A 144,179-nucleotide genomic window follows, 5' to 3' on the forward strand; every position below is an offset into this window, starting at 1 on the left:
CCAAATTAGCTGATTTAATGTTTTGCAAGCCTGCATTTTCTTTTTCCATCTGCTGGTTTTCTCTTCTGGTTTCAACTTTACAGCTCTGATTCCGTTACAATAAAGTGTGACAGACTGAAGGACTGACAGGGCAAAAAGCAATATGTCTCTCCCTCCCCCCACTATGGGGGAGACGAATGGGGGTGGGGAGACATAATTATCGCAAAACCAGTATTGTATGATGTTTTGCCAGCTCATATGAAAGAAATTATTTCTGTTTTCTTTTTTAATCCCCCGCCACAAGTGGTGGGGGGTTATAGGAATGGTCTCCGTCCGTCCTTCTGTCCTTCCGTCCTTTACGTCCTTCCGTAACATTTCGTGTCCGCTCTGTATCTTATAAACCCCTTAAAGGATTTTCATGAAACTTGGGTCAAATGATCACCTCATCAAGACGATGTGCAGAACCCATGAGTCAGCCATGTTGGTTCAAGGTCAAGGTCACAACTCAAGGTCAAAGGTTTGAGCCTTCCATTTCGTGTCCGCTCTGTATCTCCTAAACTCCTTAAAGGATAATCATGAAACTTGAATCAAATGAACATCTCATCAAGACGATGTGCAGAACCCATGAGTCAGCCATGTCGGCTCAAGGTCAAAGGTTTGAGGCTACCATTTCGTATCCACTCAGTATCTCTTAAACCTCTTGAAGGATGATTATGAAACTTGGATTAAATGATCGCCTCATCAAGACGATATGCAGAACTCAAGAGTCAGCCAGTCGGCTCAAGGTCAAGGTCACAACTCAAGGTCAAAGGTTTGAGCCTTCCATTTTGTGTCCGCTCTGTATCTCCTAAACCCCTTGAAGGATTTTCATCAAACTTGGGTCAAATGATCATCTCATCAAGACGATGTGCAGAATTGATGAGTCAGCCATGCCGGCTCAAGATCAAGGTCACAACTTAGAGTCAAAGGTTTGAACCTTCCATTTTGTGTTCATTCTGTATCTCCTAAACCCCTTGAAGGATTTACATTAAACTTGGGTCAAATGATCAACTCATCAAGAACTCATGAGTCAGCAATGTCAACTCAAGGTCAAGGTCACAACTCAAGGTCAAAGGTTTTAGCTCTGTATCTCCAAAACCCCTTTATGGATTTTCATGAAACTTGGGTCAAATGATCAACTCATCTAGACTGATGTGCAGAATTCATGGGTCAGCCATGTCAGTTGCAGGTCAAGTTCACAGCTCAGGGTCAAAGGTTTACCCTTTCACTATCCATACCAGTGGCGGGGGATTTAGCTGTCTTTCAGACTGCCTTGTCTGTTTTATATGCATGTGTGCACATATATTCTATACCAATATATAAAAAGCAATGTATTTGTGATCATTTTAATGAGAAATGGAACATTTTCAATAGAAATTGTTTTTTTGTTTTTAAAAACTTCACATTTCTGACCTCACGTTGACCTTGATTTGACAGCCACTTTGTATTTCTTGAAATAATCTAAAAATTAGCATGGTTGTCGAGCATTGATATACGGTTGTCACTGAAGATCACTTTCATCATTATATACGCGCCTGCTTGTGTGTTTGTGTGTGATATAGGCCGAACTAACTGATAAACTGCTTCAGAGGAAAGCCCATCTGTAAATCCCCCAGCTGAAAATAATTGATAAAACATTTTCATGCTGATGATTGCTCGTATAACTATTGTATCAGCATGTAAGTGATCAGTATTAAAAATTACACTTACCGGTAGCATCACAATTTAATTTTCATTGCTGAAAAATCACCGAAAAACGAAATTATGTGTAATTCTATGGAAGCGGATTGGGTTTCGACAGTCTGTTTACTGCAAGTACTGGTGATATTACTAAAACGTTATTCGGGCAAATCAGGTTGTCTTATTTACTTATTTAATGTTTTCATCAAAGTTAAAGATGTAATTTATTGACACAGGAGATAAGCTTATTTTGTCACGCAATTTCACGTGTGGTATTAGCAAGAAAATAATGTTCATTTTTTTCACGTTTGCATAATACTTTCTAAAAGTTTGTTAACCGTTTATCTGTCCGGATCATATGTATACGAAGTTATTTTGTGTCAGGGAGTCGACTCTTTGGATCAGTGGTCAGCGCATTAAAATAGCACCAGAGCGACATGGGCAGGAAGTTGGGAGTTTTTGTCAAAAAAAGCTTTGCAATTTGATTTCTTAGGGTTAGGGCTAAAAGTCATAAGACTAGTGTTTCATGTGGTGTTCCTGAAGGCTCAATTTTAGGTCTCCTGTTTATAGTCTATGTCAATGACGTCAGCAGTTGTAAAAAAAAAAAATTATTTTATGGAATATTGGTTGCTGGTAAAAACAAATCTATCTTGAAAATAGTTTGAACGAGGAACTTGATTTTTATTTATTTATTTTGTTGGGTTTAACGTCGCACCGACACAATTTTAGGTCATATGGCGACTTTCCAGCTTTAATGGTGGAGGAAGACCCCAGGTGCCCCTCCGTGCACTATTTCATCACGAGCGGGCACCCGGGTAGAACCACCGACCTTCCGTAAGCCAGCTGGATGGCTTCCTCACGTGAAGAATTCTACGCCCCAAATGAGGTTTCGAACCCACATCGATGAGGGGCAAATGGTTTGAAGTCAACGACTCTAACCACTCGGCCACGGAGGCCCCGGAACTTGATTTAGTCAGCAAATGGCTCATTGATATTAAATTGTCATTGCATCTAAGTAAAAGTGAGTCCATACTATTTGACTCTAAGCCAAGACTGAGGTCAGGTCCCTATTAAACATTGTTTTTAATTGACAGATTATTTAGCCATAAAGTTAACCCTGGGAGAAAAAATACTAATAATCTCGGACCTCATGATCTATAGGCGGACACTCTAAGCACGTCGCTAAAGGGTTAACCTAACAGCAAGTCTGTTGGAAGTTGCCTATAAACCTACTTCATTTACACTTCTCCCCGTTCACTTATCAGAGCTCACCAGCTCACCAGGATGGCACTCTGTGCCCACCGCATGAGTCCGTCAAACACTTCTGGCACCATTTGGTAACATTTAGTAAACCCTGGGAGATAAAATAACAAGGTCCCTTCTGGCCCCGCTTTCACTAACGTTCTCAAGTCAAAATCTCAGCTCAAGTCTGAGAAAAATCTCAACTTTGATTCTCAGCTTGAGATTTTTCTCAGATTGGCTTTCACTAAAAATCTCTCAGTAAAATCTCACCTTCAGCGCTGAGATTTTTCTCAGATTTCTTGAGTCAAGGGTTGGGCTGTCTCAGTGCTTTTCTCAAAGAAACAAAATGGCGTCTTTTCGACGATACAATATACGCCGCCGCCGTAGTCGGTGCCAGTTTCACGTTGAGTTCACCAGCATGACACGGATGACAACAAACTTCGTCAGAGACGGTAATTTCTTAATTTCAAGGGAAGTAATCCGATTGTTGCTAGGGACACTGTTTACGCTTTTAAAACACATGCAGCAATTAATTTACCACAAGGACAACATTTTCAAACATGTTTACTGTTTCTAAAATGTTTCTTTCTCGTCTTGAATGCTACACAACTTTGAAGACAATATTTATTAAGTACAGTAGACGTTTTACTGTGCCTATGTTTCGTACCAAAAACGCTCGTACCGAGATATATTGACTTGTGCAGTAACGTCCCTAGAAGTCCTTATTCTTGTGAAATTTCGTTTCACAACTTGGGGGTTATTATCAAGGGGTGATAAAAATGAGCAGTTAGTGGTTGACTCAATGCCGGGACCCCTTGTTTACAGGGTGTGCGCACTATCAACTGAACTAACCAGCTGCTGAAACAATTCCCCCTTTGTGGTAGCTAACCTACTGCTTAAACAAAATCTCCACTTTGTAGTAGTCAAGTCCTGTTGCCTCATAGGCCTCAGTAGCCAAGTGGTAGATGGCCCACCACTTCAGTGGGGTATTGTAGGTTCAGTCTCTAGCCATGTCAAGTGATAAAAGTTATTACATAATGGCATGATATTACATACGACTCTATACACCAGCTTGTTTATAAGTAATCACTCATTAATAAGCATTTGGAAATATTTTGTTCTGCATTTTGCAGTGCTGTTAACTATTAACATCTATGCTTTAGATAGTTCACATTTAGCAAGTGGCAAATAGCATGATGTAATTGAATAAGCAGAAAAACTGATGGACACAAAGACAATGAAAAATATTTAAGTTCTAATAATTTATTAAAGTTAACAGAAATTTTTATAAGTTGACAACAGTTTTATTCATTTATAAATAAATATGGCATTTCATAATTTGATCTAAAATATTGGTTGAACATTAATTTTAAAGTACAATGTTTTTCAAATCTTTCCAAAAATATCAGAAAATCTTTACTCTATGCTATTGATAAAATTTATATTACCAGTAAGTTGTTAGATTTCAGTATGATTTACAACAATAATTGTAAGTAAAATTTTATATTTCACTGTCATTGTCTTCTCAGATAAATTTGATTTTTTAAAAAGAACTATGAAATGCCAAAGTGTACAGGTTATCATTTTCATTTCTTTTAAATTTTCATTTACTGTTCCAGTTCACTATTCTTCCTATGAAAATGTTTATAATTAACTTCTGTTCACATGTTAAACGTTATGTTGTTGACTCAAGTTGATGGTGTTTCTCTTACTGATGAGTCCTGGAAACACTGTATGGGTCACAAAACTAAATTGGGACGAAACACACCCGACAACAGATGTTGATAAAAACAATCAGTTGCATTTATAACCAACTGAAGATAAAAATAAGAAAATGTTATAACTTAAATTCAAAAACATTTTTAAAACTTTGCATGTATTTTCAAATTTATCTGATTTTCAGGTGTGTCTAAGGCTGTTTTCATTCAAATGACATTGTTTAATAATTAGTTTAATAGTTAAATGTGCTATTGCCTCCCTATTCCCATAAAGGAGTGCATTGTGATGAAACAATGTTAAAATGCTCACTATTCCAATAATTAGTTAACCAATAATAGTAGATGGTTTTGTAGTTAACAAGAACTGCCACTCAGGGACAATTAAAAGAGAAAACATTAGAAATGACTTAATTACATAAGAAATTATCAAAAAAAATTAACAAAAATACAAGGAGGTTTTTAAAGTAAACAGCGTTAAGGCCTACACCATGTAAATTTCATACAAAAAATCCCTTTAACTTTATGCAACAAACTTTCCAAAAATAGAATGTTTATCAGTTGGTTAGAAAAGTACTACATATACTTTCAATGATGCACATGACTTAATACTGCTCAAGCCAAAAAGAGAGTTTATTAATAAAAACTGATTTAACATTTTCAGTAACATTTTCACCCATGCCAATCTTTGACACATAAATGCGATAATTAAAATTCGAAAACAAGAAATTAATGTGTCTTATGTTCCTAACAAACAACGTGGTAGCCACATTTAAATTTAATGTAAACAAAGATAATGCCTTGAACAATGTACATCTATCGGCTATATTGTTGTTTTTTTTAAATAATTAAGCTTTTTCTTCTCTCTCACCTTATTTTGATTCAGTTCAGTTTTATAAAGTGTTTTGGGGCAAATTACATATATCCAATCAATGTAGTCAACAAATATTTGCAATTTCAGCTGAATGGCTCAAGCAGTTTTAACCCTTATCATGCTGTACATGGTTGGTCCTACCTTTGCGACAAGTGTAGATCATGATCAGCCTGCACATCTGTGCAGTCTGATCTTTATCTGCACTGTTCGCCATTCAGTCAGTATCTTTTGGTTAGCACCCCTTTTAACACTTAATAATACTGTCCAAATTGTAAAACGGACAAGTTCATTATAGAAATTTAGCAAGGGCCTAAGGGTTAAAGTTATATTACATTATATAGCTAATTGTGTCCCCTGTGCACCCAAAAAAGTGTGACATTTACATGAAGACTAGTTTTCAACAGTGTGTTTTTTTAATCAAGCTTTATTGTTACAGCTTTGATTTTTTATGTTAACTTAAAGTCTGCACATTTAAAGCAAAATACTTTTTTTCATAAACTACATCTCATTCTTACCAATATCAGGCAATATGTCGCATCTTGTGATGGAACCCTCTTCACAAAATGTAGTGAAAAAAACAACAAAAAAACAATTTAAATGTTGAACACTACAGTTTCATAACCCCATTACTTTTCTTGAGTCCTAATGTTTTCCTAAGATCTTAATCTTTTCAGCTTTGAAGACACAATTTGACTATTTTTGTTTAATAAATCAACTTTCTCAGAATCTTGATGAAAGTCTATACACACAAAAATGTCCCCTGTGCACCTTTTCAGTAGTTTAGTGTCAGATTTCTTATATTCTTTAAATAAAATGTTTTTTACATAGGCCCCCACTTCCACAGTATATCTTGCAGCTTGTTCCTTTCACATGGCAGATATATTGTATTCAAGGAGATACATCAGGAGGAGGTACATCAATCTGAAAAGGAATTGTTTTTTCTATGTTATATACAGTACACTATCACAAATTTTATTTTTGTTATGCATTTATGGAGCGAAATTTCCTTTTGTTTTGTTTTTTGTTTCAATATGATTCAATTTTGCCATAGTATTTCAGTCATGTAATGGTGTTCAGTTAACCTATCAAGTGTTCCTGCATTCTTTACTAGAAATGACTTGTGCTCACAGACAACTTCCCATTGTAAATGAGTAAGAAATGTTGGACAAATGACTTCAGACATGTTCTTCTCTCAAACTGTTAAAGATATTACATGCATAGCCAAAGGATCAAACTTACATCTTTTCTTGATTTATAGTCTAGTGCTTTATATTCTGAGCTAGGCATGCAAATTATCATAAGTGAAAGTTTCAAACCAAAACCAATACTGGTCAAAATCAGCCTGATCCATTTCAAATGTTTGTAAATGAAGTGCCTCCATTCAGGGTATCAATTTGGTTTCTGTATATTTTGCAAGCATGATTTTATTTATTGTTCTCCTTTATTTCCTTTTGACTAAAATTAAAATCTAGCATGGTTTGAATTATAATAGAGTTTGCAAATTTAGGAAACATTGAGACTAACTCAGTCAATACATACTATACTTGAAATCACAGGCCAGACACCAATACAGGTACTGCCTTCAGTTCCATCAGTGTTTTGGAACGTTGGTGAATGGTCCTAGAACAGCTCAGAATGGATTATCCACTGTCATTAGCATCTTTTGAATCAGCACATAGCTCAAGCCTGACCTCTGTATAAGCTGAGGATCTTCATCAGCTGGCTGTGACCTGATATAAATTATATAAAATTGCTCTGTAACCAGGTTTAAATATACCTTATTTCATTTATAAGAAGGAGTATCAATCTTTAAATTACACAAAGATTTTGAAAATATAATAGATAGTCTTAAACACTAAATCTGAGCCTTAGGTATACAAGATCAATGTTTATTGGATGCATGTACATAAGCTTATAATTATTAGCCACATAATTTTGATATCTACAAGAATCTTAATAAAATTGTGTGTGGGTGTGTATTATATAAACCACATATAAGATATATAAACATAAAAAATTAAATAGCATACTTTGAAACATATGCATTGACAATGAACATTTAAAACCATTATCAAAATCTGTGACATTTCAGGGATGCCTTACAATTGAAATAGCTTTTTCTTTCATAATGATTTTTAAAAAACCCAACATGTTTTAGCATTTTATTGAGGAATTTCATATTCTGTCTCTATTTAGATCTACAATATACAGAAGTGTACAGAAAAAGAAGGAAAACCTGCTATTATACTGTCAAACAGATTTTCAAACTTCTATTTCAAAAATATATTTTGTTACCATGCTTGTGTCAAAAATAGTTTTTATATAGTCCTGTCTCAAGTTATGATATATTACAAACCTGCAACATTTAAAAACAGGAATAAGCTAGGCCTATATATGACACCTGTAGTTTCCATCTCAAGTGAGACTAATGTTTATACTATTGTCTAACATAACATATTGGTTATTCAGGAGGTCTGGGGGGTGAAAGTGCTGCAAAAATGTAATTAAAACAAAAATGGAACACATTTCAAACTGAAAGTGAAAGTAGAAATGAAAAGTAGAACTAGGATCATGTAAAGCCTTTGAGACCCCCTCATGTAAATTTTCATAAATGGAAATTATACCTGCCAGACCAATAATATTCATAGCACATATACACAAGTAGCAGATACTTTCTATAAAGGTCACCTTGTTTGGTTATACTTTGTATTTTGTCTTAAAAACATGTAACTCTGACTGCCCACATTCTACCTTGTAGAAATGTCAATCTTTTTTTTTCAAACACATTTGTTTCTCTAAATTTGTTTTTGTTGTGTGTCTAAAATACTTATCTAGGTACTCTGGTTAATGAAAACTAATTAACTTTTACATTTTTTGAAATATTGCATTTTTTGTTCATTTTGACAGCTCTACTTTCACTTTCATTTTGCATTTTCAAAAAAATGTACATGGTTTGCAGCATTTTCAACTCACAGAGTACCTGGCGAAATACGTTAGACACAGAATTAATTTATAATCATGACAGAAATGACAAAATGTTTTAAAAAAGAAGCTTGATATCTTCTACAAAATAGAAAGTTAGTATTGTGAACAAATTGTGTTGTTCAAAGTTTGAAATGCCTACAGTAGAGAATGCATAGCTATTTATGAATACACTAATTGCAGTAATTGATATGTGAATCACAAAACAATGTATACTTACGGCTGCATATCTGATTCCCATAAACATAATATGCCCGATAACATAAAATTGTCACACGTAGTGTAACCACATATGGCTGTGTTTACCTAATCCCATATTTGGTAAAGAAAACAATTGCAATATGACGTAGTACCCTCGACTGTGTGTTTGATTGGTTCAAAAGTGACAGGTTTGAAGCTGATTAATTATATATTGAAAATACACATACAATTTGGATATATCCCGAAACTGTACATGTTGTTTATGAACATTTCTCAACGCTTCATTTCGTCTCAATAAATGAATAAATCCACTGCCCCCAACTATGCACTCGTGTTCGTGGGAAAGTTCACGCGGCTCCTTGGATGTTTGGCCGCTTATGTCTTAAAGAATTACGGCTCAGCTGAGAAAAATCTCAAGACTTGAGAAAAAGTTTAGTGAAAGCCAACTTGAGAAATTTCTCAGCTGAGACAATTCTCAGACAGTTTTGAGAAAATCTTGAGCTGAGAATTTTCTCACTTTGAGAACGTTAGTGAAAGCGGGGCCTGGGCCTCGAACCTTGAACCTCGTGATCAGGCGGACGCTCTAATCACGTCGCTAAAGGGTGGCCTATAAACATACTGTCACTACAACCGACATCGACAGTTAAGTTTATGTTGTGATATTATGACTCATTCTAACACGATCCGCAGCAATTGCTATATAAACATATAGCGAAATCGCCTATACATGAATTAAGAAATAATAAATCTGTTCCTATATTTTATCAGTTAATAAAATATGGGCAGGAGTTTGGATGCGTAATAATTAAATCACGAGTGCGTAGCACGAGTGATTTAGTTACTCGCATCCAAACGACTGCCCATGTTTTATTATTTGATAAAATTTGTGGAACAGATTTATTATTTCGATTCTAACAACGCAAATAATTCACATTTTACAGTACTACATTTTCAGCGTAATACGTCATTCGGGTCATATGCTGTTACAATTTACCCCCTATGGTTAGAAAGTGTTGCATAGCCAATGGAACGTATAGATATTTGTTTCTTTTTTATCAGAATTTTGAGAAGTATTCATAAATTAGTAATCTAACAGCTCGCAAACTAATTATGAACAGAATCATCAAATAAGGCGAGTTGACCCTGTGTAACGAGTGACGAGCTTAACTTTTATATGACGTCACATTATTATGACGTCATACTTTATGTCATACATTTATGACGTCACCGCTGAATCATAATTAGGCTAATTGAATTCGCTCGTAGAGATCAGAACGTGTTTTACGGACCTACACATAAGTCAGTATGACTTTTTATTATATTTATGTTTTTGAAATGCTGTTTTCAACCGTTTGGCCCTGAAATAATTCGTATGTAATGGAACTGAAGTAGAATCTCTTATGTTACAATCATAGGGGGTGAAATGTAACAGCCAACCATATTTTATCGTAGATTCTAAAACGATCCGCAGCAATTGCTATATAAACATATAGCGAAATCGCCTATACATGAATCTACGATAAAATATGGATGGCTGTTACATTTCACCCCTCTATGATTGTAACATAAGAGATTCTACTTCAGTTCCATTACATACGAAAACACGCTCTGACCTCTACGAGCGAATTCAATTAGCTTAATTATGATTCAGCGGTGACGTCATAAATGTATGACATAAAGTATGACGTCATAATGATGTGACGTCATATAAAAGTTAATCTCGTCACTCGTAATACAGGGTCAACTCGCCTATTTTGATGATTCTGATCATAATTAGTTTGCGAGCTGTTAGATTACTAATTTATAAATACTTCTCAAAATTCTGATAAAAAAGAAACAAATATATATACGTTCCATTGGCTATGCAACATTTTCTAACCATAGGGGGTAAATTGTAACAGCATATGACCCGTAAGACGTATTACGCTGAAAATGTAGTACTGTAAAATGCGAATTATTTGCATTGTTAGAATCGAAATAATAAATATGTTCCAATAATTTTATCAATTAATAAAACATGTGCAGTCGTTTGGATGCGAATAATTAAATCACTCGTGCTGCGCACTCGTGATTTAATTATTACGCATCCAAACTGTGACAGGAAAGGCCGTACCGGCGACAGTAACCATCAAAACAAATCAACACCCTTTACAATATTTACAAATTTATTTACATAAGATGATTATTAACAATGAATAGATATGAAAAGAAAAAAAACTGATTATAAGAAAGAAAAAAAAAGAAAGTTCAGTATCTCTAGATACAAAAGTTCTTAAATTCCATTCTAATCTGACGTGACACAGTTCTTTAATTCAATTGTGAACTTTAAGTAGCACAAACAAAACGTAGCTTCTAAATTCAAAATACAGTCCCTTTAAACCGTGAATACGTTGATTCCGTGTTGGCTCCCTATGGTGGTAGGTGATTGCATCCCTGAGCTGACTTCAGAGGATAACAAAAATCATCGTCTTTGCGGTTTACGGCACAACCATGGGACGTAAGCTCTGCGCTGGGAATATCACATCCAGGCGAGTGAAGACAAGTGAACCTCGGGCATTGTACTTCCGGGTTATGACATCACCAGGTAAAATCGTCTAGCGGAAGAAGCTAAAATATATAACATATGGTAAGCACCATAGCAAAACAAAAAGTCAGGGCATAAAACTGCTCCTTTGGGTACACCATACCTCCGTAGGCTCCCATAAATAATACGTGCTACTTATACAAAATATATAAGCTACTAAGTTCAAACGTCACATGATTAAAATACGTCACTTATTACTTCCATATTACAAAGATTACTTACTTAAAAGACTAAAGTTAAAGTATGAAATGATATGAAAAGTATATGATGAAACATTATAGATACGGACATGATAAACTGCAGCTATTATTTACAACTACAAATTAACAAAATTCAATGTAAATCAAACGTTATATGATAGTTGGCATCCATATAATATCTAATGCCATACACTAAAACGGACATTGTATGTGTATGCAATAGACTGTCACACAATTTCATATTACAATAATATATACATGGTACTAGACTTGCCATATAACAATACAATGCAGTAATGGCGTTCCATAATAACGAAATGTTTGACATAAGTTTTTGAAACAAAGTACTTTATAAATATCATGTTACAAATTTCAGTACAAATTTTACATCTTATATAAACGAAACATTTAGACTCCTCTTTCTAAATAATTTACAAAAGTCTGAAAAACTTAATAAATCATCCTGACATACCGAAACTAGCCAAAATCATATGCCGAAAAGTAAATGTTACAGAATTCTGTAGAATGACCAAAAATTTACCCAAAAAAAATCGTAATGCAAAAATCATACAAAAATCTAACAAATAAATTTCTTACCTCGATCGAGCATAAATTTCTAGCAAGAAAATAATTCAGACATAGATTCGTCTATAAAGTCGTAAGGTGGTGTGCGCAAGGCATATCTAGTCCAGTCTATTTAAAGGATAATGTCCCGCCAAATACTAAATTTCATAGGATTCACGGCTGAGCCGTGGACTCCGACTATTGTCATTTTCACGGGATTCACGATATAGCCGGGGAATCTAACTACTTTGGCGCGAATTTAAATTGACAATTTGAGGCCCATTATAGTGGTTTTAGGGATAAAAACATAAATTACTGAAGTTTATAAAATATCAACTTTCTTATTACTGAACAGAATTTAATGAAATTTACATGGAAATTTAAGTTATGAAATACAGAAAAATATGAGAGGTATTTCATGCGTGAAATCTGACATTTACCTCAATAACTCAAAATTTACAAAAAGATGATGCAATACCTGCATTTACACTACAGATAAAATAAGGCCCGTATGTCAATTTGTGACAAAACTCCTGCCCATATTTTATTAACTGATAAAATATAGGAACAGATTTATTATTTCTTAATTCTAACACGATCCGCAGCAACTGCTATATAAACATATAGCGAAATCGCCTATACATGAATCTACGATAAAATATGGTTGGCTGTTACATTTCACCCCCTATGATTGTAACATAAGAGATTCTACTTCAGTTCCATTATATACGAATTATTACAGGGCCAAACGGTTGAAAACAGCATTTCAAAAACTTAAATATAATAAAAAGTCATAATGACTTATGTGTAGGTCCGTAAAACACGTTCTGATCTCTACGAGCGAATTCAATTAGCTTAATTATGATTCAGCGGTGACGTCATAAATGTATGACATAAAGTGTGACGTCATAATGATGTGACGTCATATAAAAGTTAAGCTCGTCATTCATAACACAGGGTCAACTCGCCTAATTTGATGATTCTGTTTATAACTAGTTTGCGAGCTGTTAGATTACTAATTTATGAATACTACTCAAAATTCTGATAAAAAAGAAACTAATATCTATACGTTCCATTGGCTATGCAACACTCTCTAACCATAGGGGGTAAATTGTAACAGCATATGACCCGAATGACGTATTACGCTGAAAATGTAGTACTGTAAAATGCGAATTATTTGCGTTGTTAGAATCGAAATAATAAATATGTTCCAATAATTTTATCAATTAATAAAACATGGGCAGGAGTTTGGATGCGTAATAATTAAATCACGAGTGCGTTATTATTATTTCTTTATTCGGTCTTTAGAAATGCCGGCGCAAGGTTATAATTTCTGTATAGAAAATTTGAATATCTCACACATTATACAAGGCTTTTTGTAATGTGTCTCATTAGTGTCATCTGTATACGCCTTATTGGTATGATTGTTAAGGTGAAATGTGGAGAAATAAACTGAAAATATCCCTGAATAAAGTATTAAGTCTTTTCCTTCCCCTTTATCAATATTTAGCTTATATTAATATGTACTTGTTGGATGTTTGAAACAACCCGTCTGAAATATTTTTCCATTACAGCCTCTTTTTGTTGTGGGATTATGCATAATTTATGAGATATTTACCCTGAAGAAATGATTCTTTTTTATTATAGTGACTGTAGTAAAAAGGCATTGAGGAGTTCACCTAAACATTTAACCAACGCTATTACAAAATATGAGGCTTAATGATTATAGGGAAATTTAGAAGGTGACTAACTTTCACCCGAGAGCAAAGAGCAACACCGACACCGACGTCGGCGTGAGTTCAATATAGACATCCTTATTCGCTTACATTGACTGAGCTCAATCACTGTAAATAACAAAGAGATGTTACGACAAAACTTTGATTATAGGTAGCTAGCTTTCCATATATGGGGTAGCTGCAGCTAATTTCAACTTGTTTGTTACTGAAAATAGAAACAAAGGTTTTCGGTCAATAACTAAAGTTTGGAATGATATATTGTCACCAAACTTGGGAAATAGCATGGTTATTAAAAACCGCTTGTGACTGCATTGCAGCTGCTTGGTTCAAAGTCCTGTATCTAAATTAATAGATAATGTTCTGCCATAAACTATACTTATTTGAGTGAAGAGAACTATCCATGGGCTATTTGAGTTGAGGTCAGAATTGTTTTACCCATACAAAGAAACGGCTGCCGTCCAATGAATTTAGTTCAGAATGTATTTTCTGTCACTACGATGAAACTTGTTTTAATTGCGTTGTTTGCTGATAGAATGGCAAAATGATTCTTATAAATTTACAAAATTAAAACAAAAAGATATTTTATCAAATGGCATACAGTAAATAAAATTACAGGTATTAAACTGAACATTTTTTTTATATTATTAGATGTATACATAAATATAAATTAAATCTGGAAAGTAGATCCCTCGGAAGCACCGAAAACAAGGCAAACAGTGAAAATTGCAGACTCGGTTTTTTAAAGTCTTCGCCTGTGTTCTTCTTGGAGACAAGATTTATTCGCAGCAGAGGATAACTCTGCAAAGAAATATAAAGATATGTTGTGCCTTGATAATTTGGCGAAAACCTTTAAATATCTTAAAAATAAAACAAATCCCTGTGGTCACGTGTTTCGATTTTTGTGTTTTGAGAAATTCACCAGACTTTGACCATATTACATAGTACGAATACATTGTCCGTGTCCGTTATAAAGGTTTAATAAGTGACCGACATCAGTGCTGGTTAAAAGTTGTATGGCAATCTTCTCAACTTCATATCTGCTTTTGTCTGCCCGTATAATCATACAACCTCACATAAGGTTTAGTCTTAATAAAGGACCGACATCTTTTGGTTTCGGAAGGACCAGTTACCTGGTCCTCAAGAGTAAATGTCAGAGGGGTCAAATATTGTAATAGTGATATTTAAAAATTAATGACAAGCTCCTCAATTTCGCTAAATTTGTTTAACTACTACCCGTATAATCACCAAACGTTACATAAGGTGTGATCTTCTTTAAGGGTCAGGACCTAGTACCTCAATGGTCAATAATTAAGGTCAATGGGGTTAGAGTTTGCAATAGTATAGGTGGAAGTTTTGTCAGGCTTTTCAATTTCACTTATATCGCATAATAGTTTTAGTATTTGTATCCCTCTGTCCTCCAGACTTCTGACCACTGTACTCACTTCTACTCAAACCCAAGAGATTCCTTATACTAACTTACATCTATTTTTTTCCTTAGATTCCGTCATAGACTTCAGTCTCTACCGGACTTCCATATCCCCCTCCCCCATCAATTTTTATTTATTTATTTATATGCTTAATTTTAACATATACAAGTTAAAGCATAGCAAAAGTTCCTTCTAGGGCACATCTATATAAATATATAATGATCATCTTGTAAAAGTTTGGTTGCAATGTCTGTTTAAAATATTGGCCATCAGTGTCCGGAACCCCAGCATCGGACACAAGGACAAGACCATTCTACCTTATTGACATTCCGTATCCTCCCGGTTGCGGCTAATATCCCGCCTAGTGTTCAATGCTGGGTAATTTACTTTAATTTGGTACTGTTTCCAACAGTGTCGGTCTAGACTGGATGCTGGGGAGGAAAATGACGCCTGCCGTGAGCTCGGCTGGAAATCAGTTGTTCCATCCATTCCAGGTGGGGCCTTTCGTCGACAAGAAACTTTACTTATTTTAAGCGCCCCTGGGGACGTTACATTTTGCACAAAGAGTGCGTTTATTTCTGTATTAAAATAAAAACAAAACTAAAATTTTGAAAAAGAACTATGTTGTTTTATACTGCCTAAAAATGTCAAATAAGTATTTACGCTAACCTAACAACAAAGTAAATACGTTACCACTTTCTGGGAGTAAATACGGCAATAAGAATACACTGGCTATACACGTTTGACCCGGTCAATCCATTTCCACATGTTGCGTAAATTTGTTGCGCATAAGTAGAGGGTCGCAATTTGGTTTGTATTCACATATTGACCATGCATTCGAAGGTAACAATAATATTTATTTTGTTGTTTACATGTAAATTTGCTGATATATGTCTGCCTGTTTGTACATATGTTATGCTCTTCAAGAATGGAGGAAATAAAAGCATCAATCAATCATCCTATGTTATCCGCAGATCGCGTTGTTCAGTCGGAGAGTCGTCTCAATTAGGAAATAATAAGTTTAACGTCAGAGGTTATTTCTAAGGTCACGGTGTTTGATTGGCCAGCTTGTAATGACAACAGCTTTCGAGGTCAGTTGCTCTGTCAAGTGTGACTTACCGGCCCTACGTGTTCCTTGTATCCCTGACCATTCCACCACACACACACACACATTCCCCTCCATATGAACTATCTCGTATTTGTTTTATTCATTCAACCCCACCCCATACACCCCCGCCCCACAATGTAATTGTTATGCTTTACTTGTGTCATATATATCATGTCGCCCCGACTTCATCACAGTGTTGTTATTTTTTCTGGTCCTTCGGGATCATTGATTTCGATTATAAGGTTGAATACTGCTTAAGCCGGTGCTATGGGGGCGTGTGCAGTGTTGCATTTTCTATTACTGCTCATGAACAGACTCAATCAAACCGAGTATGCAATGTTCACTGTTTGCCCTGTTCTCGGTGCTTCCGAGGGATCTACTTTTCAGATTTTATTATATTTTCTTGTCCTTTGGTATCATGAAGAACATTCAGTTTTACTATGATAGCTTGAGCCGGTGCTACTACATGTGAGGTGTTGCACATTTCATTCATCTCATGAACAGACTTGAGCAAACCGATTCTGCTGTTATGTTGTTTTGTTGCATTCTATGCTTCGAAGATTTGATTATTCAGCTATCAAAGATATGGTATATGAATTTGTCACTTATTTTCGATTCAGTTTGATTTTCGAACACAGCTACTTTGACAGAGACAATTATAAGCAGATAAAAATAGAACCTGTACAAATTAAAACAATGTTGCTATTGATTTGAACTGTTCAAGAATGTGTTTTCTTTTTTTGTACAAGGAAGTAAAGCAGATGTCAATTCTAAAGAACGTTTGTAAAATTGAAACTTTCTGTTTCCATTCCCACTTTTTGTGACATCACATTCTTACATTAATCCACGATAAAATGTGTTTGAGGAGAGATGTATGAATTAAAACTAGTCATAACTGCAAATTAAATCATTCATGTTCTAGTATTAAAGTACAGAAAAGTGTCCTCTTCGAAACAAAGAAAAGATCTGAAACTGTTTTTAGAACACCATTGTTTAATAACCAGCTTGTAACAAGAGTTTGTATCCAATATTTCAATGTCATTTAAAGGTAAAGATATGACATCCTAAAAAGCAATACTGTATTTCATTTTAATTCCAACTATATTATCAAAATCTTAAATAATAACATGCTTTATTACCGACCAGTCAACCTTTTTTCGATGCAGTAACATTTATTAAACACCATACTTTGAAAACTGATTATCATAAATTATAGTACTTATAGTAGAAATATAATTAAATGTTTTACTAAGACTTTTTGAAGTAAGAACTGTACAGTGAAGTATGAGTACATCAATAGGCTATTTTATTCCATTTCTGTATTATATCTATATGCCAATGTATTCTATTGTCCTGTTGTTTCAATAGGATACTGTATTCTGTTGCTCCATTACATCGATAGGCTAAGAGTTTCTATTGCTCTATTTTAAAGATAGGCTATTGTATACTATTGTTTTATTATATCAGTATTCTAATGTATTTTGTTGTGATATATCGACCGCATCTATGATACCGATAAGGTAATGTATTATTTTGTTCTACTGTATTGATAGGGTAATGGTATCTATTGTTCTATTATATTGATAAGATAATGTAATCTTATTTCCTATATATCATATCGATATTCCTAAAGTATGCTACTGCTAACCTGTATCGATAGCCTAATTTATTAAATATACTTTTATTTATGTTCAATTACCTTATCATTATACTAATACACTCGTATAGAGACAAATAAATGATGTTTCGTAGAAAATGTTAAAACACGGCATTCAACATCATGAAATATAAAAGGACCGAATCCAGCCACCACAAGTTCAAATTAAGGCCACGAGTGGGTAGTAAAACCCAACCAGTAATATCTTACAAGTCATTTCAGATCAAATTCTTGAAATAGTTTGTTTCAATATTCGCGTAATTATTTTTGTAAGCACATCGCTAGAGACATTTAGAATTCATGAACTGAAATCAGCAAAACTTAAATCCTGTAATCGTCTATCCATAATGACACAGTTTCTGTGTTAATACTACTATTGCGTACTCGACACACACTCTACACCACCGAAGACAAATTCCAAAAATGGTCCTGGTACATCTGACTTCCGATATCACACAGCGTACAGATATGTACGGTTTGTAGTGACAGCAGTAGTTTCCAACTGGCCAAGAGCGTCTCCGTCTATTGTTTCCTACAACCGATATTTATGCAATTTATTATGGCAATTTTTTAAACAAGAAATATCTTTAGACAGATATTCGGCATTGGTGGAGATTTAATGTATTGAAAATGCTGCATTGCAGTAAAGTACAGTACAATAAAGTTATTCTTTCATACTGTTGGTGCGCCGTAAAACCCAAATAAATAAAAAAATAAATTCATACTGCGCATGCTTTCTCGCAATGTCCTCTTCAACCATGTGAAGTTTCAATAAAATCACTTTAACTGATCCATAGGGCAATCCATGTTGGTCTTCAGCGCGTTGTTAACAGGCCGTAGTAAATAAATTTGCTATATGTTCTATATAAAATTAACAATCTACTGAGAGCTGAGACACATTGACAACCCATGTCAGTCTTCCGCGTGTTGTTTACAGTCTATACGGTACAGTTCGTTTTCGTAAACATCATGTTTGTAAACATTAAAGATTGCGTTTTGTAACCTTAACTCAGGGTTCCATATTTTAATGTGTCTTGTATAAGAAAAACGTGAGCTCAAGCTAAAACAAAACATAATCAAAAAGTAGAAAGGTCATTTTGCAAGTAGAGAAATTTTGGTTTAAAAACGTGTAAACACGTATGACCTAGTAATCGAACTGTAGTAAATATTTTTTTTTTATATATTCTATATAAAATTATCAATCTACTGAGAGCAGTAACACATAGCCACCCCATTAAAAAGAATTACTAGCCTTATGTTCTTAGATGATCTATAAGTCACCAAAACACCAAAAACAATAGTAGGGGTCATGTATCTTCTAAAAGGGATTTTTGTCTGACAGGTCAACGCTATGAAATATCTTCCAAACTGACAGCTAAAATGGAGGTATGAACACATGAGTAATAGGGTACACTAATCTCAGCCAGTTAAAAGTATGCATGTATTTATTTCTGTCACGTCCCTTAAATTTTATTTGCTGAAGAATTTTAATTTTGCAACTATAATTGGTTCTTTAAGAAGGTAAAAAGTTGGCTTAGACAGCTACACCGAAAAATGCATCTTAAAGCAGCACGCCTCCAGATTTGGCTAAAAAATAATTTTTCTTTCAAATTGAAGTTTCAGTCATATTATGAACATTAGAATATGAATTTTTGTTTCTAAAATATTTTAAAAATTCCAAATCAAGAAAAAAAGATGACCGCGTCGGGAATTGAACCCCGGACCACCGCGGCAATACAGACATTTTCCCGTCGTCGTAACCAATAGCGCAATAGCTAAGTGGTGAATAATGACTTCAAAATATAAATATTTATAATCGAGACAGTTTACCTGGAGTAAAAGCGTAACTAACACTTATCGATTTTCATCGTAAAAAGTAGTAAAAACAGCAAATTCTCATGTGTTTTCGTAATATAAAGTTTGTTAATAATAAAGTTTTAAAGACTTCTTTATAATATAGCATTTATTTCAAAATATCTAAAAAACGTTGTTTTTTTTTTTTGTCGAACGGAGGCATGCCGCTTTAATAACAATTCAAATAAACAATGTGTTGTCTACACTTTGAACGATTTCAAGAGTTTTTTTTTCCTTCATTTAATTTCGAAAGAATACCTTTTTTTAAAGTTGCGAAGTTTCATCAACGATTTGATTATACAAACTACAAACAATATTAATTTTTACATGCCCGTTTTGAAAAAAAAACAAAACAAAAAACAAAAAAAACGGGACGTATTATATGATGGCGCCGGCGCCCGTCTGTCCGTCATAATTCGTGTCCGGAAGATAACTTTATAACCATTAAAGCTATAGATTTTAAACTAAGCATATAGGTAGATAGCAATGAGACAACGTGCAGAGCACTTAAACCGCTCTGTACGTCAAAGGTTAAGGTCACAGATTGAGCTAAAAGTTCAATGGAGCGTAACTAAGTAGCCATGCAAGATATTGACTTTGAAAATGAATTTGATGGTAGGTAGCGATGAAACGATGTGCAGAACACACGAACCGGGTCTGTAGGTCAAAGGTCAAGGTCCCAAATTGAGCTCAAAGGTCGATTTTTTTCCATTTTATTTCGTTTCCGGAGCAAAACTTATTAACGGTTCAAGTTATTTACTTCGAATTAGGGGTGTAGGTAGGTGGTGATGAGGCAATGTGCAAAATGCGTGAACCAGGGTAGAAGGCTAATGGTCAAGGTCACAGCAATGTCAAATATGCATATATATTTCATGTATCTTGAAAACTATTGAAACTCGGAATATAGGCAGATTGCAACCCCAAATGCATTTTCCTTAACTTTTGCTTCCCTCTTTATCTGATATAACCCTTTGGGCGTATATTTCCTCGCTTGGCAATCCTCATGTTCTAACTGCTTTTTACAAAGCTTTGTTTTTATCTTGATTAGTTAACTCATTTTATGCACACGTAGATGGATAATATACAATTCGAGTCTAAGAAGGATATAGAAAAGTCATTGGAACATGTTTGTATCATATAAATAAGAAAATGTTACTTGCAAACAAAAGATTATTATATAATTCAATAAGAACTGTTTACTGTGACAAAGAAATACATAGAATACATGGCGTCCATTTTAATAATAATGTATATATAAAATTGTCCGAAGAAAAACATAATCGTAGCCTTAGATAACAAGAGCTCGTGGAACACGAAATGCCCCCTTGATGCATTCAGTAACTGCACAAGGCAAGGAACAGAAATTGTTTGGTCGCTATGCACTGGAAGTTTGACGTACTCACATCAAGTCAATAATTACTGGTCATTTACCAGTCAAAAGGGACCTCCGTATCAAATGTGATCTTAGACCAAAGCATTTTTTAGTTATTGGGCAAATGATGTTTTACTCTTCTGGGTCAATTGGACCTTGAAATTTGACCTAATGACTTCAAAATCAATAGGGATCATCTGCTGGCCATGATCAACATCTCTATTATGTTTCGTGATCCTTGGCCCAAGCGTTCTCAAGTTATCGTCCGGTAACAATTTAACTGTTAGGGTCACTGTGACTTTTACCCTGACCAACTGACCTCAAAAGCAATAGGGGTTATCTACTGGTCATTATCAACCTCCCTATTAATATTACAATTCGTGATCCTAGCCCCAAGAGTTCTCAAGTTTTTGTCTGGAAACGGTTTAACTGTTCCGGGTCACTGTGATCTTGACCTTTGACCCACTGTCCTCCAAATAAATAGGGGTAATCTGCTGTCATCATGACCAAACTCCCTATCAACTTTAATTATCCTAGTCTAGTCCCAAGCGTTTTTGAGTTATCACCAGAAACATCACCAAAAACATCTTCTCTGGGTCAATGTTACCTTGACCTTCAAGCTATTGACCACAAAATCAAATGGGGTCATCTGCTGGTCATGATCAACTTCACTATTGGTTCGTTTAAACATACCTATTTATCATGATAATTATACATGGCATATAACATCCATACGTATAACATCCATTAAATACAAATATTATGTTTCGTGATCCCGGGCTCAAGTGTTCTCAAGTTATCGTCTGGAAACGGTAGTATTCCGGGTCACTATGACCTTGACCTTTGGTCTATTGACTTCAAAATCAACAGGAGTTATCTGCTGATCTTAAACAACCTCCTTATAAAGTTTCGTGATCCTAGGCTTAAGCATTCTTAATTTTCATCCGGAAACTGTTTAACTGTTCCGGGTCGCTGTGACCTTGGCATTTAACTTACTGACCTCAAAATCAAAAGAGTTCATTTGCAGATTATGATCAACCTCACTATCAAGCTTCGTGATACTGGACCCGAGCGTTTCAAAGTTATCGTCCGTAAACCAATCGGTTTAGGCCCTATCGACTTACCGAATGAAGGACAGATGGGTTAACCGTTCCAGGTCGCTGTCACCTTGACCTTTTGACCTACTGACGTAGGCCTAAGCGGTTTTGAGCTATTATCCGGAAACTGTTTAACTGTTCCCGGTCACTACGATCTTGACCTTTGACCTACTGACCTCAAAATTTATAGGGGTCATCTGCTTGTCATGGCCAACCTCCCTATAATTCTTCTTGATCCCAGGCGTAAGCGTTTTTGAGTTTTCATCAGGAAACCAACTGGTCTACGGACCGACCGACAGACCAAATGACCGACGGACGGTCCGACCGACATCTGCAAAACACTATACCCCTCCTTCTTCGAATGGGAGCAAAACAAGCAGCGCCATTACATAAACTTCATATTAGATACACCTTTACCTGAATAATGGCAATACAACTACGCGAAATTGTAGAAACGCCTCTGAACATCATCCTGCTCCTTAATTATAATGGAAGACTTTAAAATGCACTATATTTCCTTTAAAGTTATATACCAACGTACATGTACGTGTTTATCTTTGGCCACACTTGTATATTCAATAGTTTGTTAATGTAAAACATTGAAAGTATTCCCATACAAGAAGGTGAAAGATGTTATGTATGAATACTTTATTTTGTTAGGATACTCGCGGCCGAGTGGTTAAGGTCACCAAGTTCGATTCGCTTCTTTTACTCGCAAATGTGGGTTCGTAACCTCTCTTGGGGTGTAGCATTCTTCATGTAAGGAAGCTTTCCTTCTGACACGCAAAAGTTGTTTTATGGAAGTGCCTAAATCAGTCCTCGGAAGGGCACCTTCCATTTGATCTAGACTGTGTCGGTATGACCAACATATATTAACTGTTGCTAGTCAGTTTCACTTCAAATCATTCATTTAACCAGTGCTTTAACGTACCTGTGTCTGTGTTGTCAATTCTGTCACAGTCTTGTGGTTCAAGTGTATAAATTGAACGATTTCCACAGTGATCTAGTATACGTGGCATGTTCAAACCGATGGCTTCCTCATGCGACACTGCCCTACGTACGTAACAAATGTTTGTTTGATTACTCTGCAAAGGTAAACCAATGCTTTAAAAAGTTCAAGATCATTTTACTGTCAAGATACCTGTCATAATAATAAAACTTCGGTTAGCTTTGTCGTATGTTTTTATAGTTGTGAAGTTTGCAATAATGGTTATTTGTTTTATGTGCATTTCTTAGTCATTTAAATGTGACGCACATATTGTAACGATGACACTTTTTCAAACAGTCAGATTATATCTGTCTTCTAAAGTACTATTTTGCCAGTTTTTTCCCGAATCAAATCTAATGCTGCTTTTTTAATAGTGGGGGAGTTGGCTTTATATGTAGGTTATAACTGCGTAGCTTTAACTTGTATTTCCTACCATGTACATAACTTCAGAATGATTTGATGAAATAAATACTTAAAAGTGTATGATCTCGTATAAGCTGTTTCAGCTCTCAGCTGTCAAGATAATAGACTTTTATGTAGCTGTTTTAGTAAACGAACTACTGTTGGTATTTAAACCTGCAAGTTTTTTTTTCAAAATAATACCTCTTCATCCGAACGGTCATTTGTTCTCAGCAAACACAGGTGTTCCTCCCCATCAATAGGTTTTTCAATTTGATATCCCTAAAATCAAAGTCATACAGCACAGTTAGACTATATGGTAGTATTTAGTTGTTCGTTAAGGTCGTGTGTTGCATATATTAAAACCGAATTTAAAATGAGGAACGATTATAGGGATTATGCTATGAGATCCAGTCGGGTCCGTGATTCTACCCCTGTGTCCGTCCATGATGAAATAATGCCTGGAGGGGCAACTTGGATCTTCGGTGTGACGTCAAACAAAACAAACAAACGAATTAAGCCAAGCTAAACGACAGCTGAACACTCAACAAATTTTTCTTCATCGTTTCTTTCTTTATTCCCGACTATTAGAATGACGAAAAAATGTTTGTTAACGTTAAATATTCAAAGCCGGACACATATCCCTTTATAAAATTTAATAAACTACTACACTATTAGGAAACTAAAATACTTCATCTGCAAACATGTCGACTTTCCCCACTGCACGACCGTCTTTGTCCAAGATGGTTACTTCTTGTTCGGTTCCGTTTTGGTGAGACTCCATGTGGTAATCATCTCCCTAAAATTAAGTGTATCGTTGGTGAACGACAGTGTTTGCGTTTTTTAGCAGAGTATTGATATCAATCTTCTACTGTAAAACTTAATTTCTTAGGGAAACCTTTCGACACAAAACAGTCAGGGAAGGAACTCTGCCTCAGAACATTTCCAATATTTTATAAAATGAATAAGCACTTTAGTTCATTTAATATGGTACATTGCCATACGTAAGTCAGGACTGTTAAGATATAGACTGTGTTTATAATTACCTAGGGAATCATTACAGTTTGAAACAGCACATGGATAGTTTTAACGAATTGTAATATAAAAGAAGAGAATGTATGGTGTATTTATTAATATAAATGAAAATTATTTTTAACCTGTAGATCATCGGTGTCGGGTTCAGCTGTAACCAATCCAGGTACCAGCAATGAGATAAAGAGCAGCACGTGTTTTATTTCCATTTCTGAAGTTCTCTTGTCAACTCTTTAATGAAACAATTAAAGTGCCTGATTTTTTCATGATTTTATAGTGTAAAAAATATTAGATTTGATACCAATTACCTCCCAACTCCTACCACTATGCCAGGCGGATAGAAGTCGGTAACCATTTATTTAACTAGCTCGCGGCTCACGAACCGGCCTTTTCGGAACGAGTCCCATGACAAATATCCCTCGGACGAACGGTCCCCATGGGGCTCGAACCTTCGACCTCCCGATCCCGAGGTGGACGCCTTAACCACTGGGCCACGGTGACCGCTTATATATGTAGACAGTTTTCTAAAAAAAATGACAGATATCCAGTTATTATCTGGCAAGTGGCAAAATTGCGTGTTATCCAGATAATTACGTTAACAGGACAAAACTGACTGTAATTGCCCACTTCTGCCATCTACATATTCCAATATATAGGTGGTTATTGTGAAAGTTTTCTTGATCTCCAGTTAATACCCAAATTCGTACCCAAATTGGCAAATAACGGTTAGATCTAGACTTTTCGTCCTCTATAGGGAATGAACGAGTGTAAATCATAACTGACTAACTGACAAAAATCAAGATACTTAGTTAACGTGAGTGAATATGTGGGTGGAAGTAGTGGGCACTAACACACAGTTTTTCTGTTAGGATACTTTAGTGGATAACACGCAGTTTTGTCACTTGCCAGGTAATAACTGAATAAGTGACATTTTTACGACAATTATCAAGATACATAAGTGGATATGTGGTTGGCAGAAATATGCCAACATACCAAGTAACTAGAACTCCGAGTTCTTCATCCGAGTATTCTTAAAAAATCTGAAATGGACACATTGTGTGCATGCTTTGGTAACATTTCACATAATGCCAATTTTCATTTACCTTCTTTCAGAATTACGTTTTCTTTACCATATTGTCTCAAAAATTCAAATTTGACATGTCGTTACTGTGTACCATGTGAGCACCATGGCATACATATATTTCAAGAATCATGTTACTTTACAAATGAACCTTGAAGACATGCTGTATCCTCGTGATACTGGTTTTCGACTATGTAAGGAATATAATTATTGCCAAAAAGAAGGGGAATAATTAAAATGCCTATCTGTAGGGCGACAAAAAAATACGTGACTTTTTGTGCGTGTGGTTATTATCCGGCATCTGAGCTATGCATGTACATTCCGGATAAAAACAGAGGTTAGGTGAAAACACTTTCTCACATACCAACTCACTGAAAACATATTAAACCATGTTGAATAATGTTTAAATGATGATAAAATGCAAAACAATAGCTGTTTCCCGTGATGTTTGATTTCTGGCATCTTCAATGTACGGTAAAGATTTTTGCGTGATTAGCTGGAACGATTGATAAGTGATTATTATTGCTTTTAAATGGAATGTGGTCACTTAATTCAATTCTTAAGTAATAAGCTTAAGACATTGAGAAAAGACAAAAAATTTCTAATCAAATATCACCAATTCTAAATTTTGAAAATACGATATAAATAAGAAATATTATATGACTAGACCAAAATACACCCGCCTGCTTAGCTCATTAGGGAGAGCGTTGGTCGTTGGTCTACGGAGTAAGTTCGATCCCCGGACAGAGCGTTTGTTCTCTGTGACGATTTGATAAAAGACATGTCTGAAATCATTCATCCTCCACCTCTGATTCATGTGGGGAAGTTAGCAGATACTTGCGGAGAACAAGTTTCTACTGGTACAGAATCCAGGAATACTGGTTACGTTAACTGTCCGCCGTTACATGACCTAAATACTGTTGAAAAACGGCGTCAAACCCAAAACAAACAAAGTATGTCTGTTTAAGTATGACGCCTACCAACTGGAGGACACTGCGTTTTTAATATTGCTACCTTGTGATTACAAATCACAATAATTATGTCTAGTGAATTTCCAAAACCTTGCATTTTCCATATCTTAAAATCATGCACTTTCTATTAAATGGTTACTTATTACAACGTTAAGTAACACATACCAGCAAATGAGTGTATTATTATGAAAATGAAAGTGAACGAAAGGACTGACTCTCTCAAAACGCATCAATATATTATTTAAACCATATTATGCTACACACACGCTTAGCCCCTCCTCCACCTCAAGGTATAAAAAGTTATACATTGACACTTTCTGAAAAATGTAAGATCTCAAAAAATTACCAAACGAAAATGTAGCATTTTGTCCTCATTTTTCGTTGTATAAATGTCTTCAACGACAACGAAGTATGTTATATTCTTGTAACTTTTGTGTAAGTTAAAAGGTTAATTTTGTAAATAGTGTTAAATTGCAATTTTGAAAGTATGAATAATTGGTTTTAATTAATTATCTGCTATTATATTTTATATTCCATTTGAGTAAAGTGATACCCTCCTTAAAAAAAATACAAAAATAAAACAAACAACAAACAAAAAAAAAAAACAACATACTTTTTATCTCAGCGTAAAAAATGTAATCGACGAAATTTAGCTCAAAAATAGGACTGGTTTGTAGTGCAACGACTTTCTGCATATACGAATAACGACAGCAGGTGACCTCCTACACATACATAATTTACACCAGACCATAAAGTAACTCCAAAATCCTGAAATATTTTATTACTGATAAAATTGTACGATGAAGAAATTTCAAAATATTTCAGAGAAAGTGGAATGCCATTCCAACAACTATGTCGATTTCACAAACAATTTTATGTCGAACAGATATAAACTATTACTGTATCTATGAAATATCTTACCTGAAGTCTTCAGATGCGAGCAAGAAACAGTTAGCCAGACAGCAGCCCGGGTGTACATATATACCCTCAGCCTCCCTTGCTTCCTCTTTCAGAGACCAATGAGAATGATTGTTAAAAATAGAACATGTCGAAATAATACCAAAAATGGCAAGAACGTGTTAATTACAGAGAAATGTCAATGACAATCTGTAGTTTCGTTTGCAGTGATGTGTATTTTAAAGATATGCAGACTGGCGTTTTGCAGCGACCATCGAATATATACAGGCTAGAAGGAAGTGCGCATTTAAATAAAAATTTTATATATGCAAAAAAGGTAAACAATTTTATTTTTTGTCATTATTGTACGAACTAACCCACACAATTGATTACATTTATCATGTTTATGCATAAAATGTGATACAATCTTACTAAATATCCGGATCTACAACAATTGATATGGCTTTCTGTCTGTGGATTTAACATCACACCGACATAATTGTAGGTATTCTGGAAACTTACCATTGTGTGATGATAGAAGAAAGCATAATGTGCCTCTCAGGGTGTTTATTCAGGCACGGACGGGGATATGCACTCATTTTTATACCTTGTATAACCTGTAATAATCTTTTTATTGGTAGCCTCGTTAGTCGAATTGTTGTCTCGTTCAATACGTAACATATCTTGCAGCCGTATTCTTGCGGGAACGTTAAGTTGGCTTTTAGAGGTTCATTGGATTTAACTTAGTACTCGGCCATGCATTTTTTTTGTCAAGGCCTTGTTTCCTTTGATGCTTTAGTTTCTACAAATTCATCAAACACATGCAATAACGGTTCTCTATGTTTGCTTTGTATTAGCTCACCAGAAAGCATAACGTGCTCAAGGTGAACAATTATGATAATTTACTTTATTTATGTTCTTCAGTGAAATACAGTGCTCCTCTCTACAGCGCCCCTCTAAACAACAATCCTCCATGCAACAACACTTGCTACTGACTCCAAAATATGTTAATTGTTCTTTATTTTAACTCTCTACAACATTTCCCTCCGAACAACAACCGAATTGTCCGTCTCACAAAGGGTGTTGTTGTAGAGTGGGAGCCATGTACTGAAATTTATCAGTGAAATAAAATTGATTTTTTCACTTTTTCAAAAAGTGAAAATATCATTTTGATTTTTCACTGGTACAGAACTGCACTTGAATGCGAAATAATATGAATTATAAATGATACAGAGGATATCTATTTGTTTAGAGTGAATATGGAATATGTGTCACAGAGAAGTGAGAGAATTTCAAATATTTTCACGAGCGCGTAGCGCGAGTGAAAATGTGAACATTTTCTCACTTCGATGTGAGATATATTCCATATTCACCAAAAACAGACAAATTTTCTTTTTATTTTATGCTCAATTACGTTGAGATGTGCATTTTTTAACAATTTTTAATCTCAGAGCGGGAAACAGACGCGCGTAAACAGACATGGCGTCAGGCGTGTTGTGACGTTATAAAGACCCACACAAATAAAGTTCCATTTTATTTTATTTTTTGCTGCATAACGTTATGAAATTCTCATTAAGTAAAATGATTTGAATAGAGAAATATACTATAAAGAACAAAGTGCGACTACAATTTTCATCCTGTTTTAAGCAAATAATTTAAAATTCATACACAATGTATGAGGGAGGCGGAGCTATGTCTCTCACAGTGTGAAAATATAGATTTCATATTTTCACAGTGTGAGTGATGAGATATGAAAATATTTAACTGATAGAATACGGTATTTCATTAGTTAGCATAAAATAAATTTCGATATATACTAAAACAAAGAAATATCCTCTATATCCATCGCCCGTCCGTCAACATTTACTTGCAAAGACATTCTATTCTAACCATCAGTTGGAAATTAAAGAAGCCTGACCAGAATATTCCTTAGGTGATATTCCTCCAAAGTTCGCTAGAATCCACAAACAAATCTACAGAGCTAAAAAGAAGTCTTCAAATGACAACTCCTAATCCACTGGTCCAATTTTGAAATGATTCTATCACTGGGTGGTCCTCTACCAGGTTTGTTATAATTACTTTGATTCGCCATTTTAAGTTTGCACACGAGGTTTTGTATTTGCTGTCTGCGAGAAGGCGAAACCCAAACAATTTCTGTTATTAGACATCCTATTGAAAGCAGCTAGATACTGTTATTAGTTATCTTAAACGGTACACCTGTCCCAAGCAGTGGATGCATATTCTAATATAGGACGCATATATGATAGACATTTTGCACTAACTGAAAGTGATATTGCTATGCCATTTTAAGACCTTACATTATTAGATATGATTGAAGATTGATATTTTTGATTACAATAGAAATAAATAACTTTGTTCCTGAACTAGCCATTGTTCCGACAATTTATTGATATTCTTTTGGTCAGTAATACGGTTTCGGCAATTTTAACGTCATTTGTAATTTATGATTTTAACATAGACGTATGTTCGTTCTTGAGAATTGGCGCTTCATAGTTGTTCAAGGGAAAATACTTCTTAATATTCAAAAGTTATGAATTCGCGTGTCGTTATGATCACAAATACTACCGAAAATAAAACCTTTGCGAATATAACCCAATCTTTAGTACTGAGAACGTTTTTGTTATGATTTATAACCATCCGCAAAGAGCCTTTTAGTTTTTTCTTAATCCGGTTAATATTTAAATTTCCCCTTTTCTTCCAAATTAATGATCCCTACATTATTGTTTCAATTTTTTCCAAAGTACAAATTATCCTTTTTACATGCAAGATCATTTATACAATTAGCTTAACGAATATCAAGTGAAAATATTTATCATCACGGCCACTTTCAGTTCATTATTGTGCCTTCATGTCTGTTACGAAAGGGGATTTTATTCAAGTATCCTGAATAAAAGCAGGAAGTTTGAGAAATAGTTTATTGCAATGAGTAAACATATTTTTTTTATCAACAATAAGTGAATAAGTGGTTCAAAGGTTTATCTTTTTTATTTGACGTATAAAGTATATAAATGTCTTCATTTTGAAAAGGTATCTGAACAAGAGAACATATAACTACAACAAGAGGGCTATAATGGCCCTATGTCGCTCACCTGAGTTTAGTTGCTTGCTTAAACCATGTGCCCCCATCCCGGGGCAGGGCAAGTTTTTATTCTAGGGGGATAATTTGAAATTCTTGCTCAAGGACTACTACTGCACGGTGCCACACACAAACTAGAAAACGCTTTTGTAGAAAGGCGCATGTTTCCCTTAATGCATAGTAGTAACAGACAAGAATTCAATAGGGGACAGGAGCGAAAGTCAATAAGACATTGATGGTTGACTTCAATAAGAATCATCTACACGGCATGTCCAATAATCCTACTAACATTCTGGGTCTGTTGGTTTTCAAGTAATAGGTCGGAAACGGTTTTCCATGTTTCGACCCCTTTGACCTTGACCTTTACCTTTGATCGAGTGACCCCGAAAAAATTAGGGGTCGACTACTCTGCATCTCAACCCAACCTATGAAGTTTAACATTCTGGGTCAAATGATCCTCAAGTTATTGATGGGAAAGTGTTTTCTATGTTCAGACACCTGTAACCTTGACATTTGCTCAAGTGACCATAAAAACAACAGGGGTTATGTACTCTATAATTCCTATCATCCTATGAAGTTTGCATATTCTGGTTCAAATGATTCTTAAGTTATTGATCGGACACCGTTTTCCATGTACTGGTCCCTGTGACCTTGTACTTTAATCAAGTGACCCAAAAATCAATAGCGGTGATCTGCTCTACATGTCCAATCATCCTATGAAGTTTCAACATTTTGAGTCGAGAGGTTCTCAAGTGATTGGCCATAAATGGTTTCCTTGTTCAGATCCCTGTGACCTTGACCTATGATCTAGTAATCCTAAAAATAATCGAGGTCATCTACACTGTAAGGCCTATTACACTATGAAGTTTGAAGGTTCTAGGTCAAATGGTTCTCCAGTTATTGATAGAAAATCAAGTATGACGGACAGAATGACTCTATCAAGTTTGAGGGTTCTAGATCAAATGGGTCTTAAGAAACTGAGTGGAAATGAATTTACATGTTCTGGTCCCTGTGGACTTTACCTTTGATAGAGTGACCCCAGAATCCAATCCAATCACAATGTCCAATCACCATATGAAATTTCAACATTCTAGTGGTTCTCAAGTTATTGACTGGCAATGGTTTTCCATTTATAAGTCTTAATAAACCATGTGACATCTAGGGCCGGGCCATGTTTGAGCCTAGGGAGATAATTTGAACAACCTTCGTAGAGGACCCCTAGATGATGCTACATACCCTATATCAAAGCCATAGGACTTGTGTTTTAAGACAAGACGATTTCAACGTTTTCCCTATATAAGACTATGTAACCATGTGACCCCTAGGATGGGGTCATATTTGACCTTAGGGGATAATTTGAATTATTTTGGTAGATGGCCACTAGATGATGCTACATATCAATTATCAAAGCCCTAGGACCTGTGATTTTGGACAAGAAAATTTTCAAAGTTTTCCCTATATGATCCTATGTAAACCATTTGATCCCCTGGGCGGAGCCATGTTTGACCCTAGGGGGAATAATTTGAACAATCTTAGTAGAAGACCACTAGACGATACTACAAAATAGATATCAAAGCCATGGGCCCTTTTGTTTTGGACAAAACGATTTTCAAAGCTTTTCTCTGTATAAGTTTATATAAACCATTCGACCCCTAGAGAGATAATCTGAAAAATTTTGGTAGAGGACCACTAAATGATACATACCAGATATCAAAGCCACAAGATCTGTGATTTCAGACAAGAAGACTTTTTAAGTTTTTCCTTTCGGTTGCCATGGCAACCAGAGTTTTGCTTTGAACAACATCATTTGAACAACTTTGGTAGGAAACTATCCTAGGATCATTCCTGTGAAGTTTCTTTAACTTCGGTCCAGTTGTTTTAGAGGAGATGTTGTTAGAAGGAAATGTTGATGGACGGACGACGGACATCATGCGTTGAGCCTTTTGCTCCAGTAAGCTAAAAAGATACAGGTCACTGAATTTGACGGCAGTAAAATATATCACTCTTTATCAATGTTTGACCTAGGGCTACAGCTAGAGGTGACCCCTACACCCAGAAGGTGTAGTACAAAATACTAATTCCTGTTTGCAGGAACCGTGTTTATTAACTAGTTCATTTTTAGTGTTATGGTGATTTTCTTTTAGTTGTTACAAACGCCATCCCTGACCTACCTGTTACAGGTTAATTACTCTATTACTTTAATTTTTGGTATGCTTAGTGTAATTTCATGTTCTATGGCCTTACACAGACTGATCTTGCACTAAATATATTTTTATAAGGATATAAAGTGCAAAGAGTTTAACTCGATTGGGTAATCTTTAACAGAATTGTAAACATTACACAATTTTTAATGTTTCCCACAAGCGACCGACCTATTGTGAATTGACCTCTCGTTCATTAGTGAATATATGTGCGCCATGAAAAAATCACAAACGCATACCAACATTTTCAGCTGCGATAAAAAATCCTTTTTAAATAATATAATTAATAGTTAATCATTTAGCACTATTTACTTGATTTAATTTGTTTTTTTAATAACTGTATTTATTATGATTATTATTATTATTATTATTGTTGTTCCATCTCTTGAGATGGAATATTTGAATTCGTGAAGTCACACTTGACTGAGCTACTGATATCGAAAGCTGTTGTAATTACAAGCAGGCCAATTAAATTCCGTGACCTTAGAGATAACTTCTTACGTTAAGCTATTCTTTCCTCATTGAGGCGACTCTCTGACTGAACGCGTTCCATGGATTACATATTACTAAACCCGAGGATGATTGATTGCATGATTCTTTTATTTCCTCCATTCTTGAAAGACATAACATATGCACACTCAGCTGACCAGATAGACATATATCAGCAAATTTAAATGTAAACAACTAAATGTTATCGTTACCTTCAAATGCATGGTTAATATGTGAAAACAAACCCATTGCGACCCTCTAACTATGCGCAACAAATTCACGCATCGAATCGTAATGAAATGACAGGGTCAATGTCTATTGCCGTATTTACTCTACTGAAAGTGGTAACAGATTTAACTTATTCTTGGATTTAACAATTTATGTTAAATAACTAGCGTAAATACTTACCTGACATTTTTGACAGTATAAAACAGACATTGCAACCAAAATTTTACAAGATGATCATTTTATATTTATATAGATGTGCCCTAGAAGGAACATTTGCTATGCTTTAACTTGTTATTATTATTGTAAATAAGTCATTTTTGTTCTAATCTATTTTGATGTAAAATGCGGTGTAGGAAATGGTCCAATAATGTAGTCATCTATAATTCTCTGTGTGGGGGCAAATTTAAATCGTCCAGACACTTCTTATCTGACAGATGTTTTTTCTGCATCCCTGTGTTTGTTGTTGCTTATTTTGACTCACTTGCCCGATCAAAACGTCTGTTAAAATAGTGTCCTTTCATTAAATCTCAATGTAAAATTGTGTTTTGTTGTACTAGTATGTTATATGAGAGACAAACACTACATCGCTTTACTTATAGTCTTTAAATATGTACAACGTATAAAATCTGTGGAATACAGCTATTATGGTTTAACATTATTATATGCTTCAAGGTGTAGTTTCATGTGTTTGTTATACATGATATATAACATATTTCTCCCCCTTTTAAGGCGAAAGGCACTACAAAAATGAGATAAGTCCTAAGTTTTAGTCAAAAGTTCTAATTACATTTAAGATTAATACATCAAATAACTGCTTTTATCTTTGGGAGTGACCTGTAATATCATACTGTTTCTTCGTTTATATCACACTTTAAATAAAACAGGTAATAGGTATCTCCTTTCAATACAAGTGTCCTGTTTATTGCTCATTACAGCTTTCTGCCACGTGATCAGTTTTCATGTGACACGCGGCGTTTGCGGAATATTTGGACTGTAAGCAGTACAATTTTGCGGGGTTCAATCATTTCAGTTTTCCGTAACTGATTCGCATATCTCGGCCATAATATTTTATATCCTATATTAATTTTGTACGTGAGTGGGTCTTATCACGGGAAGTCATAGTACCATCTATCCATTTGCCCTCATCCCAGTAACCACGCATTAAAGCATTTTCGCCGATTTCGAAATCACGGTATTTTCCGTAATCAGAAAATGAAGGTTTAGTTTCTTGTCAGACATATATCGTTTTGTTTCAGGGCTGACAAGACCTAATCTAAATCTTAAATTTCTACCCAGTAAACGTTTCGCGGGAGACTCGTTAGTTGTTATGTATGGTGTGTTACGACACCGTAACAATAACAATTACGTTTCTTATTTAACTGTGCGTTTCGAAATACATAGCTCGTATACTTGCCTAGGTCATTGAAATAGTCCTGTTTTCCTCTAACGTGTCCAGTTCTTTCTCAAATTTAGGTTTTGACGAATAAGACTCTGGCCTACCATTCATGAATTTCGGCATGTCAGTTTCTTTAAGTGATATGTTAGCTTGCTTAACTTTAACTTTCATAGTGTCCTCAGAAAACACTGAGAAATAATGCTTCAGTATATCGTTCTGTATAATTTTATTGTCAATTGCATTTACTTGCATAATATTCTTCCAATAAAGCGTAACTTGATTTACCTGTCTCTGCCAAACAGAACTGTGGCCCTTCCCTTAACAACACAAATTTCAATATCTCATTCTCGCATACCAAGTCAATTTAACTGGTTCCCTGCTCAATTTGAAACCTGATGAGAGAATACATATATTGATTGGCCATTGTATTGCCAGCAATATAAGAATCTTTCAGCGGGTATCTATATTCCACCATGATATACGTCGAATACCTTCCGATTCAGGACTGAAAAATTGCATCGAGTATCCGAAGTTCGACGTAACGATATCGACGATATCTGGACACTTGTACTTTGTCGACGTCTATATTGTCATTATATCCAATGCTTTTTCAGAGGGTTAAGGGGAAAGAAATAATATAAATCGTAAATACGATTTTAATCTTATTGACAATATAAAGCATCTTAATCATTTAATACAACATTACATCTTTTAATTTTTCAATATAATTTCAGATTTAACATTTTTATTCTTACCCTAAACAAGTTCTGATGCAGCGATAAGTATCATATATGAGTAGTCATTTACAGTGCTCGATAACGAAAATTTGCTGTTAAGTAATGATAACGTTACTAATCCTAAATGGCAGAGTTTACTCCGCAACTGAAATGTTCTTTCCATAAAATTAGTTGTTATATTGGGAAAACACTTTCACGCTTTTATACAAAGCGTTATAAAAATAAATTTTATTTTATACTTCTTTGTTTTATAAGACTAATTATTGGGAGTTAAATAAGTTCCTGACATTAAAATTGGATTAAAGATTAAATAACAAACAAAACAAACACAAACTAACTTGAATATGATTAATACATCGCTGGACAACAATAGGTTGATTTTCACACCGTACAAATAACATGGATATTTTTTGACAATCTGTGATATCGATAAAACCAGGTGTGAAAATAGTATAGGTAAGTTGACGGGACTGAAAAATCTCATCGAGCTAAACAAAATATCGAGCTAATCATATCGAGGTAATGATAAATAATTACATTAAGATAAATAGGGAAATATAGGGACCGACTCAAATACATCGTGCTGACCGGTTTAAACATCACAGGTCTTTGTAAAGTAATAAATTCCGGATGTAGACTATTTGTACTAATGATAGCAGGCACAGACAATAAATGTTACTTGGCGAGCGGAGCGAGCTAAAAAATCAGAAAAGTATTTTAAAATGTCATTAAAAAGTATGTTATTAGAATAAAATTTACAATAATTGCCTACATGGGCGGAAAGGAGATGCGCTCGTACCTGTCGCACCCCTCCTGGCTACGCCCTTGTATATGTACATAAAACAACTATCGTAACTATTAATCTAGGGCTAACACCACTAAATAACGAGCACCTGTATGCACCAAGACACTAAATCGTACAACGCACATAAAACCTTTTATTGACATAAAATCTATTTATGTTAGCGTGTACAACCTGTCCGATACTGCGTAACTATAGAAAAATAATGACGTAACAGGGAGTGACATGAAAAAGGTCAACATTTATTATGCAGAAAGGAAAATATAATGTGTTGTAATACTGTATAATGTACAAACTTTATTATTTTAACATCATCAGTTTGAATAAAAGAAAGAGAGGGTGATGCTCAAAGAAGCCGCCAAGATTACAAATAGGAATTTTGTCGACATTTGACGGGAACACAATGCCGTTGAAATTATACAAAACAATTGCAAGGTTATATGCAAACACAAAAGGTACAACTTGTTATCTCCAGAACACTTTGAAGCAATGCTTATCATAAACAATGTTCAATATAATAAGTAAAACCTTCAACCAAAGTTTTATAAAAAATATGTCACATTACTTGCTGCTATTTGACAGTTGAGCTATATCAAAACCTTAAGTTCTTTACGCGGTTTGCGTAGCGACAAGCAAACGCTGAACTCGCTGCTTCAGTCAGTCGAGTAATAACAATAATTACTGTTTTACTTATTTACTTATTGTATTAAACCCACAGAATCATCAATACAGATATTAAGAAAACAATAGAACTTCTAATCTGTTTTCACATTGAATATCCTAAGCTCGCCGCCTCAGTCAGTCGAACAATATATTAAAAAAAAAACACACAGAAGCAAATAAAGCAAGCTGCTTGCTGCCTTAGTCCGTCAAGCAATATTAAAAATCCCGACTTGCTGCCTCAGTCAGGTAAGTCTTATGAAAAATCAAATAAGTAAGCTCGCTTCTTGAAGCAAGTCTAGCAATATTACTATGTATTATTACAGTTTGCATAATTAGTCTGTTCTTCCACCTATTTACATTGTCATATATAGCCGTAATTTAGTTCCGGCAAATTTATAGCAGTGGCACTGAAAGAACACCGTAAATGTATGCAACACCTTGCTGCTTCAGACAGTCGAGGGAGACAAAAAATAGGCCTCTAAGTACCTATTGTGACCTCGTATTTATAACTTTGTAAGCATATGGTTATATTACAGGACCGCTCGTAATGTTTGAACGTATGTATTTTGTGTATGCTTGCAAAGACCTAATCTCTGAATTTATTGGAAAAGTGCAACTCGTGAGCTAAAGTTGCCCCTTCCAATACAGAATGAATGCGTTGTGTACTTGGTAGTGTCTAGCCGACATCCGTCTACACAAAATTTTAAAATGCGTCTGAAGAAAGATGAAGTAATTGGACGACCGCAACTAAATTGAAATAAAGGAGCATTCTTTTTGAAAGTGTACCGACATAGTCCTTCAAGGCCCGCACTGGCCGCAGTATCTTGTTTTGAACGGTGTAGTAATATATTGGCTGCCTGACCTCGGGAATGTTTGTAATGTGTCAGTTTTAATGAAGCAATCCTACTATCGAGTTCTTGTCAGAAAATGTGATGCTCTCCAGCTTTATGACATTGTAGCCCCAGGTTTTGTCGTGGAAATTTCCTCCAGAAGAAGAAGGGCATACAATGCCACAAGAAACATTGTTTTAACAGCAACATATTGTAGAGACTTACCCTAAGCTTTTCTTTACACAAGGGAAACCATCCGTTTATATAGTGAAATTGTTGAGTGAACACCGTTTTTTAATCCTTATCCTGTGTTATATCAGTGCAAAGGAAAAGTAACCTATCTATGATAAATGCCATGTATGATTACACAGTTATGCATCTAACAGTCTTGAAATTGATTTCTTCAATTTTCTCATATTTCTAGGTGTTTTTCCCATACTTTGACGCATATGTATGGGCAGTTGAGATTGTTCTCTTTCCAGCAGTAGCCTTATCAACATATTCCACCTTGTGAAATTCTGTGGGTTTTGACTTTAAAAAAAAAATCGTCTGTTTTTTGACAAATGTCACCACAAAAAATGTCCTACTTTCCCATGGGCAATCAATTACTTGATCTTTACATAGTTTTGTATTCAGTTTGCTAATCCATGTGGCAAGTATGCATGCTTTTTTCATGATTAGAGGTAAAAAGTGCACAGCTTGCATGAGGTTCTCCAAATATTTCATCCGGGATCATTTTTTTCAGCTCAAATAACACTTTTTCAGGAAAAGATATTTTAATCTTTTTTTCAGTCCTTGTATTTTGATGCAGTTAACTAGATATATATTTAATATAGATAGCTCCTACTTGAAGTTTGTATTTTCAGTTACAATGCCTACATATTGTAAAGTGTTCCGCACATTTCCTCTAGCTGATTTTAAGCCATTATTTTGAATTATTTAACATATCAGATGTTTAAATGAGCCGTACCATGAAAAAACCAACATAGTGTGTTTTCAACCAGCATTGATCCAGACAAGCCTGCGCATTCGCGCAGTTTGGTCAAGATCAATGCTGTTTGCTTTCAAAGCCTATAGCAATAAAAGAAACCATTAGCGAACAGCATGGATCCTGACCAGACTGCGCGGATGCGGTCGTAAACGCATTGTGTTGGTTTTGTCATGGTGCGGCTCAAATATCATATCTTAGCTTTAGAAAAAAGTTACGTTGTCATTGTTATATATTTTCTCACGGGTTGGTAAAACGAAATATTTCCAAGTGAAATTGATATCATTCTACAATGGCTCGGATATGTTAATATTAAAATTATGAATTAGTGCAGATAAATGATAGTTTGTGTCGTCGACTCGGCTGTTAAACCAGGAGGTGTCTGCTTTATAGCGGCATGTTTTAGACGGTTGTCTATGCAAAATCTGACAGATGACCTCTGTTTTGTCGACTCAAGAATTAAACCATTCCACATCGTCTAGGCATCTGGTTTTGGTCGATGGTTATCTATGTAAAATCTTGCAAATCTCCACTCTATTCGCATGAATGTCCTGTGCTAATGTATCTGACCTGAGCTACAGCTTCAGGGGAATACCGTTGATAGAATAAATCATTTGTCCCTATCATAATCAGCAAAATTACAAGAGGGAAATATTGGACCGCATCCAGATTTCTTGTCAGTGTGTTCACAAGTATATTGGATCAGCGGTTTAGAGTTTAATTAAAGGTTGAATGCCAAACCTGAAGTATCTTGTATGGAATTTTTGAAATGTGTTACAAATGAGTGTCCTAAAAGTTAAATAGAGACCATAATTTTGAGAGTAATAACGTCGTTACACTTTCATTACTACATAATTCGCCGGTCGTGTCAAAAAAATCATCGTGAAAATAACAGTAAATCCGTGCGTGAAGCAGTAGTTACTAACGCCTCAACTGAAGTCATATCGTAAGTTCGAAGTTGAAAACCCCTGGTTAGTGGTAAGAATGCGTTGAAATAGTTATAAAAACAAAGGAAAATGTTTCCTGCAAGAAGTTTCGTGCACAATGTTGGCTGGCGCATTATATATGCATAAAAAACTACATCAGAACAATTAATCTAGGGCTAACACCACTAAATCACGAGCACCTGTTTGCACCAAGACACTGAATTGTACAACGCACATAAAAAAAATTATTGACATAAAATATATTTATTATCAGAAAATAAAGGTAAATTCGCTTGTTTGTCTGAATACAGACTTTACAGTGTGATCAATACTCTCATCTCGTCATTAACGAAGGGATTATTTTGCCCTTTTAAACACTTATAAACACATTGTTTATTATTTCAGAATCACTACTTTTAAGTGTACATGAGTCTATCTTGCAATTTCCTTGTTCTATCTCAATAGCGTATTTCTTTTGTTTCCACGGTTTGTTTCTTTGATTCCGGAATATTAACATCATCAATATCTAGTACTGATTGTTCCTTGATTTAACTTCAGTGTTCACGATTTGATCCGCATGACGTCTAAATTTCTGGTTTTCACTGGTTTCAACTTCATTCGATAGTGGTACAGTTTTGTTTGTTACTTTAGAAGGCATCCATGTTTGGTCATTGCCAACCTGTGACTGGAGTAATGCACAGAGTGGCTCTTGGGTCCTATGCACCATCAAATGTTTTAAGATCATCACACGAGTTGCACTGTACGAGTAAACAAACTAAAACAGAACGTGATACCAAAGGCCTAAAACATTCTTTTTGCAGCCTTCTTACACAAGGAAGAACCAGCTTGACTATCCACAATTTGACTTGTAACACCAGTCTTTATTTCTTGTGTCCCATCAATGCAGTCTTCCTTTTCTTGTAGTCTCGCATGGTAAACACAATTTGAGTTTCCTCCAAGAATTCCTGTGAAGTACACATCTTTCACATCAAGACAACCAAACCATCTTTTCAAATTATATATTATATTAACTTTGATATATTGGTTTTCAAAATATCGGAGACATTGTGCAATGATGATGTCTGTTTGTTCGGTCAAGCTCCTGTTTCCGATCAATTACTAACTGATTCTTACAGTTGTGCATGGTATCGGACGATTCTGGGTAACCGAATGAATATGTTTTATGAAGTAAAATACTTAAAAGCCGAATAACATATAGAAAGATGAATGCAGTGAAAAAAACAGAAATGTCTGTTTACAGGTTAGAACACGGGTGTTTGAGAATATTCTAAAGGATAATTCATTAACTGTTCATTAATTGTTCTTGAATCATTCAAGAATATTTGTAAATATCATACAATGCATCTTGTACATGGCTCTGCTATCTCCGAACGTTTACACATGCTTGAAATATTGTTTATTAGATTTAAAAATGAATTAAGGGAAACATAAGATTTAAGCTAAGTTACTCAACTTTTTAATGGCAGAGTAAATAATCTACATATGGTAAAATGGAAGATATCTAGAATAAGGATGATATCTCAGTTTCTGGAAAGAAATTTATTCTAGCAAAATATAGATTTGGAAATCTATAATTAGTGAATGCTTTCAAATGTTAATATCTCTATTTTAAAGATTAAATGTGATTATATGTAGCTGTGTTGTTTTGTCTTTTGAGGTTTGGCACCAAGCCGACACTAAAGCACGTAATGGAAGAAGGGAGATATTCTATCACAATCATGGGGTAAGACAATCCGAGTTACTCCCTTTATTACTTTTGAACTGTCATCTAAACTTTACCTTTAAAGTGTAATCTGAATCAACTCTAAGAATATACTGTACCTTTTTTAACGATTTAATTGTTTAGTTGTACTCACAGTGATATCTGTTGATTTCAATGTGCTTTTGCAGAAAATTGTGAAATATATCTGAGGTAATGCAAAATCTAATTTGTTCAGTGTCTAAACTGTGTCTTATAATTTTAAAAAGCGATATTTTTTATGTCAAAATGTAATGTTAACTTGTTAAAATAGTGTCTTATTATGTAAATTACTTCTGCGATCTTGTCAAAGTGTAATGTTAACTTGTCAAAACAGTGTCTCATTATGATAAAAGCATCTAAAGAAGAGGTCAAACGTATCATCATTAAATCTGCTAGTAAATCATGTGAACTTGATCCCTTCCAACTTGGTTGCTCAAAGAATGCCTAGATGAGCTTTTACAGCCATTGACAAAAATTATCAATTTGTCAATGGAACAAGCATATGTACCAAAGATGTTCAAAAGTTCTAGAATAAGGCCACTTTTAAAAAAGCAAGATTTTGATGTTGACATTCTAAAAAACTACAGACCGGTATCAAACTTACAATTTGTTTCTAAAATACTTGAAAAAGTAGTAGATGCACGTTTAGAGAACCATCTGTGCTTAAATGGCCTTCATGAAGAATACCAATCAGCTTACAGAAAATTCCATTCCACAGAAACTTCATTGCTTAAAGTCCAGAATGACACACTTCAACTTTTGATTGCAATAATGTTACAATTCTAGTATTACTCGACCTGTCAGCAGCCTTTGGTACCATTGATCACGAACTCTGTTGCATCGCCTTGAACATCATTTTGGTATTGCAGGCAAACCACTTGAGTGGGTGAAGTCTTATTTAGACGAGCGCTACCAAACTGTCTGTATTGATGGAGATGTGTCAAACCCTTTTTTGATGAAATATAGTGTGCCACAAGGCTCAGTCCTTGGACCTAAGTTCTTTACCATGTACACAAAACCTATTGGTGCAATTTGTGAGAATCATGGCCTCAATTATCATTTCTATGCTGATAATGGACAATTATATCTGTCATTTAAGCCAACAGAGTCTGTTACTAGAATTGAATCCCTACAACGAGTAGAACATTGTCTCAACGAAATAATCACCTGGATGAATAAAAACATGCTGAAACTGAATGCTGAAAAAACCGAAGTCATTGTCTTCACATCAAAACAAAATGAAAAACTCACTGATAACATTACAGTAAAAATTGGCGAGTCTACCATAACACCGTCATCCAGCGTAAGAAATCTAGGCGCAATCCTTGATTCGAAAATGGACATGGAAAAGCATATAAATGCCGTATGTCGATCTTGTTATAACAGTTGCGTCAGATACAACATATAAGGGACAACATTACCTCCAATGCCACAAAGTCGCTAGTAAACTCCCTGGTTACCTCACGTCTCGATTACTGTAATGGTCTTTTGTATGGCATTCCGAGGTCTTGTTTAAACAAACTTCAGAACGTTCAAAATGCAGCTGCACGTATAATTACGAGAACACGCCGTAACGAGCACATAACACCTGTGCTTAAAGATCTACACTGGATTCCTGTACCATACAGGGTGGAGTTTAAGATCCTGACCCACACCTATAAAGCTCTTCAAGATCATGCCCCTAAATACATTAAGGACATGCTTGATATATACAGACCTTCAAGAAATTTAAGATCACAAAATTCAAATTTACTTGTGCAAAAATCACGTACAGTAAAATAAGGTGACAGAAGTTTCCGACATGCTGCACCAAGACTGTGGAATGCTCTACCTAATGACATAAGAAACAGTGAAACACTCTAATCATTCAAAAAATCATTAAAAACACATTTATTTGTAAAATACTATGGACAGTGACTATGTACATGCATGTGATAGTCCGACTGTGAATTTGTCAGCTTATCAATCTAAATTCTTTTCTTAATCTCGTTATGAATCGTATTTTAAACACTTCAGTGTTGTTTTCTACGTAAACTGTTTTAGATGTAATTTGTGTTTAACCAGCCAAACTGTGTTATTCGTAGTCATATGCATAGATATATTGCAAGTGTGATATTGTTTTGACTTTCATGTAGTAAACTGGGTTTAGCATTTAATCATTTTAACTATTATTTAATGTTTTAAACACGTATCTTCTCCGTATCATTGTTTTATTTTTGTAATTATCTATTGTGCATGTATGTTCATTCTATTGTTAAGCACTTTTGAACGTATATTCTTTTGTATGAAAAGTGTGCTATACAAATATGGTATAATAATAATAATAATAATAAAGCTATGCTATCTTGTTAATTAAAGTGTGATGTTAACTTGCCCAGATAGTGCCTTATTATGTTAAGTAGCCGTATTATGTCAAAGTGTGATTTTGTCTGCGGCAGAATGTGTTATTATGTAAAAAAGCTATGTTTTCTTGTTAATGTTTCGTTAGACCTTGTCTACAGAGCATGTTATTATGTTAAAACTTAGACGTGTTATTATGTTAAGATCTATGTTCTATTAATGTGCCATGTGATTTTGTCTCCAAAGATTTCAATTATGTTCAAGCGCTATGTTATGTTGTTAACACTATCCTTTGACATGACAGCATGCCTAGTTAACATATTAAGACACTGTTGGGACAAGTTAACATCACAGATTTACGTAATAACATAGTTTCTTAACATAATAAGACACTGGTTTAAGAAGTTAACACCACGCTCAAGGTAACATAAAATGTCCGACATAAGACAGCTGTGGCGGTCCATATTAACCACCGACTTTAAACAAAAACTTGCATATTGTATTTTTTAGGTAATAGATAACAAAGGAAAATCTATTTTATACTCTCATTTGGCCAGAACATGTAAGTACATGCGGTAATTGGCATTATAAGAATTGTACAGAGAAATGCTGCACACATATAAGATGGTATTTAATTATACATGTACATTTTCTTTATAAATGTTTAAACTTATTGTATTCAAGTGAGACGATTTTTCATTCCAACACATGGATAATTTCTATCTAGATTGCGACAAGTGCAATGTTCAAGTCAAACAACATGTAGGTTATACTCGGCAATTGAAAGCATCAAATATGCCTTAGGTAGCAGATGGTAGTTTCCAGCCTAAAATATGGCCTCTTTAAACCTTTAATCTTGGTTAAGTGTTTCGTACCAGTTCATATCTTGTGTAAACTGCTCAACATATGGCTTTTATCATTTATCACTTGTTTATTTTAACAGTTTGTATCTTTAGACAAGAGTACACAAATCTGTCAAGTATATTGGCTGAATTATAGTCCTTTTTGGACTTGGATATTGGTTCAGCTTTTGTACTACAAGTCCATATTTTGACAAATTCTTTTGACATATATCTTTGAAACTTTCATCATCATGTCCTGTTTTAAGCAAGAGTACATGACTCCATTAAGGAATCTGTCTGAATTATGGCCCCTTTTAACTTACAGTTCTTGGTTAAGTTTTTCGTACCAGTTCAGATTTGGTATAAACTGTTTTACATATAGCTTTTAAACTGTTTTCACTTGTTTATTATAACAGTTTGTATCGGTAAGCAAGAGTACACAACTCTGTCAAGTATTTTGACTGAATCATAGTCCTTTTTGGACTTGTCCTTTTTTGGACTTGGACATTGGTTCAGCTTTTGTACTACAATCCATATTTTGACAAAACCTTTTGGCATATATCTTTAAAACTTTCAACACTCGTGTAACATCATGATGCCCTGTTTTAAACCAGTTCAAATCTTGTATAAACTGTTTGACGTATAGCTTTTAAACTTTTATAACTTGTTTATTATAACAATATCTATCTGTAGGCAAGAGTATGCAACTCTGTTAAGTATTTATGCAGAATTATGGCCCTTTTAGGACTAGGAAATTGATTCAGTTTTCGTACAAGGCAAAACTATTCGACATTTGGCTTAGAAACATCGAACACTTGTTCATCGTCAAAATCTCTATCTGCAGTCAACGGTATGTACCTATGTCAAAGATACTTGCTGAATTTTGGCTATTTTAGGACTTGGAAATCAGTTAAATTTTTTGTACTGGTCAGTCCATATTTTGTCTAAACTGTCTGATATATGATTTTGAAACTTTTATCACCTGTTAACCATCATAGTTTCCGTATGTCGACAAGACTATATAACTAGGACAAGGCTTTTGGTTCAGTTATGGCCCGTTCTAACATAGACATTACTTAATATTTTGACCCCATCCTTACATAAACTTCAAAAGACGTATCTCTCTCTCTCTCTCTCTCTCTCTCTCTATATATATATACTCTCTCTCTCTATATATATATATATATATATATAGAGAGAGAGAGAGACGTCTTTTTAATACAACTAAAATATGGCTCATTTATCAAGGCTGAAATATGAAATATTCAATTTATTTAAAGAGAAAAGAAAAAAAGAAACAAATATTTTACAAGTTTGAATGCCATATCAAAATACAATATACTGGTATCATTACAAAAAGATAATAAATGTGTGCATAGTGCATCACCTTTATAAGAAACAATCTATTTTTATATGCGGGTATTTACTTTGGTTGAAAATGTTCAACATATTCATTTACACGAAATTTGGCATAATGTATATATAACACTGAAAAAAGATAAAGTGAATCACGGATATTGATTTTCTTAATTTTTTCAAAAATGTTGCAACGGGTTATTCCCTTCTGAATAAAACAAACAAACAAACAAAAACAATATACCAGTATTATTACAAAAAAAGGTAGTGCATCTATGTACGTAACTGTTAAGTATTTATGCTTTATTATGGCCCTGTTTGGACTAGGAGTATTTGGTTCTTTGTTCCCTTCATTATTCTCTTCTGAATAAAATTTCTAGTTAGTCAAACTGGATACCTTGCAAAAACCATATGTCAAGAAGTTTGTACTACTAGTTAGTTTTACAGTACCTTCATTGTATGAATATTTGAAAAGAAAAAAAAACGCAGAATATGTGTGATAAAACTTTAATTAGTGCACGAATGAATTAAGTTTGATCTAGGTAAAACAGTATTTATGTTTTATTGAATTCCATATATATGACTTCAAAGTTGATTAAATTGCCTTTAGACATCTAAAGCAAATATTGAGCTGCGAGCGTATGTTTGACAACTGGGAGCAATTAATTTGATTAAAAAATTTCCACTGGAGCCAATGGCTTCTTTCGAACACATTCCTTTCTAAAATTTCAAAAGTTGAAATTATTCAAATTTAAATGAACTGTGGAGTCTAATTAATTAGAACAAAATGGAAAATTTACGACACCAGTCTCTTCAATTTACAAAATTAATCCGTTTAATGCATTTCACTTAGATTTGAGTTAATCTGATTAAAACTATACTCAAATGAAAATTGTGTATGCCCAAAGCTATAGCTTCTTACTTCAAAAGTGATTTATTTAGTAAATGAAATATAATTATTGATATGGACCTCTCATGGTTGTAGATACTTACATTAGTATAAAAGCAATGGATCGTCGTAAAGTGTTCTCGAAAAAAGACATACAACTGAACCTGATTGAAATATACAAGCTATATAATGGATACTTAATTTAAAGTTTAACTTTTTTATGTTGCTAACAATTATCAGGTGGAAAAAAATGAATAATTCTACAAACACTGTGAGTGAAAATACAGTGTTGGAAAGTGGGTATGACTTATCAGTATATGGTTTGGCTAATGGTGTATTCTATTACCTCCATATTCCCGCGCTTTTCTGTATTTCTTGTAGTTTTTGCTGTGTTGTCATTTCATTGATTTTGTCATTCCGACACGAGAATTATAGGACTTTCTTCTCTTGGACTAAGAGCGAACGTTTTATAGTATACTTGGCACTTTGCGATGGTGGATTTAACATTTCTCATAGTATGGATCATTTGCAGTACGTCATTACAAAATATCACATACGACCTAAAGAGCTGTGTGAATTCTATGGCTTTCTGTTGGCTGAATTCATATCAGCACAGAACTTGATGGTGAATGTGGTTGCAACAAATGCATTTACTCTGACGGTTTTCAAAAAGAATATAGATTTCGGCAAATACGACTGGAGACTTTTGGCCTGGACATTCGGACTCCCGTTTGTTGGAGCAACAGCTGCTGCTGTCACTGGACAACTTGGACCCACAGGATCGTTGTAAGTGAATCAGGTTTGAAATTTAAACTTTAAAGATTTAAAATCAAACGATATCATTTTCAGAGCCATCGGGAAATTATGGACGCACAAATACAAGTTCTGTTCATTTTGTGCGTCATTTTAGTAGAACAATATGTCATACAGGCAACTGTGTTTACACAGGGACTCAAATTAGGAGCTATCTAAAATAAATGTTTGGAAATGAACAAATTTCCGCGATACATTGCAGTGACATTTAAAAAACTATAATAAGCTTTTAAAGTTTAAAACAAAGTTTGGTAATAAAATGTCATTATAAGGATACACTAAGGAATGAAGGGGTGTCGTACTTTAATATCTGTTGTTTTTTTTCAATTTCCAGAGAAAGAAAATCATAATATGTAGCGTACCAAAATTGTCGTAGTGTGTAGTTTAGTAAAATGATATAAATAATGGCATGCGTGTATTATTTACATAAAAATACATTAAAAAGTAAACGGATTGAGCAAAACCTTCACCAGGTTTATATCTAGCCTCCTCATTGAAACAACAGAGACTGTTATAGATTATCAACAATATCGTTTATTCTCAATTTCAGTTGCCTTTTTGATGGCGTCAGAGGGGGAACAGCAAATATCTTTTTCACAACAGTTCCACTTATACTAATCCTTATAATGAACAGCATCATGTATGCAATAACATGGAAACGCATCAGGCAAGAAACAATTTCTTTAAACCTAAATTTACAGAACCGGAATATATCAAACAGATCTCATCGTGCCGCGAAAAATATGTCGATGTTTGTCGTTGCCTTCTTCATACAGTGGTTTCCAATTACTTTATTCGGAATTTGGCAACTACTAGGTGGGGATATGCCACTAGCATTGTTTCACACCGTCACAATATTTTCAAACATTGGAGGATGTTTGAATCTTGGTATTTACATAATCATCAGACGTAGGGATCGACGGGGCAGACATGAGGTCGGCATGGACAGACAACCGGACTCCAATGAAATGAACGTAAATGCACTGTCGACGAATGTGTCGCCGCGAATGTAACAACATAATCTAAAGAAACAACTGACTGACTTATTATATAAATGCTAAATCTTTCATTTTACCCAGAATATGTCCTTGTGACCTTGGTCAAGTAAAAGCAAGTTAATCAAAGTACTATAATTCTGTAACTAGGTTAGATGGACAATTTCTTTTTTATTTAAGTCAAGGTGTTAATGATTAGGTCAGATAAAAGCTTTAATCGATATTTTAAATTCATCTTTATACATGACGTGTATACTAGAAAAATAAACTTTTGTAATAGCTAAATGTTTAAATATTTAGTCGACTTACTTATATTTTCGGTTGCTATTGTGAAAGTCTTCATACACTCATAGTTTGATGTGTAGAGTATAGTTTGCATTAGAAGTTAACAAAATAAGTGATGTTATACTTGTCGAACAAACTTAAATGATAATTTTATTTGTCTTTTTAAAAGAGCCTATGAATTAGTAAAGTCCTTTTGAAACATTTCACTTTAATTGAGCCAATCTCAGAGCAAAAGTTCATGTTTTAGATATGTCCAAATCACCACAAAGATACAAGCGAGGTACCTAAACAAATGCCGAAAAAAAGCCACAATAAATAACAAAAGTAAAAAGCAGTGGTTGATAAACATTATAGAAAGCAATCAAGCAAATTATAGCAGACTTGGTTGATTGAGTCTGATCTTCAGTGGTTAGGAAAGGTGCAACAACCTTATGCTCCCAAGTCCCGGCTAAGGCAGAACTCTAATTTGACAAAGTTAATATTTTACTATAGGGTGATCAGTTCGGCTTGAAAATTTAGATGATCCTGAAGATCATTTCTTTAATTCGGGTATTTCTGATGAAGAAGTGTTTCAAGCTGTTAAACGATTGAAAAAAGGCGAAAATGGTAAAACAAGTAAATTGCGGGATTTTTCATGTGTAGTATTGGCAAAGTCTTTCCAAATAGATTGTTTTGAAACTGGAAAATCTCCTTCAAAATCATATCAAACAGTCCACCAAGTTGTAAATGTCTGTTCTGAGTAAACGAAGAAAATGTATAATGAGAACTAAATCCTTAAGCCCATACCTTCATCAAAGCATGAACTCTCCTTACTTTTATTAATAAATATTCACAAATAATCAACCCTCTCCACCAAGATAGCAAGACAAAATCAGTTATATTTACCTGATTAAAATCACCCATATAATTCCGATTCCGATTACATCAAATATATGTATATGTGTCCCTATCATTCAATCTTTCGCTATTAGCGTGTTATATATATATATGAATATCATTCTACATGTTTAATCTACTAAATGTTTCTGTTATATTGTAAGTATGCCTTTCTGTTCCGTTTCACTTAAGGCTGCTTATTACTTTTGCATTGATTGAAGCACAGAGATATTTTAAAAAGTTGTTTATAATATGTTAAGCTCAAGATTGGATTTTTTTGTTATACAATTATACACTTGTGGTAAATTCGATGCTAAAACGTAAACTATGGTAACTAAATTAAAATACAAAAAACTGTTTTATCATGTTATAGGACAGAGAGTTGTATGAGCAGGCCCAATCAAACTGAGCCTGCAACATTTTCATTTTTATAGTGTTGAGCTACAAGTTTCCACTTTTTCTATTCTATAGAAGGGATACAAATGCAATATATAAAAAAACTGTACATGACTGATACTTTATTGCATTATTTAAAAAAAAAAAAAAACATGTTTGTAGCGAACATTTATATTGTAACATGTGTGATGTCAGCTGGTGGTCTATATATCAATAAAGGTATTGTCATTCTCATATTCTTTTTTTGCAACTTCTTCATAATGGATTTAGGAATGAAGATGAATATAATTATGTGATTGCGTTTATTCCATTTTCATGTAACTTCAACATGTTACCAACAATTTATGATCGTTTTAAAAATGTGTGCAAAATTTCAATTCAAAAAGCTGAGGACTGACTGTGTTAAAGTATGTATTAAATGCATAAAACTTAAAAGTAAATTATAGTGTGATACGTATACCAGTTCTAGTTTTGCCCACAGATAAATTGAAATAATTTGAGCTTTATGCAGAACAAATCTCTCAACTATTATAAAAACAAGTACGAAAGTTGCTGCCAGATGCAGTAAAAGGAAACTCCGCGCCAAACAAAACAGTGTACATAGTACAAACACAACAGGAGATGATATAATTGCACTGGTGTCTTTTTGTAGACCCTAGGCAAACAGACAGTCTGATGGGGTTTCATGAATGTTGAAGAAAAACATTGCCTTTGTATTGTGAGCAGGAGTTTTATTGTTGTATTGAGTGACCTAAATACTGAAGGATCATGACCCATATACAAAACTGACCTCTACGTTTCAGTATATGGAATGAAATGTATTGCATACACATGGTTGTGCTTAAATCAGACTTCCGCTTAAGCGTGAGAGATGTTGCACATTTCATTACCTCTCATGAACAGACTCAATCAACCCGAGTCTGCTATTATTCTGCTAGGTTGCATTCTATGTTTTCAAAGGATCGTTTTGCAGATTTTTATTACGTAGTTGCTCATCCGAAATGACTGAGTTTCAAACTTACCTCAGATATTATCAAGACATTAGTCTGATAAATGTCTAATCAGAATCACAACTTCTAATCGAAGCTAGACAAATGGTAATATCCAAGAAAAGTATTGGTGCCTGGTCGTCAGATGGGGTTGTGCTAATTAAAACCTGTAAAAACAGGAAAACCAGCGTCCACAGAATCTTTTGCAAACGTGACATTGTGCCATTTATTTCGTATAGTGCTGACGAGTTCAATATCGCCTCTGATGTTGACTGACTTCAAATTACACATGTCTTCTTGTTTATGTTCCATGTGCGTCTTGTGACACCGTCTGAAATATAAACAAGAGGGTCATGATGACCCTGGATCGCTCACCTGAGTAATATGAGCTACATGTTTCAAATGTCAAACTGATGATAAAATAACTGGGTATGCCCTAAACCCTCTAGAGACCGGGCTGATCCAACCAGGGGGTTCTGAATGTCTTTTATTGTGTAGTATTGAATAATATACAATATCTAGCTAAAAATGTCAAACCCTACGAGAAAAATACAGTTTTGACACTTTAATTTCGATTTCAAAAATTCAATAGCAGGGACATATCCGACACCTGGACCCTAGGGGTGACAGGAAAAATGTTCGAATCTAACCTTAATCTTTTGCATATCGACTGCGTAACCCCTGCGGGACTTTGTCTGGGTGTGCCCTTTTTGAAGCCCTTTAGAAAAAATCCATGATTTTATTTGGTAGTCTAAGAGCTGAAAAATGAGATGGTGAAAAGTGAAAATCTAAAAAAATGTGCATTATTCTGGGAACTTGGAATTTTCGATTTTCTCCTATTTTGCGGTTGATTTTTTAAGGTCGGGGTTAGGGGTCGGGTCAAGGCCAACCGTTTGGTAGATGCACTTTGGTACCAACCAGGCCATCGGAAAATCCCAACTGGGATCACTTTCTAAGTCGAAAATAATGACTTCAACTTTGACCCGTTTGAGCGTTGTTTATTTTTTTTGGTTACTACTATGTATTTTGAAATTTTTGATACCGTGGTCATCATTTAAATGTTCAGAATTACCTAGAAGCTTTATCTTTTAACGGAACGGCTGCAGGCGGACTTATTTTCTTAGTATAAAATATTGTCGACACCGGTACGGGGAGCGTTTATTATTTTTTTACTGTTTTACCAGTTATTCTCCTTTACTTAAAAGGGTCCATTTTAACGCAAAGAAATGAATTTAGCTTGACAACAAACAATTGAAATGACTAAAATGTCATTCATATGACCAAAACAAAATAATATTGAATGTAGGAAGAAGAAGTTTATCAATGTCATTTAAGCATACTACTTAAAATGACAAAGTTAGCAAAATAAAGTCTTAATAATAAATAACATAATTTCATATAAAGTCCTTTAAGTTAATTTTGACTCAACGGTTTTCATGTTGTTGGCATAGTTAGCAAATTGAATGCTTAATTATTATTAAGATATCTACATATGAATTCTTATGACTGAATTATGAAAATAGTTTTAATTTTCATTGGTTATAACATTAAAAGTAGTGTTATAATCAAAATATCACAAGTTTACATATAAATAGGGATAATGCACTTCTAAAAAGCAACATGGGAAATGAGTTGGAATATTGAAATTTCAACTACTATAATGTGTGAAGTGGCGGATATCCCCTTCCATAAAATTGACCTTAGGCTGATTATTCATATCGATAATTTCATTAGTATAAATAAGGAGTGCTAAGGGTAACCATGTATATTTATATGCAGTTAGTTTGTATACAATGCACTCCTTTTCAATAATTGGTTGTACCTCATTATGTATTATAATTCAAAGGTCAACCATCGGAGTCAAGTTGCGTCCACTATACGATACTCTGTATTTTCTGCGTTTCAAACAGCATACACCTACAACAGCATACATCTCGTTTATAAAACTATGTATGTACTAGCTTAAGTCTCAGTCAAACTATACCGTATAGCGTTAACGGACGTCCAACGTATTACAAAATTTTCAATCCGTTCGTGTCCGTCCGCATGCGTTTCTTTTTCGTTTCTCATGTGGCACCTGCGCTCCTTGTCCGGCAATGTTCGTTCCATCTAGTGGAAGGTTTTGAGCATGTTCAAAATTTAGAACGTACACCACCGGACAAAGTTGTCCGTTAGATGTACGGTAGCAATTCGCTGGTATGCGTTTTGTTCGTTACTCGTGCGTTCCTTATTCTGTACTTGTCAGGTTTGCATCCGTTTTTGTCCGGTGGACCTGATTCACGGCCGGACTACTACCGGATGTAACGTATGTTCAACAGACGATAACTGACAAGAACGTTTTGTCAGTTTCTCATGCGTTGCGCTTACGTTTTACGCGGTACAAGTTCGGTACTAGTACGGTGATATGCGTTGTTCGTCCTATATATGTGCGTTAATCTTGCGGTCATTGTGCGTTTTATGCGCCCCCTACACCGATCACGAAAGCACCGAGCAGCAGCGGGGGATGCCTTTCGTCACCGGATTACTTTCTGCCGCAATTTTTCTATACGTTGAGCGCCGTTAACGCTATACGGTGTATCGTGACTGACCCATAATACGTTCTTTTGTAACTTTAATAAACTAATAAATCGTACGTGTATGGTAGTACCAAGGCTAAAACAAATGTTTAGATTTTTATTACACAAGTAGCATACACCATCTCGGTTTTTCTTTATCTCAGCTGACTGTATGTACTAGCTTTTATCTCACTAAAACTGATAAAGCTTACTTGTATGATGATAGTACTAAGGCTCCAACAAATGTAACTTCATATTTGTTCTATGTTATACTCATTGTACATGTTTAGTTTCATTGTTCTGTATTTTTGTCTTAAACTTGCTGAATCATGCTTTTATTGATTGGCTAGATATGGATTAATGTACTATTTTAGCGCATCGTAGCCAAATTGGAAATACCCAGAGGCCGGAGTTTACACTCCCCAGGTAGGTAAACAATAAATAGCGGAGCTTATTAAAATCCTTATATTTTTTCTATTTGGTTTAGTTGTTTTTTGTCGTTGTTTTTTGTCTAAATAGAACTTCACTCAAAATCCTTAAATTTGTTTCGATTTGGTTTGTTTGTTTTAGCTCACCTTAGCACGACGTAATCAAGGAGAGGTATTGTGACCTGTCATTGTCCGGCGTCCGTCCCGTGCGTCGTCCGTAGTGCGTCAACATTTGCCTTGTGAACACTCTAGAGGCCACAGTTGTGACCCAGTCTTTATGAAACTTAGTCAGAATGTTTGTCTGTATGATTTCTAGGTCAAGTTTGAACCTGGGTCATGTGGTGTAAATAAGTGCAGATCATAGGAAAAGCTTGTGAACACTCTAGAGGCCATAGTTGTAAATCAATCTTTATAAAATTAGTCAGAATGTATGTCTTGATGATCTCTAGGTCAAGCTTGGAACTGGGTTGTGGGGTCAAGAACTAGGTCAGTAGGCCAGATCAAAGGAAATTTTTGTTAACATTGTAAAGACCACAATTTAACATAGAAACTCATGATAATTGGTCAGAGTGTTTGTCTTGATAATCTCTAGATCAATTTCGAATCTAGGTCATGTGGGATCAAAAACTAGGTCACCCGGTCAAATCAAAGGAAAACCTTGCGAACATTCTAGAGGTCACAGTTAGTTTATACTAATTTGTTTTAGCTCGATTGTGATGAAAGCTTCAAGCTTATTGGAACCACTCTCGAGTCCGCTGGAAAACCAGTACTGGTGTCATATGAGAAGTCATGGTCGTGACACCGATAGGACTCGAACCAACAACTCCTGGATTGAGCGGCCGACACCTTATCCACTAGACCACAGTTGTGACTCAATCTTCATGAATCTTGGTCAGAATGTTTGTCTTGATAATCTCCATGTCAAGTTAGAATCTGGGTCATGTGGGGTCAAAAACTAGGTCAGTAGGCTAGATCAAAGGAAAGTCTTGTTAAGATACTAGAGACCAAAATTTAAGCTTGAAACAAGTGAATATCGATCAGAATATTTGTCTTGTTGACCTCTAGGTCAAGTTCAAATCTGGGTCATGTGGGATCAAAAACAAGGTCACCTGGTCAGATCAAAGGAAAAGATTGTGAACACTCTAGAGGCCATTGTTGTGACTCATACTCTATGAAACTTCAGAATGTTTACCTTGATGATCTCTAGGTCAAATCTGAAACTGGGTCATTTGGGATCAAAAACTAGGTCAGTAAGCCAGATCAAAGGAAAGTCTTGTTAGCACTCTAGAGTCCACAGTTTAAGTTTGAAACTCATGAGAACTGGTCAGAATGTATGTCTTGATGACCTCTAGGTCAAGTTTGAATCTGGGTCATGTGAGGTCAAAAAGTAGGCCATCTGGCCAAATGAAGGAAAAGCTTAATAATACTCTACAGGCCACGTTTATGACCGTATCTTCGTTGAGCTTGGTCAAAATGTTTATCTGGATGATCTTTAGCCTAATTTCGAATCTGGGTCATCTGGGGTCAGAAACTAGGTCACCTATCAAAATAAAAGGAAAACCTTGTTTATGCAATAGGGGCTGCATTTTTCATTCGAAGTGCAAGAATTACATGATTTTAATATCATCGTCAAAGCAAGCCGTCACGTACACGTATCGATACTACGAGTTTCTACCAGTGTTTAGTCACTTCCTTCTGTCCTTAAGTGAATACGTCTTATCACTGCATAAGTCTTTGCTAGCAAATACTGGCATTTCTAACTCTATTAGATATCCTCGAAAAACCGCTCAGCTGAATATGCACCGACCCCACGATAACCACTTGTTCACTAAGCGTCATCTGAATTCTTTTCTTTTTTTGTCATATTTTCAACATGGCTGGCTTGCCTCCTACTTATTGCTGGAGATGTTCACAAGAATCCAGGTCCAAAATCAACAAACAACTTCTTCATTATCTTCTCAAACAAACATATTGCCTCATGTATATTTCAAATCAAACTATCTTTCCATCATTCACTTAAATGTCCAGAGCATACAACATAGACTTGATAATTTATGTTCCGAACTTTGTGAAATTGATATTATGGCCTTCTCTGAGACATGGTTGAATCGCTCAATTGTATTCGAAGATTTATTACTGCACTCATATTATAAACCTGAACGAAAAGATCGTGCTGGTGATTCTCATAGAGGAGTTATTTTGTATGTTAAAGGAAATATACATTACTTACGCAGACCAGATTTTGAGATCAACTGTCTTGGATGTCTATGGGTTGAAATAGTTCTTTTTAACAATAAACATATATCTTTCGATGTCTTCTATCGACCTCCCAGTTCAGACAACAAAAACAATAACGTAATTGAGGATTCTTTTATCTCGCAGTTTACACAAATATCTCTGAAATCATAATCACTGGAGAGTTCTACAACAATGTCCTATGTCCAACTCCACATCGGAACATTCTATCCATACACAACATTTTAACCTCGATCAACGAGCGAACACATTTCACAGAGCAAACAACATCCATATTAGATCCTATTTCCGTGTCAAACAGAAATAACATTGACCAACGTTACCACATTCCAATTTTCGGACTTCTAAATTTTCTTAAACATAAATAAAAATGATTTGACAGACTAGTATGGGAATATGAATGAGGTGAGGAAGATAGTCTACGAGCGGAAATTTACAATTCCAACTTGAATGGATGTATCGACCTTGATATCAATACTTATGCCTCAAACATAACTAATCAAATCACAGCCATTGCAAAGCATAAGATTCCTAACAAACATGTCACAGTTAGACCCTCAGACGCCTCTTGGATGAACAACGGCATAAGGAAGAACAAACGCAAGCGTAAGCACATTTACAGAAAAGCGAAAGAACAAACCCGTCTCATCATTGGCAAACATTTCGTCAAGTCCGAAGTGAAACTGTAAGCTAAATCACAGTACTTCACCAATTTTCAGACAAACCTAAAAATGGCTCTTTCTCTTCCAAAGACTATCTTAAAATCTTTCATCACTACAGTTAACAATAAAACTTTTCCTCCACTATTTAATTCAACTACTCGTCAAACAACATCTTCGGATTTCGAAAAAGCTAATCTTTCAAGAGCAGACATAAATTGATGACGGAAATATTGAAATATCCGATCTCGGTCCTACGAATGCAGCCGCTGTGTTAAATGAAAAACATCTTTTTCCGAAAGAAACTGAAGACGTCTTGAAGACTCTCAGGTTCATAAGGCCTCAGATCCTGATCGTATCAGCAAAAGAAATTTTCAAGAGGCTTCTCACGATCTATCTTTTCCTCTTTGTGACCTTTTCAATGCTTCACTTCAACTTTCTACCGTACCAATCACGTCTTCAAAAAAAGATAACGCAACTCTTCCTAAAAACTATCTTCCAATATCTCTCTTATATACAGTTGAAAAGGTTTTTGAAAGCCTCCTTTTCAAGTACGTCTTTAATCATCTTCATGACTTTCGATTCCTTACTCCTGCACAATCAGGTTTCATTCCTGGCGACTCCTAGACTCCACAGTCAATCAACTTGTCTTCATATACGATACTCTCTGTAAAGCGCTCGATAATGGTCTAGAAGTACGAGTGGTCTTTTTCGTTATCAGCAAGGCCTTAAACATGCAGAAATTACAGGATCTATTTATAACTGGTTTCAAGATTATCTCTAACATAGACGCCAACGTGTTGTACTTCCTGGAGTCATATCTAACTGGGCTTTTGTAAAAGCTGGAGTTCTTCAGGGTTCGATTCTTCTGCCTCTTCTTTTCCTTATTTTTATCAATGACATCGTAGAAGAAATAAGGACATGCATTAGCCTGTTTGCTGATGACACAAGCCTCTATATAATAGTCGAGCAGCCGCCGGATACTGTGGCAGATTATCTCCAGTCTGATATTCATGATATGAACTTGCGCACATCCTATTTTTCGTCCGGCTTCGTCCTCTTTTTCCAGAGTTATGGCCCCTGAAATAGTCAAAAATACACATTTGCACATTGTGGCGCGCCTATCTAAAACAATCATTCATATAAATTGATGAAGCCTTGCATGAGTTTGAATCATAATATGAACTTGCGCATATCTTATTTTTGTCTGTCTCCGCCCCCTATTTCCAAAGTTATGGCCCCTGAAATAGTAAAAAATGCATATTTTCACCTTGTGACGCGCCTAGCTGAAAATTTCATATAAACTGATGAAACCTTGCATGAGTCTTTGAACATGATATGAACTTGCGCACCTCCCATTTTTTGTCTGGCGCCAGCCCCTATTTCCACATTATCACCATGCTACGCGCCTAGCTCAAAACGTGTTTGATATAAATTGATGAAAACTTGCATGAGTAATTATCATGGTATAAACTTGCGCACGGCCTATTTTTCGTCCGGCTCCGCCCCTATTTCCAGAGTTATGGTCCCTGAAATAGTCAAAAATGCACATTTTCACCTTTTCAATCAGGGCTGTTATATTTTGATCTTCTAAGATCGTTCAGCAAGACTTTTATGTTGTGTTATTGGTAATGTTTAGTTTCTTAGCTTGAACATTTCGGCCTGGGTGGTTCCAATACTCCCGCTTTCACAGCTTTTGGTATTATGTAATCACCCCTTGGATATGGTGCCTGCTTTTTAATTTTGTCTTTTGACAGTTCCTGTGATATGCAGTCTCCATAACCTCAGATCCCCTTTCATAATTTCAGTTTGTTTAGTTCTGCTCATTGTTTTCTCGTTTAGGGCAAACCCATTATTTTAACTGGGGACCAAACGCCGCTTTTCATGTATATACATGCAAGTGTATCATTCAAGGTGCCTTGTGCACCGCCGTATGAACACATCTGCGGATGTCTCTAAATTATTTTTGTACTTGTAGCATGTGTAAATGTTGAGTTCTAGAGGCCGTGGACGGTAGCATGCATTTCCACTACCGTCCATGAACAGGCTCAATCAAACCGAGTCTGCAACAGTTTCACTTTTGTCGTGTTGAGCGACCTGTGGAGTTTCCACTTTTGTGACGCGCCTAGCTGAAAAAAAAGGTATTTCATATAAATTGATGAAAACTTGCATGAGTCTTGATCATAAACTTTCGTACCTCTTATCTTTCGACTGGCTCCGCCCCCTATTTTCAAAGTTATGACCTCTGAAATAGTCTAAAATGTACATTTTCACCTTTGATGCGTCTAGCTGAAACCTTGCATGAGTCTTTATCATGATATGAACTTTCGCACCGTTTGTTTTTCCGTCTGACTCATTCCCCTTTTTACAGAGTTATGAGCCCTGAAATAGTTCAAAATGCATATTTTCACCTTGTGACGCGCCTAGCTCAAAAAGTTTTTGTTATAAATTGATGAAAACTTGCACGAGTCTTTATCATGATATATACTTGCGCACCGCCTATTTCGTTTGGCTCCACTTCCTATTTCTAAAGTTATGGCTGCGCATTTTTACCCAATGACGTGCCTAGCTCAAATACTGATGTAAATTCATGAAACTTTCACACTTGCCATTCTTCTTGAAATTTTAGCGCTTATTACTTGAAATAGCCAGAAAAGTGGAGTTTTTGTTTGTGATGATCATAACTCAAAAAGTATAATTATGGCCTAGAATAATGAATCCTTTATACTATACCCCCTTAAGACTGCAAACATTTTATTATTGCCCCTTATTTGTGACAAATGTATCAGTTGAGGCACATCCTGTGTCCTACAGACACATTTCTCGTTTTTCTCAGCCACAGCATTGTTTTTTTTTCTATTTTCTAGAAGTAGAGACCGTACCATAGCTCTTCGCATACTTTGATTTTTCAAACTAAAGTGATTTTTACAAGTGCACCGGTTACGATAAAAATGTAAACAACGGACTCTGTCTATGAAACTTTGAAATGAATGAATGACAGTCGATCTCAGTCATAATACTGATTGACAGTGAATGCTATTGACTCCATGTGTTGCAGAAAGGTATTTAGTTTGTAACTGTAATTTCCCATCAATTGAAATCCTCTCAAAACTGGTAAAATAATTACTTATATTTGGACAAATCTCATCGTCTTTGCCGTTCGGCAGCTGCAAAAAGGGCAAATATAAAAGATTCAGTATAAGTAATATTTCACTGGTACTGCCAGTTAGTAAGTTCATACTCTGAACAACACGTCAGAGAAATTTGGGCAGATTTGACCAATTATGACGTTGGCAGCATTAGATTATATTTTTTCTTTACACAAAAATTGCCGTTAGGTAACAAAGCGAATACGCCGATAATCCGGAGTTCACCGATTATTGTTCCAGTTCACGCAATGTAATCCAACAATTAAACTGCATAGCTATTAGCTACTGCTGTTATAGGGAAGTGGTAGAGTGTCTGCCTTAGGGGTGAGAGGTCCTGGGTTCGAGTCCCAGTTAGAGCTTAACTATTTAGACTCTGCTAAAGCATAGTTTTGCTGTTAATAGACTGTTCCAGATGTTCTAAATTTTTAGCACACAGTATCATGGATCAGTATTTAGCAATCCAGATCAAAGTTGAATGTTAAATCAAATGCACCCAATTGGAAAATATTGACTATATTATGTCCCTTTCATGTTTATGCTCTCCATGTTCAAGAAGAGTTACATTTCCTTGATCACAAAATTTTCGTTATCATGAAAATATTAAATGCTCATAACTCCGCACTTCTGGTTAAAATATTGTCTATATTTCTGTTTTTGAGAAATATATGGACATTTCTCTTCATTTCAAAGCTTTTTAACTTCAAACCTATTATTTGAAAAACTTAGGTACTATCTCTACTAGAAGTTCTCAGAAGTAATTGAAAATAGCGCTTAGATTTGCCGGAAAATTCATAGCAAAGAGTACTCCGCAACGACGAGAGCACATCCATTCACGGTATGTCATCCTCGATATAAACCATCTGCATATTTTTTTATACCGCCCGATTTGATCCGATATCAGGCATTTCTGATCCAGTTTCTCGAAGTGACGATTGGACACAGTGGGGCAGTTGGCGTTGATTCTCCCACATAGAACGTACACACGCATTGAATGGTACATTAGTTACCTAGGTTAACCTAACCCTAACATATTATACACTCAATGCGTACGTACATCCAATAGGTGCGAATTTTTACTAACACTAACCTTAGTCAGTTTATTAGTTTAAACATAATTTTATTTCAAACAATGGTACAACATATACATTACGCTATACAGAAGATAAATGTATGAAAAATGATTAGATCCGAAAGCTAAAGCTTATAAAGGTATTCTCCTATAATGAAGTACTGTAATAAATAAATTATGGCAGTGCTTATAATCTTGTCTGAAATAACATATTTTAATATGGAAAAAAGCAGGAGTAGTAGTGCCTTTATTAATGAACAATATATTAGAACATAAGTTTTTTAGAACATAAGTTTTTAAAGTACTTAAGAGTGGTAATCATATATCTATTAAATTGTTAGGTAAATTAATAACCCCTTCACATCTACGATTTTTCTTACGCTTTGTGACAATCGTAAAAGTTCACCGATTCCCCACATTTACGAGCTATTTAAGAGCTGTTTACGATCAAATTGCGATTTATTCCGAGTTATTACGATGCATTTACGACTAAAATTACCGATTTGTTCCGAGTAATTACGGATTAATACGATCCTTTTACGAGCTATTTACGAGTTATTTACGAGCTGTTGCGAGTAAATTACGGAATATCGTGATTCACGAAAGGCTTTACGAGTACATTACGATTTGTTTACGAGTTGTTACGAGTAGTTGCGTGTTAGATACGAGTATTTACGAATATCATGTTTTTGCAATTTAAATTTGCACGAAGGCGAGCGTGGTCTCCTCTTCTTGTTGACTACCTTCATTTTAGTTGGCATTGTTGCAGATATGATTGAATTTCACTCCTTTGACGTATTGACAGCAACTGAAAGGAACTGTTCGATTTGGCAGCTTTAATACCTCTCATAAATCGTAAAGCATACGTACGTACTCGTAAAGTGCCCGTAACAAATCGTAAACCCCTCGTACCGCATCGTGAAAGAACTCGTAAGAAATCGTAAACACATCTTGTTTAATCGTAAAACAAAGTCTTTACGATACATTTACGAGCGCTTACGAGTGGTTTACGTGTTGTTTACGATACTTACGACTTGTTACGAGCTCTTTACGAGCTATTCACCGATAATTCAAATCGCGGACGTTCGCAAGAAATTTTTGACATGTCAAAAACATTACCTCAACGTTCACGATTTCTTGCGATCGTCTGCGAGTAGTGCCGAGCTATTTACGACTACCGACAAGCTATTTACGATTGCGTGCGACTGCCTACGAGTTAGCAAATCGTAAGGAATCGTAAGAAAAAATCGTAGATGTGAAGTGGGTATTAATGAGATTAACACAGAAAGAGGAAAAGAACAAAAAAGATGAATAGGAAAATATATTCATCCGGATCGCCAATAGAACAGTATAGCATATAGCATTCAGTAAACAGATGCCCATGAAAATCGTCTGCTTTCCCGGATGTAGTTTTTGGAATGCATGGAAGATTTTAACGTTTATTTCATCGCTGAGATTTCGGTCTCCATTCAAAAGAGTATAGTGTTATGGTGCAATAGTTGGAAGTAGTTTCAAGAAGACGGACTCTGATATCATCATAGTAGTGACATTCAAAGAAGAAATGATGGTTACTCTCTGGAAGACCACATTGACAGAGGTGTCGGAGAAATGTTTTTTTTTCTGAACAAATGCTGGTTTAGGGAGCTGCATTCGGTACGAAGCCGAGCATGATATACTTGCAATTTTCTATCGCCTACGTAAAAATAATTAGGGCATTTCGGAGCGCTAGTTTTCAATTGAAATTTGAAGGAAGCTAATGAAGTTGAATTTTGCAATTCTCTTGAAAGTGTGTTCCAATCTCTAAGAGCCGATGGTAGAAAGGCATTTTAGTAAAGAGAGGTTCTGGTGTGTATAGGCGGAATGTCAGTGGCGTTACGTAAAATATACGTAGACGTTTCCCCTACTGATGGTGGGACGAGAGAAGAAAGATAGTCAGGAGTAAGGCCGTTTTTCACTTTGTAGAATAGAATTAGCTTATGATGCAGTCGTCGACTTTCAAGAGATTCCCAAGGAACTTCTCTATGAAGTCAATGAAGAGATACAAGTTTAGTAGCCCCAGAAACAATACGAGAAGCTTCATCCTGAATTTTGTTTAGTTGGAGTTTCTTATATTGCGTGCAATTGATATAATAACTCATATAATAATAATAAAACTCAATAAGAGGTCTGATGAAAGATAAATACATTTGTATATTACTTCTAAGGATCTTCTGTCAAGTTGAAACTTGAGTTTTCTCATGATATTCATTCTTTTCCATGCCCATTCTTTGATAGAGTCTGTATTTGAAAAGTTCTCTCTGTCTGTTCTGGGGGCTTTATCTCACTCTGTCCCTCTGGCCAGATCGCTCTGTGTCTGTACTAGTAGAGGATGATTTCACGCCCTGTGTGGCTGCAGTTGCTGTAAAGCGCCTTTGAACGTGTTTATCATGAAAAGGGCGCTATATAAATCTGGTATAATAATAATAATAATAATAATAGAGTTAATATGAGAATGCCAAGTACCATCGTCAGAAAAGTAGACACCAAGATGTTTGTGATAGGTTACCGAGGAAATAAATTGGTCATACATTAGAAGATGCGGGTGAAAAGGTTGAAAGATGATTTACGTGAGATGGTCATCGTTTCTGTCTTGGAAGGATTAAATGTAACTATTCATTTATCAGCCCAACTGTGTATCTTGTCGATGTCAGATTGAAGAGTTGATTTAAGAGTTACCGCAGCAGAAAAAGGATGGTCAACAATAATAGGCAAACTAGTGTCATCAGCAAAGAGATGTACATGAGAGCCCAAGTCATCAACAATATCATTAATAAATACTAAGAATAAAAGAGGGCCTAGAATAGACCCCTGAGGGACTCCTGCACTCCTCAACACTGATGACTAGTTGGATTGGGTGTCTGGTAGGACAAGGCTCGGACGTCTGTCAGAAAACCACTTCAATAACCGTCCATCAAAATCTGTTTATTATACCTCAATGCGTGCGTACATCCAGTAGCCGGGAATCAATGCTAACCCTAACCTTTAGTCATTATATTATAATTTCGATGCGTGCGTACATCAGATAGAAAGGAATTAATATTTGTGTTAAGGGCAAATTACCAATCTGCGTGATTTACAAAACGCGTAGTGCATATGAGCAAATATCAAATGTAACCATTAAATAAACTGCAATTTTCTCTGCGTGTTTGGTAAATCGTGCTTAATTAATACACTTCAAATGCTCAATGTCTTGGAACGTATTATCCTCTTGTAATTGAATGGTCTACCTACAAATTATTAAACTTTCATATCCAGAAACTTCGGTTTCTACATCTCCAATCTGATACAACATGCAATAAAACCCAAACATGCTAGTACAAATCGTCCTAATTGTTATTAAATCTGGTATCATTTAGGCTATATTTTCTGTCTTTAACCTGTAACTTGTATTAGTGCACACCTACTAAATCGCTTGCATAACATTGAAATATTTACCAAAGGGAGCATATCCTTTGTCGAGATAACAAGCTAAGATAAAAATCAGAAAAGAACACAGAGCAATAAATCTTTCAACACAAATCAAACAACACTAGACATGCGAGATTACAGTAAAAAAAGTTTTAAATGAAACTAAATCCCAAAATTTTATATGCTTAAGTATTCTCATGAAAACTTTTTAATTTTGATTTTCGTTTTAGAAAGTTTCTATGTTTAACTATAATAACCTATATAACAAATTTAAAATTAGCAATTTAATTTCATAATTAAAAAAACAATATAACGCATTTGTTTTATGCTCTTCAGTGAAATACTGAAATTTATCCGTGAAATAAAATTGAAATTTTCTATCTATATTTGAATGCGAAATAATATGAATTATAAGTAGTAGAAAATATTCTTCAGTAAAGGTAATAAAAGGATCATAAATATTTACATTCTATCATAATAAAATGTAATGTAATAGAACTATTTACAGTGTTTTTTGTTTTTTTACAAAGACATCCTGATGTCACGACATAATGACGTCATAATGCGATGCACGTGACGAGGCGCGGCTACCGGGTATAATTTGGTTAAAACAGAGAAAAGTGGAAACTTCACAGGTCGCTCAACACGACAAAAACGAAAATGTTGCAGGCTCGGTTTGATTGAGCCTGTTCATGGACGGTAGTGGAAATGCATGCTACCGTCCACGCCCTATAGCCCCGATTTGAGCAGAGGTCAACATTTACACATGCTAAAAGTACAAAAAGCAACTTAGAGACATCCGCAGATGTATTCAAACGGCGGTGAACATGGAATCTTCAATGATACACGTGTTGAGGCGTGTAATTCCATGAAGAGCGGCGTTTGGTCCCCAGATAAAATAATGGGTTTGCCCCAAACGAGAAAACAATGGGCAGAACTTAACAAACTGGAATTTAGGAAGGGGATCTGAGGTTATGGCGCCTGCGTATCACAGGAACTGTCAAAAGACAAAATTAAAAGGCAGGCACCATATCCAAGGGGTGATTATACAATACCCAAGGCTATGAAAGCGGGAGTATTGGAACCACCCAGGCCGAAATGGTCATGTTGAGAAACTAAACAGTACCAATAACACGACAAAAAAGACGTGCTGAACGATCTGAGAAGATCGAAATATAACAGCCCTGATTGAATGTACGGGGAGACTTTGCCACACGGCAGTAAAGCCATTAAAAATGCATAAAATAAATAGAAAATTTGTTTGGTTTAGTGCAATATTGGAATATATTTCACTCGTGAACACCATAATTTACATTTTAACTCGTGGACATCGCACTATTATAGTGTTCACTCGTTGAAATATATTTCGATCTTACACTAAAACAACAAATGTTCTCTATTTAAAGGTAAAGTTAAATGAAATATACTTAAAATATTAGCTCTTGCTTTCAGACTTTGCTATAAGTGCAGGACAGGCAGTCTCCGCTGATAACAAATGTAATATTTTATTCGTGATTTTTGTCTGAAAGTACTACCTGCTTTTAAATGTTCATCTAATAAACTTGTTTTGAACTCGGATTATATGATCTGTACGGTTGTATTTCTTTTCAGTAAAATCAGTTGATTATTTAAAATGACCTTGAGAAACAAAAATATCGCAATAAAAACTATCACGCTAAGATAATCTATGTGACAGATGTAAATTATTTTATACCGCCTACTAGGGGTGTAACTCCGGTTTTGTATTCAAAAGAAAACGTATCGGGACCACAAAACCAAACTGGCCCCTGCCACTTTAACAAATGTGAGTAAGATTGTCGGATTTAGCAAAACGCGCATATTGGTTATTTGCACGTAACATTTGCGCAGCTACTGCCAATATTATTAGGGAAACGATAATTATCGAGATACGTAAGCCGTCAATATGTGCTTGAGAAATGCACACTCACTTGTTTTGGAGTTTAAGGAGTGTGTGTGTGTTCAAGTTTAACGTCTTTTTCAACAATTGTTCAGTCATATAAACGACGGTGTCTACTTGTAGCAGTGAGCACAATGTCCAACTTTATAGTGCAGTGCTGCCTCACTGGAATATCACGCCGTATACCCCATCCAGTCACATTATACTGACACCGGACTGACCAGTCCTAGCATTATCTTCTTAATGCTGAGCGCCAAGGAAAGACACGCTAATCATAATCATTTTTTTTTTCTGGCGCATTCACCAGTCTGAAAAGTAAAGGAATTTTCTTCGTGATGTCCGATAAAATTTGCTTTCTTTCCTGCTCTTATGAAACTCGTGCTCTCATTTGTGTTTTTAAAGTTGAAACCATTATTATAAGCCAGGTCAGACATTTAATGTAAAATTTCGATATTTTGTAAATCGAAAGGACAACATCGTCATTTACGACATACATTGCACTCACAAAAGCCATCTCAAATACTATGCCTATGGGCGAGGAGATAATTTGTTTAGTTCTAGTAACATATCACTTATTTTAGAATCACCATTGCTGTACATATCTGGATAAACATATATGTACCTAGAAGCTGTAGGTCGTTGTCCGGCGGAAAAAGAAATGCATGACACGAGCATTTGTTCATATGTATTTAAAAACGTTTTAACAAATCATTTATATTAGAATAAGAGTAAGAAAAACACCGCTTTGCTAAAGGATAGGCGACACATCTTACATTGTGAAAAACGAGTGCTTGTTTAGTTGTGAGCTATAGAGCAAATTATCAAAACCAAGTTTGTTCCAAATGGAGCGCGGTCATTGGTTCTGTGTGATCTTCCGCCATATGCCAACACCGATATATCACTGAGCTGTATTGGACTCCATTCTGTTGAAGTGGAGATAGACTACAAAAAGTTGCAATTCCTTGGTCAGCTTTGTCGGCTACCGGAAATTACCTTGCAAAACAAGTATTCGACAAACGTCTCGTTCACATTTTCAATGATGAAAGACAAGTTTATGGATTTATTCCGGACACATATAACAAAATTGCGGTTTGCACTCTATGTGGTAGGCACTGCGACAATTCTACCATGCGTGCGATTTGTTTTGTCGTTGAAACGAGCATCTGAGAGAATCACTTTGGAAGAACGTCCTGTCTATTGCAGGCATAGGAAATTACATGAAAATGATATCAGAAGATCCCCAATCTCAAATTTTTGATCTTTTGTTAGGATTGCCGGACTACCAAGTTACTACAGCCACTCATGAACAGATTACGCATTTTGCTGTATGTCTTCTGCATATGATGGTCTACATGTTTTATAGATATAAGACACTGCGAATGTTATTATTATTTGCACTATGATATATAATAGTCGCAACTTGACCGCGATGGTTGACCTTAGGCTGATTATTCATATCGATTATTTCATTTTAGAAATCAAGGGTGCTTAGGGTAGCCGTATATATTTATATGGTATTAGTTTGTTTACAGAGCATTATCAAAGTACATATATAGTGGACGCAACTTGACTCCGATGGTTGACCTTTGCATTATAATACATAATAAGGCACAACCTATTATTGAAAAGGAGTGTACGTAAAACACGAGCTGCACGAGGAAAAGGAAATATAATTTTGTGTAAATATAAATTAGTGTATTGGAAAGTTTTAACTGATCAAATGAAAGTATATATACTTTGATACTGCACTGTATACAAACTAATTCCATATAAATATACACGGCTACCCTAAACACCCTTGATTTCTATAATGAAATAACCGATATGAATAATCAGCCTAAGGTCAACCATCGCGGTCAAGTTGCGTCTACTATACTTATATTTGATCATTAAAACTTTCCAATACACTAATTTATATTTACACAAATTAATATTTCCTTTTTCTCGTGCAGATCGCGTTTTACGTACACTCCTTTTCAATAAAAGGTTGTGCCTCATTATGTATTATAATACAAAGGTCAACCATCGGGGTCAAGTTGCGTCCACTATACCGTTATATGGCATCATACGATGTGTTTTATATAAAATAGGTACTGATTTCTCAATTTCGTCTTACGTTTTATAAAAAAGATTACTAATAGCTTTACACAGTCGGTACTTAAAACAAATCCGTATGAATACTCCAAAGGAGATTTTAATCATATTGTTACTGTTTCTGCGTGTTATACTCATGGCTATACGTGATTTGCAGTAAAATCTAATATGATGGAATGTAATAAAGCTTGCTATCCTTTACGTTCCGGAAAGATGCATGTCGGGATATCTCAACTATACAGGCTAAGTTCACGACGAAGCACTGGGGTTGAGTAGAGACCGACTCTATACTCGACAAGTAGGCTTCCTTTAAAAAAGGAAACCTATGAGAGGCCCAGTGTTGCTCCTTTTAAAGTTATATCAGAGACATATATACACTTGTTATCTATGTCTCTGGTTATATGATAGGTTGTGCTATAGACGAAAAACAGTTTCCCTGTTGCAGGTCACTGTGACCTATCAGGGGTCATAGTCACTGTGACCATAACCTAATGACCTCAAAAGCAATAAGTCGTCTTCAGGTTATGATGAACCTCCGCCAGTCCGAGGACAGTAGGCCCAGCATTTCCTTGTTACTGAATTTCATTTAAAAATGTTCAAAAGCTACCACTGCAATAATTGTACACTGAACTTGGACCTGGTGACAGCTGCCAAATTAGCTTCTTACTTTTTTTGCGAGAACCTCACCTGACAGGCTTGTCTGTCAACTGCCCCATCCGTTTGGACCCCAGAGAATAACTTCCGAGAACCTTTAGAAAAGCTTAGAAGAAAATCCCAACGGACGTCTGCCGGAAGTAAAAAAAAATTATCATTCTTTTTTAAAATGTATTTTTTCAGAGATTTTTATAGTTAATATGCTTTTTGAAAAAGAAATTCTAAACATTTTATTTGTTCTAGTTTATTACTCAGTTTAAAATGTTTATATGTCGAATTGCCGCCTTGTTTTGATCACGTGATTAACATCTACGACTATCGGGTGGAAGACACAGAAGCTCGGAAGAACTCTTCTTATTCCGGCAGATCTTCCAAACGGGGCAAACGAACCCGCCAGTTAAACAAGAAATTCATTTAATTGAACGAAATACATTTTAACGTGATTCAATTCATGTGCATATCTTTGAATACAGCGAACAAAGAATAGTAAATATATATCTATATATTTTTTTGTTAATAACTAAACCGTTTCCAACATTTGTAACAACAGTATTACAATATATCTCTTAATTTTAAACGAACAATTATGTTCGTCTTAGAGGATTTCAAAACTTACTTGTTGGCAAGCGCATTGGGCCATTTTAGACTTTAGAAAGTGAAATCTAACGCCGTGAAATTAGTATTAAGGTCAAAGGGAAATAACTAACAGGGCCTTTGATTGGTTGAAAAAGTATATATATATATGGTATTTCGAGACAAATATTTAAGATGTAAAGTGGTCTCTCATTGGTGAAATATCTGTTGAATATGTTTGAAAACTGTTTTATTTCTTAAATTGAAGTTCTAAGCCATGATTAATGGAGGAAAAAATATTTGAAGTGTATTTTGTTTGAAAATTTTGCTTGTTTTAGTGATTTGGTATTTTCATGAAATGTAAACAAAAATTCACTGCCGGACTGGGGGTTACTGACTTGCGGGTGAAAAAAGTGCACAAAAATGATGGTCAACGTGTATATTTCTGGCTGTTTTCTTTTAGGCCTTGAATAGTTCTTTCACCCTGGGTAGGTGGCATCAAAAGTTTAAATGTTAGGAAAGGGCTATAACCCAAAACATTACAATGTAAGTCTATGGGAAAACTGTTACTTCCCTTTGACCAAACAGTATAAGTTAGTACACCAATCGTACCTTCCCTGTTGAAGAGTAGAACTCATCAAACTCCACTAAGAGGCAGTGTTTAGTGGTTCCTTGCATTTATCACAGCGCACACTGTGCAAGGAAAAAAGTTTTACATATTTCCGGGGCCCAGTTTCTGATTGGTTATTTACTTTACAGGTTGGAATAAGTATCATTTACACAACAGGCTACCCTTCCCTAGAGCTTCGACGTGAACTTAGCCCATGTGCATAAATTTACCTTAATCAAGGACTGCGTAAATCTTTGTATATATGCTACTTATTATCCCCCGCCGATGAAATCGGGAGGGGGGTATTGAAATGGCGTTGTCCGTCCGTCAGTCCGTCCGTCAGTCCGTCCGTCCGTCCGTCCGCAGCCATTTCTCAGTAACTACTTGGTAGAATTTCATGAAACTTGAAATAAACATGAACCAACATACTGCGATGATGCCCGTCAAGTTTTTTTTTTGATTGGTCAATTTCCCTCAGAGTTATTGCCCTTGATTTAATAAAAAATGTCCGTCTGCAGCCATTTCTCAGTAACTAACAGGTAGAATTTCATCAAATTTGAAATAGACATGAACCAAGATACTGTGCTGATGCCTGTCAAGTTTTTTTTTTGATAGGTCAATTTCCGTCAGAGTTATTGCCCTTGATTTAATGAAAAATGTCCGTCTGCAGCCATTTCTCAGTAACTAGCAGGTAGAATATCATCAAACTTGAAACAGACATGAACCAAGATACTGCGACGATGCCCTTCAAGTTTTTTTTCGATTGCTCAATTTTCCATATAGTTATTGCCCTTTAATTGTTTAAAAATCCACAGATCTGTACATAACAAACCAACCAATTGGAAGAATTTCATTAAACTTCTTTCATTCTTTTCCATGAACATTTATTATAAACATGTGATGTTGTGTACCTACACCTGGTCACCACCTTACCTTGGTCCCCCCCCCCCCATTTTTTTTTTTTTTTTTTTTTTTTTTTTTTTTTTTTTTCATTTTTCATTTTCTATCAATATTTATAATCAACATGTAAACTGTTGTATCCTCACCCCCCCCCCCCCCAGCCCCACCCAAACAAACCATTCATTTTCTTTTAATTTGATTTTGACTAATGAAATTATTTGCTTCTTGGTAACATTCTTAACTTTTTGCTGGATACAGGCTTTCAAGTAGTCCTACTTTTTCCTACTTTTTCCTACTTTTCCTACTATTTAGATCCCTTCCTACATTTTTCCTACTTTTTCTCAGAAAACTCCTACTTCTCCTACTTTTTTGATATTTTCAAAATAAAAAAAAATTAAAACATGTTCAATGAAATTTTAAATTAAGTAGTTAACATGATTATGCTTTAGTCTATTTGTAGAATGAATTGTGTTATATGATTTATGGTGTGATAGCTACTCATCAGGCTCTGATTGGACTACTGGACATGCTGCCATTGACCTCTTAGGGAATCTTCAGTGCCGGATCCAGCAAATATTGTCTTCTAAAGGTAAAGAGATACACATTTGAACACAAGTAGGCTAACAGATATGATTGCTGTGCACTGTAACTCTTTCCCAATGATGTGCAAACTGAGGGAATTGGGTGAACAGAAATGATACACTGTACTTTGACTTAGACCCAATTTTCTAAAGACATCTTTTTAAAACATAAAATATTGTGATCTGAATTTCACTATTTCAAAGTGCATTATAATGTTTCTGTTCACTCTAAGCATAGGTTAAGGTAGAACATAACTGTAGTGACCAACTATAATTCTATCTGGCTAAGCCGGATAAGAATTTGTTGTAGCAGTGCTGGGATGCCTTAACCTGATCAGTTTGCTACTGGTACTTCTCTCAAATGTAATTTATATTTTGATGTATAATTACATGAAAATATTTCTAAGCCACTGAAAATGTTTTAAGAAAACATTTGAGCTTTTGAAGTATCAGCTGCAAACATTAATGCTTGTAGTAGCTGAGCTAACTTGAATATTTTGCAGGTGTCAACTAACAGTCTAGATGTACCAAAGATAAACTAACATCCTTTAACATAGATACTAACTATGCCAGGTGGAAAGACTCATTTTAATGCTTCTTGGCTTAATAAGATTGATAAAAATGGACACAAACTTAATCAGTGGTGTAGAAAGGATTCGTCATCTAACTTGAATGGCTTCTGCTTTATTTGTGATAAATCAATTTCATGTTCCAATACTGGTGTTGGGCAACTTATGAACCATGCTGATGGACAAAAGCACAAAGATAATATGAAATTAAGAAATTCATGCTCCCAGAAGAAGTTCTTTGTTGAAAAACAGAGCAGTGTTGTTGCAAGTACTTCTCAAGGAGGAGGTGATACCGAGAAAAAATCTTCAATCATTCAGCTCCAATCATTATCCATAAGGAGCAAGTTTGTAAAGCAGAGACACTGTGGGCGTTTAAAGTAGCAGCTAGTGGTTACACATACAGTTCTTGTGATGGGACACCAGAGTTATTCCAAAGCATGTTCCCAGGTAGCTCTGTGGCAAAGGACTTTACAATGAGTAAATCAAAAGTATCATATATGATATCAGATGGGCTTGGTCCTTATTTTAGACAGACTATAGCAAATAAAATAGCAACTGATAAGATACCATATACAATTCAGTTTGATGAAACTGGTACAGTCCAAAATATGAACACAGTGTGATATATTAATCAGGTTTTGGAATGAAGAGAAAGGTGAAATAAGCACTATGTTTTTAAAGAGTGAACTGTTTGGTCATGCCAAAGGTGTTGATGTAGGACAGGCTTTAATTGATACTTTGAATGAAACACCTTATCAGATACCTTTAGATTTATTAGTATCACTTGGGAGTGATGGTCCCAATGTTAATAAGACTGTTTGGAACCATGTCAATACACATAAAGCTTCTCTCGGTCTACCTGAACTTACTGAATTTGTTCCATGTTCTATACATGCTGTTCACAATGGATTCAGAAAAGGTCTTAATGTCTATGGTGAGGATGCAGAGGAATTAGCCATCGACCTCTTTCAGTGGTTTAAATCACACACCTGTCAGAGAGAAGATTATGCTGCAGTGCTGGAAGACCTTAATCTTGATGAAAACATGTTTGTAAGACACGTTCAGTGTAGGTGGCTGACATTGATACCCGCTCTTGGAAGACTACTCAAGCATTGGGAGGGTTCTAGTAGATATTTCTTGAAAGCGCTACCACAGATTAGTAAAGATCAAGGAACTGACAAGTATCTGAAGAAGAATTCTAGGTACCTCAGGATTTGTGAAAAGCTGAAGTCCAAAGAAATTCTAGCACAGATTCAGTTTCTTATTAGTGTGGGGCCAGTCTTTGAAAGATTTTTGATCATGTTCCAAAAGCAAGAGCCTCTAATTCACATGTTGTATTCAGAAGCCTGTGACCTTATTAGGACATTGATGCTTAGATTTGTCAAACATGACATTGTTGCAGATGCCATCGGGTCTAAACTGGTTAAATTAGATGTGAAAGATCTGAACAACTGTCTTGATTTGAAAGAGATGGAAGTTGGTAGTGACACTGAGAAGACGTTATCTAAGCTTGACTCAGGAAAGCAGAAAAGTCTGCAATATGACATGAGGAAATTTTATCAAGAAGTAACAAGTTACTTGGCTAAAAAGCTTCCGGTTGATGTTGCTTTGGTAAAAAATATTCAGTGTTTACATCCAGAAGTAAGAGAGCAGGAAAGTGCCTTTAAACACTTGAAAAGGCTATCAGAGACTCTGCCAGGTATTTCAAAAGAAGAAGTTCCTTTAATCAGGGATGAATGGAAGTTGTATAGAGCAGATGATATTCCAGATAGCAAGATATATAATGACCAGGATGAGATTGATAGAATAGATCATTATTGGGGCTATGTCTTGAGCAGGAAAACACCATCAGGTCGTCTAAAGTATAAAAATCTGAGAAAGTTAGTGATAAGCTGTTTGTGCATAAGTCATGGGAATGCAGATGTCGAAAGAAGTCTGTCTATCAATAAGAAACTGTTAACTAATGAAAGAACACTATTGTCTGAAGAATCCCTGAATGGCCTCAGGTTGACTAGGGATGCTGTTGGTATGTACAAGGGTAAGGTCACAGACATTCCAATGACCAAAGATCTACAGTCTTCTGTTGCCAAGTCCTATCAGAAGTATAAGGATAGAATTGAGACAGAAAAAGCTGAATTTAGATTGACTGAAAGTAAAAAACAAGCATTGAAAGAACAAAGAGAAAAAGAACAGCAGTCACTGAAGCTGAATGAAGAAAGAAAACGAAAATTAGGGGAAAAAGAAAAGAAGTAAAGAAGAGTGAACAGCAGTTAAAGGATGATCTGTCAAAAGCAAAGCATGTCTTTGCAGAAGCAAATATAGACTTTCTGAAGCAATAAAGAAGAAAGACTTCCAGGAATTAGACATAGCACAAGGATTGTTACAGGTTGCCAAATCAAACCTTGATAAGGTTGGTGATGCTTTGGAATGTTGCAGAGAAAAAAGGCAAGACATTGATTGCAAGCGGCAAAAGATGCTTGACAATTTTATGTACAAACAGAAAACATCATTGGACTCAAGTAAATCAAACAAGAAAGGAAATTGACTATACAGAGAGAGGATAAGCCACAAAACCAGCTCTTGGTTATATAGCTTTAATATGGTGTGACACAATCATGTATAGGAATATTATATGTATTGCAAACTGATGTTAACAATATATTAATACAGTGCACAACATTCATATCTGCTAAGTCCATCATTTAGGGTTATTTTTAAAATGGGGCATGGCTTGCTAGATGTAGAAAATACATGTTTGGTTGTTTTAGTATTAGATTAGTACTTGTATGTCAATGTTTTCAGCTAACATTTTAAAATCTACTTGACCTTGCATTTTAGAAAATGTTATTGCTAATGCATGATACTTTACTTTGCTGTATCATTTAGATGCTTTGTGGCTTATAGTGCCTTTAATAATACCATTGCCTGTAATTATATAAAGAGCTACACATAATCACTTTGTACTGTCTAGATTAACTAGACTGTTCTAGGGAAGATGAGCAGAAAACACTTGGCTTATTTTTGGACAAAATCTATATGTTTCAAAGAACTTTTCAGGCATAGTATTAAGGCCCAGTTGTGAAACATAATGCTTAAAGTTTTCAATATATCTCCCTAGAACAGTAGCTTTTATATAACATTGTGATTTATGATATGTAAAAATGTTCAGTTTGAATAATAAAATGAAAAAAAAATTTTAGGTTGATGGCAGCACTTCCATTGACTTCAGAACCTGATGAGAATGAAAACAGCTTCATACACCAAAGAATGAGTTCATTTCAAGTGTTTACATGATGGCACATGTGAGTAATTAGAAGATCAAATGGTAAGTTGACCGTTACAAGATCCTACTTTTAATGATCTGATTCCTACTTTCCTCCTACTTTTCTCCTACTTTTTTATGTTAGAGGCTCCTACTTTTCTCCTATTTTTTCTTCAAAAGTCACTGGAAAGCCTGTGGATATATTTTTTTGCCGTTCCTCAACTCTGACCCTTTCGGCGGGGGATTCCAATTCATCGAATTTGCTTGTTTCATATTATCTTTAACGTGCAATAATCAAGTTTACTGAAATCTGTTGATTGGTTATAACATTAATTAAGACTTTGTGATATGCTGTCTGTACATAGTATTGTATGTTATTTTGTTTTATATTGATGCAAATATGTTTGTTTGTATATCTGTAATTGTTGATAGATCTCCTTCCTGGAGGTAATAAAGAATCTCTCTATCCTATGTTCTATAACTGGTTCATCATTCGATCGAGAACGGGAGAATGGTGTTGTCTCCCGCTTCTTGAACACAAAAGTAGCGGGGTAAAATAAAACCTCGTCAATGAGTTGACTGGCTTTTTTTCCGGCGTAGCTGTCTGAGCCAACTTTTGACCTACTTAAAGAACCAGTAAAAGTTGTAAATTTACAATTCTTCAACCAATAAAAACATCGATACTGGACAGATACTTTTAACTGGCTGAAACTGATATACTGTTTCACAAAAAGTTTCGTGACATTTCAACATAGACTTGGATACAATAGATACTGTCTCAAATGACGTTTATCGGAGAAACACTTAAACAAATATTACTGTAGACAGGAGGTGTTTATACACGTAATATTGGAGTTTACCTGGATGATGTTTGGTTTTTAATCTTGGAACTCCAAAATTGTGTAACTATTTTTATATAGTGTAGTTGACGGTGGTGGTGTGCTCGGCCATCTCCTTAAACTCTTTCATGTACATGCGGATTGATTTCCAATGCTTGATTAAACTAATAGTAATAAATGCAAGTTCTTGATATGACTTTGAATGACAAAATTATGTCTATTCGCTGGTATTTCAACCGAGAAGTGTCAGAAATAAAGTGTAAATTTAAAATCGCATATTCGAACTTAACAAGTAATGCAGTTCTTATATAAACAACGCGCTGTGGACTGTTCTTTTATCTTAATCTTTATCTTAACTGCAATCCAACTTTAAGTGTAGTATTTGCATATTCTTATGTAAACAACTCGTGGGAGACTTTTATTTAACTTTAACTGCAATTAATCATTATCTTTTTCAGAGATATTTCTTGTTTGTATTACTCTTAAATAACTTGATTGACTATATACAGTGAAACCATAGCGCGTGAACAGGATATCAAACAATTAGGATGGTAAACTGATTTCCTGTGATTCAGATGGACGTTAGCTTCCTTTTCAGGCGGAATCATTTCGTATTATTTCTCCCGGCCGCGTACTCTGGTCTATGTCTATGTTTGAAGAAATATTGCAAGTCTTTGTCTTTGTAGCCAAAAAAAAAACAAAAAAAAAAAACAAAACAACAACTGAAAATCAAGTGAGTTATAAAAATATTCTCGAAAATGGCAGAAATGTGATGCAGCTCTTTTCGTGTTAGTCACGTAGTAAAATGTGGTTTTAAACAGTAGGAATTTACCTGAAAATTATACAATTTCATTGACAATTATTGATTTATGCTCTTTTATCTTCACTTTGATTTTGATTTTCTTGCTTTTAAAATATCTCATAAGTAATTTGATACGCGTTAAAAGCTCACTTTGCGCATATTAAATTCATGTATTCGCGACACTGAACTATGTTTTATCTGTCATTAGTACCCGACAGCACCACGATTCCCAGAGTGTACTATCTCTTGTCAGGCTAGTAAAAATTTATTTTTAGATATTTTTGAACTAAGATTGTGAATTTGTTGACGGTCAGCTCAACGTAGAACGTGCGCGATAGATATTTGCATGTTCGTGTTGTTATCATTTGTTTCAAACAATTTCCGTAATGACTGCATTATGTTAGATGCAATTTAACGTTACCTGCAGTTTAACTTGCCACGCTCTGTTGACTACAATGAAACTATTGAACCTAGTATACGTTTCAAGTGAACATATATATAAACATTCCTCGCTGTACACAACAATGTCTAATTTATCACAATATTATGTAATTACTCTTCCTAATTAGGCCTTTGTCAATAACGTTCAACAATAAACTTCATGTGATGTCGACATAATGGACTTTTGTGCTTACTGTCAAGCATATGAACCACGGTTATTTCATATAACGTACGTGTAAGTAGTTATTCGTATTTTACCCAACCGTGCGGATAAATTGGATGAAAATGGTTACACTCATACTGTGTTTTAATCGTTTTCGGTAAGGTTGATACAGTGGAAAATGTATTTCGCAACATTTTTGCTCGTATGTTAACAAATGGATGTTTATACATGATTATAAAGTGGAGAAGGGAATTCGGAAATGATAAAGGAGGGTCTTCCAATTTTTTGACATTGTGATAAAGTTGGATATTTGTTTCGAAGGATTAGTAAAAAGATAATTTGTAAGTACTGATTGGTTGTAAATTATTGTCGGTATATATATATATGGTCCCGCAAGACAGTTATATGTCTGGAGTTATTTTTTGTCAAGCTCGATTTGTGTTCATAATACATGTGTCTTCAGGTCGAATATGAGAAAAATGTCAGCAAAATTCTACACAATACATGCTACAAAATAACATGTTTTGACAGTGTGTTTGTCTTTTATTTACGTCGCAATGCTTATGTAGGTCTTGGGTCTGAATTCACGGTACGTTTAATTTGACGGTAGGCAAGTTTTGATACCTATTCCTTGACACAAACCTTTGGCCTGCAGGACGCCATACATATTCCTAGATACAAACCTTTGGCCTGCAGGACGCCTGTCTTTAAGAGAAGCTTTATTAAGTTTGGTAGATTGACGTGAAACAATGTATTCAGTACGCGAAAACCTTAAATTCATCATTGGAAGACACGAACTTTTTTTGCAGATTTATTTCATATTTTGTGATATGAGTTCATATACAAAAGCACCGTAAGTGTCCGCTCATCTAAACACATAAATAATAAATAGCATATATGTCACATTAATAGCCACGAATCCAGAAATATGAAGAAAAAATACCTATTAAAACATATTCATATTTAACTGAAGTTATAGTTTAGAATCACGTGTACCATACAATAGATTTTTGAAGAGTAAATCCCGTTTCTTCTATACTGTAACCAGTATACATGTTATACAATAGATTTTTGAAGAGTAAATCCCGTTTCTTCTATACTGTAACCAGTATACATGTTATACTAATACAAGCATCTAGCAAAAACTTTTCCAAATCTCTTTAAATGAAACCTCAAAATTAATAGCGTGTTTAATCTATTGCCATTTAGTACTAAGACAGTGAGTACATTCTAACTTAAGTTTAGTTTTCGTTTTGAAAACAATACGAGCATTGTTTTACATTAGTCACTTTTCCATTCTAAATTAATGTAATGCTTTTATCATAAGTAACACTGTGTCACTTTTCTGGAAAAAAAATCGTATAATAAACTCGTTAATTTCACCCGCTTCACCAGTGTTAAGCATCAGCTCATTGTTTGGGATACACTTTTATATCATCTTTCATGTCAATACTTCGAACAAAACCTCGAACGTAACTTTACACGTTTTGAGCAGGTATGTGAATCATAAACCGTATTGAATGAAACCGCGATGAAGGTATAATAAATGTAGATATGTGTTTAACCTTCCGGATCGTCTCCTTTTGTTGTTTGATTTATCATCATTTGACTGCAGGCATTATAATAATGGCGTTTGTGACAAGTGAGACGTGTCATCTTAAAACAAACATTTTGTGTAATAATAAAGAATATACATTGTAATGTAACAAGGAAGAGTATCAGAAACACATTACACTACCTGGCGGGGTCTTGCATAATATATTGAAATCGGATGTAACCAGAAACAGACCGGGCTGTAATTCCTATTGAAAATCATTGTCAATATTCCCGGAGGAAAGTTAAACAAGTATGAGGAAAATGTGACGTTTAACATGTTTCTGCTTTAATTAACGTATGTAATCAATTATTCAGTACGTAAAAAAATCTCACAGAAATAAATTGTCTATTAAAGGATTTTGTCATATCACAACCAGTAATGACATGTTATAACTCTCACTGTTTGTGCTGGTGATATGAAGCAACAACATACAGTAACAGTTATATTCTCACCGAGTTATATACATGTATACAGAGTGGATATAACCATCTACTTTATAATAAGATGTACTTAAATCTCCAAATATTCCTTTTCACTTCAGTTTTTTTCGTCGGCAAGTCATTCTTTATTCAAAATGAATCACGCCGACTTAATGTGGCTAGCTAGTAGCACGTTTATCTGCATATCATGTTTTACTAAGGTATGACAATTAATTTCGGCATAAAAAGTTTTCAGAGGAGAGGAGCGTAAATCAATTAGATGGAAATACAGATTTTATATAAATATCGAAAGCAAAGCATTAACGTTGTGCTAACACAATAAATCATACCCTAAGTGGTGGTGGTGGTGTGTGTGTGTGTGTGTGGGGGGGGGGGGGGGGGGGGGGTTATAGGAATGGTCTCCGTCCGTCCGTAACAATTGTGTCCACCTCATATAACTTAAACTCCTTGAAGGATTTTCTTGAAATTTTAGTCAAATGATCACCTCATCAAGACGATGGGCAGAACTCATGGGTCAGCCTTGTCGGCTCAAGGTCAAGGCCACAACTCAAGGTCAAAGGTTTGAGCTATTTTGTGTCCGCTCTGTATCTCCTAAACCCCTTGAAGGATTTTTATATGACTTGGTTGTAATATAAAATATATTTAACAATGTCAATACTTCCACCCAATACCATCAGTCATTTCACTATCCATTATAAAACAGCAGCGGGGAATATAGCTGTCTTTCAGACTGCCTTGTTGGTCTTTTTTTGTAATTTAAACATTAGTGTATGTTATATGAACGGACAAAATGCTGACATGCATACTAATTTGCTTAACTGGTTTCCGTATAAAACATCTTAGACAGAAATGAATAACGAGCGGACATGATACGGAATATCCGAAAAAGGAGGCAATATTTCACAAATCTGATGAAAAATTATTTAAAAACTTGGATGATATTCAATTGTATTCCATGCGTAAGTCAAATTTTAGATTGTCATTATATATCTGAATGTGTCAAAAGTCTGATACAATCATTTACATTCACAATTATATAAATCTATTCATGCAAATAACTTTTCCTTTATCTACGGAAAAAATAGTGCAAAAATAATTAATTGTTAAACATAACAAAAGCTTCTAAAAGGGCCAAGTTCATATTTCAGAAAGGATAATTTTTGCTAACACAAACTTTTAAAACAGATATTGATAAAAAGCAAACCGACAGGCCTAATTTGCATATTGAGACATTCAAAGTTTTTTTTAGTTTTTTTTTTTAAAGTATGATTTTTATCAAAGCCGACCAGAAAAATTATCGAACCATTGCTAATGTTTTATTTTTATTTGCTGCTGTATAATAGTTTCTTTCTTTTTCCAGCTTTTATGTGTCTTTAGGTAAATAAATTCAGCTAAGAAAGTTCTAAATATTTTTATGTGATTCAAAGGTCCTGAGGCCATACCAAATTGATTTGTCGTTCGTCGGAACTACCGCATCAATGATTTCATTCCCGAGAAAAAGAAAAAAAATTCACCCGCCCGCACATACATAAAAATCGCCGAAAAAAATTTTTTTTTCTGATTACGCGGTCCGGAATGATAACAGTAAACAGGTTTTATCGTTGTTTTAATGCGTCAAAGTGATATTGATCGGAATCCATGCGTTCGTAATACATGTAGCTGATGACACAAATTCAAAAAGTCAGGAATTTTGGTGTTGTTCATCATTTGTTTTAAATCTGGAGTGTCTGTGCTAGTGCCACACATGGCCTTCCATGTGCCGGTAGGTGATGAAGTAGGCACGTTCTACGATTGTTCAAATTATACAGTGAAAAGAACAAAGCCCGACTTGTAAGACGTGCACGGCCACGGGGATTCAAATTGAAAATATTTGGATTAAACATAGAAATATTGTTCAGATAAAGTTTTCAAACCATTTGTTATCAATGTGTTTAGTTAAATTTTAGATCTAGAGCCAAAGCCAGTGCTTTCTTGAAAAAAAAGTATGTTCACAGATCCTGACTGATCCATCACATTAATTGTCCCGGGGCCCAAATCGTTTTGAACGTAACTTCTTTATTATGGCAGTCAGATATTCTATCAAATACATATATTCATTTTTAAAAAATGTTTAGCTTTTCAAATAAGTTGTGTAGATATAAAAAAAAATAATTTCTGTCGTATTGTAACCCCAACTTTCCGTTTGTATATTAATTGACTGTGAATTGATTGAAAGAAAGAATCTGAAAAAACAGACCTACCCAACTCAAAATTTCTTGGTCAATCAAAGCACAACAAATAACACTTTTAAAGAGTGGCCATATTGGGATCATTTTTTGTTCGTCTGTTATCATTTTTGACTGAAATGAACCTCTACCACAAAAACTTCAGCTATTAATTAAGCTTATCTTTTAAGAAATTATTCCAATGGATTCGAGCAATGTCGATGCATTTGTGTGTCAACTCCGTTTGGTCTCATTGGTCAAGTGATTTATCACTTTCCCCTCACCTCTACCGTTTGGAGTTTCACTAGGGGCACAAAGTTGCTCATGTGTCGAAGCCATCTAACTGGGTTTCAGAAGATATGTTATTCCACTTGGGTGCCTGTTTTGTCTTAAATATTCCTCATCCTCTGCCGTTAAATGTGCACACCTTCAGATTAATGTAGAACAATCAAAATTAAAAATAAGACACTCATCCCTCAGTAATTATAAATACAAAATAAAAACAAAGTGATTCAGTGAGTTTTAGCAAGAATTAATTTGCAAAACCATTCATGTAGTCTTTAAAACATACAGAAAAGCTATCTACTGTCTTAGTCACACTGTAAATGTTTAAGTTCTGTGTTATTCTTAAAGAAATGTTAACTTCATGTATAATCATAAGTGCAAAAAAAAAAAAAAATACCCGCTCGCTCCATGTAAAAGCTACCCGCCTCTGAAAAAATCAAAATTGAGAAAAAAAAAAAAAAAAAAAAAATTCGCTCACTCGCTCCCATTTTTTTTTTTGAAAATTTTCCGAAAAACTATTAATCAATTTGGTATGGCCTGAAGGCCAGTATGCGACCGTCCGAACATAAAACAAGCACTTTGTGCATGTTCACTTTATGTTGATGCTGTTTTCAATTGGATGGAAGTGTAAGATAGGCTCAGTACCCAAGAACGTTTGAAACTTAACAAATACACCTTTCTCTACTATAATATGCCATGAATGAGTTGATTTATTTAATATAGGTTAGAGACAACAGTTTACTTATTTCTTGGCAAAATACACACTTTTTACAGGGTTATATTGCAATCAAATGAAGAAGAAGAAAAAAAGAACACCAAAATTTTGGTTTAAGATATCGAAATCCTTTGAGACTAAGTTCTGATTTATCTACGTTTTCAACTTTTCTCAGGACTAATCTGTGAATGCATGTCACATTAGCATTTATTAAAGAACTAATTGGTGAATGCATGGCACACTCGCATTTAGATCTACCACAGGAGTGATTTTTGAATGCACGGCGCACCAGCATTTACTACAGAAATGACTTGTGAATGTAAGATTTAGCAGTTCTTACTCATCTGTCACTTGTTTAATGCTTTATATCCAAACATATGTTTAAAACAAGGAAATTACTATTTGTATTTAAGAGCTTAACAGTTCCATGTTACACGTGTTCTCATTCCTTAAATGCAGAACTGAATTCATTTCATTCAGCAACGCGAAACTATTACAGTAACGTTATTTTAATATATTGCACCTCAAATGCTAGTTCAGTTCTCCGTGCATGTAATTTTCATTAATGGCAAGATAAGGTAACTTCTTTAAAAAAGATTCACGACCGCATTAGTCAATGCACACTTTAAGCTACGAAACGTGCATGCACTCTGCACTTTTACATACGATCGGGTATTTATAAAGCAAAAGCAAAATATAGTTTTTAAAGTAAAGTTTTCATGTTTTTTATGTAGAACATACTTCACAGAACACATATTGTACAATTATAATCTAGGAAACTTTGACAAAAGGAAAGACTAAATAGGAGGGGCCGAAAAATGGGCGAGGGTTGGGGTTGCGAAATGACCATTTTTGCAATCGTCTGGGGATAAGTAATGACCAAAATGGGGACGAGTTCACTTGGGCACGAGTTGACTGTAAATCATCTACGGGAAGTCACTCCGTATCAAAGTGACAGAGTCGAACTTAAGTTGCAAGCTATTTCCACAGGAAACTTGCAACGGAGTATACAATACAGCTCAAAGCGCCTGCACACATCTTAAGAAAATATTATCTATTCAATTCGGAAACCTGTGGAATGTTTCATCCACCAATCAAAACGTAAAGTTTTAATCAGCTGTTACAATTTATGAACTTCAAACCGCTGATATAAACAGGAAGTAAAGATGAAATCGATACCGACCTGTGCCGGAAAAATAGAGCCCGAAATGGATTCTTGAAATAAATGCTTTTCCTTTTCTCTCATGACGTATTAAAATATACACGTGTTAAAGGGATAAAATAGATATTTGAAAATGAAGTTGTTAGAAAATCAATGAGACAAGAAAAAATACAGTCAAGTAAATTGAATTAGCATATATCAAGAAATGGCATGTCGAAACGGACTGTTTCCGTATATTTCAACATTTTAGATACATGAGTTTATCATCAAAATGTCATTAGTTGAAAAAACATAAGGTTACATTTAGTTCGTTTTTCAGGCTTTAGTAAAACATTTAGGTTGCAACCTGGTTTCAAAAAAAAAAAAAAATAGAAATACTGGAAATTTTCACGAATAAATAGTACGACTGAAATTATTCTTCTGCAGTTTCGTTTCTAATAGAAAGAAAAAAAAAAACTAAATAAGTGTACATGTACTCAACTTTAGCAAAATGTTCTGAAAACGCATTAACAATTTCTTAAAAAAAAACTTTTTTTTTCTTTTCAGATGTCCTGGGCAACATGGTTGCAGTAAAGTACAAGAGGAGATTGCTGTTAGCTCCATTTGTTCTATTTACCATGTATGTTCTATTAACTGACATGGAACCAATAGCATCGACTGAAGGATGGATGCAACTGTCTGCAGATATAACTAATACCTCAATATATCGCAATAAGCGTTTAAATACAAACGATGGACACTGTATTATAACGGACAGCACAACAAGAAAACTCCATTCAATGGACTTCAGAGTGATCGTTATTACTTATGATAGGCCGTACCCTTTACTGAGGCTACTAGAATCATTAGACAGAGCTGATTATGGGGGAGACAGGGTAGTGATTGATATCTGGTTAGATAGGTCCAAATTACAATTGGTACACAACGAAACCTTACAGTCGGCTTTAGATTTCAAGTTCAGCAAAGGGAGATGTAATGTATATGTCCATCCAGTTCATGTCGGGATCACAGGACAGTGGCTTTCGGTATGTTCATATTTATTCGTAAAATCTCTCTCTCTCTCTCTCTCTCTCTCTCTCTCTCTCTCTCTCTCTCTGAATGCCCGGTTAAATAGCTTAGAAGCTAAAAGCACATGTCTTAAATCTGAAAACGATGTAAGTTCAAGTCCGCGATAAATGTTAAAGTCTCGATTTTTCTGATGTATATGAAAACCTTGTGAATTGCAGAAAATAAGTCAGAACCTGAAAGGGTAATCGATTGCTATTTCACGACTATGTTGTAAACGCGGCATCGTTTAAACAGACAGATCAGCAAAACTCTCTGTCTCTAGGACTACTACCATGGTCGTGTTTTGCAGTCGTTCGCTTTGAATCACTTGCCCCCAGCCACTGCCGCTTCAAAACCTCCATTCGATTCTCATATTAGGAAGTCGTCCTGTTGGCTTAGGGAAGGTTGGTGGTGGTGCCCACGTATGTCTCTGATAATGACTGGAGAGGCACTGAACTAATGAAATTGTAAAGTAGCGATATGACTTAAAATAAAGCTTATGAGCCATACTGTTTGTCTTTTTACTAGATTAATAGATAATAACGGTTAACTAGAAGATGCTTTTGTAAAAACGCGCATATCTCCCCCAATGCAAAGTCGTATAGGCAAGAAGTCAGTAGGGGTCAGGAGCGAAAGTCAAAGAGACATTGATGGTTGGCTGCAATAGGGATCATCTACATGGCATGTCCAGTCATACCGTTAAATTTCATTTCAACACTCATGGCCTAGTGGTTCTCAAGTCACTGTTCAGGCTCCTGTGACCTTGACCTTTGATCAAGTGACCCCAAAATAAATAGGGGTCATCTACTCTGCATGTCCAATCAACCTATAAAGTTTCAACATTCTCGGTCAAGTGGTTCTCAAGTTATTTTCCGGAAATGATTTTACATGACCAGGCCCCTGTGACCTTTACCTTTAATAGACTGACCCAAAAATCAATAGGGGTCATCTACTCTGCATGTTCGATCATCCTATGAAGTTTCAACAATCTGGGTTAAGTGGTTCTCAAGTTATTGATCGGAAATTGTTTTCCATGTTCAGGCTCCTGTGACCTTGACCTTTAACAGAGTGACCCCAAAATCGATAGGGGTCATCTACTCTGCATGTTAAACCATCCTATGAAGTTTCAACATTCTGGATCAGGAGGTTCTCAAGTTATTGATCGGAAAATGGTATCAATGTTCAGGCCCCTGTGACCTTGACCTTTATTGGAGTGACCCCAAAAACAATAAGGGTCATTTACTCTGCATGACCAATCATCCTATGAAGTTTCAACATTCTGGATCGAGTGGTTCTCAAGTTACTGACCGGAAACGGTTTTCCATGTCCAGGCCCCTGTGACCTTGACCTTTAATAGAGTGACCCCAAAATTAATTGGGGTCATTTACTCTGCATGTCCAATTATCCTATGAAGTTTTAACTTTCTGGGTCAAGAGGTTCTCAAGTTACTGACCGGAAATGGTTTTCAATGTTCAGGCCCATATGACCTTGACCTTTAACAAAGTGACCCCAACATCAACAGGAGTCATCTACTTTGTATGTTCAATCATCCTATGAAGTTTCAACATTCTGGGTCAAGTGGTACTCAAGTTATTGATCGGAAATGGTTTTCAATATTCAGGCCCCTGTGACCTTGACCTTTGATGGAATGACCCCAAAAACAATAGGGGTCGTCTATTCCAGCAGCCCTACAACCCTATGAAGTTTGAAGGTTCTAGATCAAATGGTTCTCCAGTTATTGATCGGAAATGAAGTGTGACGGCTTGACGGACGGACATGGCAAAAACAATATGTCTCCCCAAGAGAGGGGGAGGGTGGTGGGGAGACATAATTAAGGACATTTGAATATCATGTGTAAAATACGATAAATGAATTGCAATGCTATCTGTTGATACAGACAACGATACTTAATATGTGGGTAGGAAAAACACACTTGACATTATAATCAACGATATCCGGCTTTTGAAATACCAGTACATCTTCCCTGTTTGATTACTTTATCTTCCCTGTTTGATTACTTTGTCCTACTATTTCCTCCTTCAGTATACACGATCGACATGCACTTTGAAATATAGAGAGTCTGCCATTGTTTTATTTCATTATTCTTGTAATATGATCGACTGTCTTAAGATTTCTTCTTCATGCATGGAGGGATTCAGATGTAACTTGGCATAAAATAATATTTACCACCATGAGGCACCATTGTTTTTAGAATTACGTCTCTTTGTTATTACTATAAATAGATTATATTGTAACGTTTTTATTACTGGCTGTAGGGAAAAATCGGCTTTTTTAATTAAAATGACGACCTTCTTGCATAACAAGTTCAAGGTCAAAACAGTATCTGAGTATTGTTACACCTGGATGCATTTAATAGGGATTAGATACAGTTTTCGGATTGGATGTAATTTGTATTGTCGTAAAATATCGAAAAAGTAAGCACTTTTTTCGTAATGTTAACTTGATGGCTGAATAGTTATTATGGACGAAATATTAACTAAGGTATCTTTTTTAATTTTCTAAATTTTCGCTTCCATGAGGCTTGTTTTATCTGCGATATATACCCTTAAGGCACTCTGGTTCTTGTTCTCACATTTCAACCTGCACCTATAAACACATTGTTCATATATATTTTGTGGTGTTTTAACGACTAGCTCCATATTAAAAAAAGAAACATTCAAGCGACAAAGTTTTATTACATGATAATTGAACAGCATATAAAACATGTGTAACTCAGTAAAACAAAAATTATACAGATCCATTGAATTTAGGAGGACTGCACAAAGGGGGGCACATTTTCAGAGAGTCAACACTTTTAAAACTGTTACATATCTCCGTTTTGATGCAATAACGTCCCAGTGCTGAAATGTCACATTAGGTTAAACTTAAGTTTTCAGCAACTTTTTGAGAAGTATTCAGTCGAACGGGACAGTACGGTAAAACATGCATTTGGACAGGTAAATTGTTGGTAATAATGTTGCTCGTTTACAAAATATTTCTGTGTTTTAGTGGTGTACTACTAAACATTAAAAGTTAAAACCAGTGATGACCAGAAGACATGTCCAGTTTGAGTGAGCACCATGCTAGTTTGCGTTATATAACACAGAAGTAGGCTTTAGGGATATATACCATCATTTATTCATTATTTCGGAATAAACTGTCCATACTTGCAATTAGACCTTTAAAACGGACACGGAAATGTAAATGTAAATGTTGACTTACTGTGTACTTTGGTTAAAAACCGGGGGATTTCTCAAAATATAGAATTCGAAACTAGTAAATTTCAATAAGCAATGGCGTCGCAAATAGTCACAAATTGGGTCTTTATATAAGCATGTTATATACCATGTTTGGTGGATAATATTCACTCCAAGCTTAAGTTGTTGTCCGAAAACTGTTTTTCATCTATTTCTATTTACTACCTCAAGCGGCCCCAAATACAATCCAAGCCTTTCTATCCTAGTAAGTTTCGTGGTAATATTTCGATCTTATTGCGAGTTATTGAACTGATTTTTATTCTGTTTTAAATATTACTATTTCAATGTTTATATCACACCATGTTTATATTATACTGTGTTCAAGCCAACTTAATTGAATAACCTTCTTGATTGAATAACCTTCTGTTCTGTTCTATTTTAAATATTGGCGACCTTGACATTGACTTAGGCGGTCCCACTAGCTTCTACAGAAGCTTGCTATATACAGAGTTTGGTAATAATTTGTCAATTTAAGCTATAGACTGGAGACCACCTGCTCTGCTCGACGATCCAATAATTGAATGATTTTTCTTCTATTTTTAATATGATATTTTGACCTTGGAAGCATTTACCCTAATGCCATCAACATTGCCAAAACAAAGTAAAGTTCTAATCGGGATGTAAACCACAAATCTTCAAAATTCCTAAATGTAAAAATGTACTCTAGACCAGCGCCTTAGATCATTGCATACAGTGGAGTTTGTAAAGTACAGCACATTTAGTAATGAACCTTCTGCCTGCAAACACAATTCGAGCCTTGGTTTTTTTGCAAACTGTAGTCACGTGACATGGTGAATGCACAAGGTTTTTTTTTACCTCTGATAAATTTGGAAATAAAAAGCTTATTTGGACATAATTTTGTTATTAAGTGTGTTACAATAAACTTTGGAAGTTTGCCGTTGGAAGTGCTCAATAGTTTACCAGTTAAAATATTGGTTAGACGTGACAATACAAACAAAAAATACATGGACAAAGGCGGTCAATCTACTCGGTTGGCGGACAATGGCGGCCGTAGTGAACATAACGACTGGTCAAAAGTTCGTCAAAAGCGGAAAAGAATGTCGACAGGTGGAGCATCTGAACCAGGTGGGACATTTGAAAATCCTACAACAAATAAGAACAAAATAACCAAAGAACAGTTTAAATCATTAAATACCGATGACAAACTAGTAGCCCTTTTTGACATGATCTCGTGTGCAAATTCAATCACAACAAGGGTCTCGAAAATAGAACACATAGTAGAAAATATCGTATCTGCAAATGAAAATACATATGACAAAATAAAAATTCTCCAATATAAAAGCATAGACCAAGAGGCCAGAAGCCGCAGAAACAATCTGATATTCAGGGGTATCCCTGAAGTGTTAATGAACGAAAACAGTGAATATGTCTTAGCTCGGTTCATTGAGGAAAATCTTGACATTGATGTCTCAGAGCTGTCTGTTGATTCTGTCCATCGCATCGGCGCTCCCGCCCGAGGTAAAACCCGACCAATAATAGGCAATTTCTCCAGCCAAAAAGAGACTGAGTTGATTCTCTCAAAAGCGTACTTGCTGAAGGGGAAAGATTTTGGCATCAACCGTGACTACCCACCCGAAATAGTACAGGCGCGATCCAGACTTTGGTCAACATACAAAGATATGAAGGCCAAAAACAGGAAAGGAGCGGTGTTTATCGGTTATCCCGCGAAACTTATTGTAAATAAAAAGATTATTCGGGATGAATTTCCGGACTGGCGAGAAATTATGCAACAGTCGAGGGTCGATGCCAGCAAACCTGTAAGTCTCCCGACAGATACTACAAATGTGGCAACCAGCAACATGTCCGAAGTATTGATGGAGTCGGAAAACTCTGAGTTCGAATCTTCAGCGAGCTCGTCTGATGATGATACAGGCCGAAACAACGATGAGACTGACCAGTACAGCGAAGAAATGCACAGGCTTCAGACGTTTTCAAATTCTCAGCAAGTCGGCCAACCTATTAACTTAAGTGCAAAACCAACCACGCCATGGAACAAAGTAGTGATTCATGGAAAAACACCACCTGACATACACACTACGGAATCGAACGGGGCCAGCGGAGGACCCGCTGATGTGAGTTCTAATCCTCGGTAGGACACCGGGTGAAATGTACAAACATTTGGAATAAACAATCATTACACAAACGCGACTGTAAACAACCGTGGGAAAATTTCACAGTCGAATAATTCGGAAACGGACTATAATCCTATTATGTCTATAAATAACAATAACCTGTTCAATATTTCGGCACTCAATGTTTGTGGCCTTAAAAGGCGAACTATGTATCCAAAGTTTTCTTCATTAGTACATAAATATGATATTTTTGGAGTGGTCGAAACAAAACTTGATGAACACGATGTAATAGAAATGAATAATTATGAATTTATTAATAAGCCTCGAAAACAGAAATATCTAAGGAAATCGGGCGGTATAGGCGCTTTTATAAAATCTGACATCGCTAAATATTGCGATTTTGTTGAAAGTCAGTCTGATTATATTTTGTGGTTGAAAATTAAGAAAACATTGACTGATTTAGATCAAGATATAATATTAGGTTTTGTATATGTACCACCATTATGTTCCAGATTCTACAATGAAGACGAATTTGATATTTTTGAAACAGAAATTGCATCTTTTTGTAGTACATATGGATATGTTTATATTGCTGGAGACTTTAATGCGCAAACATCAGATCTTCCTGATTATACAGAAAATGATTATTTTTTGTCAGATTATTTTGACTTAGACCACGAAACTGTAAGCTTTATTGATCAAAAGTCACAAATGGAATTTTTGAAAATGCCTATCAAGAGAGTTTCACAAGATAAAAAGAAGAATAATCATGGTTACAGATTTATTGATCTACTTAAAAATAACAATTTAGCTATAATGAATGGTAGGTCTACGAATGACCGCATGGGTAGAATGACCTTTAGAAATATATCAGTTATTGATTATTGTGTTTTATCAATGTGTGGATATTTGTATTTTGTTGATTTGAAGATTACTGAGGTAGATAGTCTATTTTCTGATGGCCATGCCCTAATAGAATTCTCATTAAGTTTTCATAAATCCGATTCTAATAATAGAGAACCAAGTAATGCTAACGGTAGTAGGAAGATTAAATGGAAACAACAAAATTCAGAGGAATTTGTTGCAAATATTGAAATACAAGAAATAGAATTATTACTAGAAAAATTATATACAAATAAAAATCAAGTTGACCAAAACAGAATTGATGAAATCGCAAATAAGCTCTCAAATAGTTTTGTTGAAAGCGCTGACAAGAGTTTCCAGCGTCAAAATACATTTCACAGTAATAGAAATAAAAAACATAAGCCTTGGTTCGGACCAGAATGCAAAGCTGCTAAAAAAGCATATAACAAAGCAAAGAAAAAGTATAACAAATATCCATCTGAATATAATAGATTGGTGTATAAAAATTTCTGTAACAAGTATAAAGCTACAATGAATAAATATATTAATAAATTTAATATGGACAATGAAAATAAGTTGAGAAATATGAATAAAAACCACCCAAAAGATTACTGGAGGTACATCAATAAAATTAATACAACAAATAAAAAAGTTGAGCAGCCTAACTTAGACGAATTATACGATTTTTTCAAGAATATAAATAATAACGAAGACCATACCACTGATGACTCTGAGATATTAAACGATATAGACTTAACAGATAAATAACGCTATATTAAACTCAAAGATCTCAAAGGAAGAAATTGAAAAATGCATTAGGCTACTGAAAAATAGTAAATCCACAGGAAGTGATGAGGTCTTAAATGAATACATTAAAAGCTCTAAAGAGAAGATGCTACCAATCTATGTATCACTGTTTAACATAATCCTAGAAACTGGAATTTTACCAACTAAATGGTCTGAAGGTATAATTATTCCTATTTATAAGAATAAAGGTGATTCTAAATCCCCAGAAAACTTCAGGCCAATCACATTATTGAGTTGTATAAGTAAACTCTTTACTTCGGTTTTAAATGAAAGATTAAACATATTTCTTCTAGAGAACAATACTTTGTCAGAAAATCAAGCAGGTTTCAGAAAAGACTACTCAACATCTGACCATATTTTTACATTAAACTCAATAGTGGAGATACTTAGACATTACAAAAAGAAGATTTTCTGCTTGTTTATTGATTTTAGCCAGGCTTTCGACTCAATATGGAGGGTAGGAATGTGGAAAAAATTTTAAGCAGCAAATATAAATGGGAAATTCTTCAGAGTTATAAGGAATATGTACGCAAACATTAAATCATGTGTCTCTCAAAATAACAACAAATCTCCATTTTTCTTATGTAACTGTGGGGTGCGTCAAGGGGAAAATTTGTCCCCTGTACTATTTTCTTTGTTCTTAAATGACCTTGAAACCTATCTCGAATCTAAGGGACACAATGAAATTAAATTCATCGACATAGAAAATGAAATTGATACTTTTTTGAAAATTTTAATTTTACTATATGCTGATGACACAATTTTATTGTCCGATGACCCTATAAAACTGCAAGAATGCCTAAATGATTTTGTAGATTACTGTAGAATTTGGAAACTAAAAATCAACATTAACAAAACTAAAGCGATGGTCTTCGGTTCAAGAAATGATGCCAATTTTGTATTTACCATCAACAACACACCAATAGAAATAGTAAACTCATACAAATACCTAGGAATCTTTTTTCCCAAGTCTGGCAGTTTTTTAACAGCTAGAAAGCATTTGGCCCAGCAGGCAAGAAAGGCTATGTTCCTGCTATATAAAAGAGTAAATAATTTATCTTTACCTCTAGACCTAGTGCTAAAACTTTTTGACCATACAATAGTGCCTATTCTACTCTATTCATCTGAAATATGGGGCTATGAAGATACCAATATCATTGAAAGACTACATACAGACTTTTTAAGAAAAATAACTAACCTCAGGAAAACCACACCTCTTTATTGTCTCTATGCAGAACTAGGCCGTTATCCTTTACATATTCTAATTAAATATAGAATGATTAATTATTGGAATAGACTAATAACAGGAAATAAGAATAAATTAGCATATCAAATTTACAAATATATGCTTCAAATGCCAAATTTTGATTCCAAATGGATAAAATGTATAAGACAGATTTTTACTCAGATAGGAAGACCAGATTTATGGGAAAATCAGAATGATATTCAAATAAAGTCACTGCAAAACCAAGTAAAACAAATTCTTATAGATCAAAATTTACAATCATGGCACGCTTCCCTGCCAAATTCAACTAAAGGATTAAATTATTCAAGTTTCAAAGAAGGAATAATGTTAGAACCATACTTGCTCTCTCTCAAAAAGTCTGAATACAATTATCTCCTTAGATTTAGGACTGGAAATCACTTTTTCCCTTGTGAAACTGGTAGATGGGATAATATTCATTTTGAACAAAGAACTTGTTTTCTATGCACTATGTTGGATGTAGCAGATGAATTTCATTATCTTCTAAAGTGTCCCTTTTTTGCAGATGAAAGAAAAAAAATATTTAAAAAAAGTATTATTATACTAGGCCAAATGTCCTTAAATACAAAGAGCTTCTTACAACAAATTCCAAACATCAACTATCACAACTCTGTAAATTTGTAAAAGTTTTACTTACTCTGGTTAGAAATAGATAATATCTATTATGTATCTTTCTAGTGTCTTATTATTGTAATCTATAATATTTTCATCAAGGTTGATTGTTAAGAAAAGAAAAAAATGCAGGAAATTGCTGAGCACTCTCGATGCACTTTTGACGACTTAATTGCTGATACACATATTTCGAAATTGTCAGCAAAACACCTGTCTTATACGTCTTTTTTTTAAAATGTTTTTATTCTTCTATATTATGTCAGTAAGAATATAAGACACATTATAATCCAACAAGTTCTTGCTTATATACATAAGAGTAGACTTACCTAATCATAGACTAACGAATAAAGTCCATTTGGTTATATTAAAATCCAAAGAATTACTATTACATAACTGCACATTGTGACATTAAAACAAAAACAAACGCACATGTTCTACAAAGCTATTTAGTAGGTCATAAACTTCCAATGATACCTGTATTATAGTATATAAATAGAATATTTATAGTCTATTTCAAAAATTACCCACAGTAAAGTGTATATCAAAACTATTAATCGGTCAAGTCATAATGAGTTTCAACATAGGCTATATAATTGGTGATTACATTTTTACAACATTTCCCCCTCTCCCTCTCTCTGTTCTTACTACATAGTTTCCTTCTGTAAGCATTCAATTTTTTCACTCAGTTACTTTGAGCAATTGATTGTTACTTAATGTGTCTTATTTTCTTTTTCCAAATTGTACCATGCTATATGTAAACCTTTTTTTTCCCAATGTACACACAACAATCACCATGTCATGTGAATCTGTGTAATTGTATCGCATTGTATACTCATATAACTGTAATGGTTTTTTTGAGTTAATAAAGGTATGTTCTGTTCTGTTCTGTTCTTTAAGCTACCTGTAGGCAAGATTTCACTCTAATATAAATTCATTAAGATGACACATTTAAAAAAATGTTTTTTGCAATAGTGATGTTGACATTGAATCAAGTGCCCAAAACACAATCCCAAGCTAGGTTGCTATATACTTTTTATCGTGGAAAATTTGCCAATGATCAGAACTACCTTGCCCCAAGCTAGTAATAACCAGGCATTTTCTATAATGGAACTATATCTGAATTCTTGTACGACATGCACCTTTACTGGGATAAACATAGTTTTATTTAAGTGCATTTTAATAACGTCACAAGATTTTATAAAAAGTGCATAGTCCATAGTACAAATGTAGTACTGTTTTCCTATAAACTAAACAGGTTAAAGCCACGAAGACATGACTGGACTGAAATTCGTGAAAACTCTGGCCTGGTTTGCTAAAACGTTATGATTTATAATAAACATTTTGTTAATTAATAGAACGAGGAAGAAACACTTGCCTTATTTCTTTAAAGATAAAATGCTCGTCACGTGCCTCGCATTTTATTATATTAATTAAAATGTTGAATAAATTCGGTAAAAAACTCACTTATGTAAGATCATCTATGTATTTCACCATCATCTGTAAAATTCAAGTATTAAGACCATCGACATTTTCTTTTCAGATTATTCACTCAAATGAATGTTTATCAAAATTATGTAATCCTGTATTATGTTGAAAGAATATACAGAATTTGAAATTTCCACCGTTTCATTGAAATCAATGATAAATAGAATGAAAAGTTGGTTGCTTCGATGAATTCTTGAAAGTTTGTGATTTTAAGCAGTGTAGTTAATAAAACTTCTAGAGTGTACTGAATGTTTCATTAAATTTGGTAATGCATGAAACATCGCTTGGTGAACATCGCTATAGCTAGCAAACTACGGGGACCTACGCATATATTTTCTTATTAATGTTGATCCGAAAGCGACACATGATAAGTACAGTACATTAGTACTTACAACATATTTCAATTTTGACTAGTTACGTTCAAAATGTTGAATTATATTTTCTCGTCCAAAATACTTCTTACCGCCGACCTGTGTAGATCTAATCATTTTACGAATCTGTGGGGACTGTGCTCTCGTCTCTTATTAATATTCAATAAAGAAATTTTCAATATATTAGAGAGTTTGAGATTTCAACCTTCGCCTTCCCCTTTTTATTGCAAACGGTAGAATTGGCGAAGACCGGTCAATCGGCAAATGTACTTTTAGGGAAACTTCTGTTATAGACTACGTGTTATTTTCCTGTCACAGTTTTAATTTTATCTCAGATTTTCAAATTATTGATGTAGATCACTTATTCTCCGATGGTCACTCCGCCCTAAACTTAACCTTGAGCATCCCGGTTTCGGCGAACCGTGAAGTCACGCAAAGATCTGCCATTAAGAACGGTCCTCTCCTTAAACCCCCAAAATGGGAAAACGACAAAAATGATGCTTTTATTGCAAATTTGAATCAAGACGAGTTACACGAAATAAATGTAAAATTATGGGATCTTACTATTAACCCTACGAAAAATGAAATAAATGAAATTGCGAATAGCATCGGAAAACTATTTAATGATTCAGCGATTAAAACTTTCAAACGAAACGAATTTCCGCAACATTCTTACAACGATCAAAATACGTCTTATCATAAACCATGGTTTGGGCCTCAGTGTAAAAAGGCGAGACGGAGATATCATATCGCGCGGAGAAAGTATTTCATTCATAAAAACGATCAATATAAGTGTGAATTGAACCGTGCCAGTAAGACATATAAACAAACGCTAAACACGTATATTCATAAACACAGAACGCGAAACGAACGTAAATTAAGAGAGATGCACTCTAAACGGCCTAAAGATTTTTGGAAAGTCCTGCACAAATTAAATTCTTCCTCTACAGCCGAAAATACGCCCGATATTCAAACATTCTACGATCATTTTAAAAAAGTAAACGCCGAAAATATATACGAAGACACCGAGAATTTTGATATGTTAAATGTTCGTTTACAAAACAACGAGGATTTGAACTGTAGAATCTCGATCGAAGAAATTAAAAAGATGATAAATAAAAGTAATAATTCGAAAGCCGCGTCCCCCCAAGATTACATATATAACGAATACATTAAAAGTACTAAGGAGTTTATGATCCCTATCTATTGCGACTTTTTTAATAAGATCTTTGACTCAGGTATTTTACCAGATAGTTGGTTAATTGGTACTATTATCCCAATATATAAGAAGAAAGGGTCCCCCCGGGATCCAGTAAATTATAGGCCAATAACTTTACTAAGTTGTTTAGGTAAACTCTTTACTGCTATACTTAATGAACGAATTAATAACTTTTTGTTAAGAAATAAAATCCTCAACGAAAATCAGGCAGGCTTTAGGTCAAAATATTCAACAGCTGATCATGTTTTTACATTAAAATTTTTAATTGATAAAGTTAAAGCACAAAAGAAAAGGTTGTTCTGCTCTTATATTGATTTTTCAGTTGCCTTTGATAACATATGGCGGGTAGGTCTCTGGGGAAAACTACTTAAGACTGGCATTAATGGTAAACTTTTTCAGATCATTTATAATATGTATCAAGATATTAAGTCATGTGTATCTGTCAATAACAACATTTCTCCATTTTTCAAAAGCTTCTGCGGGGTCAGACAAGGGGAAAATCTTTCCCCTATCTTATTTTCTATCTATCTTAATGATCTGGAAGACTATTTAGCTTCAAAAAACCAGGGTATTGATATTGAGAAAATTGATGACAATATAATATCTTATTTAAAATTGTTTGTGTTGTTATACGCAGATGACACTGTAATAATTAGTGAAAATCAAGATACATTTCAAAGTCTACTTAATGATTTTAACGATTACTGTGACCAGTGGAAAATGACCATAAACATGAAAAAAAACAAAATAATTGTTTTCGGAACTAATAAACCAGGCAAATATAAATTCTTTATCAACGGTAAACTTGTAGAAACGGTTAAAGAGTACAAATACCTGGGTACTTTGTTTTCGTCATCTGGCAGTTTTCTAAATGCTCGAAAATTGATTGCAAGCCAGGCAAATAAAGCCATGCACATCCTTTACACTAGAATTTATAACTTGGATTTGCCACTAGACATTCAGTTGAAGCTTTTTGACCAAACAATTTTACCAATCCTTACATATAACTGCGAAATTTGGGGTTTTGAAAATCTGGATTTGATCGAAAAAATTCATAATGATTTTCTTAGGAAAATTACAAAAAGTAAAAAGAGCACGCCACTCTATATGTTGTACGGGGAGTTGGGTCGGTATCCACTCGAGATTATTGTCAAAACAAGAATGATTGGCTTCTGGTGCAAACTATTGACAGGTAGTTCCGATAAAATTTCTCGAATATGTTATGAAAATATGCTAAATTCTACTATTAACTACAAATGGTTAAATTGTATCAAAAATATTTTAAATCAAACTGGTAAAACGTATATTTGGACGCACCAAGGAACAATAAATTTGACTCATACGGAAAAAAGTGTTAAAAGAACACTTATTGACCAGTTTATTCAGAAATGGCACGGGCAACTTGCAAATTCTTCGAAAGGTATTAACTATAGATTATTTAAAAGTGAAATTAAATTTGAACCATATTTAAATATACTGCCAGACAACCTCCGTTACTCAATTTTTCATTTTAGGACGGGAAATCATAGGTTCCCTGTAGAAACGGGACGGTGGCGTAACTCAAACCTCCCATATGAAGCCCGTAAATGTAATTTGTGCAGTCTGAATGAAGTTGGCGATGAGTTTCACTACCTCTTTGTATGCCCATTTTTTTGCATCCAAAGAAAACATTTTATACCAATTTATTACTATAAGAGGCCGAATACTTTGAAATTTAAGGACTTGCTTTCAACAGGACACTTACATCTCCTTAGAAATATAGCACTATTTGTACGTTGTATTATGCAACATTTTAAAATGCAAGTTAGATAGAATAGAAAAATGGAAGTGTATTTATTTTTAACTCACCCGAACATGTGTATGTAATCCAAATTAAGAGTATCGTCTTCAAAGAATTAGCATTTTTCACTTCATAAATCATTCACATGAAATAAAGTCCCTTTTTTTTTGTTTCGCTATAATTTTACTATATTGTTTTGAAATTATGTTCACAGAAACACTTGACACACTTTTTGTTCTATTTTAATCACTATCGAAAATGTCATTCATAAAACCCGCAGTAAGCGAGATTTTCGTGCAAAGGTACTATCGTAGTACGGTTGTAGATTTTTTTCCCACGATAACTGACCGTATTTTGGCATGGTCCATTAAATCCTGCCTGCGCATGTGTATTCAATATTGCTGTGTATACCTGTATTTTAGTGAGACTGGCACTTATTTATTTTTTTTTTTACCTTTCTCTTAACTTAACTTTTTTGACATCTGTAATTATCTGTAATTTTAAGACGATTAGGATGTATTTATTTGCAAGATAATTCCATCTATCTGTAAACATTAACAATGTGCTTTGTTGATGAAAAAATAACTGTCCCCATGTTCATTACAGAAAATTATCTTATTGTATTATTGCTAACAAAAACCCACACTTTATTTACTTTATTCAGTCATACTGTTACACTATGTGACCTGACTTAAATAAAAGTAATTGTTGTTGTTGTTCAACGTCTCTTGCGAAGTTAACGTATAAAGTTGAAGTTCGGTTAAAATTCCTTGAGATTTCAAACTTTAGAATGGATCTTACTTCTTTTAATCCGCCCATTCAATTTATCTGTAATTATGATCGTTTTTCTCGTGCATTTTGATATCAATTGTCCGAAAGTGCAGGACTTTTACAAGAGGCTTTAGAAATGAAAAATAAATAAAAACATTACAATTAACATAATCATCGCATGGATATTAGTCCGATTACAAAAACAAAAAAAAAAAAAAAAAAAAAAAATAATATATGTATATAAAATGTCAGTATACAATACATGATTGTAAATCATACATGAGAGGAAATAAAAATGATAACCATATCAACGTATTCTATTGCTGATGGTGTTCTTGAAAGATATTACAGAAAATATTTTTTAAACAAAAACATGAGACATTAACTACAACAAAGGCATTTCTCGATATACTTTGAAGTTAAATATATGACATATAAAGCAAACACAAAAGGCTGTTGACTAGTATTTCATAGTTTTTCTTAAAGTTGTTTTTAACTTTGAATTGGTACTTTGTACATCGAATTCTTTAGAAAACGCGTTTTACTTGTAGACTATTCCTGTTGAAAATCTAACCTTTTAAAAGATATGTTGATAACATGAGCCAATATACAAAATTTATGAATACATTTAACAATCGATTAGAAGCAAATGTAAGATACTCTCGTGATACCATACGTTTTGGCATCATGACCCTCAGTTTGACCCTGTATAATGCGAAACTCTCAGACAGCACAATATAATCGTGCCAAGTCACCATGTGTCTAGCGAAACAGTCAAGAACTGCTAGGTGGAGACGAAAATTGTCGCACAAAATAACATGTGGGCATATACACGTATTTGTTTGAATATACTATTTCATAAGTAAAGCATGTGCAGATCAAAGAATTTTGGTTAGCGGGACACCGGCGGGGTCACCCATTCAGGGGGAGGGGGAGGGGGGTAGTCACACCGAGTTTCAAGACCGATTTTCTTTGTAAAATGTAAGAATCAAAGGGGCATTGACCCAAATGCCAAATGTAAAGAATGGAGCTATCCCATACGGCTAACAGGAAACCTCTCGCATCATGATATCATAGATCTAAAATTGTCTAATACTTCAAAAAAATGCCGTCTTACTAGGACCATTTTGTTTATAATTAAAACACAGTTGTCCGGCAGAAACGGATTGATTTTATTTGGAAGTTAAAATAAAATGTTCCACCAAATGATAATCGCGCGTTATCATTCATTTTTCAAGTAAAATGACTGTCATGCCATGTGCCTCCACCCTGATTTCAGTCTTTGATGCCGTGTATGTGGACAGAGTAGATGTACAAAGACTGAAGTTTTGACTTCCGTGATATCACATCTTCGGACGTTCAAAACTTCACTTCTTACGACAAAAATGCCCATCTTGTATAATCAATACCGCCTGAGGACACAAATATGCCGTAGAAGTTAAAGTTTGAACAAAATCTCAAAGTTTCTCAAAAATAGTTGATAACTTAATACTTCCAGGTTCAATTCAATGTATTTAGTTAAAATCATTAGCCAAACAAAACTTCAATATTCTTATACTTATTGATAGTGTTTCACATCAAATTTAGTCCAGTTATACATATGGATAATCGAATAACTTAATAAGCAGAAATCCTGAAACTAAGCTTTTTATTTCACATAGTAATAAAACGAAGTCTTAGGCTTACTTGAAATTACATGGAAAACTTTAGTAGCAACGTCTGATATAAATAAAATACACGCATATTATTGACGTTTTACCCCAAATATATATGAGAGACGTTGAAGGGGAAGGCGAAGGTTGAAATCTCAAACTCTCTATTAGCTCATATTAGCTCGTATGAGCAATTTTAGCTCATAACAATATTGCGGTAAACACCGAGGATAGCGGATAAGTCACGCCTCACTAATTGACGTTGAATTATATATACTTTAACTATTTTTGGTCAACCAGTCACAGTTCGGTGTATTTCGGAACAAAAATAACCACCTTTCACGCCTGCGTTACTTGCACTGTGTGAAATATTATTTCATATACATTTCATATCATTGTATCAGCATTTTAGTCTCTCTCTCTGTCTTAAGTTACAAAGTGTTCGTCACTGACCTCTGAGCTTGACCCTCAGAAGAGTTTATTTTGAATGGGTAAACATATTTTCGAACCGACTGTCATATTTTTTATGCAATATACAGTATCTATTAACCTGGAAAATAAATGGATAGCTCATTGTGTAAAATGATCAGATTTCAGATCTATACAAAACAAGTTTGAATCAGGTCGTGATGACTATACTCATTTTAAATACTTTCAATCTTATTCAGTACTTTTGAGCCGTGCCATGAGAAAACCAACATAGTGGGTTTGCGACCAGCATGGATCCAGACCAGCCTGCGCATCCGCGCAGTCTGGTCAGGCTCCATGCTGTTCGCTAACAGTTTCTCCAATTCCAATAGGCTTTAAAAGCGAACAGCATGGATCCTGACCAGACTGCGCGGATGCGCAGGCTGGTCTGGATCTATGCTGGTCGCAAACCCACTATGTTGGTTTTCTCATGGCGCGGCTCATTTTTGTTTTCAGTTTATTACGAGATTACATTACATTTTATTTTCTCCCTACTCAGTAAATATTTATTTATGACATCTCAGTTTTATTTTAGATAATGAAAAACATCCCTACAGCCTAATTTCACTTGTTGCATCTGGCTCTGAACAATTCTTAATGTCATTTTCACAATCTGTTAGGCAGAATAATCTCTTGAATTTGGCCTACAGGAAAATCTTCCATGCTGTATTTGTTTGCAACGGTGCGAATATTTCCCATCCATTCCCCCCACCACCATTCAGCAGCAACGGTTTATCGTAGGCCGTCTCGAACACATAACCAAAAAAAATTCCAAAACAAATATTAAAAAAAAACATGGAGACAGGGATTCGAACCATGGACTTACATGTTTAGTTTGTATCTCATGTGCGCTATTTACATACGTATACTGTCTGAGTTATCAAACGATTCAATGAGATGGCGCTGTTTGTAACGATTTAACGTTCTTATACATGTGTAATTACATCTACTTACACTTTTTACCAGGAAGTTTCTAAATGTTTGTGTAGTCTCAGATTTACGGAATCCTGTAGGGGCCATTTATAATGTCGCCGTCGCGTTTGTGGGGCCGACACACGACAACGCGAAGTGACATAGCGACATTACGAAGTGACACCCGACAATCGCAAACGACAATGCCGCGATATCCACTTTGAAATGTCGCCTTTCAAAAGCACGATATATCGCGATGTCACTTCGCGTTGTCGAGCGTCATATCGCATTGTCACTATGTCACTTCGTAATGTCGCGATGTCACTTCGCGTGGTCGTGTGTCGACCCTGCAAACGCGACGGCGACATTATCAAACGACATGCGATAATCTCATACGACGCTCGACAACACGAAGCGACATTTTCCTAATGTCGTATCGTATGTCGCGTATCGCGGGTTTGGGTGAGGGTCAACGCGCGACAATTCCAAACGATACACGACACGCGAAGTGACACTCGACAATACGAAGCAACATTTTCATAATGTCGTATCGCATGTCGCCCGTCTACCGGTGAAAAGGTAAAATATTTCCGTACTTTTCCGTACGGAAAATGTCCGTGTTTTTCATTAACTTCAAATAATTGTAGAATGTTCCAAACACAAGATATTTTAATGTAATAACTTTTATATATTAAATTCAAACATTGTCTAAGCGGATATGTAACTTGTATAATTTTACCGCCGACGGTTTCGTCGGAGGACCGTCTCAAAATGTATCAGTTTTCGTGAAAATATGCATACTATGTACATATATTAAATAGAGGGGTGGTCCTTGTCTGAGAAGCCATATCTTCATAACCTGATGTCCGATTTTAATAAATGATACCTTGTTGCAAAGGACAAGTCAGTACCTTCTTTATTAAAAGAAATTTCACTTTGATACCTTACTTTTAACGCTTTTAATAATAAAATGAAATTGATGAATTTTTCGAAAAAATGCGACCAAGATTAGCCGGTATTTATTCAAGTGAACACCGGTCGACGCACGACAATGCGATACGACATTATGAAAGTGTCGCTTCGTATTGTCGAGTGTCACTTCGCGTGTCGTGTATCGTATGGAATTGTCGCGCGTCGACACTCACCCAAACCCGCGACATACGATACGACATTAAGAAAATGTCGCTTCGTGTTGTCGAGCGTCGTTTGAGATTATCGCATATCGTTTGATAATGTCGCCGTCGCGTTTGCAGGATCGAAACACGACAACGCGAAGTGACATCGCGACATTACGAAGTGATATAGCGACAGTGCGATACGACGCTCGACAACGCGAAGTGACATCGCGATATATCGTGCTTTTGAAAGGCTACATTTCAAAGTGGATATCGCGACATTGTCATTTGGGATTGTCGCCGTCGTTTGCGATTGTCGGGTGTCACTTCGTAATGTTGCTATGTCACTTCGCGTTGTCGTGTGTCGACCCCACAAACGCGACGGCGACATTATAAATGGCCCCAACAGGATTCCATACAGATTACTACACAGTGACGAACTATACTAGTTTGAGTATGATTAAATTATCAAAGACCGCAAAGCTAACATAATGTATCTGGCAAATGATACGATACATGTTACAAAGGGTCATACGTGCACTGAAAAGTATCGGCTAGTGTAGGAAGTTCGGATTGTTTTCTTTTTCACTGTTGATCATACTGAAACATATTGCCATCTGTGACCGATTCTTGCAGTATGCGCTGTCTCAGCCACACCGGTCGTTGTCAACCATTAGTACATGTTATTAAATTGTTGGCTGCATCAAAGCAAAACGTAATATTTGTTGACAAGGATAGTAATTATACTATTTCTAGAATAAAGAGATACAATAAAACAAGGATTCACCCTGTTGTTCACGCATTCATTTAGACTTTATATTCCCTTACTTTCATTGCAGACATGGTCCCCTGCATCGAAATCATCAGAAATTGCTGTGATATTAGAAGACGATTTAACAGTGTCTCCACACTTCTATAGTTATTTGAAACTTGTACATCAAAAGTACGGCAACAGACGGGATATATACGGGTTTTCCTTACAGGGCAGCAGTATGAAACATAGTGATGGAAAGTGTTGTCTAAAAGTACCTTTAGAACACAAAGTGTTCCTTTATCCAACTTTAGGTACTTCTGGGTTTTCCCCAAAGAGTCGAAATTGGCTGCAATTTCTAGCTTGGTTCAAGGAAGTAACAAGACAAAATATTGATGTTATTCCATTTATTGAAAACCATATTGCTGTCAAATGGTATAAAGAACTTGAAAGAAAAGGGAAGGCAGATTCTATGTGGGAGATGGAGTATTTGTATTATACTCAAAGCAATAAAGAGTTTACGTTATATCCAAATTTTCCAGGTATGATATTATTTTTACATTTTTCAAGAGGGTGATGTAAAGTGATAAAACTTAATATGTGAAATTTGAGATGCGTCGTATTTTTACAACCTTGTAACAGGACATAATTACAGAAAGTCTGAACTTTTTATAAATTTTCTCGTACGAATATCGCCTTCTGGAATTACCAAACATCTAGATGATGCACCTGTCACCTTGGTAACAGCTTTTCTGTTGTCTGTTCTTATTTCTTGTTATAAATGTTTTGTCTAAGAACTTTTTATATGCCAATTTTCCATTTCATTTGTAACACGTTCTACCAGAACGCATATACACTATTTAAGAGGTCGGACTCCGCAAGGATTTACTTGCGGGCAACTAACTTAAAGTTTAAAAAAGTAGATTTTATTCTAGTTCAAGCATGTGTCGGCTTTAGATTTGAATAAATTTAGGTCAAAGGTCATGCCCTCTGAAACAAATCAGGATTGTTTCCTGACTTGAAACAGAAGTGCTACATTATCTTATTACAAATATCACGATGTGGAAATATTCACAACTTTAGAAATGTCAGTTATTGTAACATCGTTGTGTCATTGCAATTTCTCTCAGCTTAAACGTTTATTTGTTAATATGACGACCGAAAGGTATATTTTTAGGACAACAGTGTACCCACTGCATGAAATCATGGTACAAGAAAGTCACCCAGTTTTCAATGTGGTGCACTGCTAAATGAAAAGATTAGAAGAAATTTGTTATCCTTGTACATACATATATATTTTGTTTCTGGACAGAAATGTTTTCTAGAAAATTAACCCCTTTTGTACTTCACGTAAAACCTGTGTAGAAAAATTCTGTTCATAAAAGCCAGTTGGTCGTCATTGTATAAGCACTGGCTTAGTTTTGTGTAGTAATTCTTTAACCAGGGCCCGTATTCATAAAGAATCTTAGAATCACCTCTAAGATATTTCTTATCTTAATTTTTTAGACTTAGTTAAGAGATATTCTTAAGTTCTTATTCATAAAACGACTTAGAAAAATCTTAGCGAAAAAAGTATAAGAATAATTTTTTCTTAGTTTCATTTTTATGTCTATATTTAATAAGAAATTAGGAAAGCCTGTAACAAGTTAAATTAAGCTCAATATTCTAATAAGTCTATACAGTAAATATGCAATTTATGAAAAACTGTTAATTGCGGTCATTGGCGTCCATTCTATTTTTACTTTTCTAAGATAATTCTTAAAAGTTAAGATAAATGGCCACCTATCTTAAATTTTAAGAGAAAAATCACCTACTTAAGATAATTTCTAAGCCAAATTTTGTTCTTAGTACAATTCTTAGGCAAAAGTGTTTCTAAGACACATATCAAGCCAAAAATGAGAAAAAGTTAGAAAATGTTGACTTCTAAGAGATATTTCTATCTAAGATTCTTTATGAATACGGGCCCAGATGTTTATAACCTATTGTGTAAATTATCGAGATGTTGAGTTAGTACATGTTTACTAGTACCACCATGCTGCCCGCCAATGTAAAATGCTGAGATCCTCTGTTGACCACTTTAGTATACTGCAACTCAAGTGTGTATCAGTCAGTTAGGTACTGTGCCTCCCAGTCCAGTGAAACAGGGCTCAGCCTTGACCATTAAATCAGAACTGAGTCCGTCCTATATTACTTACGTTTATCGTTGATTTCAATACGGCAACATATATACAAAAATACTATAATATAAATACTTCCTGGTTTCTAAAATAAAAGTCTTTAAATATATTACAATCTAATATATTTTCTATTGAAAATATGTATAAATTAAATACTGTAGTAGTCAGCATAAAGTTCTTAGTTGTCTTCTAAAGTAATAGTGGGCAATATTCAGAACCACTGAGTAATTCTAGCGTATTCATAGTTATATATGTCCATCTCACTCTAGGAACTGTCCGTCAGTCCGAGGTTCTTCTTAGAACAAGACAAGTCAAGACAAGACAAGACAAGTTAAGTTAGAAGAATATTAAAGTGTATTCTGTCCGTTTGCATCTTACAAGAGTTTTCTTTACCGCCTCAGTAGCCCGGTTTTAGGATAATGATTGTGGGGAATAATGTCAGATGTCTGCGGCGTGATATCCCTGTAAGGCAGCGCTATAAAGTTGGGCAATATGCTAACTGTGTTTTTGCCTAAATATATTTATGTTTATCAAATCTCAGTATAATTTTAATTTAGATGCTCTTTACGTTACATTAAAGTTTGCTTTGACATTATTTTTTCAAATAGTAAGCCCTTGATGAAAAAATGCACAAAGGAGCACCTGGGGTCTTCCTCCACCATCAAAAACTGGGAAGTTGCCATATGACCTGTAATTTTGTCAGTGCGACGTTAAACTCCCCCGCACCATGACCACGTGTTTGTAAAATAGTTGTAAGTAATAACTCACCAAAATTACTTCAATATTTTTTATATACTTACAGACCAGCGAGGGTTTACTTTCAACTGGTTTGAAGATGGTTTACATTCTACTGGAGAAAGTATAAAGGATAAGAAAATGGAATACAACAGTCTTGTTATGGAGTGGACTCTGAATTATGACCAGTTACCGGATAACCCGATATACCTCGATAACGACGGCATTGTTATAGGATAGTAGCTGTCGATTACCTAATTTACGAGTTGCTAAATTTCTTCAAGTATCGGTGCTTTATTTACATGGCAATGACGTCCATTATATCATTTTACGGACTGAGCAGACAAAACATGCATATAAACCGAAACGGATCGTAGCATAGGTTCATGCCCAGCTGACTAAGCAATCTTAAATGACACGCATTATTAGCCCTCTACTGGTCTTTCACAGGAGGAGATTTATGGTTTGCCCCTGTCCGTCCATCAGTCAGTCCGTCGTCATACAACAGTTAGTCTGCAAGTCATACAAACTTACAAAGTCTGATCTTGAAATAACTTGAAACATACATAAAACTTCATACATAGGTAGATGACATTATAGAAAATATGAGCGGATAGTTATTTAGTAGCTTTGGCAAAAAGTGTGGTAGCTATGCCAACGGCTTATCCATAAATATGACAGAAAGTGGATTCTGCGGTAACTTTAAAATTGCAAGGGACTTTTGTTTCAAACAATTTATAACTCTTGTAGACTTGCTGCCAAACTTGTATTATGATTTTTCAAGATTTTTATTACTAGGAATATACTTTCTGTGGAATAAATAATGAGTTCTTCATGCATAGCAATGCTTCCTTTCAGTCAATAAACTGCTTATTGATTATTCTTCCAGTTTCATTTTAAAATTGAAATAATATCTTCTTAGATCTGCGTGAGGCTTAATATTAACCATAGAACATATCATATGCCTTCTTGTTTCTCTTTAGTTCTTAACCCCTTGTCAACTCCTCATAATATTCTATATTCGAGCCTGCATTGTGCACGAGTCTGTTTTCTGTATTATTATTTATTAATCTATTTACCAATGTTCAGTCTATGACAGACCGTTCGCAAAGGAACTGTATTTGAACAGTACAATATTATTTAAAGTGAGCAATTAGAACGGACATTAGAATTGATTGCAGATTGTCACATGTAAGCACATAGAAAGCATATTTCATTATTACATCAGGCCGTGCATGTACTTGTAATGCTGACAACTATGGAATGCCGCAGATGCCTCTATATGGTATTTCGTAAAAATAAAAATATATAATGTGCTTTTTTTGCGATGCACATTTATTCCTTTGTTATGTCGACACAAAAATTTTGTGTGCATTTATTAGTTTGTGTTGGTTATTTGTAGATATTTTACTATCGATACAACAATTTGTTCTGTGCGTTTATTAGTATGTGCTGTACATTTTCATACCCCACTTCGAAGAAGGAGGGGTATACTGTTTTGCAGATGTCGGTTTGTCGGTCGGTATGTAGACCAATCCGTTTCCGGGTGATAACTCACAGCCCTATTGATTTTGAGATCAGTATGTCAAAGGTCAAGGTCACAGTGACCCGGAACAGTTAAACGGTTCCCGGATGGTAACTCAAGAACGCTTGGGACTAGGATCATGAAAGTTGATAGGGAGGTTGTTCATGACCAGCAGACGACCCCTATTGATTTCGAGGTCAGTAAGTCAAAGATCAAGGTCACAGTGACCCGGAACAATTAAACGGTTTCCGGATGATACCTCAAAAATGCTTTGGCCTAGGATCATGAAAGTTAATAGGAAGGTTGATCATCACCAGCAGGTGACCCCTATTGATTTTAGGTCAGAAGGTCAAAGTTCAAGGTCACATTGGCAAGGAACAGTTAAACGGTTTCCGGACGATAACTCAAGAACGCTTTGGCCAAGGATCATGAAAGTTGATAGAGAGGTTAATCATGACCAGCAGATGACCCCTATTGATTTTGAGGTCAGTAGGTCAAGGTTACAGTGACCCGGAACAGTTAAACCATTTTCAGGAGATTACTTGAGAACGCTTCGGCCTAGGATCACGGAACTTAATAGGGAGTTTGGTCATAACCAGTAAATGACCCCTATAGATTTTGAGGTCAGTAGGCTAAAGGTCAGGGTCACATTGACCCGGAAAGTTAAACCCTTTCTGGACGATAACTTAAGAACGATTGGGCCTAGGATCACGAAACTTAATTGGAGGTTGATCATGACCAGCAGATGACCCATGTTGATTTCGAAGTAATAGGTCAAAGGTCAAGGCCACATTGAACCAGAACAGTAGACCTTTTGTTTACAATGAGCAAATAATTTCTGTTCCTTGTGCAATTACTGAATACATCAAGGGGGCATTTCGTGTTCTACAAGCTCTTGTTTAATTTGTTATGTAGATAGAACGATTTGTTCTGTGTGTTTATAAGTTTGTGGTGTACATTTATTAATTTGTTATCTTGATACAAAAACATTTCTGTGAATTAACTTGTTGTTGATGTACATTTAATATTTTTAAACAATTTGTTCTGTGCAGTAATCAAATAGTGCAGTTTTAATTTGTTAAATGATACAACAAAGAAACATGCCCCTGCATAACCAGCCCTCCCCAATAGCACTCCGCCCCCATAACCCAGCCCCTGCCAGGCAGCATCCCACCACAACTATCCCCGCCAAACCAACCCCCAAAATATCCCCTATACCCCTACCGTCAGTCTCCCACCGACATGCGTCCCCAAAATCAGTTTCATAAAAACCGTCCCATTACAAAAGAAAAACAACCCCGAACAATGTAACTAGCCCCCCGACCACACAGCCAGCCCCAAATCCCCGATTACCAGCTGCCGACTCTTCAAACAACACCAAGCCCTCTCCCTAAACAATCGATATATCTTCCCTAACTAACCAAACACGCATCAAGAGGCCCCCAAGCCCCCTCCTCAACAAGCTCCGATCCCCACCAAACATTTTTCAAAGTCCCCTCCCAATAACCAACTCACGATTCCCCATCTAGCCAAATCCCCAATCAACCCAAACGAAACCAGTGCTCCGTAAAAAGTACAAATATCAGGCCCCTACAAACCCACAAAAATAATTTCACCCCACCCAAACCATCATTCACCACCTAGCCTCGCTGTGAACAATCCCCTCATCCGCCTTAAAGCAGCTACCTAGTCAAACTCCGCCGCAATCCCCACCAAAACCAGGCTCCAGTCATACCCCCACAAGACCAGCCCATAGAGCCCCATTCTTAAACCAGTATTCTGGGCCCATTCTATCAGCCCCTTCCCCTCCTCCCTAGCAAGCCCTGATTCCAGACGTCACCAACAGGTAAATTCACAGAACAAATAGTTTATTTTTTTAAATAAGAGAAACAGAAACTATTGAATGCAGCTATCGGATAGTGATTTGTATTTGACGAGTTAAAACACTATGAAGAGGCTGCTGATGAGTTCCATAGTTATAAGAATACAAGCGCCCCTTGCTATAAAAATGAAACTTTGAATTATGCTTGATTCGTTATCCTTCCTGCTTGCTAACTTGTCTAATGCCCAGTCTGTCTGAACGATCTGTCATAGATTACACGGCGATATTAAATAGATCAAAGCGATATAAAAGATGTATTTATCATAACCTTGAACAGAATAATAAATGCAGCTGAACGTATTAATAAAAGATTTGACGAATGGTATGCACAATGAAGATGTAAAATGATTTGACGGATGATACACCAAGTAACAAAATGAACAGTTGATTGGCTAAAAGGAAGAAGCATTACGAAACAAGGAGAAACATTTCATTATTTCAAACAAAGCATAATCATCCTTGTCAGTAAAAGTTCAAATGTGATAAGGCATATATAATTTTGGCAGTGATTGTCCTCCTTACACATACCTTACTATTGATTATGCAATGCTATTGAGATGTATTTATGATGTAAATTAGTTATACATGTATTATAAAATATTTTTAAACCATAAATTTTGTTAAACAGAGAAGATGCTTATGATTTTATTTTCTTTCTTTGTCCGTCCGTTCATGCATCTTTCTGTCCTCTCAGTCAGTAATGGCGAATTCTGTCATCTTAAAACGTAAATAATACATGGATAGGTTGTAATATGAAGAATGTACACATTCTTTTATTTTGTTGCTATGTGAACAAATGTGATAGCTACGGCAAAACAATACTTGAAATAGTCGAAAACATGAAAAAGGTTGATTTTGCTATACATTAAAAAGTACAAGAGATAATTTCAAGAAATTTCTTAAATATGTAGATCCTATTGTAGAAAATATGCACATTATTCTATATTCTGTATTTTTCCTTCACTTGTCCATCAGTCTGTCCTTTTTCAGGATTCTGTTATAACTTTAAACGTACAAGAGATAATTTCATTAAACATGAAACATGTATGGAGAACTACATATAAGATAAACAGATGATTTTATGCCTGTCTGTCCGTCTGTCTACCTGTCCACCGATCATTTACAAACAAAAGATTCTTTGTTAACTTTCAAAGTACGCGAACTGTTTTCATGAAATTTGACTTTTTGTTGGTAGGCTATTTAGAGAATATGCAGGTTTTTCAGTTAAATTTCAGTATAAAATTATCGTTCCTATTTTGTAACAAATATGACGAATGCCCCTTTCGGTAGGGGGTGCTTCTGGGAAACTGTCTTGTTTATAATACATTCGATGCACTTACGCTACGTTTATTTTTTTTTTTTTTAATAAAGTGTTATTGTAACTGTATTGCACGAAACCGGACATCTATGAATCGCGGTCTGTGCAACATTTACAATGCGCGAGTCAGCATTATAATATTAATGTACATAAGTTTTCACAATATTATGACTCGTAGATCCAAGGCCTGTCATATTTACATGTGGAGGATTTATTAAATCGAATTTCGAAAAAAAAACATGTTAGTCGTTTTTAGTCATCGATTTGCATAGGCACCACATGACCATACAGTTCATAACCGCATTATGCTAAATTCCATACTATTTGGTAAACAACTTGATAATTATAAAAGATACCGAGAGTTAAAAGTTTCCACAGGAAAACGTCTGTTAGCGCTTGCTCCACGTTTCTAATTATTTGTAAATGTCGCTTTTTATAACCAAGATTTATCTTAATTGTTTTTATCACCAAGAAAAGGAAGTATATTATAATTAAACAGCGAATATTTATAGGTTATTAACTTTGTATGTGGATATATGCACGAGTTCTGCAGCAGTAATATTGCGCGACTTTAGGAGGGCAATAATACCGCGAAAGAACGAGTGCATATATCCACATACAAAGTTGGTAACCTTTTTATTACATAGACAGTATCAAATAATTAATCTAAGTCTAAATTATCGTTTTGTGACGAAGGACAGAAAAAATACGAAAAGAATTTCTCCGAAAATGTAATAAACAAATCATATTGACGCGCATTAATATTTTCCGCGAAAATGACGTCAAGTTGTTGTCGCAACGTGCGCGTGGACGCCATAAGAAAACATTCCACGTCCGAAATGAAAGCGTTCCATGTTAATATGGAAAAATATTGCACGATCGCGGTCCACTGAAACTCAATGGAAAATAATTTTAGGTATGTAATGATATTATATATATACAGTATAACATCTCCAAATCTAAGATGACCACAATTGTGTTACTATGATTTTAAAACCAACAAAAATCACCATCAAGTACATAAAATATTTATCAGGTCATCTAAATAATACATTTCTCATGACTTAAAGATTGCACTTGAGAATGAGAGCGAGCGTACACTTGAAAAATAATGTCAAACTCTACTTTCCCTTCGGTTGATTGATATCATAATTTCCGCTATGAAACAAGTGCACGCGACACATTTATTAAATTATTTCCACCTTTACTGTTTTATGTTCATGTATTATAAAAGGAACAAAATAGAACAAAGTATAGAATTGCATACGTATAACAATTGAAATTCTTAACGTTCTTAATATTTTTCAAAGTTTTTATTATACAAATGGTTGGTTTATGAAACTGCACACGTGTTTAGAAAAGTACATTGATAGTAACATTTAAAAGATCTTCAAAATAACGTTTTGCAATGGTGTCGCTTTATTCCTTTACTGTTCTATTTTTGAAGTCATAGATATTTTCATTTTCAACGACAAGGATGTAAGATATCAAGTCAAATTCAAATGTGTACGCGTATGTGGATGTGTGGGAGGGCAAGAAAGGAGCAGTTCAACTTTCGTTTAACATTCTTTTTAGAAAGGAAAAAAAAAAACCTGTCTATTCTTAATAATTGCGAAGTATTTAGTATTCTTCATCTTTTTTACAGGTGAAAAGTTCTATCACGTTGCATATAGTCATTCTGTTATATACGTTAAGTTTCTTACTATATCCTTAATGATTATATTTGTATTTACAGTTTTGGTCTTATTATTTTCTACTATATTTTCATCTAGTAAAATAATTACAAAAAATCGTGTTAATTCGTGTTCACTTCGCATTTAATTGATAAAAATGCCTGTTCTGGCCACGGATAAAGTCCGATAACGATTTTAATAACAATTACTGCCCAAAAGCCTTGCGCTCGACTATTCAACAACTTTTAAGTTTAACAAGGACCATGACTGGGCAAGACTTACAAAACCATATATTGGTTACTTCCCGAGGTTTGATGACCGGAAGCACTATGTAAATTGTTAATCAAATGCATGTAGTTTCTGAAATACACCTTGTTTTTTAGGGACATGCCAAAATTTTTACCAAATATTCTAGGTTGAAAACGAATCATATTTTATATTAAACTCAGTCAAGATTAATTTTATTTCAAAAGGTTAGATGACACAAAAGCCTTATGTAAAGTTTTAATAATCTAACACATATATTGGTTGCTAAGATATGAACTTACATGCAAAACTTATCCAAGGTGAGGATGTCAATAAAGGCGACACCAACACCAGAGTGAACAGAATAGCTCTCACTATTCTTCAAATGCACTTGAATGTTGAAAAGTTTGGCAATTTTTATGTCTATATCAATGTACATCAAATATTTACACACAATGTTTTGCAAAACAAAAAGAAATATTTGCCAGAAAGTGATATTGCGTGTTTACTTTTTTGAGTGTATATATCGGTTCAGTATTCCATATTTGGGCAATTTGACTATACGTGTCTCAAAAGTTAGCACCAATAAACCGATAGTTTACGCACTCTTATTGTAGTAACAATTAAATGAAAATAAGAAAATGAAATGCAGCGATGTAACATGTATATGTAATATATCGGCTCTACAATTTCTTGAAATTCTCAGAGTTACTTGTTCTATATGTACCAAAGTGCGAAAGTCTCGGTTTTAGTGTTCTCAGGCCTCAATAGAAAGTGATGCTGCAATAATAAAAACAATAAAATTACTTTACACAATAAGTTTTAGTACAGTTAATGTTTTAAGACTGAGCGAGCATATCCACACACATAACTGAATGTTACGTTGATGGCAAAAATGATATGCAGCATGTCCGGTTAAAATTGCTCATTTTGAGTGTAACTCCTTTTGGGGCCTCTTGAATTATAAATGAAATTTCAAAAAAAATGTAATATGTCTTAGTTTTTTTTATATGCACTGGATACTAGAGAGGATAAACATTAATTTCTTAATTACATGTTAATACCAATGTACCGCAAATTTTAACATATTGGATACGTCACATCATCATGTAAATGCCGTCTGACGGAAAACCCCCCAATTTAGGGCCTCTTAGTCTTTAATTTCACTTGAAAATTAACTTATACGTCAAATTATATTATATAATTGAATCTTTCTACTCAATTATATACTTAAGTCAGATTTACCTTAACCTGTAATTTATACAACATTTTACTTTAATTATTATTTCTTTTCACGTGCACCCCTTTTGGGGCCTCACGAAAACTTGTATAGGGATATTTGAGCCTGGTATCCACCCTGGCTGAATTCCATATACCCCAACGAATATTTTGATGTATGATATCATATTGTACTAAAAAATGCCTACGGATTTTTTCTCGGGGCTTTCGCCAACTGTCTATAAGGCATGCAGACCCAGCTGTCTTTCTGTCAGCCAGTAGAATCACCTCGGGTTTAACAATACTCAAGGTTAGAGGTCATACATCGCCGAGAAGAAGTTAAATTTAAAACGTGAATTAAAACAACGCTACATACCATGATGTAAAAATATACAAGAGTTTTAAAATATCAGTTGTACACATATAGTAATATTGCAGTATAGGTAAATAAAACAAGAGAGCAACGAAGGCCCTGTATCGCTCACCTGACCTATTGACCTAAAGATCATCAAGTTAGTTTCATTAAGATATGGTCGTTAATCTGAAGTGTTAACTAACTTTTCCTTTGAATTGACCCGGTGACCTAATTTTTGACCCCACATAACCCAGATTCGAACTTGACCTAAAGATCATCAAGATTAACATTCAGACTAAGTTTCACGAAGATAGAGTCATAAATGTGGCCTCTAGAGTGTTTAGAAGCTTTTCCTTTGATTTGACCTAGTGACCTAGCTTTTGATCCCACCTGACCCAGATTCGAACTTTACCTATAAATCATCAAGATTAACATTCTGACCAAGTTTCATAAAGATATGGTCATAAATGTGGCCTCTAGAGTGTTAACTAGCGTATCCTTTGATTTGACCTGGTGACCTAGTTGTTGACCCTACATGACCAAGATTCAAACTGGACTTTGAGATCATCATGATTAACATTCTGATCAAATGTCATGAAGATACAGTCATCATTGTGGCCTCTAGAGTGTTACGAAATTTTTCCTTTGATTTGACATGGTGGCCAGATGACCCAATATCGAACTCGTCCAAGATTTTATTAAAGGTAAGATTCTGACCAAGTTTGACTAAACAACTCGTCAAAATATGTTATCCGAATCAAGTTCACCAATAGGTATGACTTCATTGTAGTGGGAAGAGAAAGTAGCGCGTTTTTAACCGAAATAAGTGTATTTATTAAAACATGTAGAGGAACATTCAATTTTAATCATTTTTAGCTAAATAGGAAGGTATTCTTAGTAAATGTATGCGAAACCGGGTACACTGACTCTAATTCAGATTCAAATTTGAACTAAAGATCATCAAGATTCACATTCTGACCAAGTTTCATTAAGATATGGGTACAAATGTGGTCTCTAGAGTGTTAACAAGCTTTTCCTTTGATTTGACCGGGCGACCTTGTTTTGGACCCAACATGACCCGTATTCAAGCTTGACCTAAAGGTTATCAAGATTGACGTTCTGATAAAGTTTCATGAAGATACATCATACATGTGGCCTCTAGAGTGTTAACAAGCCTTTCCTCATATTTGCCCTTGTGGCCTAGTTTTTGACCCCAGATGACCCAATGTCAAACTCATTCAAGATTTTAATGAGAGTAACATTCTGACTAAGTTTAATTATGATTGGACTGAAATTGTGACCCCTAGAGTGTTAAGAAGCTTTTCCTTTGATTTGACCTGGTGACCTAGTTTTTAACCCAAGATGACCCAATGTCAAACTCGTCCAAGATTTTATTAAGTGTTACATTCTGACCAAGTTTCATTAAGACTGGGCAAAAATTATGACCTCTACTCTAATGTTAACAGTCAAATTGTTGACGACGGACGAACGAAGGAACAGGGCGATCACAAATGCTCACCTTGAGCACTTCGTGCTCAGGTGAGCTTAAAATAAACAATACAGCAGCTAAGGAGTACATGCATTAAGCATAAATGAATAAAAGTACAGCATGAAAGTATGACAAATTCATTTAATTTTTTTTGTTGGATTTTAAGCTGTTTTCAACAGTCTAATTAAATTTCGTTATAGAAAAAAATCTACTTGTACTTGGTAAAATCATTTTGGTATTGATAACTGTTAAATTCAGCGTACTTTCAAAGATTTAAACGGTTAACTACTAACTGTCGCCGACGACGAAAGTTAGCAGATATAAAAATAGCAAAACAGTTATAACAAGAGGGCCATGAAGGCCCTGTATCGCTCACCTGACCTAGAAATCATCAAGATTAACATTCTGACCAAATTTCATGAAGATATAGTCATAAATGTGGCCTCTACAGTGTTAACAAGTTTTTTCTTTGATTTGACCTGGTGACCTAGTTTATGACCCCAAATGACCCAATATTAAACACATCTAAGATTTTATTGAGGGTAACATTCTGACCAAGATTCATTAAGATTGAGCCAAAATTGTGAGCTCTAGAGTGTTAACAATCTTTTCCTTTGATTTGATCTGGTGACCTAGTTTTTGTCCAAGATTTTATTGAGGGTAATATTCTAACCAAGTTTCATTAAGATTGGGCCAAAATTGTGACCTCTAGATTGTTAACAGTCAAATTGTTGACGACGGACGACTGAGTGAGTGAGTGAGTGGGTTGGGTTTTACGGCGAATCGGCACAAAATGGTCATATATCGCCGAGAAGAAGTCATATTGCAAACGCCAACTGTAAAGCAGAAACATTAATGTAAAAATGTAAAGCATACCCAAAAACATTGATGTAAAAATGTAAAGAACACTATGAGTAATGTAAAACATGTCTAAAAACATCCATGTAAAAACGTAAAGCATATCTAAAAACAGTTATGTACAAATGTATATTCGTATGTGCCAAAACATCACCTGCAAACATAATATTGGAAGATGTTGATAAAAAATATGAAATGTTAGATTTTTTGATATATTCCTATCTGCTTTAAAAACGATAAAATATTTCCGACTGAAACGTTTTCAAATAACTCTTTCAAAGATTGAACGTCATAATATGTACCGCGCTGTGTAGCAAAGTCCACACAGTCGAGTAGAATATGTTTAATAGTTAGCGGTGTTTGACATGGTACACATTCGGGTTGATCTTCTTTATTCAAAACATAAGAATGAGTCAAACGGGTACGACCTATTCGACAGCGAGAAAGAACAACTTCCTCCCTGCGAACAGATCTTCCCTTGGTGCCATTCCCCTAGAGTAGGTTTGATATCATGAAGTTTATTGAATGAAGCACTGTTCCATGACGATTGCCATTTAGATAAAATGTATTTCTTTATATTGGGCCTAAAATCGGTATGTGGTAATTTCAAATTAGATTGTGACAATAAAAGGGATTTCTTTGCTGCGATATCAGCATCCTCGTTTCCATGAATACCAACATGACTAGGAATCCAACAAAATATAATAGACTTTTTAAAAGATAGTTCATGAAACCTGAGAAGAATATTTTGAATGAATGGATTTTCCATATTTCGGTTATGAATTGACTGTAAAATAGAAAGCGAGTCGGAAAAGATAATAAATTTTTCTTCACTACTTTTTGATATAAAATTTAGAGCTAAATCAATAGTTTTGGCGTCGGCTGAAAATATTGTTGCATTATTTGGCAAACGTAATTTTGATTGATGAAGGAGGCTGACAGCAGCACAGCCAACCTTTGATTCATCTTTTGAACCGTCTGTGTAAATTGCAAAATAGTTCTTGTAAGTTGATTTGATTTCATGATATTTGGACTTATATTTCAGGGTTTGTTTCAGACTTTCTAAAGGCAGTTTTCAAATCATCGAAAAAAACGATAGGGGTATGAAGGGTAAGTCAGTTTCATTCATGGAAGCTTTTATGCGAAATCCAAACGGTTTGATTTGTTTTGGTTTTTCCTCATATGAATCAGAGCACTTTGGTTTAAAAATAATTTCATGAGCAGGATTGGATTTGTTGGCAGCCACTCTTAAATCATATTGCAATGAAAGTTTTTCTCGGCGTATGTAAAGAGATTATTCGTTTGCTTCAGCATATAAACTTTCAACTGGCGATGTTCGGAATGCACAAAGAGCAATACGAAGACCTTGATTATGGATGGTATCTAACATTTGTAAATAAGATTTTCTTGCGGAACCCTAAACAATACAACCGTAATCTAGCTTAGATCTAATTAAAGCCCTATAAAGTCTTAATAAAACCGTGCGATTAGCTCCCCAATCAGTATTTGAAATTACCTTTAAAAGATTCATGGACTTCAGACATTTGGCTTTCAAGTATTTTATATGCGGTACAAACGAAAGCTTTTTATCAAAGATAACACCAAGAAATTTTGCTTCATCAACAACGGGTATTTTTGTACCATTTAGAAAAAGCTCAGGGTCACAATGATGTTTCCGTAATTGGCAAAAGTGGACACATTGAGTTTTCGATTGGGAAAATTTAAACCCGTTTTCCATGGCCCAAGTTTGAATTTTATTCAAACACTGTTGTAATTAGCGTTCAATCGTATGCATATTTTTTGAACGATAACATATAAAAAAATCGTCAACATATAATGAACAGTCTGTCCCCGGTAACACACATTTCACAATATTATTAATTTTGATGCTAAAAAGTGTGACAGATAAAATTGAACCATGTGGAACCCCCTGTTCTTGCTCAAAAGAGGCAGAAAGGGTATCACCAACACGTACTTTAAAACTTCGATCAGATGAAAATTGTGATATAAATGTTGGCAGACGACCTTTTAAACCTATGTCGTTAAGATCATTCATAACACCATATTTCCATGTAGTGTCATAAGCTTTTTCTAAATCGAAAAAGACAGACACTAGATGCTCTTTTTTAATAAAGCATCACGAATAAAATTTTCCAGTCGAACAAGATGATCGGTTGTGCTGCGTTGTTTGCGAAAGCCGCTTTGAAAGTTTGTAATTAAACCTCGCGATTCGAAGTACCAAACTAGTCTAGAATTAGTCATACGTTCAAGAGTTTTACAAAAACATCTAGTAAGAGCTATCGGTCTATAATTACTTGGGTTCGTGCTATCTTTTCCGGGTTTTTGTATGGGAATAACAATAGCTTCTCTCCAGGAGTCTTTGGTCATAATTATGTGGAGAAGAGTTTTTTGAAAAAGCTTCACCAAGAGTATTAGCAAGGTCTTCTTTGGTAGATGCCGTAGTCCGGTCAGATTGTTTAAGATGTGAAACATTTTTTTAACCGATGACCTAGAATTAAGTTTAGAAACGTATGCATGCCAGGAGTTTTTCTTTGCTTGTTTTATAGTTCTGCGAGCTTTTGCTCTAAGAACCTTAACTGATTACAGATTGTCTTTTGTTGACCGAATATTAATTTTTTTAAACGGCCGCTCTACGTTTTCGAATAGCGGTCTTACAATCATCATTATACCATGGTTTATTTTTTGATTTACCATTTCTTGAAGTTTATGGAACGGGCTTGTCTGCAATATCTGACAAAATAACAGAAAACCGATCAATAGGATCAAAACAATTGGCGAAATTCTCCAAAGACAAATCATTTTTGCATAAATACTGATATTGCTGCCAGTCAGCTTTATTAAATTTAAAATAGGAGGTATCAGCTGACGTTTGCTGAACAATACTTGATAAGATAATCGGGAAATGATCACTCCCATGTAAGTCATCTAGCACCCTCCATTCGAAGTCAAGAAAAAGGCTTGGTTGACAAATTGACAAATCAAGAGAAGTGTCCTGTAGCAGGATGTAGGTATGTTTTGGATTTATCATTCAGTAAGCAGAGAGAATTTCTTTCAATAAAGGTTTCAAGTCTTTCTCCATTCGTAATTGAAAAAACACTTCAATTTGTAGCTGGTGTTCCGAAGTCCGTTAAAAAGTTACGCACAGGGGATCTGCTCGTTGAAGTAAAAAAAACAGCACATGCTCAAAATTTACTTAAACTAACATCCTATTTCAACCGGCCATGTAAGTGCATTGCACACCGCACTCTGAATTCCTCAAGGGGGATCATCCGCTGTCCTGATCTTGCTGGAGTTTCGGAGTCGAAATTGTGCACGGCCTTGCTGATCAACATGTCACGGTTGCTAGACGAATCAAAATTAAACGATTAGGAAAAGAAATAAACACAAACACTCACTATTATTCTTACTTTCGGCATACCTTTCCTTCTTTAAGTCATAAAAGTTGGATACCTCATGACAAAAGTTACAACCTATATCCCTAATCCACTTTAATGCTACTGTTGCTTTAAGTGCGGACACAACGAGAGAAACTGCAAAAGTGATCACATTTGCCCAAAGTGCTGTTGAGATGGCCATTCCCATGACGATGACAAGTGCAAATTATACAGTGCGTTGTGTGAATTGCGGCGAGCCACATTCAGCCAGGTCTCGCGACTGCAAGACGTGGAACCTCGAGAAGGAAGTTCTTCATGTCAAGTTCACACAAGGCATTGGATTTCCAGAAGCCAGGCAAATTGCCAATGCTAGATTTACATCTCCATCACTCGCACAGACTTATTCATCAAACACTAAATCTGTCGCTAACAAAACAACACAGTGTATTGATGCCTTTACTCAAACAGATTCAGTGACCGTTTCTCAAACTCCAGCCCCAACTTCGGAACCTAGCAAACGACAATCAAATGTACAGAAAAATCCTCAAGGTAAAGCTCCAGCTGCAATACAAAACATCCCTAATTACAAGCCACAACAACAACGAACAAGCAATGTATCTAACAATTCAACAAGTAATTCATCATCGGTAAAGGTGAATAAAACACCTAGACAAAGAATTGAACTAAATACCGGTGGAGTGGGGAAGGGATCTAATGATCCCATTAACCACTGCAACCGATTTGAACATCTAGCAGTAGATGTAGATATGGAGGACGAGGAGGATGGACGTTCGTCTAAGCCTCCTGCCACACCTCCTAAACCTTTAACGGAGAAAAAGATTACTAGGATGTCTTCTCCTGAGAAGACTGAATAGTGTGAATACCATGTTTCCAGATAGAAAATATTTATGTCGAATAAAATAATCCAGTGGAACTGCCATGGACTTAAAGCTAATTATAATGAAATTCTCCTTCTTCTATCAAAATATAATCCCTCTTTGATGTGTTTAAGTGAAACCTTTTTGAACGAAAGTGACACCATAGCCTTTAAAAATTATTCAACGTATAACTTTATCAATAAAAGTTCAGAAAAGGCTTCTGGTGGCGCATCAATTTTAATAAATAACGACATCCGCATAGAAAAATTGTTTTGAATACTACCATTCAGTCAGTTGCATTGCATGTAACTATGAATCGACCTATAACATTTTGTTCAATATATATACCTCCTAAATTTAAACTTAATCTTGAAGATCTTGACAACCTGATCAATCAACTACCGCAACCGTTTATTCTGATGGGAGATTTCAATGGTCACCACGAGTTTTGAGGTTGTTCTGATAGCAATGCTAGAGGTCAAATTATTGAAACCTGTATTGAAAGAAATTTTCTCTGCTTACTGAATGATAAATCCAAAACATACCTACATCCTGCTACAGGACACTACTCTTCTCTTGATTTGTCAACCAAGCCTTTTTCTTGAGTTCGAATGGAGTGTGCTAGATGACTTACATGGGAGTGATCATTTCCCGATTATCTTATCAAGTATTGTTCAGCAAACGTCGGCTGATTCCTCTTATTTTAAATTTAATAAAGCTGACTGGCAGCAATATCAGTCTTTATGCAAAAATGATTTGTCTTTGGAGAATTTCGCCAATTTTTTTTTTTTTTGATCCTATTGATCGGTTTTCTGTTATTTTATCAGATATTGCAGACAAATCCATCCCAAAACTTCAAGAAATGGTAAATCAAAAAAATAAACCATGGTATAATGATGATTGTAAGACCGCTATTCGAAAACGTAGAGCGGCCGTTAAAAAATTTAATATTCGACCAACAAAAGACAATCCGCAATCAGTTAAGATTCTTAGAGCAAAAGCTCGCAGAACTATAAAACAAGCAAAGAAAAACTCCTGGCATTCATATGTTTCTAAACTTAATTCTATGTCATCTGTTAAAAAAGTGTGGGAAATGATTCGTAAAATAAGTGGAAATGGAAAACTTCAAATGTTTCTCATCTTAAACAATCTGACCAGACTACTGCATCTGCCAAAGAAGACAGTGCTAATACTCTTGGTGGAGCTTTTTCAAAAAACTCTTCACATAATTATGACCAAAGATTTCAAAACACTAAATTAACTAAAGAAACCAAACCTCTGAAGTTTGATTCAAATAATGAGGAAGATTATAATAAACCTTTTTCGATCACAGAGTTAATTGACTCTTAGACAAATGTCATGATACTGCAGCTGGTCCAGACCAAATACATTATCAACTTTTAAAACACTTACCACAAGAATCATTAGACCTTCTCCTTGAAATCTACAATATTACATGGAAAACTGGTATTTTTCCAGACTCCTGGAGAGAAGCTATTGTTATTCCCATACAAAAACCCGGAAAAGATTGCACGAACCCAAGTAATTATAGACCGATAGCTCTTACTAGTTGTTTATGTAAACTCTGGAACGTATGATTAATTCTTGACTAGTTTGGTACCTCGAATCGCAAGGTTTAATTAAAAACTTTCAAAGCGGATTTCGCAAACAACGCAGCACAACCGATCATCTTGTTCGACTGGAAAATTTTATTCGTGATGCATTTATTAAAAAAGAGCATCTAGTGTCTGTCTTTTTTTTCGATTTAGAAAAAGCTTATGACATTACATGGAAATATGGTATTATGAATGATCTTAACGACATAGGTTTAAAAGGTCGTCTGCCAACATTCATATCACAAATTTTATCTGATCGAAGTTTTAAAGTACGTGTTGGTGATACCCTTTCTGACTCTTTTGAGCAAGAACAGGGAGTTACACAAAGTTCAATTTTATCTGTCACACCTTTTAGCATCAAAATTAATAATATTGTAAAATGTTTGTTACCAGGGACAGACTGTTCATTATATGTTGACGATTTTTTTATATGTTATCGTTCAAAAAATATGCGTACGATTGAACGCCAATTACAACAGTGTTTGAATAAAGTTCAAACTTGAGCCATGGAAAATGGGTTTAAACTTTCCCAATCGAAAACTCAATGTGTCCACTTTTGCCAATTACGGAAACATCATTGTGACCCTGAGCTTTTTCTAAATGGTACAAAATACCCGTTGTTGATGAAGCAAAATTTCTTGGTGTTATCTTTGATAAAAAAACTTTCGTTTGTACCGCATATAAAATACTTGAAAGCCTATTGTCTGAAATCATTAATTATTTTAAAGGTTATTTCAAATACTGATTGGGGAGCCGATTGAACGGTTTTATTAAGACTTTATAGGGCTTTAATTAGATCTAAGCTAGATTACGACTGTATTGTTTATGGTTCCGCAAGAAAATCTTATTTACAAATGTTAGATACCATACATAATCAAGGTCTTCGTTTTGCTCTTGGTGCATTCCGAACATCGCCAGTTGAAAGTTTATATGCTGAAGCAAACGAACCATCTCTTTACACACGCCGAGAAAAGCTTTCACTGCAATATGCTTTAAGAGTGGCTGCCAACAAATCCAATCCTGCTCATGAAATTATTTTTTAACCAAAGTACTCCGATTCATATGAGGAAAAAAAACAACAAATCAAACCGGATTTCGCATACAATCTTCTATGAATGAAACTGACTTTAAATTCGATGGTATTAAAGAAAATTCAATTCCAGATACACCACCATGGACCCTTAATATCCCTACAGTTCCTTTCGATTTGAAAACTGCCTTTTGAAAGTCTGAAACAAACCCTGAAATATTCAAGTCCAAATATCATGAAATCAAATCAACTTACAAGGACTATTTTGCAATTTACACAGACGGTTCAAAAGATGAATCAAAGGTTGGCTGTGCTGCTGTCAGCCTCCTCCATCAGTCAAAATTACGTTTGCCAAATAATGCAACAATATTTTCAGCCGATGCCAAAGCTATTGATTTAGCCCTAAATTTTATATCAAGAAATAGTGAAGAAAAATTTATTATCTTTTCCGACTCGCTTTCTGTTTTACAGTCAATTCATAACCGAAATATGGAAAATCCATTCATTCAAAATATTCTTCTCAGGTTTCATGAACTATCTTTAAAAAAGCTTATCATATTTTGTTGGATTCCTAGTCATGTTGGTATTCATGGAAACGAGGATGTTGATATTGCAGCAAAGAAATCCCTTTTATTATCACAATCTAATTTGAAATTACCACATACCGATTTTAGGCCCAATATAAACAAATACAGTTTATCTAAATGGCAATCGTCATGGAACAGTGCTTCATTCAATAAACTTCATGATATCAAACCTACTCTAGGGGAATGACACCAAGGGAAAAGATCTGTTCGCAGGGAGGAAGTTGTTCTTTCTCGCTGTCGAATAGGTCATACCCGTTTGACTCACTCTTACCTTTTGAATAAAGAAGATCAACCCGAATGTGTACCATGTCAAACACCGCTAACTATTAAACATGTTTTAATCGACTGTGTGGACTTTGCTACATAACGCCGTACATATTATGACGTTCAATCTTTGAGAGAATTATTTGACAACGTTTCAGTCGGAAATATTTTATCGTTTTTAAAGCAGATAGGAATATATCAAAATATCTAACACTTTTTATTTTTATTACATCTTGCAATATTATTATGTTTGCAGCTGATATTTTAACACACACGTACATACATTTTTACATTACTGTTTTTAGATATGCTTTACATTTTTACATGGATGCTTTTAGATATGTTTTACATTATTCATAGTGTTCTTTACATTTTTACATGGATGCTTTTAGGTATGCTTTACATTTTTACATCAGTGTTTAGGCTTTACAGTTGGCGTTTGCAATATGACTTCTTCTCGGCGATATATGACCATTTTGTGTCGATTCGCCGTAAAACCCAACTCACTCACTCACTAGAGTAAAGACTTCCAGTGTGTATAGAGCGGTTCTATCAAAGTGATGCTTATGTTCATATGGAAAGAATGTACGATAAAATTTGCGAAAAAATAATAATGCTTTGCGTATTTCTTATTTTGGGGGAGGGTCACTTATTATTACTCTGTTGAAATCTCGTATTATGCAATACACTTCCGGAGATATCATCACCATTGGTATGTTATCAAGTACACTTCATATTTTGTACATAGCCCGGAAGGAAAAATCGAAGGAAAATACGATGTTTTTGAAAAAGTATGTCTGTATTTCTTTCATGCAAATTTGTAGTAGCAATATACATCCTCTACATGCGGTTACGAAAAAAATACGTATGTTAAAGTGACAGTTTGCAAAAGGATGGTCAGTAAATGTTATCTTTATACGTTTCCATTCCGGCTCCGTTACTTCAATAAGTCGCATATTTCTAGTTATTTTATATACAAAAACACTTTACAGTTCATTAACAAAATGAAAAACAAAATGAAATCCAAATGATCGTTTTACTATGATGGCTAACATTCTAAACATTGCAAAACGTACAAATAGCATAATCTCGTTTTAAGAAGCAAACAGAACGTTAGAAGGGGACTATGTGTAAGGACGAATTTCAAGTGTTAATGAATAGCTTCGGATGGCCAAACCCCGGATCCCACCACCCCCACGCACTATCCCTTACTAAATTTGAGCAACTTGAATAAATCCTAGACGTCTCAGTGCTAGGATTAATTATTTATTGCAACTTTGTACGACTGTTTCGATACTTATCAATATGCACACTATATTAGAATCAATTTGCTTTGAGTGAAAATACCGAAATGGTACAAAGTTACATTCTTCCTTTGTTTCATATAAACAATTAACTCTTGAGACCTAATTTTCAGTGCTTTACAGGATTTCGATGATATAAAAACACATATATAGCCATTAAAAATGACATGTCTTCTCACCAAAAATGAAAAATATATATATATATTGAGATGTTAGGTTACATATATTCAAGAAACATTATCTGTCTGAAAAACATCACCATCTGACAATACTCCCATGAAATTTGTCATTTAGCGATAACCCGTATATATGTAGTCATGGAAATTCACAGTGAAAGAGATCTAGATCTTTTCTCAATACAATAAGCAATAGAGCTAAGCCAAAATTATAACAGTCACATCCTTATCTGACTCATATAAAAGATGGAACTACATTTTGAATTGCAAAAACAGATCATCTAACACCATCTTAAATGCTTGGCGAACTTCTCTTGTCGTAACACTGGGCTCATTGTCCCTGCGCAGTTAGTGGGGACCGATGCGCTATGCTAACTGGCAAATGCTAAATAAGAAGTTGTTCATGCGCGTAGCGTGGCATACCCGGTTCCTCAGCTGAGTATCATTTAAGATCCAAAAATAAAAATTAAAAAGGTTAAAAACTCCATAGAAGCAATAAAAATCTGATCAGGAGTAGGTATGGAGGTATGGACAATGTCATAGCATATGAGTATGCTGTTGTCTTGGTCCTTGACTTTGTTATAATTGTTTTGTGACGGCAGACTGCTGTTGCTCTTTTATCAAAATTTCTAAATTTTGTTTTTTTTCTTGCTCCACTTGAACTTGTTACTGTAAATACTTATTTAAATCTAAATATATTTAAAATTCTAAATACACATATGATTTCAGATGCATATATTCTATAGCTACTATTGACCATAAGAACAATCTTCTTAATGGCAATTGTCCATCACTAGTAAAATAACAACTGTGTCTGTAACAACTATGAATTCCCAAGTATTCTAACATGGCTCGATTTGATTTCCAGTTAAACAAAGACGGAAATGTTGTGATTTATTGTTTAATTTACCACGGTTAAGATGCTTCAGTATTTAACCACTCGGGCTAACGCCTTCGTGGTTCAATTCCTACGCATCTGAACTCTGAACCGTGAGAAATTAGACGATAAACCACTCGAAGGACTTGATAATTTGTTAATTATTTCCTATTTCGCTACGCTCAAACAAAACTAAATTATCTATCCCATAATCAAAGAGAATGAACGGGAGCAAAAAGAACAAATTCATAAATTAACATTTAGGCTTTGTTATCCGCATTGCCATAGTATAACACTCAACATCAGTCATATAAACTATCAATTCATTAATTTCTACCTTACGAATATACTTTCTGGGTCATTATGCTAAGAGGCACCTACTCATCCCTACTTCACTCAGTCGTGGGAAAGGGGACTATAGAGAAACAAAGTTTCAACACCAGTCACCTTCTTATGCCCTGACACCCATTTCCCAAAATGTATTGCCAGTAAAATACATCAATCAAAATTATCTAACGCATGAAATAATTATACATCCTACTACGGAATCCTGTTCGTGCCACTTAAATTGTCGCCTCGCCAACACGCGACAACGCGATAATTATCGCGTTGTCGCCTTGTCCGAAAACATACTTACATGCGAGATTTAACAATCCTCGCGAGGTTAAGAGGGCGACAATTATCGTCTTAATTGTCGCTTGTCGTTTTTAAACCTCGCATCGTGAAATTGAAATCCAGTAGACATAGCTGCGAGAATTAGTAAAACCTCACATTGTCGCATTGTCGCACTGTCGCTTGGGATTATATTTCTGGACAAATTGATCGATATAATTCTTCTTGGGTATCATTTATCAATACACCGAAACAAATTTCTAATGACAGTCTCTGCTGGCTGAACACCACTAAATCCGACTGTACTTTATTTCACATAAAATAAAGTTTTCGACATTTTCTAGCATATCAGATTTTCAGAGACTTATCGCTATTATAATATCTGAACGTTTGTGACAAAAAGACAACACCTGTTCGTCCGTATGTACGTAATTTAGGGTAAAAGCTGTATTTCTGTACTTTCCATACGGAAAAAGTTCGTGTTTTTCATTAACTTCAATAATTGTAGAATTTCCAAGCACAAGAATTTTAATAGAATATCTTTTCTAAAATAAATCTAAACATGTCTAAAACAGATATGTAATTTTATAGTTTTTTACCGCCAAAGGTTTCGTCGGGGGACCGTCCTAAAAGTGTAAACCATTTTTGTGAAAATATGCATATTTGTCTTCATATACTAAATAGAGGATGGGCCCTTGTCAAGCAAGCTAAATCCTTCATAACTTATGTTTGATTTTTTAATTTATTACATGCAAAGAGCAAGCCAGTACCTCAGAGGAAACAGTCTAGTCAGGTTCGAACCCCCGGTCCGTCTAGGGGTCAAAGTCATAGTCAAAGTTCGGTAATAATTCTCAAAATATGAAGTATTTCACAGCTGTCAATGCAGACCCCCTTAAAACGAAATACAATCTCTCTAAGTCCAACAACACCATTGGAAACAATTCTCCATCGGCTCCCCTGGCCGGGCCACTTAGTCCTTGGTCCTGCACCCTACTGCATATAACAGGTTTGGTAATTTCTCATACTGTCCTGACTCAGATGGCATCATATTGACTTGTAAGTAGGCTTAGACATCTACCAACATATCCAAATATGGTATGAGTAGGTACCCAGATGTAGAGACTCGAACTCACCCCAACCCAACGGGCCTAATCCGAGGTACTCGTACATGCATCATCGATAGCCTGGAACTTATTTCGAAAAACTTTCCGACGTGGTCAAAAATAAGCAGATTTTCAAAGTTGAAAGGGACCTTCTACAACCTGCCCTACTCTTCGGCTACTCAATACCTGAACTGGGTCCTCAATCTTTAGCTAGGACCTATACCTACTACGAGCATGAAATATAAATGTACTATGTCATGGTCACAGGGTTCAAAACCGGGTCTAAAAAGCCGTACAGACTGATCAAATTTGAACGTATTTCTAAGTTTTCGGCGACCTAACCCGTTGACCTTATAGGACCTGCCATACCTTTATGGGTATGTCAAATACTCAAACTTGATATTATTTCGATAAACAAAAGGACCTATACCTACTTATGATATAACATAGTAGTATATACCGGGTCACAGAAGCATCTAACCGCTTTGAAAACAATCCAATATGATAAAAATAAGGCTGTTTTGACTTCCAACATTCCTCCATAATTTTATTATATGTCTTTGGACCTCAATGGGATCCAAGTAGGTCCCAAATGGGGGGGATTTTGTGAAAACAGTAGCAATGATCCATACAATCAGATCATATGTAGTAAGGTATATGTGATGACACAGAGGCCTCGAACCAGGGTCTAAACTTGTTTCAGTTAGGTCCACAAACTGACGTTTCATCGCTTCGCGCTGTAGTTTGATTTCCATATTTTCTCTCCTGATGACCTCTAAGGGGTTATTCCATGCACCTTCAAACTACCTTAAAAATGTAGATATGTTATTTAGGTAACAATATTAAGTACCCATTTAAGTGTAAGGGGGCTGTTTGTTGCTACTTATCAGATGAAATATCAATCAAAATAGGCCCGTTTTAAGAATATTTCCTTTACCGGACATCCCAATTTTTTCATTTCCTGTCACCAATGAGCGTCGTGAAGTTAGCAGCCTAGCAGTCCGAGAGCTGGCCTAGTAGCCTAATAATTATCTTTCTCCACTATTAAGTCACTGTGCGCATCAGAGATGATAAAAAAATCTTCTGGATTTAGATCAGGCCTGCACGACGATATCAATGTTTCAAATAATAATTATTTAGAACATGTATAGTTTAGCTTTTGAGAAACCAATTGATAATGGCCGTACCATTAGAACTTCTTGGAGGGGTTTTCTTTTTTGTTGGTTTTTTTTTTACATTTTGATATCTTTCAACAGTCAATATACTAGATATATCCACACTATTATACGATATTCAAGGGAAAATCATGTAATTAAAAAGGTTAATGTATGTAATCTTTTATTTACTTTACTTTCATTGGTCCTAGTGTTTATTCCAATGAAGGGTTTTACTTATTTTTTAGCATTGTTGTAAATTTCTGCAGAGAGTTGGGTGTGTGTGGTAGGGGGGGGGGGGGGGGGGGGGGGGGGTGCGGGTGCGGTAACAGGGCTGAATATTGATGAATTCAGATGATTTCAACACTTATAATTCTGGTATGTCGCATTTCTGTTTTCTTTTTGCAAGCTTATTTATAGTCGCCACTGGGAATATCCCTCCATGAAGACCTTAACAAAAATGTTGCTGGAGGGGATAGTGCAAGACACTATTCCATTCCAGAATTATGTTCGGCAATTGCGTGTATTAAATTTATATTTATGCTCAACTACTTCTCATCTGGCTGCACAATCGGATTCTAGACAAATCGAATTGAGAGAATACCTCAAATAAAAAATATGACATGTAAAAAGTTTGGGCCCCGATAATGTCGCACCACCGTTACACGTTAAATCTTCTAAAATGGCATACTGTTCTGGAACTACATGTTTGTCTTTTCATGGTGCTACACTATACCTACGTTATTGATTGAATATTATACAGGGGCTGAGCTCGACGCGTATGCACGACAGAACTTGAATTATATAAGGTCCTTACTACGGAGTTCTGTTCAGGTAATAGGACATTCGCAGTGTCCTTGCAACCCCTCTGTATGAAGATGACGATGGGTTTCTGAACAAAAACGAAAACCTTAGTAATAAGTAGAAAAATACTTACTGTCTTTTACTATGGTGTTAAAGTTTAGGACACATTTTTAGATAAAGTTATCTCGAGCACTCGACATAATATGTCGTGCGGCACGAATTAAGATGTTTCGCGCGCTCGAGAAAAAGATGTCGTGCTCTCGAGATAAACTGTCGTGCGAATGAAAATAAGATGTGCACTCGAGATACGATTTTTGAGCGCCAGAGAAAAGATCCATATCGAGCGTTTCGAGATATTATATTTCTGAAAACAAATAGGTCAAGACTGATCTCTAGACGATCACCTGATTTCATCACCGCTCGTACCAGAAATTACTACCCACCCCTGTTCTAGCAAGTCACGCCACCACGCATCACATTCTACAAATCATAGTGGTCAACAGTTTTTTCCCTGAAATCCGTTTTCCGTTAAATTGTTTTGACAACGCATTTAAGAAAATAAAGTCCAAGCTACCATGTTTTTATCATATCAGTGTGCCATACACTGTCGATATATACAATTTTGAGCGGTCGAATTACGACTCTCGACCTCACTGTAGAGAAACTACTTCCTAGCCCTAATGCGCCTTGCTAACTTACGCGAATGTTCTCAAATCATCACTGTGTAGAAATATCATACACGTTACGTAAAGTTTGGCTTCTAAGCTGGTCATTCGGGCTAACTCTTTCAGCTCGCTGATAAACCTGGCTCCGCTTTTGAATGCTGAGAGATAGGTTAAATTATAATGTAACAATGATCAATTACCTCGGGAACGCTATCTAAGGTTATATGGCGTTACATACGACACAGAAAGGAAATGGCAGAAAAAGCCCACAAATAATAACTAGTATGTTAATTGTTTAATATGTTTTGTTATTAACTACGTAGCTCCGCAAAGCGGGGGCAATATACGTTAATTAAAGGAGGAAGAAAGAATTAAAATTTTAAAGTAACCTTTTCGGGGATGAGGTGTCTAGGGGTTAGGAGGGGGTGGCGGAGTGGTTTATGTCTCGTTGGTTGGGGTAGGGTGCTTTGTACGGGGCGAGGTGATGGAAGACTAAGGCACAAGAAATGACGTAATTTGGTCAGGAGGATGGGAGGTTAATTTGTATGTTACGGGTTCGTGCAGTGTTGCACTGCTTAAATCATCGACTAATTACAACCCACCAATAGTCCGTAGAACTGAACTGAACCTTGTAATAGGTATATCCAAGGTATTTTTGCAGTTTCCTGTTCTTTAGACTTCATTAAATGAGAATCCACCGGATACATCTTTTGGGGAAAGCATTTTATTTAAGAAAAATTCGAAATGGCCGCCATCGATCAAATGTCAATAACTATTTTACCTTGCAAAAAGTATGAAAAATCTTTGTAGTGGGGTTTATCAAAGTTTCTTTTGCTTATGCAGTTCATTAGAATGGCATTCACAGTATCACAGTATCGCATGACTTCCCGCTCCGAGATCCTTGGGCCTTTTTCCTATCTTATAAAACATCAGAACCATATAACACTACTGACAGCGTATATTTCATATATGTAATTTTCAGTTTGATTGCTTAGTAACTGATAAAGTTGCTGTGTATTTGCAATATCATTTTCTTGTAATATAACAAGCACTTGAAAATAAAATTTAGTTAGAAAAAGAAACACAAATATATGTAACAAACCAGATAGGTACAGCAGAATCAACCACCAACAACAACACTTCTAAACTTAAAAAATGAAAAAATATGAACAGACAAGCGCATAAATGAATATGTTAGTTAACAAAACTTTGATTCAACATGAAACTCATGTTCTGACCTGTTGTTACATCCGTAACGACGCCATATAGTATACGTTTACCAAATACAATTACATAACTTGCATACACGAATTGATATAAACCGATGCCGCTTTGTGATGTTTTCGATATCATAACACTACATATAAGGCAAGCAATGATATCCATAACATTAGGAGAAATGTCAAAAAAATAAGGAACAATTAACATCATTTGTCCGTCCCCTACCTAGTAAAATTTAAATGGTTACTACGATATGGTCTGCAACATGAATTAGGTGTTTTCCCACAGATAATGCTTGTAAATTAAATCATCCCTCCTTACTAAAATTTTACAAAAACAAATTGAACCTATCCATGTATCCAACTTAATTGGGAATTCAAATTTAAGCACTTAGTACTTTCTCAAATTCTTCTATGAAAGAACAATCCTAAATCCGGAAAGCCATCCTCAGACATGTACAGTTCAGCTCGAGACTGTCTGCAAACCGACGTGGCCACTTATACCTATTAATTAAGCTCTTTATGTCCTATTCACTGTTCCATGTAAACCATTAAACACATATTTACTGGAGAACTCACTGCACCCAAAGAGATAACTTATAAATAGCAGCCATAATACTTTTGCTTCATAATGTTATCAGTTTACGGTTACTTTCGAATACCACATGTGACAGATTTTTGAAAGAGTTTTTGTAATAAATATAAGTTTTTAAGAAATATATCTATGAAAACTAACACTGAATTATGAAATAGCAGGTTTGACTTTCCTATAATTACATAATTTTTTGTTTGTGACATTCATAGGAAAACAGCAGAACGACCGCTGTACCATTTCCATTACCTCCTTAAATCCAAATGCAGTTTGTGCATATATGATCATAGTATTATCAATGAAAATGGACAATGACAACAGAACTAAAAGCATATTATAGATGTTAGATAATGTTATTTTCAGTTTTACACAATCAAGTCCCTTTTAACTTTTAACCTCAGTTAGTTTTACTCTGGATCATGTTTAGTTTGTAAGGCTGAAGATGATGGAGAAAAAAAAAACTAAACAGAAGTAAACAATGCTGTGACCTTAATTGAAAAGTTACACATATGTTTTCGGTTAGAACACATATTTAACACACTTCTTATCAGTTGAAATTTGAAACACATATTATAACACATCTTCTTATGCTATGTTTGAAATTGGCAAATATCATTTAAAGCTCCCAAAACGCATAACTTTTATTAAAATTTTAATAACCAAATTTGGAACAACGTGCTTTCTATAACATATTGCAATTTCAGTAATACGAAAACAAAGTAATTTTCATAATATAAATTAAAGCCAATATAGTTAAGTGAAAGTCACTTTTGAAAATGAGAGATTAGATCGTGGAAGGATAAAACCTCAAATTTACTAGATTACATGTATGTTTTGAAATTCAGAAAATAGTTTTAAGACATTTCAAATATATAGTTACTGCCAAACATTAAATTTTGTAAGTGGATAGAAAAAATAGCTTTGCTTATCATATTATTGACCAAATTGCAAACTACTAGAACTAAAATGGAGTTCCTCATTTTAAGTATAAAGGAGTATATCTCAAAGATGACCGGTTATGCTATTATATTTCAAGTTCATCTTTAGGTTGATCATCTTGAAGGTACAAACAATTATTACAAGTACTACACATTTGTATCGTTTGAATATAATCACCAGAATAATAATATCCTGCATTGTTTACTAATCGGATAGAAATATCCGTCCCGAGGGCACCTACGCATCGGCATAACGAGGCGTACCGAGTTACCGCCCAAGAGGTCAATCTGTTAATTTCCGAGTCCAGAACATAATTTCAAAACGTTCAAATATTGACTTTACAAACTCGGCATAATGAATAGGAGGGGCGATGAGATGATGTACAGAGCCCATGAACAGATGGTAGGCTTCAAAGTTCAAATGTTCACAAACTCTTTTAGTTCAAATGGCAAAGCTGTCCTTATGTATTTTGTTTTCCGATCACAACTTAAAACTCTTCAAGTATTACTTTTAACTGGTCGGATATAGAATAGTAATAATAAGACGCGTTTTGCGCAGTATGACAACCACACCACCTCCTCATCATATCATTTTAGTCCCCTCTCCCCCCACACAAACAAACAAACACACCATCACCGCAGCCACACTCAAACACAAACAGAGTCACATTGCAACCTCTCTGAACAACAACACCCCAAAAAGTAGTCCTTGAATTTTGTGCCCGAGAAAAACTTATAATAGTCCCCCGTAGAATAACAGAGAAAAGAGAACCGAACCTCGACGAACCAGCAGTAGGGGAGTAAAATACAGTGTTTTATTGCAGTTCTTGTCTTATCATGTGTAAATATGATCTAACCAGCAATAAACAAGACACGAAGCTGATATAAAAAATGTAAGAGAAAATTATGGTGATATTTCTTTAGCACTCTTTATTTGATGTACAGAAGATTTTGTGTAGTAATAATTAATGTTTTACGTTAAAAATCAAATACCTTGATAGTTTATTCGATGTTTCCTAATAACATATTTCTCCATTATAAAAATGTCCTTTTACGGAAAGCATAACCGTCTTACTGCAGATGATAAAAATAAATCGAACTATTACGTTGTTTTCGGTGTTTGTAACGTCATGACGTACATTCCTTTTATTGACGTAAAGTTCCAGCGCTTGTTTAATACGCTACTATAAGAAAAAAAGTGCTATATAAAATATCTGATTGAATTTATTTTATACTACTGTTTGTTGATTGTAGCATGCAAGAAAAAGAATCAATCACTGGTGGCAGTGAAGAAGGAAATATTCAGCTCTTAGGTAACTGGATTTAAGCGGTAACTCCGGCAGAGCCTCGTTATCGCCAGAAACATTTACCCTCGACCGATAGTCCCATCTGCACCTACTACCAGTGAAAGAATCGTATAATTATGAAACAAACGGCAACGCAATATATAAAAAAATAAAATAAAAGAAAAATTAAGTTAGCAGATACCTGTCAAAACGTGAAAGTTTCATTGTTATCACTACCCTCCCATTTATTCATACTAAATTCTTACCGTTATTATAGTGCTGTTTTAAAGTTGTTGTTTTAAAAGCAGACTCTGAGGCGTGGTCACGTTTCGGGAGCCCTGATTCTAAATTTTTGCGTAAAAGTTTGGAAACGCACCGATCTATCATAATCTTATACTCAGTTCATTCATATCATCCGATTTGTATCAAAGGCTTAAAAATTGAAAATGACAGAGATTTAAGCATCTATATCCAGCTATAAAATTCACGTTATTCGAATTGAAAAAAAGAAAAAGGTACACATACCAGATAAAAACGGTGGAAGTTTCTACCCGAGTGTTCATATTAATACGGTCAAAAGCTAAGATGCGCTTTACCTTACGGTTCAACAAGTTGCGCAGATTGAGATTTTGACTAACTTAACTAAAACAATAAACACCTTTTTAAGTCCGCTTTGCATTCAAACGTTGTAAATTATATATATGTTAATATTATTATTGTATGTTTGTTATTGTTATTCAATGTCTTTCATTCATATTCTAAAAGTCATTAATGTTTATTCTATAATCACGTGATTCTTATTGTATCTTTGATATTGTAAATTCAATGTCGTGTCATCATATTTCGAAGTCTTACCATTGTTTTTCTATATGTCGTTATTCATATTGTAGGTATACGATATTCATATTGGTAAACGCCATTATTGTTACCGTATTCCTATATTTTCGTTAATACCTTATTGTATCTTTGAATTGTAATTCAATGTCGGTGCCCATTCAAATCTACATATTACCAATGTTATTGTATAGTCGTTAATTCTTATTGTATGTTCGATATATTTGACAAAAGGTCATCATTGTTTGTTTCAATATCTGACGTTTCTATTTACAAACGTGACATTCTTATTTTATGTATGTTGAATGATTTGTATAGCGTCGTGCTGTTGTGCTAATTATATCGCGGGAAATCGCAATACAATAAGAATATCAAGCATTTAAAAAACAATAATGAATAAACAACAATCAATAATTCTTTTACAATAAAAATTGTAAAAGTTTGTTAGTAAATTAATGTTATCAATGTTTGTGGCCATTCTAGTGCACTAAAATGCTTTGCTTCTTTTTTAATTTTAGTCCAGTTTATTATCCTAAGTACTGTGTTTCTTAATTTTACATCTACCCTTACCTTATGACCAATTTATGTATTTGATTTAATATCACCCTTTCCTTAAATAACTAGAAGAGTTAGGTAAAGAAGGTGTAATTTCAGGACGTCCATGGCGGAACGCCAAACTTACGCATTGAGCAACGTCGCGACATTCGTTCTATAAGCAGTGAAAACGATGTCAGGAGGGCGATACACCGGACATTTTTGTTTTTTTATTCTCGGCTGGATAATCTGGTGGTTAAAGTCACAATAAAATGCTGTGTATGTGCAAGTCCCTTTTCCTATATGACAATGGGTACATTTAAGAATTTTGAAAGCTTTTCAAATTCATAAAATTATGAAGACAGCAGCTGCTGATGTTTAAAAATTTTATTATCATTCAGATACATTAAAACATTGCTGTATTACTACAACCATAGAAGTATCAAGCGCATGTCCATAATAAACATGATAAATTAATGAAAACATTTGATGTTTGTGTTCTGTATTTGTATTGTAGGTAGTAATTATATAACTAGACAATATAACAGTTAATGTTTCCGAAGTTCGGAACACCCTACCGTATTACTTGCTCAACATAATGTTACTGACAACATCTCAACAAGTAACAAAAGCGGGTACTTCCATTTGTCCGATGTTCAAAAAACGAAAACTTTAGTCTGACTGGTTGAATCTTTCTAAACACTGTCCTAGTTTGTTTAGATGCAGTAGTTTTTCAAAGATGTAAATTAATAGCAAAAACAAGTATTTGCCGGTAGCTCAACCCCGAATATGTTACAACTTCACATGCAGAATACTATTTTTAAGATATATGCAACAAAAATCTTGAAGCACTTAATGAGATACATGTGACACAAAGTTTTATGTATATTTTGACTACGTCCAGGGCCATAACACTGGTCAGAATGTGGAGATCAAATTAAAACATTTTTATACCACTCTTTGTCTACAATGATAAAATCCCATTACCCGGGAAAGACATCTTTTCTTGCATACCAACGGGGATTTTCCGGTATTTTTACCGTGGCTGGAAAAATCCATCTTACACCCCGGGGTGAAAGATGACTCTCGTGCTTTAAATGACGTATTACGAACTACATATATGTAGAAGATTTATGTAGTTTATTTATATTTTATTTCGAAAAACGGAATAAAAATCCAATACCTTACAGTTTTCCTCCTTTGTTCCTGATAGTATATTTCTCGATATCAAAAAGACGTTATTTAATCTAAATGCATAACGTTACGCTGGAACTGAATAAAACAAAACGGAACTAAACTTTGTTTATTTTGTCTTGAAACGTCCATGACGTCTTTCCTGTTTACGGTACGTTGATTTCTCGCGCTTTGTTTAAATACGCCTGCTATAAGAATAGTTCTAAAAGAACAGCCGTTTCGACTGATTTTAGTTTTATTATTATATCTTCATATCGGTATGCAAGAAAAAGATTCTGTCACTGATAATAGGTGCAGATGGGAATTTCCCGCCTCGAGGGTAACTGTTTAGGCGGTAACGAGGTTCCTACCGACATATTTTGACTATCAAAAACATTTTCAACCTTTCCTCTCTTTTGTATACAATGATAAAATCCCATTACCCGAGAAAGACATATTTTGACTATCAAAAACATTTTACCCACCTTTTTGATACGTGACCAAGCGGAAGTGACTGACAGGTCATGTGACACGCGCTGATATTAACCCGAGGGCAGATGTCCATCCGAGGCGAAATATAATATACTCAAAAGGAAGTGCTGATAACAATCCTTGGAGGTTTGATGACTTTTGGTCAATACTTTCCGAGATATGCCCGACACAAATTCAGACTGACGGACAGACGGACGGGGTGGCTAGGGCAACACTAACTGCCCCATCCAAACACAACATGGATGGAGGAAGGGGAGGGGGGCACATAAAAAGAAATCATTTCATATTGTAACATTCCTCTATGCAAAAGGAAATCAGTTACCGCCAGTTGCAACCTTAAATAAAACTTAATAACACATCTTCTTAAATATGTCCCAACATATCTGCAGAGTAAATAAAATTACGGCTTCTATTTACCGCGGAATAGCCTACAATCTTCTAAGTAAGTAACTTGAAATATCCACAAATATTCACGGATAAAGACAACTATGAAATGTAATGATTTGTAAATACAAGAATGCAAGTATGTTCTGAAAGAAATTAGATTGTTTTTAAAGCGTATGGCTAAATATCTATTTTTGCAAACCGCATTCGCCGTTTAGTAATAAGAAGTTTGCGTAACGGACAAAAAAGCGGGAAATGCGCAACGCCAATCGCCGTCCATATCGCCCATGTTGAGACAAATCATTTTTTAGTTGAGACTTCGTAGCTCGCAAATAAATAGGTAGATCAAGGACTTTATTCGTTATTTTGCTGAAAAATCCTTTTAAGTAATTGTTATTTTTTTTATTTTACACTAAGGACCAATCAATGCATGCTTCCCAATTTATACAAAGAACGTCACTATCCGTAAGTTTTCAGATTGGAACAACACATGCTAAGATTTATGGCTACAACTTTATTAATCCAAAAAGGGACAAGACTCAAACAAATCAGTTAACAAACTCGTGTGCAATCAATGCCGCTATGTGGCTTGTGGCAACGTTAAATGTCGCAACGCGCTAAATGTCGCAACACCGTTCATATGATCCGCAAGGTTGACGTTAAATGTCCGCAACCACCGCTAAAATGTCGCAAAATCGGCCTGCGCGCTAATGTCGCACTTTAACGTTAAATGTCGCAAAATTTGCCCTCGTTAAATGTCGCAACTCCAACGCTAAATGTCGCACAGCAAAATAAGAGTTAAACTGTCTTACAACTTAGAGATAAGATGAGAGGTAATGCATGCATACATGCACGTATGCCAACGTGATTGATTTGAAGGGCTGAAAATAGACATTTTACTCTAATCAGCACGCTTGCATTCAGTGGTCCCGCACCATAACATACGTTATATTATTCTATACAAAAGGTTTGAGCACTAACAGAACTCGCCACAGTACAAATTTATTTCAGGTCTGAACTATGTAAATCTAAGGAGTCCCTGTTTAAGCTCATGAGATATTAAGCTCGCGCTCCGTATTGTCGCGTGTTGTATCGCAAGTTTAAGTCCGACCTTAATTCGTTTACACAACAGCCCGGGGCCAGAAATTGTTGATGGGAGGCGGGGGTGGGGGAGGAGGGGGGAGGGGGGACCATGTTTTAAAACAAAGCGACCATCGGCGACGTGCGGTAGGTACGGGGTTCCTCTATTCGTATTTTGGGAAAGTTTTTAATTAAGTAACAGGTATGAAATGCCTGGCCTGTGGTGGCATTTTTGTCTATTTTTTTTGAGGTACGTACTTGAGAGGGGCACTCAGCCCCTTATTATTTAGGTGGTTATGGCTTTTCCCAATCAACAATTTTGAAATACCAGGTATGGAATGCTTGGACTTTTTTTTGCATTTAATTTATTCAAATTTCGGTGTATGGAAGGGGTTTATCCCTGCATTTTCGAGGGCTCAATGGCTCACCCCGGGAACGTTTGCAAAACAGGTATAAAATGGATTCCTCTGGTGCCTTTTTTTGTCTAATTTTAAGGTTATCTGGAGGGGTACTCCCCTCATTTTTAAGGGAGTAGGGTTCTTCCCCTGGGAATTTTGAAATATAAGTAAAAAATTTCGCCTCTGGGCGGTTAGGGTCTACATTTGAGAAAATATAATTTCCCAAGTAGTCGGGTGCAACTTGGATGAAGTATTAAGTCACAACTAAACCAACAAGGATGGGTTGGGGGTAGGTGATCGGCTCGAGGCCGCGGCTCGGGCCCCTAGTTACACCCAGGATGTTATAAACAACGCGACAACGAAGGACTGTAACTGTGTTATGTACCACCTGTAGAAAACGAATATTTTCATTATTCAGCCAAGGATACTATTTCTTTGTTTGGTTTATCATAATAAAAATGGAATTCCGTTTAGGGCCATCGCTTTGAATGTGGTTGAATCTGCAAATGCGGTACTTGGTAGAACATGTTGAAAACGCGAATCACCAAACTAAGATAAACGAACACGCGAACAACACGATGATTGATAACACCACATGCAACACCTCACAGCGAAATACATACTACCGATGGTGATATCGCCGTTTTCACCATCGTACCGTCGCGTTTTCACCATTTCCGTTATCGCAGTATCGCGTTATCATCATCGTGCTTGTCGCGTTTTCGTTATCGTAGTCCGCGTATAGTCAGGGAGAACGTTTCCTTAGATGACGTCGCGGTTGTTCGCTGGTGAACAGAATGGCCCGGAAGCTGATTTTAATGTTTAAAATAGCCACAAAATATGTGCAATTTTATAATATTATCTTGTCTACAAATGAAAATGAAATATAATGTAAATAATAAAAAATGAAACTATTTTTTTTTTTTCGGTGTTCCTACGAAATGAACGACAGAATAAGGATCGACAAAGTAAACATGGATTGCCGATCCTATCAGTCGTTCCTTCGCATGAAACACGAAAAAATAAATTCTCAATCTTAATAATTCAAAGAAGTAACTTCAAAACAACGAAATACGGAAATGCGTAAAAAGAACGTCGCAGCAAACACATGAACGCGTAAAAAACTGCCTCTCAAGACCTGTGTACCGACAAAACAGGAGCAGGCAGAAAACAGATACCGTGCCATTTTAAAAGCGGGAGATAACATTGTTTGTCGAATATAAAAGAAATCAAATTTGGATACTTGAAAGCATGATAACTAAGATTTTGAAAAATCCAATCTGGATACAGCCAAAAAGACCTCAATTAAGATGAAGAAGGTGTAATGAGCGGATTTTCAAAAACAAGTTTCATCGTTGAATAACATACGAAATAACAGCAAAGTTTGATCATCCCCCGATGTACAATTATTATTGAAAAGGTAAAATGCACACTTTTACGCAAATTGACTCGAAACTAATAATATCTAACAAATTTATTTTTACTGTAAAAATGAGCAAACAAAAATAGGGGTCACCGACCTCGTTTTTGCAGTAATGTCATAATTTTTCAACTTGTTTTTTTTCATGCATTTTTCTAATGATAAAAAAATCATAAGAAAATCTTTGACAAATCAATGAATTACACTTTTACAGAATTCTTTACTGAATGATTAACTAAGGTTTCAGAAAATTCTAATTGCATGAGGGGGCTAGGCCTTTAAAAGGTTTATTCCATTTATACCGATTGAACATTAATACGCATTAAACATCGGGATATGGCGATTCCATTCGAAAACAGGTTGACAACGCTGTGCGTTTAAACACCGTGCAGTCTGATTTAAGTCTAAGTTTGCTCATATAACTCTGACGTGCCAATGACTTCAATAAGTGTACAAAATAAAGTATCG

At 35.1% G+C, this 144,179-nt stretch overlaps 3 protein-coding genes and 1 long non-coding RNA gene across 15 annotated transcripts; 2 read left to right on the top strand and 2 right to left on the bottom strand.

Moving 5' to 3' along the window:
- Nucleotides 1-6,169: 6,169 nt before the first annotated feature.
- Nucleotides 6,170-9,224, bottom strand: LOC123556368 (uncharacterized). Of its 2 annotated transcripts, none has more exons than XR_006687437.2 (3): nt 8,940-9,224; nt 7,069-7,259; nt 6,170-6,450 (listed from the first exon to the last, which is right to left on the bottom strand). It is a non-coding gene; the product is annotated as an uncharacterized LOC123556368 (long non-coding RNA). The 2 variants fall into 2 exon arrangements; XR_006687436.2 differs by lacking the exon at nt 8,940-9,224 and adding an exon at nt 8,732-8,889.
- Nucleotides 9,225-17,304: 8,080 nt separating this feature from the next.
- Nucleotides 17,305-27,894, bottom strand: LOC123558761 (uncharacterized). 2 transcript variants are annotated; one of them, XM_045350628.2, is made up of 6 exons: nt 27,704-27,894; nt 24,856-24,961; nt 24,390-24,497; nt 23,903-23,980; nt 23,243-23,396; nt 17,305-18,520 (listed from the first exon to the last, which is right to left on the bottom strand). In XM_045350628.2, exons 2-6 carry the CDS (start codon nt 24,937-24,939, stop codon nt 18,327-18,329), a joined length of 618 nt encoding a protein of 205 aa, XP_045206563.2. In that variant the 5' UTR covers nt 24,940-24,961; nt 27,704-27,894; the 3' UTR covers nt 17,305-18,326. The 2 variants fall into 2 exon arrangements, with proteins under 2 accessions (XP_045206563.2, XP_045206564.2); XM_045350629.2 differs by lacking the exon at nt 27,704-27,894 and adding an exon at nt 27,396-27,578.
- Nucleotides 27,895-47,475: 19,581 nt separating this feature from the next.
- On the top strand, nt 47,476-73,014 carry LOC123558079 (uncharacterized). The gene is made up of 3 exons (XM_053544419.1): nt 47,476-48,011; nt 48,589-49,012; nt 72,976-73,014. The coding sequence occupies exons 1-3, from the start codon at nt 47,476-47,478 to the stop codon at nt 73,012-73,014; spliced, it is 999 nt and encodes a 332-aa protein (XP_053400394.1).
- On the top strand, nt 54,408-114,855 carry LOC123556349 (uncharacterized). Of its 10 annotated transcripts, none has more exons than XM_045346992.2 (4): nt 54,408-54,560; nt 85,498-85,976; nt 105,508-105,961; nt 108,399-114,855. In XM_045346992.2, the coding sequence occupies exons 2-4, from the start codon at nt 85,512-85,514 to the stop codon at nt 108,569-108,571; spliced, it is 1,092 nt and encodes a 363-aa protein (XP_045202927.2). In that variant the 5' UTR covers nt 54,408-54,560; nt 85,498-85,511; the 3' UTR covers nt 108,572-114,855. The 10 variants fall into 10 exon arrangements, with proteins under 10 accessions (XP_045202927.2, XP_045202923.2, XP_053398547.1 ...); XM_045346988.2 differs by lacking the exon at nt 54,408-54,560 and adding an exon at nt 77,059-77,205; XM_053542572.1 differs by lacking the exon at nt 54,408-54,560 and adding an exon at nt 77,225-77,875.
- The last annotated feature ends 29,324 nt before the right edge of the window (nt 114,856-144,179 follow it).

The sequence above is a fragment of the Mercenaria mercenaria genome, chromosome 5 (assembly GCF_021730395.1).
Source record: "Mercenaria mercenaria strain notata chromosome 5, MADL_Memer_1, whole genome shotgun sequence".
Lineage (NCBI taxonomy): Eukaryota > Metazoa > Mollusca > Bivalvia > Venerida > Veneridae > Mercenaria > Mercenaria mercenaria.

What these genes read in the sequence shown, in the direction of transcription:
- LOC123558761 (XM_045350628.2), bottom strand. Translation starts at nt 24,939, where the DNA reads ATGGAAATAAAACACGTGCTGCTCTTTATCTCATTGCTGGTACCTGGA. An exon ending in TCGACATGTTTGCAGATGAA is followed by an intron (nt 23,981 to 24,389) that starts GTATTTTAGTTT and finishes CTTTGATTTTAG; the next exon opens with GGATATCAAATTGAAAAACC. An exon ending in AATTGACAACACAGACACAG is followed by an intron (nt 18,521 to 23,242) that starts GTACGTTAAAGC and finishes TATCGGTTGTAG; the next exon opens with GAAACAATAGACGGAGACGC.
- LOC123558079 (XM_053544419.1), top strand. Translation starts at nt 47,476, where the DNA reads ATGAATAATTCTACAAACACTGTGAGTGAAAATACAGTGTTGGAAAGT. An exon ending in CTTGGACCCACAGGATCGTT is followed by an intron (nt 48,012 to 48,588) that starts GTAAGTGAATCA and finishes TCTCAATTTCAG; the next exon opens with TTGCCTTTTTGATGGCGTCA. An exon ending in CGGACTCCAATGAAATGAAC is followed by an intron (nt 49,013 to 72,975) that starts GTAAATGCACTG and finishes AATATTTTGCAG; the next exon opens with GTGTCAACTAACAGTCTAGA.
- LOC123556349 (XM_045346984.2), top strand. Translation starts at nt 78,134, where the DNA reads ATGTTTTATCTGTCATTAGTACCCGACAGCACCACGATTCCCAGAGTG. An exon ending in TCACAGGACAGTGGCTTTCG is followed by an intron (nt 85,977 to 105,507) that starts GTATGTTCATAT and finishes CTTTCATTGCAG; the next exon opens with ACATGGTCCCCTGCATCGAA. An exon ending in GTTATATCCAAATTTTCCAG is followed by an intron (nt 105,962 to 108,398) that starts GTATGATATTAT and finishes ATATACTTACAG; the next exon opens with ACCAGCGAGGGTTTACTTTC.